At 41.0% G+C, this 121,896-nt stretch overlaps 2 protein-coding genes across 6 annotated transcripts; one reads left to right on the top strand and one right to left on the bottom strand.

The window, feature by feature from the left end:
* Positions 1-210: 210 nt before the first annotated feature.
* Positions 211-96,824, bottom strand: dlc1 (DLC1 Rho GTPase activating protein). 5 transcript variants are annotated; one of them, XM_054778624.1, is made up of 19 exons: positions 96,600-96,824; positions 96,346-96,468; positions 94,207-95,963; positions 85,258-85,392; positions 84,990-85,100; positions 66,684-66,714; positions 19,354-19,425; positions 18,046-18,127; positions 16,297-16,360; positions 12,798-14,446; positions 11,688-11,867; positions 9,249-9,408; positions 8,436-8,643; positions 7,931-8,147; positions 7,503-7,617; positions 2,940-3,155; positions 2,178-2,395; positions 1,927-2,100; positions 211-1,379 (listed from the first exon to the last, which is right to left on the bottom strand). In XM_054778624.1, the coding sequence occupies exons 3-19, from the start codon at positions 95,923-95,925 to the stop codon at positions 1,280-1,282; spliced, it is 5,451 nt and encodes a 1,816-aa protein (XP_054634599.1). In that variant the 5' UTR covers positions 95,926-95,963; positions 96,346-96,468; positions 96,600-96,824; the 3' UTR covers positions 211-1,279. The 5 variants fall into 5 exon arrangements, with proteins under 5 accessions (XP_054634599.1, XP_054634598.1, XP_054634601.1 ...); XM_054778623.1 differs by having other exon boundaries at positions 96,346-96,824; XM_054778625.1 differs by lacking the exons at positions 211-1,379; positions 1,927-2,100; positions 2,178-2,395; positions 2,940-3,155 and adding an exon at positions 3,165-4,912 and having other exon boundaries at positions 96,346-96,824.
* Positions 96,825-102,508: 5,684 nt separating this feature from the next.
* On the top strand, positions 102,509-114,080 carry slc44a1a (solute carrier family 44 member 1a). Its single transcript, XM_054778578.1, has 16 exons — positions 102,509-102,724; positions 102,929-103,015; positions 104,352-104,494; positions 105,933-106,069; positions 107,826-107,919; positions 107,995-108,164; positions 108,263-108,352; positions 108,474-108,616; positions 109,711-109,897; positions 110,535-110,703; positions 112,578-112,734; positions 112,823-112,906; positions 112,980-113,117; positions 113,189-113,425; positions 113,624-113,698; positions 113,772-114,080. Exons 1-16 carry the CDS (start codon positions 102,701-102,703, stop codon positions 113,778-113,780), a joined length of 1,944 nt encoding a protein of 647 aa, XP_054634553.1. The 5' UTR covers positions 102,509-102,700; the 3' UTR covers positions 113,781-114,080.
* The last annotated feature ends 7,816 nt before the right edge of the window (positions 114,081-121,896 follow it).

Genomic DNA, 121,896 nt, shown 5'->3' with positions numbered 1-121,896 from the left:
GTAAGAAACAAGTGAGATCGCCGCCATCTACAAAACCAAGCAGTACCCGCCTGCCGTCAGCATGTACCACTTGTTGCTTAACTGGCGTGGAGAAACTCAGCTGAAGGGTGAATGTTGGCAATAATGACCATAATCCGCTTCTGGATCGGAACAAGTCAACAAATTAGTAAGATTATAAGGTGTTTTTTTTGGGGGGGGGGGAAATAAAAGACATAGAATTATTTTAATACATTTAATAGTGCACTTTGATTAACCTGTACAGAAATAACATTAATAATAAAAAAGATAAAGCTTTTTTTTTCCACTTCCGTAACACAAAGTGTAACATTTACAATACAATAATACAATACAAAATGAACCAAACATATATATGAGGTATAAATATATTTGTTTTTTAAATTAACGGTCATGTGTTATTATTTGGTAGAGAGGTTACATAAATGGACAATGGTTTAGTGAAAGTGTGTTAAGAGTGAGAGAAGCTTGTCTTCCTTCCACTAACATGCAATCTGCCCTCGTCTTTACAGTAAAACCTGTAAAATCTCCACCTTTATAAAAGGATCTTTTTGGTTTGTTTCTGTTGATGGACGTTTTCTTACCGCTAACATGTTGGTGAAGCTACCAAGTACAATAAAAGCTGTGCTATTGATTTTGGGTTGTGACGCTAACATGCAGTAGTGTTTTTATTATCTTAATTTGGTCCATGTGTGTCTATTGGTCTCCTGTGTTGAACATAATTCCTTCCAACGGGACTTTTCGGGAGGTGCCACGGTGCTTTCCTGATGTTGATTTGGTGAGCCAGCCACCCGCTTCTTTTCATCTCTTCATCACTTGTCCTCTCCTCTGCATATTACAGCCGGCACACATTCACGTCTTTCTTCAGCCGCCAATCAATCCGCACAATGTCATAAAAATCGTGTGCGCTTACTCCCACATGTAATCGACAAAACAAAAAAAAAAGACAAGACAGCCACTAATAAGTGTGAAAAGAGTAGTTAGTGTATGTACACTGGCGTATGTTGCTATAAACTATGATGTTGCTCTCGTTACGCATGCGATTCTCTTGCTTCTCAGAAGCAATAGCGCTCTGATCCTCACATCCGTGTCGCTGTGTTCTTTGGCCCACATAAATATTTAGATGACAGGACACAGAGGGCTTTTTTTAAAATGGTAATAATATGCTTGAAAAAAAAAAAAGTCCTTCAAATCCAGGAGGCAAAGTTTGTCCTGTGTTTGTCAACGAAATGACATTAAGAAACAAAATGAAGCTCCAAAAGTCTCATTTGTCCATGGGCAAAGTGAAGGAGTCACGAATGTGCGCCACCTCGGCAGCACACAAGTGTCCATGCAGCTTGTTGTACCACTCTGGGAAGCGACCCCTGTGGAAGCAGACCACAAAGTGTGTGAACACATGGCACTCACGCATCAAGCACTCAACAAAACCCAACACATGATTTTGGTTTTGTGGCTAATTTCAACTCGTTCTGGTTATGTCTATTATGCAAGGTGGCCGTTGTCATTAAGAACTTGCAGGAGGCGCGATAGCACTGAGTGTACAGTGCTTCCAGGTTGCCCGCTTGAGCATGAGCAAAGCATGTTGTGGAGAATTTTACTTTGTGGATTATTTCAAGCAGTTCCGGTGGTTATTTCTCTCATGAAGTTGAAGGTTATCATTAATAATTAGCAGTCGGAAGGATCGCACACTATGGGCTTTGAGTCTGTGGAGAATTTTGAGTCGCTCATTCTGTTTTGCGAAGTGACGGTTATTATGAGTAAGTAACAGAAAGAGCGAGTATTCAACACATGTAGCCGGGGTGCATGTGTGCTCGTGCTTGAACAAAACAGATTAATGGCAGCCGGATGAATGGGTTAAATAACCACCTTTGCACTCAAGTTCCATGGAAATCAATGAAGAAAAACACCAACCTGCAGTCAATCCTGGAAATGTGCGTGACTCGGGATTTGTTAGCACCGCAGGGCTCAATAAAGTAGCGCGACAGGAGCACGTTGGCACGTACGCCCACCACGGGCGCCGCCGCATGATCCACTGATGTAGCCACCAGCGCACACGCCCCCTTTGGCAAGTCTGTTATCCATGTTCTAGTTTAAAAAAAAGTCAGGATTACACAAGCATGGCAGGTGATAGAAGATAACGGCAAAGTGACGTGCATATTTACCTGAGCACCAGGTGGTCCCTCATGGGATGCGGGGCCATGCTGTTCCTGACGTACTGGTACACCTCTGTCCTCTCGTCCAGGGTTTCCACCACACGGCTCTCATACAGGTCCTCGTCCCAACGGGCTTGCTCCCTCAGCAGCCGGGTCAGGACCCCCTCCGGATGTGCGGGAACCTCAACGGTCACCTTCCACAGCCTCAATGGGAAGCCGTCATGTACCTTAAGGAAACAATTGGAAGCTTGTTGAATCCTGCTGCATGTTTTATGCAAGTGATATTACACCAAACCTAATGGTATCTCCTACGTGTATAATTGAATTATCGAGTGATATGTTCGGGTACAACGGTCCGCTTGTATCTGCAATGCCCTCCAGCCAAGTCAGCTGCTTCCTTCCTCCATCAGATGATAAAGGAGGGGCACTGAATGCTACAGCCTTGTGACTTTGGAGCTGCAGAGAAGATAACCTCTCACACTGAAAACGGGAAACGTCTCCCTGGGAGAATGCTGTGTTTATGTGCTTTGTGTGACGAGCTGATGTCATAGTGGAAACACGATCCGGCGGTGACAGAGAGAGGCAAGGTTAGTTTCACATGAAGGTGTTTCTCAATACAGGAAAGCGTAACTGTTGCTTTTCCACAAGATATTTAGAGAATGAGGACAGAGGGGCGAAGGCAGGACAGGAAACAGAGACACTTTGACTGTGTACATTCATGAATCACTACTCTGTGAGAGTTACATGAGCACATGAGAGGTGATGCATTACCTTGCGATAGGCCAGCTCCGCTTGCTCGAGGGTGGACAAGCTGTCATAGCCTTTGAACTTGTCCTTGGCCTCTTTGAGAAGAGCATCAAGGCTATCGCGGAGGTAAGACCGGTAGCCTCCTTGCCCATCGTGGCCGCCCGACAGCTCCTCCAAGCGTCGCGGCAGCAGAGCCTGCTCCACGTAGGAGTTCCTGCAGCGACTCATCTCCTCTGGGATCTGAGGGAAGAACGGAAGGAGGTCAGGGTCCGAGGTACTTATTTTGCTCAACACTATAGGAAACACACTGAAATACTGTTTTGACCCGAATATAAGACGACCACCTCTTTTTGACAGTTGTTTCATGATGAAATCAAAGACATCCCAAAAATGAAAGTGAAAAAATGATGCAGCAGATTGGTCCATTTTGCTAAAATGTCATTGTAGCAACTCAAAATGATTCTCAGTAGTTTGTGTGGCCCCCACGTGCTTGTACGCATGCCTGACAACGTCGGGGCATGCTCCTAATGAGACTACGGATGGTGTCCTGGGGGATCTCCTCCCTTTCTCCTCCCTCCTCCCTATATAAAATCTATATTATACATAATAATGTTTAAGACTTTGTTTAAGTTGCAGTCTTAAGTGAGATGTGTGTCGCTTCAGCGACCAGATTCCGTTTTTTTTTTTGCCCTTTAAATGCGTATTATGCATTTCGTGTAACAAAATGAGATTACCAAAATTGTGTTGTGTGACAAATGCCAGCTGCCGCAGCTGTGTAAAAGTATGTTGCTAAACCTCACTCCCTGATGCCTTAAGAGCTGCACTGGGCATGGAGTTGACAGCTCGAGATTTTAGATACAATACACAATATACATATTGTTCGACGAATACCTCTCTGATAGTGTCAATCAAAATTGAGCATTATTATCTTTATAAAGTATGTATAGTATGTTACTAAAAGTGTATCTAATGTTTTGTCCCATAAGTGTATGACATGATCTGGCTTTTGAACATGACGATGTCCAGTGGGACAGATGACGGCGGCGACGACAACATTTCCTATACAGCTGTTGCATTCGATCTCATTTAGTCTGTGCAGGTGTACCTAATGTTTAGGCTACCATTTGTGTTTTAAATTCTTTTGCACACAAGGTAGAGCTGTGTTTCTGTTCCCCCGAAATGTGATTTACACCTCCTTGGTTACCAGCGGAAGACTCAAAACAGTGAGGTAGCAGCCTGTACAATTACAGCCTGGAACCTGGACGATGTATGAGGGTTACATAACTAAACTTTGAGCACATGTGATCTGCAGATCTTGCTAAAGGCAGATGCATTTTTGGAAGTTTTTTTTTTTTACAAGCAGCAGCAAATTAACGGTTATCTCATGCTCGAGGCCTGCAAGATGACAAATTACTGTTACATGACATGAAAGACAACATTTACTTATGTCATGGGAAACTGCATCTTTGATAAGCGTATTAAATAACTGGAAATAGAAACACCACATGCTGTCTTATTATCTCCTCATGCTCCTTTCTTTGTCATTTTTCATCTTTAATTGACAAGATGTAGCTTGCAGAAATGAAAACAAATGAACATCAATTAGAGATTTTCGTTCCCTTTATGAACCTTCAAAGGCACACAGAAGTGGAATTAATGGTCAGTTATCTGCTAGGTAACTCTGTTAGCAGACTGTGGGATGCGACCATGACAGGAAGCGCTCCCTCTAGCTAATTCAATGCGAATGATGCTAATAACCCCCAGTGTGTCGCCTTTTAGCTGTGTGTGTGTGTGTGTGTGAGTGAGCGTGTGCTGTTGCATGTCAGCCCTGTGTGAATTTAGGCCGAATGGGACTGGGATTAGATTAGCACTCTTATAGCCGGTTGATTATGTCTGTTGATCCACTGCATGGCTCTCCATCACAAAAGCACTGCAGCAGAGTTGCTTCTGGATTGTGTAGCGCCGGGCCTCATTTGACAGGAGTACAAATAGGGGCACTGAAAGGACAGTGGAGAATATTCGTTTTGTGTTACCGTAAAAGCAGCATTGAATTGATCAAATGGTATGTACAGGTGGAAGAATACACTATCTGCAGCTACACAACTCAACACTGGACGGTGGTGACTATCATTAAGGATAGAGATCGTATTGTATGGTCTACAGGACGTTGTAAGGATGACCAGGAAGTGGTCCATTGACAATCTGTTTATTGCAAAAACATAACAGGCTACTGTCGGCCGAACCACAGCAAAGCAACATCAGCAAATTCAACTGTCCTCTCAGCACGCAGCCGCACACACACGCACACACACACACAGTCAGGACTCAGAAATCAGAAACCTCTTTAACACTACACAACTGCTAGGTCGCTACAGTATCTTTGAGCATGTTAAAGGATCTGCTCGCATGAAAGCGACAGTAATACTTTTAACAAAGCCGTGTGGGGGTCGTTATTTTGAGATGGAAAGGTTCCTAGTGCTTTGGCTTTTATTTTTTATTAGTTTTATTTATTTCCTGTAGTTAGTGCTTTATTACTTTTTTAAGTGTCCTTCGCGTGTTCTGTGTACAGTGTGAGTGACTGAGGAGTTAATTTAGGTATGTTTCAGTTATAAGATCCACCTTACACCAAAACTGGACTTACATCACAGTCTAGAAACGAAACTCGTATGTAACCTGCGGGCTGCCTGTAAATGTTTGCTGAAGGCACAAACACTAAAACCAGGATACCAGGTATTGGCTAATAACACTGCACAGCAAGCAAGAGCTGACATGCTGTCAATACAATATGGGCTGCAAGTAACGATTATTTTCTTAGTCTGAAGCTTGTTGTTTCGATTAATCAAGTTCGGTTAGGCCTTAGGCCGACCAAATCAATATCAACCAAACACAGTTAGTGGTTCGGTCAGCAACATATCAAAAAAGAAGCAAAAATGTTGATCAATGTTTTCCAAAGTCAAAGCTGATGTGTGTGAACATACTGTTTTGCCGAAAAGACAAAGATAATAGGTCTGCTTTCGTGGATGGCTAAGGAAATTATTAACTAAAATATTCACATTTGAGTGGCTGAAATCAGAGGATATTTACATTTTTAAAGCAAAAAACGATTAATTGAATACCAAAACAGTTGTCAATTAATTGGATAAACAATGATTGATTAATTGTGGCAGCTCTACAGTACAATATCCAATATTCCTGGATGTGATCTTCTCAATTTGATAATAGAGATGTCCCGATCCACATTTTTTGGCTTTCGATCAGACTGTTTTTATAGTCTTGCCGATCCGATCGTTTGTTTGTTTTAATAATAATAATAATAATAATAATAATAGTAATAATAATAATAAGTTTTTGTAACAAACATGAATTTGTGGAATTTAATACTGTTATGAAAATAGCTCTTCAAAGCATTAAACATAATGCAAACAAATTGCAGAGATAGATCCATTTGTGGTGTGATTTAGAGTAATATTTTTTAAACAAACTCTCTTAGGGCTCTATGAAATCTGTTCCGTTCTAAGTTTTTAGAATTCAGTGTTTTACCTTTTCCAATCATTTTACCAGCATAGAGTGTGTGCTATTTGGGTTAGTGAATAAGGTGCAAAAATCCTTACATTTATTGATGCAATACATCATTGGCCCATGTTGTCCAGTAATTGAGAAATGGATGTAGCTTAGCTAACTTTTCCAATGGGATGTCAGCCTCAGCACATATTGATACAAAATCTTCAACACACTGTAATGCCCGTGCTTGTGGTTAAGGAAGATGTAGTCTCAGGTGGAATTCCAATCACGTTATTAATGTAAGATATTTTAATGACACCCTTATTTTGTCTACACAATTACACAAATGACAAAAGCCAGAATGTGTTGTGTGTGTTGAGAATGGCAATTGATGGTTGAAACGCGCCGGGTGCAAATAAACGTGCCTCTCGTCTTTTTTCATTCAGAACCTGCACATCGTCAGTGGGAAATGTGAAATGGTCCTTCCATTGAAGCAGTAAAACACTACACAGTGAAAATATACTCATCGCACACACACACACACACACACACGCACACACACACACACACACACACACGGCTGAACTTGCTAAACTAAGTTCATGCTCAGTAACAGAGGAGTTTCTATGGTTTTTCACCGCCGTTTCGACATGTTTAGTAGTGTTTGTAAGGTCCCTATTATCAACCAGCGGTTAGATCCGCACTTCCCTTGCGAGCTCCCTACACCATGACGCAGCAGTCCGGGCGCAGTGAGAGGAACTACCGCTGTAGCTACGGAGCCGAATATCCAACGTCCAACGTGAAACTAACTTCAACACGGTACACCACAGACATGTGCATGCTGGTGTTGTGTTTTGTTCTTCTTGCGGGTGGCGTGAGTTGAGTGGCAACCAGCTTTGAGGTGCATTACTGCACCTACCATGTTGGAGTGTGGCTCAGAGTTACGAACGTGATTTGACAACCAGATCGGCCCGATCTCGTGGCGAAAGCCGATATTATCCGATCTTCACAAGTACAGCGGCTCGGTAGCCGATCCTGATCTTGATCCTAAAGATCGGATCGGGACATCCCTACTTGATAACTTACCCGGAAAAGTTTCCTGCACTCCTGGATCATGTGTGCCAGGCCGTGAGTTGCAGCCAGGTTCTCGTTCAGGTCTCTCTGATCCGGCTTTCCCAGAGTTGGCTTCCTGTTCATTACCCTGTGAGGGACAGACGAGGAAGAGGTGGACACGGCAAGATTAGGGGCCAGAGACACCTGATAAAGTGTGTTTTAAGTGCTGAACAAAGTGTTTAATCCCTTTCTTGATTCTCCATCTACAATATCCTGCCCTTTTGTTTCTTTAGTATGACCCTTTCCTGTTTGCGCAACTTACGGCAAGCATCTTATCTAATCTACCGCAATGCTGACCATTTTAAAAAATGGCACAATCTCTCTCTCACACACACACACACACACACACACACACACACACACACACACACACACCCACACACACACACACACACACACACCTTGGCGAGGAGCTCTCTTTGCGCCTCAGGGTGTTGAGATGGAAGACGGATGGCGCCAGACACACAGCCAAGTTGGTGGGCGTCATCTGGTTCTCTGCCACGCTGGCCGTCACATCGCTCAGGAGGCAGAGCAGCGTCCGCAGAGCCTCCCGGTTCTCGTCGGGAAGCAGCAGGACGGCGGTGCGGGCGGCCTGGAGGCGGAGCTCTTTGGGCATGTCTGGAATACAGAGAGGAAAGATGTGTCATGTTTTCTTAGAACACTTGAGGAGGACGGAACATGTTTAAGTGGGATATGAGCGGATAAGTGGGTTATGTAAGACGTGTGATGGATGGCTTCGTGTTTTCTTCCGCCTTGTGAAAACATTTCCCAAGATCAAGACGTTAACAGTGCACCTCATTCCTCAGGTATTTCCTGCATTCGCCTTGTTTGTTTGCCTTTTAATGTCATTAAAAATGTTCGCCCCACTGCTCTACATCAACAAACCCTCCACTTCCAAATTCTTACACTGGTAGATCTGCAGAAAGGTCTCAGACAGCTTGCTGGTGAGCAGCGGTTCCGGCAAGTCTCGGAAGTACTGCTTCAGCATGTCAGCAACGTCATAGGCGGACTGGCCCTCGTAGCTGACCCCTCCCCCGTCCGCTCCGCTGGTCTCGTTCATCTGACGCAGAGCTTGGATACGGGACTTAACTCCTGACTTTCTGAAAAGACCCACCTGGAAACAGGAGACAGGAAGAGTTATGTCATGCATGCATGAGGAATGTGAAATGTAAGGTTTTGAACCAAAATTCCAATGCCGGCGTGTCAACAATAATGTAGGCACCAAAGAAAACACAATATAGCTCTTGTTGGGTAACACACATTCTTACAAATCCCACAAATCTCAAGCTTACAGCCAACATGGTTACATCACATTGGTTCATTATTTATAAAAAAAAAAAAAAAAGCTTGACCGCTTTAGCTGTGAAACAATTCATCCTCCAACATTTCACATTTACTTGTATCATTGTTTTGCCATCAAACACTTATACACTCATCCCCTATTTTGTACAAGACACGAATCTTTCTTCTTGTTCCTGTGTTAAACAGCCCGTCAGTGATGATGTAATCGCTTCTCCCCGGGGCCCCTATCCTCAGCATGTGTGACAGAATGGAAAAAACGTGGAGAAGTTTGGAAAGACACGTCAAGTAATATCCAAAAAGTTAAAGTATTATGTAACTCTTCTTGGAGACCACATAGTTTAAAAAAACAAAGCCTATAAGACAGTAGTAGTTGAGCTATCAGAGCACATTATGTCTGTATGGTGTATGATACATTACCTGGTCGAGGCATTGGTTTCGCAAGTAACGCATAGCTTGCTGGATGCCCTGAGGGAGGGGCTGACCGGTGCGTTGGACGATGACTTGCAGCGGAACACCGAACACATTCCTGTCTTTGTAGTCGCGCACCTTCATCCGCTTCATAAACTTTGGAACGGCCCTGCAACATGCAAACACACGGAAAAGCGCCTCATTAATATCATGAATGACTCTGCTATTAGTGTAGCGTGTGTACCTCCGAAGTACAACACACTTCTCCAGTGAAGTGTACATTTACACATTAAACACATTACTGCCATTACACAAGTTCTCTTGTCAGATTGTTGTCATGCAAAGTTGCCTTCAAAGGAAATGCCAGAATGGCGGACTCTTGCCCTGTTGTGTAGAAAGTAGAGATGCTCGATATTGGCTTTCTTACCGATATCGTCCAACACTTCATTACCGATACCGATATTGGCAGCATCTCTTTCCTCAAACTCACGTCACGTCATGAACGCATTTTCCTTCTTTTATCCTTCACAAAAATATAACTGCTGATGCAAAATAAGGCAAATACTGCAATATGCAATGAAGTTACAAAAACATAACCATATCTATTTGAAACATTTTGTCTCAAGAAAATAGTCATTAAAAAATAATCACCAGTAGTCAACTACAGTATTATAACCTGTCCTCTCGCCGTCAACAGCACGGATACAATTTGGAAAGCTGCTGCACATTTCTATGTAGCACAAACATCCATATAAAAACAAGGTAAAGTGCAAAGTATGAAATTCGGGGCTAATAAAATCAGTGAAATTATAAAATGGTTAGAACTAGGCAGTTTTTTTCAGTAGCGTCAGTCGCTTCTTATCATTGTTTCTGCTGCATAGCGCTGCGTGGGACTCCAAGTGATTCTTCTTGAGGTGTGACATTAGGACAACGCCTTAATCACCAACCAGTCGAGAAAGACGGCTGCCCCACACACAGAGCCTGGGTTCTATTCAAGGTTTCTTCCCCAGAGGAGTTTTTCCTTGCCTCCGTCACCGAGCGCTTGCTCATGTGGGCTTTCACTTGGTTCTCATTTTTGAATGTGCAAAGTGTTTTCATGCGCAAAGTGCCATGAGATAACTTGTCGTGGTGATTTGGCGCTATATAAATGTCGTATAACATACTCCAACTATTAAAAAAAATGTCATATGATCTTAAAAATAGAAATGTACATATAGATGACCACAAGGTATTCCCCCATTGGCAGTATTGCAACTTGAGTATACATCACAGAATCACTATTTAAATTCAAAGAAATGATCTGCACCACCAAGTGAAGACATTCAACCACACCTCCCAAAGAGAGTGTGAGAGTATTTTATGTGCATGCATGGACAAAAGCAAGCCGCTGCAGAATCCTGTCTCCAGGTTCACGAGACGGGTGGAGAAATAAGGCAAAGAGGATGGGGTAGTTCCATAGTCAGAAAGGGAGGAACCCCCCTGTGTCACACTATTTGTACCCGTGTATTTGTGTACAGCAAGTTCAGCACCAACATTGAATCGTATCATCAGGATGCATCCACAGATTTATGACTACGCATCTTTCTGCAAGAGTGTCAGTGTTTTGAAGATAGCGACGCTCTACGCGACGCGGGAACAAGCTCGTCTTTGTCAGTGCAGACGTTCAGAAACCTCAGACTGTTAAGCCACAGTTTGGGAGTACATGGCGAAAGAAGAAAATTATGACCCTGAGTCGGAATGCTGAATATGTGCGGGGATGCAACTGCCAACAAGTGGCCTGTGCCTTTTGAGCAAAGCCAAGAAGCTCTATTCCTGTCCTTAAAAATGACCTCAAGATGGGAAAAAATGGACAGAGAAGAACACAAATTATATGAGTCCATTTTCTTCACTTCTATGTGCCATTTTAATTTGCAAAAACAATGTATAGCATTGTTTTTACAGCAAATTTAAGTTAGAAATATATGCTACTTTAAGTCCTATAAATATATCAAGCCTGTGTATTACCCCCTGCAATTTTGGTATAGGTCATGGGAGCACATCTAAGTAAAAAATGCAAACTACATGCAGATGGGTAGAGAAAACGGATGGGAAACTTAAAGCAATTGGACCATTGTGAGTAGAATGAAGGTGATTGAGACGGAAAGGTGGAGGGATAATTGTTAAGGACAGCTCTTTCCAGCCTCCAGCTCTTGTAACACCATGCGTGTGAACCGCCATGATTGCGCCTTCAAGAAAAAAAGACAATGTAAAGCCCCTTCCCAGCAATTACAGGTCTGGGAAAAGAATGTGAAACCCAACCTTTGAGGACTGCCGTCACCACACTATACGACGATGTACAGATGGGAGGAAATCCGAGACAAAAGCACTGACTTACCATGGTTGCCATTTTCCTTACACACTACATCACTTTAATATACAGCTATTTGTGTTGTCATCCAGTCAACTCACCAGCTGAAGCCGTGTTTGTTTGTAGGGGTGTGCCTTTCCAGCAGGGCGGTGAGCTGCAGCAGTGAGAGCTTCTGAAGGAGATTCATCTGCAGCACAGACTGGCAGCTAATCTGGAGCTGGGCGGATGCCAAACTGGGACGATGAGAGTTCTGGAAGCTCAACCAGCGGAGTTTCTGCGGCCTGGAGGAAAAGAGGGGAAGGGAAGATGTGAGATGAATGTTGTTGGGGGCGTGGGGGTGGGGTGGGAGTGTGTGTGTTGGGGGGGTGCGGGGGGTTTCATACACAGTGTTCCGAGTATTATCAAGCAAAGAATCAGTTGCAGGATTACAGGGATTTGTGTGCATATCAGTCATGACCTTGTCAAAAAGCCCATGTCACCAATTGTGAGGCTGCATGTGGGGATTCTTCGGGAGACAGTCAACAGTCCCCATGGAGACCAATCACCATTCCACAGAATTCCGGACTATTACGTAAGTCTTCCCCTCATCCTTTGTTGTCACCATCTATAGAACAACTTTTTGTGTTGGTAGACATTCTATTTGATGCATTTTTTCCCCATTTACAAAGATAATGATGGTGAAGCCTGCCAGAAAATGTAGAAAGCCACTAAAATGGCTCTAAGATAGCGACACTGTATGTATAAATGACATTTGTGGTACCACCTATGGGTTGTGCTCAAAATGCTTTGGAAGACGTGTAATCATTAGACAAATGGTCAATGACTTATGGCTAATTACCTGTACCTGTCCGTGCCCTTGCAAAAACGTTCCGCTTGATTTTTCAACCAATCCTACTCCAATTTTACACGTGTGCTTGTCCGTCACCTAAAAGTGTGAACCAAATTTTGTGGTGATTCTGACTCAACATGCTAAAATTACAGTGGGTGTTTTGTCGAGCGCATTGAGCTCTGTGAGAACATTTCAAATCAATCCAATCAATTATGCGGTTTAATAACAGTGCCACTATGTGGCATATTAAAATAATAGCACACATAACACAGAAGGGGTGCATGTTTTGACCAATTTTCACCCTTTTGTGTCCAGTGCTTCAGGAAAAGAAGCATTTACGTACAGAATCATCACTGGTACGAAGCCACCTTCAATGACTGACCTGCTGGTTCTTGTTAGCGATGCTCCAACACCAGAATCTCTCCTGTCCCTCATCCCCTCCTCGCCTTCACCCAGGGGGTTTCCTGTGCTGTCTTGGTCACTTCCATTCTCTGTCTCCTCCAAACGGTTCTGCAGAGGTGAGGACGGGCAAGGCGAGGCTGAGTCCAGCGCTGAATCTGAGTCTCCTTCCTCCTCCTCCTCGTCCTCCTCATCCTCCTCCTCATCAGCTCCTATGGCCTCGGACCAGGCGTTAACAAAGCGCTGCAGGCCGCTGACATGTTGGAGCACTTCATCCAATTTTCGTTCGTCCCCTTCTTCCCCTTCTCTCTCGATATATGGAACATTGTCATAAAAACTAAGGCGGCTGTCCACAGAGCCGGAAGAGACGCGACGTTGGCGTCTACTTTGTCGCCCCCTGAGGATAACAGAGTTTCCGTTATCATTGCCGTTGTTGTTGCGTGAGCTCCCATCTTGCAGAGCTTTGGGGAAAGTGCCCGGCTTGTGACCTTCTGGTAAATAGAAGAAGACCATGCCATCCTCTTCTTCTTCCTCCGCTTGTCTGCCATCATCTTGAACTCTGTGGTTGTTCCTTCGATTCTGCTCATCAATACTCATCCCCATATTTGCCTGACACGGGACAGGTGGGGCTGATTTAGGTGGAGGCGTTGGCTGCAGATTGGATGCTTGCTGGAGAATGCTGAAGGGATCGAACCCTTCTAAGTACATTCCTCCCCTCTTAGCTGAGCCTGCCACCGTGCTGTGGCTACGAGCGCGCGTCACCGGGCTTGGTGTGCTCACTGCACTGCCGCTGCTAGCTTCAGACTGGCTGCTCCCTGTGCTTCCAGTGCTGCCATTGCTAGTCTGAGTGGAGTAGGAGATGGAGCGATTCCTGTTAAGTGTCATCGTCTGAGTTGGACTGCGTTGGTGATTGAGGTTCTGGTTGAAGTTAATACTTGGGATGTCCACACAGTTGAGCCGTTGCAGCTTGTCATCATCCAGACCTTCTTTGATGACAGGACCACTGATCTCTATCTTCCCTCCACCAGTGCTACCTTTTTTCTTCCTCTTGGAGGTGGTGCCACTGCGCAGCCGTAGACTCTCCATCCTCTTGAGGAAGCTCTTGGCTCTCGAGCGTGTGCTTTTACCACTCCCGCCACTACGGTCGAGACTTCCCCCGAGTTCTCCCATTTTCACATCAAAGGTGAACCGTCCAAGCGTCTCCAAGGGTGATGGAGGCAGCCCGTCAGACAAAGAGTCCTCATTAGCGCACCCCGACCCGCCTGTGCCCGACGATGAGCACATGCTCGCTACAGAGCTGGCACGAGTGGCTCCAACAGGAATGGCTTCCTTCGGTAAATGAAGGTTCACGTCATGGCTCTTTTGCTCTACTCTTCCGCCGCTACCGCTGCTGTGGATGGAGCCCACTTCAGGCTGCTCACTGAGATCAGTCAGCACACTCTCAGAACTGTTTCCCTCACACAGGGCCAGCTTTTTGGTTACTTGGTCCTTTGCAGGAGGTGCTTGTGCTCCATCTGTGTACAATGAAGAGAAAACCTCCAGCTCCTCCATACGGGACCAGCGCTTGCTGTCTCTTTGAAAGGTCCAGCGACCACTGATGGCGCAGGGCTCATCCTCATCGGAGTCTTCACTCTGAATCAGGAGTAAGCCAAAGAAAAAGCATAAAATAAGGGGCCATGTATAAAAACAATACATTCAAGCGTTATACTTATTGTTCGTCACATTAAAAATACCGCAACCACTTCTGAGGGGACAATACCATAGCAATGAACTTGAATAAAGTAGTCAGTGTAAAGCTTGGAAGGCAGTATACATGTGCTATCCATGAAAATAACTTAACACACAGCCACATCCAAATAGATGGCAACATAAGTAAGTACCAAAGACAATTGTGTCTTTGGGAGCTGCAGTTCATTAAGGGGAACATGAATTCCATCATGTCCTGTGACAATGTGAATCAGAGCATGATACCGTCCCTTGGGAAACTGGGCCGCATGGCAGTTTTTCCACCAAACACACCTCCAAGATGACAAGTGTCTTGCTGAGGAAGCGGAAGGTGATGCAGTGGCCAAGTATGTCTCCAGAGCCGAGGACAGTAAATCTATACTGCTTCCCAAGCTGTACACAGACTACTCTAAAGTATATTCAAGTTTCATTTCTATAGTATTGTCCCTTGAGAGGATGTAATACAATGGTTCGTGAAATGTGAGGACTGTACTCAATTTTGTGTGATACTTTATCAAGGTAGCCAAAGAAACCCAAGAACCTTTACATGCGAACATCTGGCGCATAGTTTACAGCAATTTTAAAGTGAGGTCTGGTCTTGATGACGTGAAAACATCCATGGTCGACCAAGGAAACATGTTTCAACACTTCCTGACTTCATGGAAGATATTTTCATACCAGAGAATAAAGGAGGCCATTACTGAACCACATTTACCACACATGTATCTTCCCTAGATGCACACACACCTCCCCCCAGTTTGGTTGATCTATCTCATACCGGGGGGTGTGGAAGGGGAGGGGGGTTGTGTGTGTGTGTGTGGGAGGGGGTCTTGAAGAAATTCCATTATGACCCCCATAGATCACAATGCAGTCGCACAGGCTCAGGTTATTCCCCCCTATGGTTTGTATTTTAGATAACCTAACTGATACTGCTTCTGTCATTCAACACTTACAGTCAGTTCTCCTCAGATTCCACCAGGTGACCTCAGCCCAAAAAAATCCCCTAAATAGGACCGTAACTCTTTTGACCTTTACCCTATAATGAGCAGGAGCCCTTTGAAAAGAGTGAATGCTTGGAAATCACCAGTTACAATTCAGATAAAATAACAAATCCCCCAAAGTTGTGTTAAATTATGTCAAAAACGTCAGAGCCCTATTGATTTAATCAAAGTTAATAATTTAAGCATAAGAATTGCAGTTGGGGACACTTCAACACATTCCACAGTGGCTTGTTTCTTATGTTATGCTGTTTGGAATGTGCAATAACAATAGTATTCTGCAGATATCTTATCATCGATCCAACAATCCATCATGACTATTACTATTTTTATGATTTTTGCATGAAGATTGACAGAGGGCGCAAACATGAATTCCAACATTTAAAAGGCACGAGGAGATCAGTACATTCCTCCGCGCATAAGGGGCTAGTTGTCATTCCACTGAAGATGGCAAATGACCTCTTTGACTGCCCTGAAATGAAAGGTGACACACAAGAGGGTCATCCCAATGAATAGCACCACACACGGGACAAGGGTGTTACTGTGTAGCACTTAAAACCATTAGGGAATTAAGGTTGATTTGCTTGGAAAGACAAAGTGGCAATGTGTCAGATTCTCTTGGTATAACCACACATAGATTGCTTGTCATTAAATAAGAAAAGACGACTTTCCCCTTTGCGCCTGCTGATTACTGAGGTGATGAAATGCAAATGCGGGGAATCAGAGATCATGTGTCTGCATGCACACTTTAAAACCCACCCTTTTTCTTTGCGGCGATATCTCCAGTCTCATTAGTGCACACTTGTTGAGGGTGTTGAGTCTCCTTCAAAAGGAAAACACACAGATGATATTAGAAGTCAACCCTCAGAAGAAAGGAGAGAATATAAAGAGAAAGACGCAGAGAGGAGGGGGAACCCTAATGAACTGCTGAAGGATAATCCCCACATGAGCGGGACAGCAAAGGGCAGAGAAGGGAGAGAATGTAATCTGCTGAAGTGGGGACCAAATCTTGGCGGAGGGGACAGAAACATTATCCACCCCCCATCGCTGCCCTCCCTCCCCGCCAAGCCACCTGGTGAAGTGGAGTGAGACTGGCGGGGTACCTCTGGAGAGCTTTTAAAGGAGATCACGTAACAATGGGGAGATGAAGGAAACTGAGGAATAGTTTGGTGGAAGGGGAAAGGGGGGAAGCATTGATATGATAGCTTCCAGATGTATGTAGAAACACCTGCTGTGCTTTATGACTGAAAGCTGGAATTTGTTGAAGGCATCTTCATTAAAAGGCCATTAACCTCCTCATATGCTAATCAGATAATAGATATCGGGGTGTGCTAATGTTTTCACATAAGTAACACTTCTACTCCTGAACTGTTGCACACGAGGATGAAAACCACAGCTCAATGTGTTCTACAAAACATTGACTGTAACTTGAAGGTGTTTAGCCACTGACTTTGGTAGACAACTTTAGGGGACTGATAAAAATGTATAACATTTGAGCAAGATTGGTTGAAAAACATGGCCAACATTTTGTATGATTCGGTCGGTTTTGATATCGGTTTTCGATGAAAATGTTCTCCATAATTTTGCCTCGGTTTTTGTACAATATTGCACGTGACAAACTAACCCTTTTGCCCTGTATCGTATCATTTCGCGGAATCGAATGCCCAAGCAAAGCGCCTTCTGGGTTGCCAACTCACGTGCATTTTTTATTGAACGTGACTGGTAAATAACCTGCCATGGGGCAAAGTAAGGCTTACTCCTGATTGCGCCCCTCCCTTTCTCCACCCTCTCAGCTCCTCACCGTCTTCACCACCAAGAGTCTTCAATAAAGGTAAAAATGATTAAATGTTCATTTTTCCATTTAAAATGATTTTGCATTGTTTTCTAGACGTAAAACTGTAATTATTCTCTATAAAATGTATTGTTGTCAATATTTTTGGGTGTCTGAAACAAATTCATTTGATTTTTTTAATTAGTTCCTATGGGAAAAATTGCTTCGGCTTTGGTCTGACCATTTTGAACAAATGAATCATGAAGACCAAGGTATGACAGTACATGTAAGCGAGCATGCCTTCAAAGCGTTTTGAGCACAAAACAACGTCATTTAGCAGCAAATGTCATTTAGCAGCTCTGTGGTATGAATGGCAACACAAAACAGTCTAACCAAACAGAGCATCGACTCCATTCCCCATGTCTCTTATGGCTTGATGACAACTTAAAGAAGCACTCAATGTAAGGAACATTGCGTGACCTGAAGGGAGTGTTGCACAAGAAAGGTATCTGCTACCTGAAATAATACAAAAAGACTTTCTAGAGATAAAAACTAAAATGACTGCCATGTTGCTTATCGTGTTTGTCTGTCAAAGCATGCTTTTGAAGTCACGCCACCATGCTTTCATTTTGGTGGCAACAGGAGATAAGTACAGAAAAGAGGCAGCAAAGGAGCAAGAGGAGTGGTGCGTAACATCAGAGCTAGGAGAAAGGATTATCATGGGCATTAAGTCTCACCTGCAGAGAGCCTCAATGGCATCCCGATCAAGGAAGTCGTGGTCCCTGGTGACTGAGGATATGTCAATGGGAAACTGGGCATCTGAAGAAAGAGAGAGACAGATCAAAACGTCAGAACACCCACCTCAGAGGTCTTCCGTCCCACCTACTCTCTCCCCCATACAGCCTGCATGAAAAGCTTAAAGAGGAAGTGGCATCTTAGCCGACCAAACAAACCCAGCTGCAGCTTTCAGAAGCATGGGGGGGGGCTGTGGTGCACTGAGGGATTGATTGAAGAATGACAATAGGTACTCGGAGCTCCTACTTCCTCCTCATTCTTTTCTGCTCTGGAGTCAACCTCATTAACACCGCACAAGTAACTGCACAGCTCCTAGACTAAGACGAGACGAGGTGGGTTCACATTCAACTGCACGCTGGAATGTTCTGGCCAAGCCCCAAATGGGAATCTTGCATCCAAAGCCTTCGGGGTGGTGATGATAAGAAAATACTATTGAGAAAATACCAGCACTTTCAGCTTTCTGTTGTACTGACATAGGCCTATCAGTCTGCTTATCTTTAGTGGGGCAATAGTCTTGACAGCACGGACAATGGAGATTGTCCCGCAGATACAAGGGGAAGGGAAAATGTCGGCACAAATTCCTAATTGTGTGGAGGTGGATGAAGCTGTGAAGTCTGCCAGGTGACGTATTGGCCTTTTCCAGTTTCCCTCCACGTCGCTCAGCACTGGCAGCATGAAACAGTCTCATCACCTTTTCACCAGCACAATGAGCTTTCCTCTCCAATAGGAAACCTTTCACGGTTAAATGGGACCCAGCATAAGAGCTGATGACATACTGACCTCAGGCCTGGCTGTTACGTAAGGTGTATGTGGTGAGCAATGTTATAGGAAATGAATGACTGATGAATACGGCTATTTAACTTTGGCGCTTAAGCTAGAAGACTTTTAGCTTAATATATAGTCCCAGTTGAGTTCATATTTGGAATACAGACTGCGCTTTAGTGTAAGGATTGTGTAGCGCCAGTGCCACGACCCCTGCTCCCCCTTCTTTACTCCTGAGGAATGTTTTTCCTGTGGGAGGTGTGCACCAAAATGCACACAACTGTGCTTGCTTTTAAATAGGTGTAATTACATCAGCGGGAAGACTAGCAAAAGGCTGAGCACTCACAGGTTGGTGCAGTGCTGACAAACCGATGGTGTTCTCATCTGATTTCAATGTGAGAGCAAGGATTAGCAGATTGCAATTTCTTAAGCTTGAAGTTGTTTATATGCGGCCAAAAGGCTGAGATGTCCCATTTACGGATACTGACCTTCATAAAGCTGGGCATATTGTGGGAAGCCTGCTGCCCGGAGCCAGGTACAGGCCTCTTTGGCTTCAATCTCTGCAGATGAAAAGAACATGGAGGCTTGTCAGACAGTGACACAATGAACAGAAATTGTAATATGCTTTACATGTGTGCTGTATGCACATAAAAATGACAGGTAAAGACATCTGTTTGACACACACACACTTTTTTGTCCAATTCAATGGACCTAGGCTCAATTTCTGTTTGCCAGGGCAAGGCAGACAAACCCCATTGAGGACCATACACTTCACTTGGGAATAATAAACAGCATGTCACAATTATATACCGTACATACGGTAAATGCCATAATTGATGCATCTTTTCAATTAACCACTGAGCTTCCCATAGTCTGCGGGTGCATGGTCTACAAAAGCAAATGTCTGGGACTCTAATTAGCACCATTTCAAAAAGCACTGACATTAACAGTCGTGGCTGTAGGCAACCTCGACAAGATGCATTTATTGTATCATGCGTGCTCAGCATCCAGCAGGTTTATCTACCTCTGCATGCGCTTTAAAATGTCGGTTACGCTACTCAGTTCAACTCATGCGTGTTACACTTATGTGCGTGACCGCACTACCGCACTGTTGCTTACAATGAACTCATCGGCAGTATCAGTGGCAGATTACTATCACTGCCCTGCTACACTGATAGAATGAGCAGATCATTCCTCCCCCACGCCATGCGACTTTTCAACACAACAGAGGGGTAGCGGTAAAACCACACACAGCACTGGACTTATTAACTTATTATGTATTATTATTATTATCATGTATTATTATTATTTATTATGTATTATTGAAATTGAACTGATCTGTTACAGATTTATTTAATTTTTCTTAGATATACTTGTTCTTATTTTCTTAACTCTCTTATTTTGCTTTGTTTGTTTTCTTTTTAAGTGATTACGTTTATTAGGACACTTTTGCAGAGCTGCTGGAAACATAAATTTCTCTTGGAGATAAATAGAGTATCTATGTATCTATTGATGCTGGTTGAGCAGTTTGTGCTTCACTGCTATACACTATTGATTGGGTTGATTGGGTTAATAAATGACCATGTAGTCAAAGAGAGCTACCTTTTTGTTTCTACTTTATCGTGCACTACAAAGTTTTAAAACATTTTCAATTGAATTACATTTTTTTTAAATAATAGCTTTTCTCCTGTTATCACCTGTTTCCAATTAACACCCCCTTTAGATAAATAAACACCCCAGTTATAATTACAGTATTTCTGGTAGTCTCTGCTAACTCAGTAGGTAGCAGCTGTGTGTCTGCAAATTGCAACAGCACACTAGTTGGTCGAAAAAATGCAATTCTGCAGTTGCAAAACTCAAATGTGAACCTGTTGACCTCATTAACTACTTTGGGTGATTCAACTATCACATGCTAGAAGCTCAAAGCATCCTTCGTGCAAGTGGTGTTAACCACCTCAAGCACCAAGTGTGTGCCATTTAAGCTTCTTAACCGTTACGTAGAACTCTCCAACTCTGCTGAACATCCTTTCTCTGACCGGTACTGCTCTCATAGGTTGTTTTATGCCTTGTCACCAGTCACTTTTAGTGCGACACTAATATGGTGAACAGCAGCGTACTGCACGATATGTTACAATAGCGACGTTTCCCAACTACCTGCGAATGCCCTTTAGATGACGTCCGCCAAAGGGCACCCATGTCTCCTTAATTGACTCCATCCCTCACACCCACAGCTTAGACAGACAGGCAAATTTCTCCAGGCCGAGGACAGCTTACTTTTACAATGCCCTTCTAAGTGTTGTGACGGCTAGTTCAAATGTAGCACAACCATGAGAAACACTTGTAAACAAAAAGAGCACTACAAAGGCAGGAAGGGACGCTGGTAAAAAAAAAAAAAAAAAAAAAATGTTGGATGAAAGTGTGTATGATTTAGTTAGGGGTGTAAAAGTGTGGAAAAAATGAGAAATTACAAAGTTTTTCCTGCTAAAAAGAGATCCAATCATTGTACATCTAATTCACACTTTTGCTAATTTTGTCTAATATACTACATAGGAAAAGTACAGTATACAGTATCTCCAATAAGGGGGAACAAAACTATCTTCATAGCGTAATAATATTGGCATCATTCAACACGAGTGATTTGGCTGACTAAAAGGCAAATTAAAAGGTAAGTTTGCCAGACACGGAGAGGCTATGGCCTACACCGTATCCACTAGTATATGCATTTACTTACCAACAACAAGCCTAGACGGCAGACAAACCTACTAACAACAAGGTGTGACACGACTAACGCAGGGCTTCCCCTTCACCGTAGCAGGGGCTAGTGGCCCCTGAAGCAACAACACCGGTGTGTGTCTGGATGTCAAATAATGTATTACCAAGTATATTTACACCTATTATATGAGTTATATTTGTCACGGCGAAGTGTGTGTGTTGACACCCGTACTTTGGTAATAAAAAGTACGGGGAAAATTATCCAAATATTTGACCTGAAATGTTTTACTTTTCTACTGTTTGCAAAGACCAACCTCATGTTTACAGACAAACCACCTTAAAGAGAGTAAAGCTATTAAAATGCAAATTAGACATGCAAACACATGGGTTAGGTTTCAACCCCCCCGCCTCCCAAAAAGACTATGGGATCCAATAAAGGGCTTAGGAGGGAGGCTGTCCCCTCTAACACACCCCATGTGTCTAATGCTGCTCAAGTTGACTTTTACATTACATTTTGGAGCAACTACCGTATGCAGAATTATTCAGAGTTAACCCAGAATCAATTCTATTTGGCAAGAGGAAGTGGAAAGTGACAGAAAGATACTAACAATACAACTGCAAGAAATCACCTCTCCTGATTATTTACATGTTGTTTGTTTCAATACCTCAGTAGGCTTGTTTCATCTGCACTGTCCGTGACAATTCCTTAGCCCTGGCCAGGGAACTACCTCACTTCCTCTTCCTGCTTCCCTCAGAGGAAGAGAGCCGAGTGGCGCTGCAGTGGCTGCTGACCACCCCGTCTGTAAAAAGCCCTGCCTTCGTTTGTTCCTGGCTAGATAATAGGTGGGGAGACAGCCAAGACAAACAATGGCTCCTGGAGGATTTGTGTGTACGCTCCAAACGTCCTCACTCACAACAGTTGAGGCAGCTGTAAAGCCACAAATGTTTAATGGCGACCATTTTAAACCGTTAAAAATAGAAAAGGTTCCGCACCTTGACGATAAGGTGAGTGAAACGTATGAAAACCGAGGCAATTTTTCCCATAGAAAATCATGTAAATCCCATTAATCCATTCTAGACACCCAAAATTATAACAAAAATACATATTAGAGAGAATAATTATAGTTTTACATGCAGAAAACAATGTAAAAATAGTTAGAAATTACAAATGGACTGAATTTATTGTTGATGCAGTACATCCTGTACATCCTGGCGAAGTCAAATTCAATAGTGTTTCTCACATTCTTTATCAAAATGTTGGCACTGGCAACATTCTTTGGCCCTCTGATGGGTTATTTAGTGTTTGTACAAAAACCGAGGCAAAACAGAATCATACAAAAACTAGGGCGTTCTAAAACCGAGGTTTGATTGTATGTGCAAAGGGGAGATAGTGGGGAGTGGGGAGATACACCATGTGAAGGCACTTAAGATTCAAGGCCCCAAGACGAGGTGAAATGACTAGGTGTAATGGGAAAGTTATGATAAAACTGGCACTCATTCCTTAGGAAGCAGTATAGATATTCATGTTCATATTTTGTTTATTTCTTGTTGCTGAGGATGAATGAAAAGACAGTGCGCATGGCTACAGAGAGTATAAGATGCACGTTAGTTGATAAGTACTTTCCTTGCCATCCCTGTGACCCGGTGACTTTAAGATCAGAGGTAAATGAGTGACCTAAGGAAACAACGTGGTATTTCCTGAAAATGGCCACTTTCTGCTATAATAGAAAACACATATTCTACTGTTTTCCGGGTCAATCAGAATCAACATTGGGATAAAATCATATGCGAAGTCATGACCAAGTGGCTCCATGTGATGTCTAAACCTGTGGCAAAGTGTGGCACAATGAGCCTCCCCTCAGAGAATATAGTATATATGTTTACTCTCTCACTGTTGAAACTGAAAATCAATAAATTTTGCCTTTAAACATAACTGAATTTTGCTTATCAGGTTTAAAAAAGGTGCTTTGCTTTATTTTTCTCACGCTGCTGTGCCACCCTTCATGACTTCTGGCGCCTCACACTTAAAAAAAAAACAAAAAACCCTAACGAAAGTTTGTGTATGTTGACTGAACAAGGGGAAAAGAATGATGAGAGCGCCTATCGGTGCATGACTAATGACAGCCATGCTGGTGCTAATAGGGATTACATTACAATCTCCAGTGACTTTTCCCACTGAATTTATTTAGAATAACCAGTGAGCCACAAATCACAGCTGCTCCCAAACAACTTCACCGGCCCGTTCTAAAATTAACCACTGCAGTCTTTTTTTTTTTTTTTGCTTTTCTTTTTGCAACACTAAACGCCAGCTTCTCCTTGCGCTCATTTAGACTCCTCCTCACCCCCATCTCTTCTCTCTTTCTTCCTGTGGCAGGAAATTCTAACAATCGCCGGCCAAAGTTTTTCCCTCCATCGTAGGAGGCCGCAGGGATCTGGCCGGCTGGCTCGGTCCCCTTCTGAATGCTCAGATCCAGTGGGACTTTTGTTCAATGTCGGCACAAATAAAAGGATGCTGCCTCTCCCACCTCAAAGGCTCTGCTGCAGACACTGCGAACTGAGAGGTCAAGAGCCTGAATATAGTTATCACTGTGGCTGGGGCTTTGAAGCTGGCAGATAGAAAAGAAGACTTGACTGACGACTGTTTTGAGGCTTATCTATAACCCAATAGGTCTCGCAGCACCAACTGCAAACCCTCAAAACAGTTGGGGGGGGGGGTTCTTATCAACTTCAGGCTCTTTCTCAATGAGCTGCAAAGTATGTCTAGACATGAAAGATGATAAATAAGACTGTTATCTACATGGAGTCATGATGCAGCTTGTGTACATCCATCATCTCAACATACAGTCGTAGTCTTGGCCTCGACTTGCCAACAGTGTAATGCTATTTTCCACCAAGCAATGCAGTTTGGTATGATTTTTCTTTGGAATTTCTAACACCAAGGGTGTCAAAATAGCATAATATGGGCAAAATTTGACTCGCACAGTTCAATGCGCTCTACCATCAACTGTAATGACATGAAATTTGGTACAGACTTTCAAGGGACTGAAAAGCACACGTGTGTTAAATTTCACCAAGACTGACTGAAGAACATGGCTACCATCAAGCAAAACGTCACAGACGTGACTTAGCTTCTAATCCATAAGTCACTGACCATTTGTCTAAAGATTATACAACTTTGAATATATCTATTGCATGTAACCAATAGGGAGCACCAAAAGTGTCTGCACTGTTTGTCCTATTTGCTGTAGCAAAGCAAGTTAAATCGTGTCTTATTGCTATCGAGTGTGGTGTCAAGATTTTGGATTTCATAACCAAGACAGCTGGTGTTCTATGAGACATTCACCATCTGGTTTGCCTCAAGTGCATGAAAAAGAACAACAAAGATACCAACACGGTCCATGGACACACACGCATGCAAAAAGCACAGCTGGCCCCAGATGGATCATCACCAGCAAACCCCAATGGACACCATGCACCTCTTCTGACGACAGATTTATGTTCACACAGAGGGGCTACAGCCGCAGGATCAGGTGACCAGGCGGATTCAAAATTAAGATAAGCTCTTCCAAAGCGAGATGCAAGTCTACCTAGTTGATAAATATGCCTTTTGACGCCGGTTCCTCCAGCAAAAGGGAGGTGACAACATGTGTGCCTCCTCACGGGATGTGAGTGAGGCCGTGTGCCAGCTGGATGAGAAATCCTGCAGATAAGGCCTCTGCTGGCTTCCTGTTTCACAAAGCAGACAAGCTGGAGTGTGTTTCCTTCAGTTTGAGCAACCACAATCGCACTAAACCAGGTGAAACACCAAGTCCAATATGTAGCTGACGTTTGCAAGGCAGTCATCACTCATTGTTGGCATTACAAACAATGTCATGGCTTTGCAATGATGATGCCATGATGTCTACAAGACGTGTGCTGCAGTGTGCTCCAGAAGCCTGCTGTTTCACATCATGTCCAAAGGTAGCTGATAAGGATTTTGCCTTTTAAAAAAAAAAAAAAAACAGCCTGGAATCAAGAGCTAAAACACACAAATCAAGTCAGGCAGCACCGGAGAAAAGAGGATTTGATACAGCCTCATCTCCTCTCATTAGCTGAAAGGTTGGCTGTGGGGCACACTTCAACACAACGTGGTATTAAATGAAGTGACACACAAGGTCGCTATGGACTGTAATCATCTTAAGAGATTTTAGGAAAAACACTGTAGCGCTAGAAGACAGCTTTATTTAAACTCTGAGTCATGAAGCGTCTTGCTCCAGTTAACCCGAGTGCGTAAAAAGGAACATTTGACGATATATACATTTCAACGAAAAAGGCAAACCATCACTAACAGAAATCAATATATGTATACTTTATATAATTTGACGCAACATATCAACTGGTTAAACAGTAATCGGTTGAATGTGAACACTCGAGTAGAACGGTGACGCAAACCTGTGCGTAAAGTTAACAACTTCGACCATATCATTACAGTAGAAGGATCCACACGTTTAAATAAATCAACGAATGTATTCTCTAATGAATCTATTTCCAAGTGTTTAAGGTTGCAATTTCAAGAAAACTTACGTTTAAGTATCATTTTTCAGCTTCTTACTCCGCCGACGACTTTTTAGTCCACAGTCAACGCGAAGCCAGCATGATAAAATCCAGAGGCTTATAAAATCGGCTTCAAATGTCCTCTGAGCCGGGCAATACAAAGTAAATCCATGGTTAGAATTTGATTTAAATTTAAAAAATAAGTACAGTCCACAATTTTAACACTTCGCCCTGCGCGGCTTTGCGTGGAGCGTTCTATCCACGGCAGGAATGTGAATGGGAAGAGAAGTGATTCAAGCTTTTGGAATGGTCCGACTGTGCCGTGGCTCCGCCCCACACACCCACCCCGCGGCTCTCCACCTGATGGAAGGGGCTGGAGATGAGACGCTCAGAAGCAAAAGGCAGGGCTTTGACTGATGACTGTTCATCATGCCTTCCCTTTAAAGCGCGTCACAGCACATTGGCGTTACTCCTCTACTGACATTGGCTTGAAATGTGCTTTAACAGCGGGTATAAAACAGAAAGTGCTCCTCCTGCCTGGTCTTGAGTGACAATCAGCTTTCCTGTTTGCAGAAGATTAGTGAGGAGATAGACTCTCCTTTGTGAAATGAGACGCACGTACACCACGACCCCTGTCACCACATGGAAACACCTTAGGCTACCTTTACACTAGTATCACGGGGAGGTACTTTCTTTGCTTTTCAGCCAAATGTTTAGATGGACCGGCAAAAAAAAAACACCTAAAAGAAGATGCTGTATGCCAGGCCAGGGGTTTGCGATGTTGTCCTCTGGATCTCATCCAAAAGCATATACAGTATATGGGTTTAAAAATGTGACATATGTAAGTACTGTAATGTTTTTATTAGTTGTAGTTGCAGCTTTATAAGCACTGTTCCATTAAATTGTGCTGTCGTCTGCCATTGTTGTTTAGTTGTTGTTATACGCGGAACACTGAACACACATTTGCATTAGGGATGGTGCCAACCAGATCTGGTTTCGGTATTGGGTCGCAATACCAGCGTAATTCACTTCGGACAAAATTTGGAAATTTCGGACACCACCTGCAGAGATTTCTGTTTCACGTCTGTGCTTTAATGTTGTCAGTAAACGTAGCAAGAGGAATATCAGCAAACGTAGCCAAAAGAGTATCAGCGAACGTAGCTGTCTCCACACCTCACTCGCGCCGCGCGCACACACACACACACACACACACACACACACACAACTTAAGTGCTCCGCCTGATGCGTTCACAGCCACACATAACACTCGAACAACCCTGACATTTCAGCAACCATGTTATTAAATATTCTCAAGGGACTCTACTAAAAAAATGAAACATTGATATACTTAGAAATATATTATTGACTTACTATCCACTGAAAATTAGTGATCACACAGCTGTTATTGTCTGAATAGCTGGCAACACAAGTGAGTCACAAAACAATTGTGTCTTGCCAACAGTCAAGCATGGACATGGTCTGGGGCTGCATGAGTGCTGCGGTTCATTGAGGGAAACATGAAGGAAACTGGGCAACATGATAAGGAGTCCAAACACACTTCAACGGTGACCAGTGCCTGGCTGAGCAAACTCAAGGTGTGATGCGTCAAGGTGAGTTAACAATGTGATGGATTGACCAAGTGTGTCTCCTCACCTGAACCCAATGGGGCCCCTTTGGGCCATTTGGTTGTACTGTACTCACGTAGGCCTACACTGAACAGTTAACACACATTGAATATGCTCTTATTTTTTAGAGATGATAGTTTCCCTTGTTTACATAAAAACGATATACACTATTTAAGTGCACTTTGAGACCTGTTTCTTGGTTTTGTGACAGCTGTCATGTAACAGAACACCGAAAAAGACACTGACAGCCACATGGACTGTTCAAGACCCACTATGGACCAAAAATCTGTAAACAAGAGGAAAGCACACAGCTCTCTTGTGGCACATAGTGACATCCGCATGTACTGCGATATTATGATCAAGTATTATTAATAACACTAATGACTAGAGTCATGCTAAAACTGCACACCAAATTTGATCAAAATATATGCAAGATGACAAACAGTAACAAACAAATATGGGTGAAAACACAACCTCCATAGTTGGCAAAGATAACTATAACGGCACTCACACATCTCACTGGCTCGTCATCTTCATTGGCTCATGCCACAATATAAATGTGTGCAGCTCTGTCTTATTTGCGTGTGTAGTTGTATACAGAATAATAAACTAAATGCCTTCAAGATTCCCTCACAACGCAGGTGGTGGTTGTGAAAGGCTACATCATTTCACATTATTTATGACTCATGCATCATTTGGATGGGAAACACATTGGCTCCTCATGTGTTTCACATTTGAATAGATGAGTCCATGCATGTGTTTGTGAAGGGGGGTGGGGCACATGGTATTCTTTTTATCTAGTCTAATTCGAAACAGTGTTTCATAGCATTCCCTCATATTCAAAGACACTGATTTATTTGTATATATTTTTTCCAAGCATGCAATGAAACCTAGAATAAGCAGAGCTTAAAGGTGAAATATATATTAAAAAACACGAGCATTAGAGGCAAATAGAGGAAACCTGTGCCACACGAAGGAAAAGAGCAATATAGTTGTGTCTGGGAGAGAACGCTCAGGACCAGGAGAATAAGCAAAGAGAGGAAAAACAGATGACGAGAGATTACCAAACAAGGTCAAATCCCACAGTTACAAAACATGACCACCCAGAGGCTGCACCCAAAACTCGACTCAGATCTATACCCTCAGCTGCGATGCCTGCTTAAAAACGTAAGGGGGAGGGGAGTATGGTGAAGCAGTAAGAAACATACAATAGCAGCTTTTGCTAAATGGGGGCAAATGTATGACTGTATTATATATAGCACATATGGCATGCATGCTGACATTATCCGTAAACCAGAAATACGAACATACTGTATTTGAATCCTCTGCAATGTAATCCACTATACAGTAGGACTTGTAAAGTTGAACAGTGTCATATCATTTGGAGTTTATGTCTCTAATGTCACAAGTGCATTATGTCACACAGAAACTGCACATTATGACCTTATCAAATCTTGCAAGACATCAGTATATCTAGTGAGACATAAAATACATGTGTTTTGCTTTTTTTTTTTCAATGTCACCACAGTACAGGTGGTCCACGGACCCTGCATCGTTCCATGGTTACGTACACGCACCCACAAATTCATTAAAATCCTAATATTGGCCCATTAACACAAGACTTTCTCCAGAATTAGCTGCAGCAGAAGAATACATTATGTGCGGCTCACGTGCAGCCATACTACTCTCAACACTGGACTAAGGATTAAGATTGTATTGTAACATCTATCCGCACGTTGTAAGGATGACAAGGAAGTGGCCGATCAACAATCTCTTTATTGCAGAAACAAAACAGGCTACTGTCAGCCGAACCACGCCAAAACAACATCAACAATCTCAACTGTCCTCTCAACATGTAGCCATCCTCCTCCTCCCGGACCCCTACACACACAGTCAGGATACTTGTCACGTTCAAAGACATTTGGGAATCACAAAACACTTTTAACATTACACATAGCTGCCAGGTCGCTACAGTATCCTTGAGCATGTTAAAGGATCTGCTCCTATGAAAGCAACAATAATAACAGCAGCATACTGGTCTTACTATGGACATGGAAACATTGCTCACCCTTTGGCTTTTATTTTCTATTACTTTTAATGTTTTTTTAAATTCTATTTTATTACTTTTACTGTTTCATTCAATTCTTGTATTGAGTGTTTTATTACTATATTCTATGTCCTTCATGTTCAGTGTGAGTAACTTAGGTATACTTCAGGTACAAAATCCGACTTACACCAAAACCGTACTTACGTCACAGTCTAAAAACGGAACTCGCTAGTAACCACCTGTAATGGCAAAAAAGTGCGATGACAACATTCAAACCAGGAATAGAACTTACTGCAATGTAGGAAAGCGGAACAAAGGTCTCCAGCCTTGCTACAGAGTTGAGAATAGTAGTAAAAGAAGAAGAATAACAACGGAATGTACAGGAAAGACAGTTGCTTGACTCACCTCTTAAGTACTAGCAGTGACCTCCCACTGCACTGTCACTCACAGTCATGAAAGTCTATCAGCAGGTAACTTATTTGTACACTTGTATGACAGTTAGGAATGTTCAAATGTCACTTAACACATTGCCTGTACCGTTGCTAAAGATGATTATGGCGACAGTTCGACCCAGGAAAAGATTATTTCTATTTTGAACTATTTCTGATGGGAGAATTTGATGTGAGCGAATCAGAAGTGGAGTGGTATAATGTTTGTAATTTCACACTTTGTGAAATTGAAAATGTAGGTTATTACAGTGAGAAGATTTAATAAATGTTCTTTGTAAAAACAAGCTGCTTCATGGAAAATAAGCGCTGGTGTTCAATAAACACAAAGCATGGACATACAGTATTTAATTGTGGTCAGTTTGACTTGCATGTCCTCTGTACTCATTGCTATTGGCTGCAGCATCAGTTGTAGGTTGTAAACTTTACTGTCACCTCTGACCCGCTGATACACAGAGGGATCATCTGGAGAGGAGGAAAATAAGGAAAGTGAGGACGTAAAATGACTTTTTAACTATGCACTTTGCAGTAGTGGTGGTAGGAATGCAGAGAAGACAGTCGGATTGCATGAAAGGTAAAAAAGGAGAAAAGGAAAAATGCAGAACCTCTCCCCATCCCCCCCCACATTACTTGAACACCTCCTTCTGGCTTGCCTTAGGGGTGTACGCTCCTCTTCTAACCCCAAACAATAAGGCCAGGTGAGGGTCAGCGGATGGATGTGTCAGTCCAACACACACACACACACACGCACACATACTCCCAAGGCCGTGTCAACAAAGGCTCACTAAAGAGATAAGAGAGTTATGGCTCAGCAGAGGCCGAGCCCCCCTGAAAGAGATAAATGTAAGTAGCTATACCATCAGTCATTTTATTGTGCTGTGTTAAAATGACCCTACCTGTCAAGTTAATACGTATACTGTTAGGTAAGAGTGTGTAATGCAGTCCTCCTTTTACTGATACTGTGGCAGGTAATGACTTTAACTGCTGTGTGTGTGTGTGTGTGTGTGTGTGTGTGTGTGTGTGTCCGTGAGCTTCAAAACAGGAACCTCCAAAAATAACCCATCTGTACTAGATTAGTCCTCTATCGCAGTGATTGTAGAGAGAGGGAGAAATAAATGCATCTAAGTACACAACAGTGATGAGGACAGAGACGAGCTTGGCTCAACACACACCCCCCTCACACACATCACACAAGTACACAAACAAAGGAAGTGCGATGCAGACAGCGGCCCCAAATGCCTTGCCGACACCCTCTCCGGGCTTTGATGGACGGACCACCATCACAAAGGAGGCTGTACACACTCACGCACACTCACACACGTACACTTACAGCATGTACACAAACAATGGATTGATATAATCGGCTGAATCTACAAGTAAAAACCAAACAATTTTTGTCAAATCACACTTTAGTAAAGTCGGTGGTTGTATCGCTAAGGGTAAATTCCCAATATGGTGCAAGAAGGAATAAGAAACATGAGAAAAATGGCCTCTGCAGGAAGTCGTGCAGAATATTTGCTTTGTGTGAGGATAATGGTGGTGGAGTCTTGAGAATGTGTTTGTCTCCACGTTGACCAACAAAGCAGACAGCAAATTTCAAACCCTCTTATTAATTGTTTTTTCGTTTCTGGACTACAATGCAACATCTACGAAAATTGAAAACAATTGGAAAAAAATCAAGAGTCTAAACCTGTTGCCATCATGAAACCTTTAGGCTTCGAACAGTTGTCAGTAAAGTGTAAATATAAATTAATGATTGTACTTAATACCTTAATGTAGATATACTGTTCTGTATTATGGAAAATTGACTTTTTAAAGGGGCTGTATGCAACTCGCTCCAAAGTATAACATTTTTTAAAACAAAAAATATAGGAACACCACCACCGGCTACCATATGTTACCAATACTTCTTTAAAAGAACAGCTTGTACAAAAAAAAAATCCATATTTTTCACAATTACAAATTAAACAGCATAAAAATTGTCATAAAGTTTCATTCGGCTCGAACAAAATAACTGCCTTGCATGGCTGTCACTCACCACTGTCTTGTATACACGTACGTGTCCGTAGCGCATGCACATACACAAAAGCAGTCTCAGAGAACCGACTGACAATTTGGAGCCATTGTGTAGTTATGGCTATACATTCAATGATAGCTAATGTTAGTAGCTAAACATTGCCAAATCGCTAGCTTGCATACACTTATTTGGGTCTCTGGAGGGGAAACTTCAACCATATGCGGCTCTCACTTATCCTTGGAGCTCTGACAAAAGCAGAGAGAATTACAGGCCGACAGTTAGGTGTAAATGCTTAAGCAAACAATGTGAAAGTTTACCTACACACACATGCGCAGGCACTGAAACACGTGCAAGGACACGAGTCCACATGTAGTTTGCGTAAAACTTGTTATCTACTTCATATAGCTATATGACTATCCTATACAGCTATATGACTATATTGGTTTTTTATTTTACAACAGGACTTGAGAGAATTGAGGAAGTGCATCTATTAGAAGTTATCTACTGTTAAGTCCAAATAACAACGCATAGAGGCACATTATTGCTTCTACTGAAGGGTGGGGAGACCAGAGTACAAATGGTTCAGTGCAGGCAGGGAAAATCAGACCCTGAAGGGAATTGTGAAGCATCTGGGAGAAGATAGAAAGGGATTGTGGAAAAAGCAGGGTATTTCATTATTAAGAGTTGTATTTTTAGGCTTTGTGAAAAAAGCTTGTCACAAAAAAGGTTTGAGTGCTAGTTAACAACATTAATCTTAGCGTTTTATGGGAAAGTGCTTTTTTCAGGTGAATGAAACATGGCTGTTTTGATGATTGCAACATATAAGGAGTTAAGTGTGTGTGACTACATTTGTAAAGAATTACAAGCGGTGCATCTCTCTGGAAACCAACCGAATACTGGCGTAATTGCTAATGATGCCAAGTGTAATGTGACAGTTTGGGGCCATGATGTTCCACCGGGAAATTTCCAAAACCTCTCCTCGGAACAAATTAGGCGCCATTGAATCAGGCTTTCCAAACTGAACACACCCATTCATCAAGCAAGAATGAAAAAGACAAGAGTATGAATTTGTCATGCTAAATTAATTGTTAAACCAAGCGACACATCACCGTACAACGTTAGCAACTCACATCAGACGCTACGATTAATAACACCTGTCTAATACACTTTAGTTGTTCTGCCTTTTAATACATGAGGAATGTGTTATCCTTCTTTCCTATGAGACTCCAAATGAATCATCATCACAAAACACAACAAACGGATTGGTCATCCCAAAGTTATTAATGACATGCTGTGGGTGTCCAGTAAAAGTGAGGTGAAAATGTACTTTGATTGGCGGTGACGTCAGGTTGACTTGCTATGAATGAGTGTGAAGCTGGTAAAGTGGCAAAGTGGGAGGTCCGATCCAGTGCAGATCTTGTTTTTTTTTAATAATAATAAGCTTGTGAATTTGTGGAATTGAATATGGATATCAAAATAGCTATCCAAAGCATTACATGACATGACATGACATGACATGACATGGTTATAAATCAATTTGTGGGGTGATTTAGAATATGATTAAAAAAAATAAAAAAAACTCTCTTAGGGCCCTATGAAATGTTTTATTTTTTCCCAAATTCCATTTTCTCTGTTAAATTTTTTTAGATTCAGTTTTTTTTCAACCTTTTCCACTTGTTTTACCGGCATAGAGTGTGTGCTATTTGGGTTAGTGACACAGACGTCACAGACGTAATGCCAATCGCGTTATTAATGTAAGATATTTTAATGACACCCTTATTTTGTTTACACAATTAGACAAATGTGACAAGGAGCGCTCTTATTTTGAAGGCCACAATGTGCAGTGTGTGTTCGGAATGGGTGCAAGATAAACGTGCCTCTCGTCTTTTTTCCACTCAGAACCTGCACGTCGTCGTGGGCATTGCAAAATCGTCCTTACATTAAAGCAGGAAAACACAACACAGTGAAAATATACTCATCCAGCCTGAGCCGCGCACACACACACAGCTGCACTAGCTAAACTAAGCGAACTCCGCTAGCTTCCATTCACGCTCCGTAACAGAGGAGTATCCAAGGGTTTTGCAGCCGTTTCAACGTGTTTAGTAGTGTTTGTGCGGTACTTTCCTTGCGAGCTCCCTCCACCATGACACAGCTGTCCGGGCACAGTGAGAGGGAACTACTGCTGTAGCTACGGAGCCAAACATCCAACGTCCAACGTGAAACTAACTTCGCCATGGTACACCACAGACATGTCTGCATGTTGGTGTTGCGTTGTCTTCTTCTTGCGAGTGGCGAAAGTCGAATGGCAACCAGCTTTGAGGCACCTACCATGTTGGAGTGTGGCTCAAAGTTACGAACGTGATAACTCAACCGGATCGGCCCGATCTTGTGGCGGAAGCCAATATTATCCACTTCACAAATCCAGCGGATTGGCTGCCAATCCCAATCCTGAAGATCGGATCGGGACATCCCCATAGCCTATACGCTCAAGAATAACAAAATGACTGACAGATAGTTTAGCTTTATTTTAAGATGTGTAGCAAAGCCTGCTTTTTTTTTTTTGTGAAGTGGTGAGCGTATACATGGTGAGAGTTTACCCACCACAGGGTGGGTCAGAGGTGGTATCATGTCCATGAGGAACGAGGTTTTTGCATGAAAACCCCAAACTTCAAAACCGTCCGTTTGAGCTCCTCTCCTCTCACAAGTGCAGCAAACAAGTGAGGGAGATTTTTCTCATGTTTGATGCTCACAAACTAGCGCTCAAGAGACACATATTACTGTTCGAACATGATAAACACAAAAAATGTATGCACTACCCAATCCGCACCACCACAGTTACTGAACAGGTTCTTTAAGCTAACCAGCCAACAAACAACAAACAAAACATAATGTCTTCTCCAACATTCAAGATTCTTTATTGTCGATTTCCTATATGTACAGGACATACTGACAATCAAGATACTGTTTCTGTCTCACTAAGTTTGGAGCTAATAAGAAATAAAACAAACAGAAAATGAAAAAATGATCAAAAATGATAATAACAAAATAATAATAAGAAAATACTAATTAAATGAACATAAACACTGAACAGACTAAAACGCAAAAAGTCAGTCATCCCCAAAAAAAGGACTAAACCTAGGCATTTAAAATGGCCTTCATGCCATTCTGGATATGAAATAGGAAAAAAAAAGGATAGAATTCTCTTCCCTGTCCATGCATATTTCCTGCTTCTTTCCTACGCATATGGAGCAAATTCCAATGTTCCATATGTTCATTCTTTCTCCATGCAGAATCCGCCCACGAGTAACACAGGAAGTCCACTCTTTAGTCTCGCCTGCCCTGACCTGCGACCTCCCGTGACCCTGTTACGAGCCATGTGACAAAGCTTGTAGACATCTAGACTGTCGTGATAAACACAACCCAGGTACAGCCAGGAGATCACTGCCACTGATCCAGGGTATTCCATGTGTACGCACACAACAGCAGCATGGAGAGCAATGCTTCACATTTTTTTTGTGTGAGTGACTCCCAGCTTTTAACGGCTTCTTGTCTCGTGTTAGTTGCTTCAAGAGGTAAAATGGGAGCGTTCTGTAGCAGATCAAAAAGGAGAGACATACCAAGACAAATCCTGTCAGGAGTTAAAAAAAAAATACATAAAATATATCAAATTAATTAAACAATAGAGAGGAAGCCTTTAAAGTTGCCTGTATATTCTTGTGATTCTGTGTGACGGATCACGCGGGAGCTCAGTATACTTCCATAGTACCAAGTAAAGTACATTTGTAGAGCCCCCTATAGCTTGTGCTGAAAAGAAGACATGCTACCATACATGCAAAATAGATATCCAAAACGTTTTAGACCATTAGATAATTGGTCAATGACTTATGACCAATTAGTTGCTAAGTCCCGCACATGCCCCTGCAAAGATGTTTTTGGTTGATGATCGCCATGTGTTAAATTGAACCAAATTAAACCAATCTTACTAAGTTTTTACAAATCTAAAGGTGTGTGCCAAATTTCACGATTCGCCTACGTGAGAAATTTCACATTTCACATGAAGTGTCTTCGTAAGACTCCAGGGTCACTATACGACTTGTTATCAAAGCAAGAATGGTTAAAAAAAAACACTGTCAATGTAATTCAGTTTCTAGAAGGTTTTAAAGTGCTTTTTCTTCATTCCTCATTTTGCTTGGTGTGCAAGTCCTATAAGTCATTCTGAGCCCTTCAGTAGGAAGGCAGTGTACAGCCTTCACCTGCTTAAACAGAGATGGGCATGAAGCTAAGAAGATAAATGCCTTGCACATGCAGCAACTAAGATAAAAGTCAAGGCAGATTTTCAGAGTTCCTGAGCAGACTGGCAAATGTGAGGACGTTTATTTGCGTGCTTGACATACTTTTCAGGTGGCTTTAAATAAACATTGACCAACGGAGAAGGTTTTTGATAGAATTACAGCTTGGTAATTCTAAATGTTTGCTGTGTGCAGGAATCTAAGGAATTTGGTATCATAAGCCAAATACAAATAAACATCTTAAATAAAGCTGCCTGTGAGTAAGTGGTGGGAAGACTCACCATGAATGGCAAAATGAAAATTAACCCAAAGAAGAAACTACTAATAAAGAATATCTGAGCTTTTCCTGACATAAAAAGTGTAAAGTTTTTCTTAAAAGTTTATTTTCCATCCGTCTCATTTTCAGACGCATTGACTCAGTTGGTTTATTTACCAGAGAAGCTAACGAACAGGGCTGGTGGCTGAGGATTTTCAGAGATGAGCGGCAGCCACCCTCATCGGCCCCCTGGGGAAGATAGCTCAGCTTCTGTGTATGTACGGAAACTAACACCGTCCAGCTGGAGGCTGGCAGCAGTGACTGAGCCTCCATATGCCCAGCAGATTTTTACCCTGAATCTCATCAATGACCTTTCTTTTGTTTACCCACTCTCCCTTATCTCCATGAATGAAAAAATGGGAGTGGACAGGAAACATAAAACGGGGAACAGAATACGTAAAACATGCGGCTTTGATGGTTCAGCATAATATTTCAAGGTAATAGGGTCTCTGCACCTGGCTGTGCTGACTGACTCACTGTTGAATCTGCGGTCATTGCACTTCTCATACTGTACTATGTAACACCGCCTAGCTTATACTTGTGCCATTAACGTACATGGGCAACTGCTCCTGCTATATTTTCTTGAGCTTGTTCTAACACGTGTGCCCTACAGGCTTGGAACATGTCCAACTTCTTGCCTGTGGCAGCACCTACTTCTCCAAAGCTGTCGACCAGTAGAAGACCCGTCAAACGCCAATGGCTGTCTAAAACGGTAGCTTTCGAAGGATGAAAAAAGGACAAAAAAATTGCACCCCGCGACTAGGGGCCCGAAGAACAGGGGCTTTTTTTCTTGCTGAGTAGGGTCTGTTCTTCCATGCAACTTTTAAATTGATTTGAAATGGTATGCTAACTTAGATACCTCAAGAATTCTTGCATTTGATTTGATTAAGTAACCACTAGATACCACATAAATGCATGATCCATCTTTTGTCACAAGACAACTAAGAAGGTTTGAGACCTCAAACCATGTCATACAGTATTAAGAAATACAGAAAATGCAGAAAATACTGTAAGTACAGTGGTACCTCGGTTTTTGTTATTAATTTGTTCCAAAAGGTCAGACGAAAACCAAAATGTATAAAAACTGAGGCAATTTTTCCCATATGAAATAATGTAAATCCAATTGATCCATTCTAGACACGCAAAAACATGACCAAACATACAGTTCATAGAAAATAATTATAGTTTTACATTTAGAAAACAATGTGAAATAGTTATAAATGATAAATGGGTGGATCTTATTGATGATGCAGTCTTCCAGTGCATCCTGACGAGATCAAATTTCATAGAGACATTTCTTGTAGTTGGTCACCAGGATTGCACATATGCAAGGGGGAATTTTGGTCTGTGAAACCGCCCCAAAGCAGAATGTTCCCACCTCCATCTTTGACAATACAGATGGTGCTTTTGGGGTCATATTCAGCATTTCTCTGCCTCCAAACATATTTTCAAATGAAATTGAATGCCAACGAGCCCAATTTTGGTCTCATCTGATCAGGGAACGATACACGTGCCTTCTTAAAGAGGGGGCACTGCGAGATCTCAATCTATTACAGCAAAGTGTGTTACTAAGGTTACGAATCATGACTGTGTTCTCAACTCTGAGATAATTAGCCATCTCCTTCCTTGTAATTCTGGCCTCACTTTTCTCAGAATCATCCTTAACCCTCTTTCTGAAATCTTGAATGGAGCTCCATAGTGAAGGCGATTGACTATTCTCTTGTATTTCTGAATTACTACGTCAATAGTAGCATCTTTCTTCCCAAGATGATTGTTGACGGTCTTGAAGCCCAGTCTTGTGCAGGTCGACAATCTTGTCCCTGAAGCCCTTTGACAGCTCTTTGGTCTTGCACATGGCGGTGGAACTGTTTATGTGTCAGGTGTCTTTTATCCACATAGCGAGTTGAGCTACTGTATGTATTTCATAAAGAAACAGGACTAATTTATATGCTTCATGGGCACCTAACCGGCTTGTGGGGGTCAGAATACTTAGTGGTTGATGGGTAAACTTCATTTACAACCTTTTTCTAGATTATTTTATGTTACATTATGTCTCCCTCCGTTACAAAACCTACCATAAAAGTTAACTGTTCATGTTTTGGGGGTAAACCTGCAATATCAGCAGGGGATTAAAAGGATAGTTTGTTTTTTCTGACATGAAGTTGTATGACATCCCCATCAGAATTGTAGTCCAATAACAGCGACTTACCCCTCACTTGGTCTCCTAAGTCCAGTTCTGGTCAGATTTCTGTGATGTACGTAGTTCTGCTTAGTTGCAATAACAATATGCCTCCAAAAGATTAAAACATTTGCATAACAAAAATGCCTTCTCAAAAACTCAAACCTCACAATGTATATGTGTCTCCCGCCGTATCCCTGCACCCGTCATGTCAAAAAATCCAAACTATGCCTTTAAGTACTTTTCTAATTTTCCCTAATAGAGGCCATTTTTGACAGAAAACTGATATGTCATGCCAGAAGTGTCACTTACAAGACAACAGCGTTTTGTCCTAAAAAAAGGGTCTTTTTTAAAACAACAGTACTGTATTTTCTGTCTAAATGCTGAAAGCGATTGTGTCCCGTGCAGGCATGCTCGTGCACATTACAGTACAAAAAACAATGTGAAGCTGCAGAATTTGTGCTTATAACCATTGTTAACCAAGGTTTGCATTCATTCAGTTCATTCTAACCTATACATACAGTCGACAAAGGGAATTTAAAAGCTAGTTTTGGGCAGTTGCCAATGTGCAGACTACTAGCTGGCTTTTACAGTATATTCCATACACTACTGTATATGAATGGGGATTGTTTTGGCTACCTTGTTGTCTATAAGTAAAAAAATAGACGCCAGAAAATATGTAAACAACAAACATTCCCCCAGTCTCAGACCTAAAGAACTATAGAAAACCCCCATGCTGCCATATGTGCAGAGAAAATGGCTCCTAAAGGCAATGAGGCAAGTAATAATATAGACTACCCTGTTGAGGCATTATTCACCCACAGATTTTGAACTTGATCCGCCAAACTGTCATGAACATGAAGCAACAGAAAAAAAGTTGGCTTTTCAAGCTCATGTTTCAGTACATGCCTTATTATTGCTAGGGAGGACCTCTCAAGTTGTTCACATGACAGTTTTATTGAAGTCTGTCAACGACAAGAAAACGTCCAGCGTGTTTAGTGCTCATTCAGCATGTTTAGTGCTCATTAAGTTTCAAATGGAAAATGACTGACATATACAAAAGATTTCACCTTCGGCAATATGTGAAAAACACTTTCTAAAGTATGAATTTTCAAAAAAAAGATTGTATGTGCAGAGGTCTTTGCCCTTTCAGCACTGCTCCACAATGACCGACCCTGAACTCAACCACCCAAAAACGTCATACAGTATTTCTCTATAAACGACGAGAAATATGATCTTAGAGGAAAATTAAACTTAAAACACTTATATGAGAGAACAACGCTGAAAACCCACAGCATTTCAGTATGTGGAATTAAACAATGGAATGAATTGAGTAAGGAACTCAAACAATGTATCGAGATGAGCAAATTCCAAAAACAATACAAGCAGTTGATGTTTGCTAAATACAAGGCAGAAGAGTCTTGATTATTAGACAGATTGTTCTGTCATGCTTGCTTTTTATTTTTGTACTATTTATTACTTATTATTACACTGATTATTATATCAAAAATATGACATGGTATGCAGGAAGTGAATAATATGGACTGTACAAGATGCGGAATGGATGGGGGGTAGGATTAAATAAGCTTTGCTTCTTCCTAATCCTTTTGGGAATGTGGAACTGTGAAAGGATGATTCATGAGATGTATTCCAATGTAACCTTCATGCATGTTCAAATAAAACTAAACCAACCAACCAACCACACATCCACAAAGACAAGGAGTTGTCAAAGTGTCAACTCCCCAAATGTGCTAATGCTAAGCGCTCCAGTTGTAGTATTATGGCCTGCAATAAGTGGAAGTTGGCCTGGACATGGAGGCTGACACTTGTGGTCATACTTTCGGGGGAGACAATGGGGTTACAATCTCTGTGTGTCCATAAGGTGAAAGGGCAGCGGTGACACCTACTTAAAGTGGAAGGTGAAAGACACATTAAGTGGCTGGTCTTTGTAAACAGATGACTCTGCAGTGCTATCGTGGTGTCCATTGGAACATGGATAGATAGATTAATAGCTTTTAAAAAAAATTTTTTTTTTACAAAATATATTAGAAAAGTCCCAGCAGGCTTGAAGGTATTCATGTTTTTTTCCTCTCTGAAGAACAAACCAACTGTCATGCAGCATTAGCTAAAAACATCCTTGAGTAATTTTAAAAAAAAAAGCCACTGGGGCACATGAGAGCCTCAAAAAGCAACAGACACAGGAAATGAAGGCCCACTGAAGAGTAAACAAGCAACATACCATGAGATCAGGCACACCGAGAGGCAGTTAAGTCACCAGAGATGAAGCCGCTTTAATGGGGCACTAAAACATGTTGTTAGTACCCATCTGGAAGAGATTCTAACGGAATGTGACTGTTTTCCATCTAATGACCAGTGACGAGTCCTCACACCATAATCGAGACGCACATCTCCAGTCTTGTTGGACATCACTAACAGACACTAAATCTTTTTCTTAAATTTCTGGCTACTTCCTCAGCTACGAAATATTAAATACTGTAACTTCTGACAGGTTTCTCATTCAAAATGTATCGCAACATTGGAGCACAGCTATTAAGATGTCTGTGCTCACATTTCCATCATTTTACTGTAATCATAGTCTGACCTCGGACCGTCACACATCATAGATGTAGATGGAAATACATTAGGGAGGTCCTATGTATACATTTGTTTCATTTTAGGATGGGGTTGCTACTCTGTATGACTCACTTAGTCAATAAACAGCTGTGTCTGAGTGAACAAAGCAAGCCTTGCTCATAATAGCTCTCATAGCAGCATTCTGCTGACAGGACCAAAGGTGTAGCCGAGACAGGCTCAAAAATCTGCGGTGTGAAACGCAAGCCATTTTCAAGCACCGGCGCAGGAGCAAATTCCACAATGTGTGCAAATATTTGTGCACACCACTTTGGGAATCCTAAATTGTGCTGATTTGTGAATGTCAAGGATCTGCAGTGAACTGTCAGTGCGTACTTAAGTAAGGCTTGTTTTTCCAGCTTCTATCTGGATGTCTGTGTGCTTGAGGGAGTTGAGAGTTTGCCCAAATCCTGTGCCTAACAACAATCAAATCGCCTTCCAGCTGGAGTGAGGCCCGGGTAGTGAGTAGGACAATGGGAAGTCAAGAGCATGCATCAAGTGGGCTTCTTGTGAGCTAGCTGAAAAGTGCTCCACATCCCACCTGAGTGATGATCGGGAGTAAAAGAAACAAAAACAAAAGAACAAATTGTTTAGGATTTGGTCACCAATATGCTAAAACAGGCAGGAGCAATTTGATTATAGAACCCATCCATCCTCTTCCGCTTATCTGGGGTGGGGTCATGGGGGCAGCAGCCTAAGCAGAGAAGCCCAGACTTCCCTCCCTGGATGCTTCATCCAGTTCCTCCCGCCAGATCATGAGGCCTTCCCTAGCCAGTTGAGAGACATAGTCTCTCCAATGTATCCTGGGTGTTCCCCGAGGTTTCCTACCGGTCAGACCTCCTCAGGGAGGTGTCTGGGAGGCATCCTGAGCAGATGCCCGAGCCACCTCATCTGGCTCCTCTCAGTGCAGATGTGCAGCGGCTCTAATCCAAGGTTTTCCTGGATGACAGAGCTTCTCACGCTATCTCTAAGTGAGAGCCCAGCCACTCTATGGAGGAAACTCATATCAACCGACTGAATCCACAATCTTGTCCTTTTGGTCCCTACCCAAAGCTCATGGCCATAGGTCAGGGTAGGAACGTAGATCGGCCGGTAAATTGAGAGCTTTGCCTTTTGGCTCAACTGACTTAAACCTATACTATGCTGTCTATAGAACACATACACTGGAACCTCGGTTGGCATCCTGCCCGGTTAATGTAAAAAATTTACGCCAAAATTTTGCCTCAGTTTGCGTACATTTTCTGGTTAGCATACAATATGGAGCGTGTCTTGTCATGTTATTAATACACTGTGAGTCCAACTATGTTCTTAATGTATTTTTGTCCAAAAAAGGTCTTGTTAGAATCCTTACTTTGCTAACAAAATGGCAACCAGAACCGGAAAGTCAGTTATGTCACCCGTTTATGATGTCGTCAGTGGTTGACTCTCAAAAATGTTAAAAATGTTTACTTTTACAATTATAGTTTTACATACATAAAACAATTCTAAATGCACAAATGAAAGAGCAAATGAACATTTCAGGTTACTTTTACCTTCACTGAAGAATTGACTGTTCCCAAAGACATGATGTGGCGTGAGCTCCACACCTTTCTCTTCAACAACATCTTATTTCTTGAATTCAAGCGTTTCTCTCGCACGTGCAACTTTCTTTGGATCCATTTTGGGTTATTGAGTTGAGACACAATTGAATTAAAAAAATAATTCATGGCGAAACAGGAAGGTGGTGTTCAAGCAGAACCAACGCCCAACATGCTCGTCTCTATTTCGATTTAATACAGCATAGCCTTCTAAGGCACAGCACTAAATAAATTAATGAACTGCTGTCCATCGGCCCAATTTTGGTCGGGCCACCGGGAAAACTCCCAGTACTGCAGATGGCCAATCCAACCCCCGCTGTAGTGCAGCAATGTCCATTACTTCACTGATTTAGTGTATGCCAGATGCATGTCAGACTGGCGGCCATGTATATCAATCAAGTGACAAACGTCAGAGTGAGGATGAATGATGATGCTGATGTCAAGTTTTTTTTTTTAAACATGCGATTGACCCACATTACGTTTAAAATACACGAACAACAAGGAACTTTCCCAATGCTAACGTGTGAATTATTAGATCGATACTTTATTGATCTCCACGAGAAATTCACATTATGTCTTAGTTAGTTAGTTAGTTAGTTAGTAGCTTATCATGTCTACAATATTAAGTAATACGAGTGTAAACGTGACTATGATGTGTTATTTCATGTCTACGGAGCTCTAATAATGGTAAAAACTGTATTTAGGTGATAAACAGGTTTAACTACAGTACAAAAATCTTCCATTTATTAATATTGAATCCTACTTTGCGGAAATCCACTTATCACGATTAGGTCTGGAACCAATTAAGTGTGCCAAACTGTATAGATTTACTTTACACTGAAAATGACTCAACTCACATCCATTATTGTCTAAATAGCTGGCAACTATGGGTGTAACGATTCATTTACTAGTGTCGTTCAATTGAATCGACACTAGGAAATAAAGCATTGGATTTAAGCACGGCCGGCTTTGTATGGATGTGTGATTGTTAAGCACATTTAATGATAAAGACTCGATAAAGACGAGTGGTGGTGGTCATGGGAGTTGTAGTGGACCTGTGAAATACAGTTGATTCACCTTTTCTTCTTTTGGTCAGTTAATTCACCTCATTTGGTATTCATATTTAACTCATCTATCTTTATTTGAAACTCCTTTTAAGTGACTCATGGGGACAATAAGCAAAGTAAAAATGTTTTGTACGCCTGCTAGGTCCAGTAGCAGTGATGCTTAGTGACATCATCACCCAGCGGCGCATGTGCAGGTCTAAACATACGCTTACGTATGCGGAAGCAATAAATGGCGAGCACTTGGTTATACCGAGGAGGACGGAGAGGAGAGGAAAGGCAGGGAAGCCATCATTTTTGTTGACTGTTTACTCGTTTTGTCACACATTTACACTCGCGTTTCTTATGTATTCCTCTTTTGCATTACCACGTTTCCTTACACCGCTGCACGCCATCTGCCAACACTTGTCATATACAAAATATGATAGAATGGAAGTTCTCAGTTGTCAGGTTTTGGACAGGTGTGATACTGCAGTGTGCATGTTTGATGCCGCTCACAGAGGTCCAAGGAACGCTTGGGTCGTTTTTTATGCTCAAATACTTGAAAAATTAGGGGGAACATTGCTCACATCTTATTTTGCTTTGCATTATTATCATGAGTCATGAGACACATTTGTATGATTGTGCTTGCCCTTGCAGGTTCCATTGTAGTTTAGATAGTATCTCAAAGCCTTTATGCTACGACCTACTAGGAGGATCAAACACCACGTGTTCAATAGTGTAAAGATCCCATTAGACATATTAAATCAGAGCTTGGTGATCAATGAAACATAGAGGGGACTTTTAATGATGGTTAAAAGGTGGATTGAAGGACTGTGTCTTAAAAAGAGAAAGTGAGAAAAGACTGAAGGATAAGGGGGTTTTGTGTGTGTGTGTGTGTGTGGGAGGGAGTGGGGGGGGGGGGGTGCTTAGAAGGAAGCAAAGTAAACAACTTTGGCGTGAGCTTGCTCGAGTCACTGAGTTTAGCAAAACATTCCAAGGGCTTCGAAACAAGCGGCCTTGTGAGTGCACAGCAGCAGAAACAAGGGGGCTTTAAATCACTGAACAGGAACAGCGTTGAAGGACTCTAATTCAATCATAAATATCTCAAAAGAGTGCTCACTACGCCCATATTTAAAGGACTGTTTAAGTGATGACCAGTCACCTATATCATTGCAGGACAATCAGCGCAAGCAACATGAGAAGCAGAGAGAATTGGAGCAGAAATGATACACTCCACATTAAAACATGCATCTGAATTATATTTGACTATACCAAGAAGCGTCATTCAGACATTGGTTAAACATCTAAATTACTGTCGGTGAAGACACGTTTAGTGTTCAAGTGCAGCTCGATTCCCTCACGAGACACATGCCAGCATCAAGATGACAGAAAGCAACAGTCCTGGCCTACTTTTTAGTTTCCTCATGACTAGATGGATGTACGCTGCAGCTTCTATCTGCCTTAATAAAATAATAACAGGTTTCTTTTTATAGACACACACTAAAAAGGCCTGGCCTACATATGAAAGCATTCTGAAACGTGACGTGCCAACAGGGGAATTGGTGCCTGGAAACAGAAGATCATATTCAACACAATGATGGGCGCTTAAAACAGACAAAAATGATCCAGTTCAATAACTCCTAGATTAAATGTTGTATGAGAAGCAAGAGATGCGCACAGTTGAGATTTCCTTTTCAGCAGCTGATTAAGCTCTGAAAGGGATTTTAGGGTGAAAGTATCTAGTTGGGGCTAATTTGTTACATGGGTGCCTGCTGCGCTTTTATTCACACTGATCTCTGCTGATGTCCCAATGCAGCGTCCCTTCTGACTTCCTCTTTAGACGTCCTTGAGGCGTGAAAGGGTCATGCTGGGGCCCCGTAGGACCACAATAGGCAAAGGACATCTGCGTTATTTAACAGTATGCAAGGCCCGAGCAGACCGGAACATGTCTTTTAGACCTCCCACTGACCCACTCATGAGTCACATACAAAAGCCCGGTTGCCACTTAACAATAACACATTCATGCACAAGTAGGCAAAAAACACGCACTCACACTAAACCTATCTGATTATGTGCAAGTCGGTTCATGTATGTCTGATTTAGTATTAAGAGTACATCTAGTATACATTGCCACTGTTGAAGCTTTTTGACCTTCCGTAGGAAATAATGGAAATAATCTGTTCCAGGGTCAAGCTGTTGCAACCCAAATGTTTATTTAAGGTCCCATACCACATACAACAATGGAACATTAAGGAGCGGGACAGTAGGACACAAATTGTAGCAACACTAGTATAGCTATTGGAACTACAGTGTTAATATTACCCTTACCGTAATTTCCGATGTATAAGACACACCAGTGTTTAAGCCACACCCACTAAATTTAGAGAGAAAAACAGCTTTGTACATATATATAAGTCCCACCGGACTATAAGCCACACATGTCTACGTTATATAATGCCATGAAATGGCATATTGTGGCGTGCATGAGTTCGTGAGGACCAGGCAGCTGACCCAGTCATGAGCTATGAAAAAACTCACGATGAGCTTGTCAATCGCAGGAGGTCATTACTCAATATAACAGTCTGCCATCTTACAAAAAAACAGCTAAACTCATCACACGGAAACTTAACACTCAAAAGGTAGCTAGGAAATATACAAGTACCAATACGAGTTAAAACTTAAAAACTTTTTTAACGTTTTCCCATAATGTATTTCGTCTGAGCAAAGCATTTCATTGGAGGACAAGTGGCATGGAAAATGGATGGATGGATGAATGCCGAGGCGCTGCAATGCTGCCTCTGTCCACCAGAGGCACCCCCGCAGGCACCAATGAAATGCTTTGCTCTGACAAAATGCATTATGAACGTATAAACGTTAAAATGGTTTTAAAATTTTTAAACTGGTGTTGGTACTTGTTTGTATATTTCCTAGCTACCTTTTGAGTGTTAAGTTGCTGTGTGGTGAGTTTAGTGTTCATCGTAAGATGACACAGTGACTCAGACTGTTATATTGAGTAATGACCTCCTGCGATTCCCAATGGCTTGACAAGCTCGTTGTGAGTTTACTGATAGCTCGTGATTGACTCCTGTCAAAGACAGAGCTACCTTTTCCTTACTGACTCGCGAGCGGCACAGTATTTAAACGATTAGTATTAGTTCTGAAGCCATAAATTAGCTGCACCGCTGTATAAGCCGCCGAGTTCAATGTTTAAGAAAAAAGTAGTGGCTTACACACCGGAATGTACGTTACATTTCAACAGCAGCTAGGTTAGCAATTTCGCTGACAAAAGCCCAACATGATCAAACGTACAGCTGCCACGTCTGTAGCTGACTGACGGATGGGAGAGTGATCTACCAACTATCTATCTCTTTAGACTTCATTTTAAACTGTGTAGCAAAGCCTTTTTTTTTCTTTATTTGTAGGTCAATCTGAGTGCTTCAGATTGTTACTGCAAACATTTAAGAGAATCTTGAATGAAAATATATACATGCCATGATTTTGTAGCAAGTACAACTATGTCATATATGGCTGGAGGAAGTAGTACACACACAAGCCTCTACAATAACCTGTACTGAAACCTATATTGAAAGCTGACTTAATTTGACTTTCGCTGACATTGCTCAACCAGTGGCAGTAGACCTGCAATTATTTTTGGTTGAGCCCTTTAGAACACACCGGTGCTTGTTTTGCACAGAAGATGCATTTACATGGCATGCGAGTTCACATCAGTGAACACTGATGTCCAAAGGTCGCATTTTGCATAGACGGCTTGTGTAATATGGCAAAGACCAACCCACAAAGACCTGAGTGAAGCAGCTAATGCAACATTAAAATATCAACTGTCTCAGTTCAGATTCAAATCTGAAATTCAAAATGCAATTTAATGACTTTAGAAAATGATGTCAAGCTAGTGTGGTGCAGGTCCGAAACTAACTGGATACACAATAAATGCCAATTAAACTCTTTCAATATCAGCTGATATTAATGATATACTGAACCAAGAAGCCACAGGACATGCAGACAGAACAAATCCTTTATAGAATTAGTAGCGCTATCAGCAACAACCAACAGCAATTTAAAGGGCCAGTGTTACATAATAAGAGATAACCTTGTCACCTTGTGCTTTTCCAAAATAACTTGTTTGGAGTAAAAGAGAGGGTCTTGTTTTACATTCACTTTATAACAGTGGTGGGCAGTGCATTTGGTACCTGGGCCTTCAGTCGCAACCCAATCCACCTTTTAATACCACCACGACCGCTTCACAATCATACAAACCATCAATAATATACAAAAACTCAACATAGCAACGTGACACAGTTTTGAGGATGAATAATACCATTATCATTAAAGCAAACAACCCTTTATTTTCCAATTCAGTCACCGGTTAATTGGTTCCAGACGCTACCGCGATAAGTGCGTTTCTGCATAGTATAGGATTCAGTATTAATAAATGGACTATTTTCTTAGTTACAGCATAGAAAAAACTTTTACGACTTTTTAAATATGGGTTTTAACATTATTAGATAAATAACACCCCAATAGTCACTTTCCCTCTCCTATTATTCTTTAATTACACCACATTACACAGGCTACAGGATCACTGCAGGGTCATAATAGTTTTCGTTTTCTATGCCCCTTAATCCTCATTAGGGTTGCAGGAGTATGCTATTATTTATTAGTTACTGTACGCCTGCAAGCTGGCCCGCTTAGGCGAATCTGAAATCTGAAGAAGAGTTTAAGTGACATGGGCCAGCGCTAATGATTGTGAAGGCCCTGGGCAGATTACTTTGACATGGCAACACATAAAGGCTGAAATCTGATTGGACAAAAAAATCTAACATATACATACAGTACATGTACTCGAAGCATTGCAGCCAAGAGACACACGACAAAATGAAGATCATAGACTGCTGTCAGTGCTTCTGATTGTGTTTAGGCCAGTAGAGAAGGCCTTGCTGGCCCTGATCGCCTGCCACCATACTACATACAGTATCTCACAAAATTTCAGCAACCGTTTTTATTACAGTATGGCTTCTCAGGGGACAATGCTATAGAAATGAAACTTGAATATATTTGAGCAGCTTGTATAGCAGTAAAGATTTACAACGCACTGAAAATTACTCACTACACATTAAGTTATACACAAATAACATGGATGCTGAAATGTGAGGTGTCCTGACTTTTGTGAGCCACAGTGGCACTCTTTTATAACACAAAATGGAAGAATGTTACGCAAAACTGACATTTCAAGTCATAATGCGCAAGTCATACAGCAGTCATACCAGTTAGGTCACGCAACGTTTCAGTGCAGGAGTAAGGCAACGAACACATGCATTAGCAGACGGGAGAAAAGTAGAACACGTCAGCAGGAGAAAAATAATTCATGTGCTGTGCAGTGTTGACCGCTTCCAGTGAGCAGCTTGTCACGCTGAAACATAAAAAACACAAACACTTGTCTTATATCATCAGGACCACGAGAGGTGGCCTTTCATTTCACATTAGCTGGTTGTTGATCATCTTAAGATACACTTATCACAAGGTGTATGACATGGATCTTTACGATGCAATTTGCGTCCTTGATGAATGTTTTCAGGCAGAGATTACATCACCATTTGCTATTGACATCTGTGCAGATTGTAGATAGCTTTTGGACCTATCTGTACTACCATTTGAAATAGGAGGCGGCATACCATTCGTGTTAGACTGCTGATCATTTTATGCTATTAAAGCACTGAAATGTTCAATTGACAGTTGATTTGCTGATTCATTTTTTAGTTTTCAACAACCTTTTTGAGTTGGTATGGATACCAGCCTCAGTGATACAGTATCTGTTGTTTCCTCATTGAAATGAGCTTAAAAGACAGGAAAAACAAGTTGACAAGTTTGACTTAAACACCCAAAGGCCTGTCACGATAAGAAATTTTGCTGGATGATAATTGTCCTACAAATTGACAACATATTTTGAGACCATTTTTTTCATGAATATATATGGCAAAAAATGCGCGTAGATCGCATCAAAAGCAATAAACTTTAATTTCTCAAGAGTATTTAACATTGTAATTGGAATGTCCATCCATCCATCCATCCATCCATTTTCTATGCCGCTTATCCTAGTAATTGGAATGTCTAGAGCTTTTAAATAAAATAAATTAAACAAAAAACATAATAAACAAACAAAAAAAGGCAAAAAAACCCCCCAATGAAAATAAAATGCAGTCTCAGTCTAAATAAAATGGAGTAAGTCTTGTAAACAAAATTGCACTTGAATAAATAATGAACATTGAGTATTATTCCTTAACAGAAAGACTTAACATGTAACGAACGACACCATTGTGCGCTGTTTGCCGACCATTTTGTTTATATTTACTTTGCCGACCAAACGCCTTAGTAAGCGTTGACTGTCGGGACAAAGGCCCCGTTGTACCTTCAGCTGCGTTTTTTTTCCCAGTTGGGAAAACTGGACAGGATGGTCGTGTTTGAGGTGAATATTTAAGTTGGTCGTATTTCCCTTCTTCCTCGTCACTACTTTCAACAAATGCCACATATCCGTTCGTCTGTGTTCATGCGCTCACCTTGTTCATTCTGTTTAAAACCGAAATATTCCCACACTGGAGCTGTGGCATTCATCTTAGAAACCATCGCTTTTTCGCCTTCATTCATATTTGCGTTTACTTGCTCACAATGCTAACTTGTGCTAACGCTAACCTGGCGGACTTGAACTCTCTGTATCAACTCACTAGCAGCCCCGCCTCTACCTACTGGAACAAAAGGCTGAATGGCTGAGAGGAGGGTTCACTCTCTCAGTTCATTCCAATATAGAACCAACTCGCCCAGACAGATGCAGAGTGAACCCTCTTGTCATCCAGCCTGTGTGGTAAAGGGAGAGGAAAACAAACACCCATGCACATACCAATTTATCGAGGCCGGCAAAATTATCGACTTCGTTTTTATTTATCGTTCGATTAATCGATTAATTGATTATCGTGACAGGCCTAACCAAAGGCGTGATGAAACAGTGAAAACAGTGATCTTCTGGTTGAAAAGTCCAAGAGACAAAGCGCACAAAGACTTGCATGACAGCTGAGAGTTTGCCAATGAATAACCGCAGTGTTCTCTGGTACATGTTTTCCCCCTTGAGCTGCAATTATGCTGAAATATGTGACGTGATCACACGGGCAACAAGAGCAAGGAGTGCCTTAGAGCACGCTGCAAATGTTGTAATGCATCATTATGGACGACACAGTATGGAATGTAAAGACAAAGTTACATAATATTGGATTACCAAGCTCTCATATGATGTGCAAGCTCATTGGATGCAGTATTAGGTACACTCAGAAGCTGTATGGAAAAATATGCCTTTACAAAGAATCTATGGCAATGACTAACAATTGAATATAGGCCTATTGAGTCTATTATCATTTGTTGTTTGGCGATGGCTGTCTTTTAATTCATGGAAGAAGCACAATTCATTATGATACAGTGCACTTCTACACCACTGCAAAAGTGCAACAACATGAATAATCATATTAATATCAATAATAAGATGCAGTCTGACGGAACAAAGCTATACAATGACATAGCTCAGGACACCCATGTCTTTTTGAATTTGAGCAACAACTGCTTTTACAACATGCAGGAACAATACGCCAACATAAAACATAAATATTTCATTTTATTGATCATCCTTAATATTGCTTAATGTACATTGAGCATGTATTTATGAATTACAGTGGAACCTTGGTCAGCGTCATTAATTTGTTCCAGAAGGTCCGAGTCTAAACAAGACGGATGCTAACCAAATAAATTTTTCCCATAAGAAATAATGTAAATCTAATGAATCCCTTCGAGAAAGCCGAAAATGTTAACACAAAACACGTTTTTATAGTTTTACAATTGTAGTTTTACATGCAGAAAACACTTTGAAATGCATATACATTTATATAAATGATGAATGAAAGTTCTAAATGAACATTTAAGGTTACTTTTACCTTAGATGTGATTCTTGACGTGACTGTTCAGAAAGACACGATGTGGCAATGAGATTAGCACGTTCGTCTTCAACATAGCTGACTTCTGGTTCTGGTTTCATTTTATAATAAGAACGCTTTGTGAGAAAAATACATTAAGAACACAGTTGGAATCCCGCAGCGTATTTATAACATGACAAGACGTGCGTCATATTGTATGCTAACTGAAAAAAGTACGTAAACCGAGGCAAAATTTTCAGTGTTAACCGAAAAACCCGCTAACTGGGCGACCGCTAACCGAGGTTCCACTACATGTTTCAAGACTTTTACTCCATTATTCGTTCATCTTTAATGTCTTTACCTTATCTTATTTAATTATGTATTATAATTCACATTTTTCTTATTTTATTTACTCTTACAATTTCCGTAACCATTTTTATTTTCATTTTTTTAGCTTTATTTTTCTTCTTTTCTAGTCTTTAATCACTGCATCAGCTATATTTTGCCAGTCTCTACTAAATAGAAAATGCTGATGCCTAAACAAATTTGTTTAATGACGAAATACAAACACATGAATTATTATAAGCACGTCTCTTCTTGATACTGAACAATATGTTCCTGCACTTTATGGCTGGAAACGTTTTACATAAAAGTTTTACATATACACAGCATCAACACAACATGAAGACCAAAACATAAAGAAAACAGGCTGCCTTAAAATTCATTCACCCACTTTTGAACTCGTCTTTCACGTGGGACAGTGAGATACTGTATGCTTAAATGTATGCGCCATCCTGAACAAAGTTTGCAGATGGAAATGTATTACCCGGCCCGCTTTACTTCAATCGCAAGGTCAGGCCACAGGGCACTGACCTCTGGTTTGGGTGGGGACAAGAAACATTCTTGCACCTGCACTGATTTGGTGAGGAGTTGAGATTTCCAATGTGATGCCATCAGACGTCTTGGGCAAGATTCCATCCCCCTCTCATGTCACCCGTTGGCCTGCACTCACACTGCTTTTTTTCCCAGTGTGGCTTTGATACTCCATATTATTTACTTATTTTATGTGGTGTGATGGTTATCATTAATACCTGCTGGGAGGTGCAACTGCATCGATTAAACCTTACATCTACAGTGTCAAAGCACGCGCACGAGCAAGCGTATCATAGCCAAATATACCGGACTTTGCATGTAAAGTAGGCCCAAGCATGGTATGAATGGGCTAGTGTGAGTACGCACCTAAAAGTGTTGCAGCTAGGGAAGTGGAGTCTGCTCAAGCACGATGTGGAGTCCTCAAAATAGTCAAACAATCCATACCTTAGGTGTTAACCTGCATGCATGAGCACGGTACATATTTACGAGGGAGAGTGTGCCCTATGTAAAAAGGTCTATTGATCCACCCATCTTGCTGATGCACGTATAAGTTAGAGTACCAAATGTAACATTGAAAGGCAAACTGCTTTACAGAGAGGTGAAAGCAGACTAATGGGTCGGGTCCACTCCACACGCAACAGGCTCATTAGTTATAGATGGGCCAAACCGAACACTTAAGGCACTGTGGAAGCAAACACGCATACGCCTTCAGTGACACAGTTACATTTAAACATGACACAAAACTAACAATAGCTCTCAAACCACAGTAAACAAATCTACTGACAGTACATTCAACTCTGTATACTCTATTGATCTCTTTGGTAATTTGTTATGCCACATATGCTCTAGCTCCTCCTATGTACAGTACATAATCTGCAGCAGCAAAAAGCTTTAGGAGTGTGTCTAATCCACCCCCATTGGCAAAGCAATGCATGGATGCTAAATTATAATGTCGCTCCAAGACATTAATAAGTAATACATTGAATAGCAATGTAACCAATCAAAGTATTCCATTTAGAAGAACTAATCAATCAACTATAACTGCATTAGCTGAAAACTTCAAATGATACAGATATGCCAACTTTGAAAGAATTCCTCCCACAGGATGCAATTTTATTTTGTGAAATGGCTAAATGACCCCCCCAAGACATTATTAATATCATTTAGTCTATTTCTCATTAAATTTTACCTTTTGCTCCATTTTTCCTAGTTATGCTTTTTTTGTTTAATCGTATTTCTACAATAAAAAACAAGCCACGAGTAGCAAATAGCTCTTGGGCCGCACTTTGGACACCCCTGCTTTTATAGCTCTTCATCAGGATTGAGTGTGTAACATGACAGCAACTCCGTGAGCCACCATGGTAGCAAGCGAACAATGGTAATTAAAGAGAGAAGGGGAGTGTTATTGTATCTGAAACTAATCAATGCATTATATCACTTTTATTGCAAATGTTGATCCAAAATTGGAAGAGAAAGCATTCACGGAGTTGGGCTGTTTGCAGTCTGACCCATATACAGACGGGAAATCCACTGATCTAAATTTACTACAATCAAACAAACAAAAAAAGCAATCACAGCCTTAACAGTCTGCATTGTCACATCTCAAGGATTTGGCTGCCAGGAGGAGATGGATGTCATGATGCGCACTGAGACTGAAGTCAAAACTGAAACCAGCGAAATGCAACAAAACGTGTACCTGGAGAACAGCGAATGGTATGCAAGGGTCAAAATGCGTGCTGTGTACGAAAATTGTGTGTATGTTGGCTATGTTGGTCTTCACTAGGTCCCATCTTAAGCCACACCCCAAGCATCACTGGCATGCAAAACATTATGTATGTGTGATTATATATACTTACCAGTCAGTCGGCTTTCCCAAATGTTCCTGTTGAGCATATCTAACGTTTTGGAGCTTGAGGAGGTGTTGTGGCCACTGAAGGACCTCTGCAGCAGGAGTAGCCTTATGGAGTGAGACATGCTGCTAAAAGCTCCAAGAGAGCAAAACTGACGTTTTCTCTTCACCTACTTAGATCACGTGTATTTATGTTGCTGTCTCAAACCTGCAGCTGCCAGACGCATCTCTGATCTGAGACGTCGTTAAAATATAAATATCGGCTACCTGGTATCTTTTGTCCAGGTTTCTGCCTCTTCCCGTCTCTGACTGTGCTCTCTTCCAATCTGGACTGTACACTCCCATCTGCTGCAGCAAGCTTCAATGCAGTAACTGCTGGGACACATCCAGCTAGTGCCGCAATACTCTCATATTCTATTCTCTCTAGTGAAGTGTGTGTATGTGTGTGTGTGTGTGTGTGTGTGTGTATGTAAGTGTGAGTAAGTGGTTTCTGACTCAAGCTTCAGTGGTCATGGTGCATATCTGAGTGCTTCAGAGTCACGACTAACATCTCCCATCGCCCGTGAATCGACCGTTTACCCGAGACAACTGTAGCTTATTTAGCTTATTTGTTCAACAACTGTATATGATTAGCAATCTGAGATATATACACCTGTATAGCTGACTAAAATGTCCATTAGAGCAGGGCTCCCCAACCAATCAAAAGAAAAAAAAAATCAATACACATACAGTGGTATGAAAAAGTGTTTGCCCCTTCGTGATTTCTTATACTTTTGCACGTTTGTCATACTTAAATGTTTCAGATCATCAAACAAATTTAAATATTAGTCATTGACAACACTACTGAACAAAAATGCAGTTTTTAAATGAAACGTTTTGTTATTAAGGGGAAAATAATCCAAACCTACATGGTCCTGTGTGAAAAAGCGATTGCCCTGTAAACCAAATAACTGGTTGGGCCACCCTTAGCAGCAACAACTGCAATCAAGCGTTTGTGATAACTTGCAATGAGTCTCTTACAGCTCTGTGGAGGAATTTGGGAAGTGACCAACTCATATTTGCAGAATTTTTGTAATTCAGCCACATTGGAGGGTTTTCCAGCATGAAGAGCCTTTTTAACATCAAGCCACAGCATCTCAATGGGATTCAGGTCAGGACTTTGACTAGGCCACTCCAAAGTATTCATTTTGTTTTTATTCAGCCATTCAGAGGTGGACTTGCTGGTGTGTTTTGGATTATTGTCCTGCTGCAGAACCCAAGTTGGTTTCAGCTTGAGGTCATAAACAGATGGCCGGATATTCTCCTTCAGGATTTTTTTGTTGACAGCGGAATTCATGGTTCCATTTATCACAGGAAGTCTTCTAGGTCCTGAAGCAGCAAGATACCCCAGACCATCACACTACTACCACCATATTTTACTGTTTGTATAATGTTCATTTTCTGAAATGTGGCGTTAATTTTACGCCAGATGTAATGGGTTTGTTTGTCTGATCAGACCACAGAGTATTTTCCAATCCCATCTTGGGGATCATCAAGATGTTTTGTAGCAAATTTGAGATGACCCTGAATGCTCATTTTGTTTAGCAGTGTTTTTTGTCTTGGAACTCTGCCATGCAGGTTGTTTTTGCCCAGTGTGCCCAGTTTCTTATGGTGGAGTCATGAACATTGGGCCTCATTCACGAACATCTTCTTAAAAGTCTTCTTAAGAACTGTACTTAAGAAGGCGCGGGTTGGAAACTGTGCCACATTCACGACACCTTCTTAAGTAGGGATAATGGTTCGCACCGGTGTTCTTAGGTTGATGAATGCCAATGGGGATGCACGTGCATGTGAGGCCGAATTTGCATAGGTCACCGCCTATTATTTCCTATATAAGGGCAAAAATGTGCCGTGCGCAACAGGCAGCTAGAGGCCAAGATGCCAAAGCGCAAGGGCAAGACTGAGGAGCAGCTGGACAACAAACAGAAGAAAAACTTCAATTCTACTGAAATAGAGGTGCTTTTACAAGGAGTGACCGAACACAAGACCACCTTATTTTCACGTGTATCCACCGGTCATCAGGCCATCCAAAAAGAGTCGGCATGGAGCACCATTGTCGGAAACATAAATGCCGTTTCCACGGAGAAACATGCCACCACAGAGGTTAAAAAGAAGTGTTTTGACTTAAAATAGACAAAAAAAAAAAGATTGGACTGCACCGGAGGGATCTGGAGGAAACGGGAGGCAGGCCATCAATCTCAAACCAAACCATTTCGGAAACTCTAGAAAATATTTACACAATCATGATGGAAAAATAAAGTCAAAATACATAGTTTGTGTGTGACAATGTATTTTTTCTGTGGTTACATTTGATTAGACGCTGCCTAATTAATACAGCAGCCCCGTGCTCTGGCTCAAGACGTGGCTGGGGGCGCATGTCGTTATCTGGGGGTGCTCGTGCGCAATAGACACACCACGTTTCATTGCGATGTTATTCTGATGATCCTGCACACCTGCAAGAACAGAGAGGGAAGCCTGAAGCCTGAAGCGGGACATCAAATATTCGTCGCTTTCAGCAAATAAATCTAATGGTCCCTTTACATTCTCTCTCTGCGCAGCGCACGTCCAGCCAGCCTTTTTTTTTTTTTTTTGATGAATTGGGATTTGAATATATATTTATCCATGGAGTATATTTTAGTTGTTTTGATGATAAATAATTGTTGGGATATTTTATTTGCACTACATTTTTTGGGATCAGGTTGCAAAATCCATCATGAGGGCGATTGCGCATTGAAAGTGCAAGCTTTGCTTGTGCGTAAGAGTCCTCCTGAGCGTTCGTAGAATTTGTTCTTAGATCTAAGAACTGTGAGTTAAGAACACGTTTCGTGAATGCCAAAAATCTTCGTAAGAAGGCTTTAAGAACACATTTGTGCGTAAGAACATTTCGTGAATGAGGCCCATTGACCTTAACTGAGGCAAGGAGGCCTGCAGTTCTTTAGATGTTGTTGTGGGGTCTTTTGTGACCTCTTGGATGAGTCGTCGCTGCGCTTTTTGGGTAATTTGACCACTATCCCATGTTTGCGCCATTTGTGGCTAATGGGGGGCAATGGGTGGGATCACTTTTTCACATAGGGCCATGTAGGTTTGGATTTTTTTTCTCCCTTAATAATAAAAAGTTTCATTGAAAAACTAAATTTTGTGTTCAGTTGTGTTGTCATTGACTAATATTTAAATTTGTTTGATGATCTGAAACATTAAAGTGTGACAAACATGCAAAAAAATAAGAAATCAGGAAGGGGGCAAACAGTTTTTCATAGTATTTTGTACACCTTTATTGGTACTGACAACCACCAAAACAATAAACTGTAAAACATTGTGCTAAAAACAGTTGGAAGAAAGAACACTGGGGTTTAACTGTGCCATCAGATTTGATGTTACTGGTATTAGTGCTATTAGAATACCTATTATTCATAGATTATTCATTCATTCATAGATCAATACATTTTAAATGGCTGCATAATGTCTAACATTATCAGTCTAAACTGACTCGTGAACTATTTTTTGATGGTTTTGTGAGTTCTAGAGTTTATGCTTTGGAAGATGTGTAATTTATCCTGGCTACTTTTGTTAGGCCAAAACTGGACAAAAACCAGTTCCAGCCTGCTAACGTCAGCTCTGAAGCCACCATGAATAGTTTCTGCATTGGTCCATGGTAACATTTTGGTTGGATTTCCCAAACAAATAAGAATTCCTAAATCACAGGGTTGAATAGTGTTTCTATTGTGTTTCCATTGCAGCATGTGATGCACCACAACGGCCCAATGATGACTTTTTTTCCAGCATGTCAGTCATGGACAATGCCTGGAGTTTGTTAAAATCTTGCAGGAACTCTTAAAATTGCTCTTATGCAGGGCTATCACAAAAACCAGCAGCCACGGAATGTAAAACCGTAAAGAGAATGACTTTTAGCCCTAACAATAATCTGAATCAGCACCCACCTTAAAATGTCAACAATATCTCAAAACCAGCTGCCAGTTTGCTTTATAGGTCCTACTGGGTATTGGATCATAAAAGGCAGTGGGAGCTAATACCTAAGAGCTACTACAAAACTCAAAATGTAATTGGTTTAGAAATATTTCAAAATCTTGAAGGATCATAGCATTAAATTATGTTGTCCCGTTTGTGTTTGCATGAGGTCAACAGGAAGTCAGCTGTCTCAGCCAGCGAGTCTCGGTCTGAGGAGCACATGTTCTCAGCTTGAGAAAGACTCCTGTATGCTCTTTCCGCTGGCCCACAATCACAAGGAAAGCCTGAGACACCCTGAGCCATTCATCAGGGGGCCAAAAAGCCAACACCGAGTGTTACTCTGTTTGCTGGATGAGTCAGGAGACAAAGAATTTGAAAAAAACAAATCAATCCCAATTTGAGATGTTTTCACATCCCAGCATTTCAGTTAGGACTTAATTAAACAAATTGCAACAATATTTTAATCAGCCGTCAAGGCCAGGTAATACCTCATATTCATACTATAAACTTATGTCTATCATGTCTCTATGAATAAGTGAGCCATTAAATGAGGGTGGGTTTATTGCACATGTATCTCTGGCTCCTATGGGCTGTTCAGATTGTCGTCCAAGCACTTGACACTAATCTAACACATTCGAGCACGGAAAACAAGCACTCCTGCTGATTGCTCCGGTCAGTGAAGGTAATGTACCCAGCACCGGCTTATTGCAGCCAGCTGATAGCATTATGCTCATCACGGCCAATTGACTTTATGGCCCCCTGAGGTTTCCTGAAACCGATAAGGTTGGATTCCCATGTCTTTGTCTTTCATGATCTTTACGGTCTGCGCTTATGCTATTTATGAATGACCTCTAAAACTGTTATTTTAACAGGGTTTGGGCAGGGTGCAGGAAAACAAAACTGCAGTAAAAGTATCACGTTTTACTGAGCCACCTTCGACATGTGTTTAAACCCGAGACATGTTTGAAAATTACCATTTTAAGGCAATAACTTCATATGGAATGTTTTTGCACAATTAAAGGACTATTTCGTGAAAACCTTGCCCTTTCACAATGACTGAAAATGCTGTTATGCCACTTTACAAGAAACACTAGGCGTGCATGTGCTTCAGCTGCGTGTCATCTTTGGTCTTATCTGATTATTGATTATTTCAATACCCTTTGACTGCATATGTGTGACTTATGCAATGAATATGCAGTATTACTGCAGTATCTGTGAAGTAAAAATACATTTTGCTCAACCACTGCTGTTGGTTCTAACACTCCTGCAGGCCTATATCCAACACTTACAGTAGAACACTGTTAAAATGAACATACCATAAAAATGTTGTACTGTTCATATCTTTGCAAGGGGGATAACCTTACAGAAGGGGATCAAATACTTATTTTCTCCACTGTATATCACACGTTCTCCGAACCTGCAGAGACCTTTACAAGGATCTTTGATTCTATGTAAATTTTGACATTGTTAGTCACAGGCGATATGAAAATTCCATGGTTGTAATTGTTACATTATGAAGAAATTGTGATGATAAAATGAATCTTGGATTGTTCCGTTTATATGTTGATTGATGATTTAATACTGGATATCACATAAAAGGACACAAAACCTGACAGGAACGTCATCATTTTATTAAGGGGCTCTGATATTAACTTTAATTGCATTCTGCAAAATGATTTGAGTGGAAGTCATTATTGATGTGCTATTTGCAAAATGCGCACGCAATTTTTGCTACACAGATAAAATTGATGACGTACAGGAAAGCCTTCTGTTTTTGCTTCTAACACACACCAGCTGCAAAACAAGAAGCTAGGCTATAGTACCCTAGCTGGAGCTATAGTAGGCCACAGGGGCCAAATTACTCAGTATAAATAAAACCTGATAAAGTTAATTGTGTATTGGTATCTAAAAATCATGTGGTGTCCAATCATCACGATCGTTATCACTGACAGGAATGTTTTATGAGTGTAAGCTTTTATGTGCCACTATTTTTCATGAACTTAACATTGTTCAGTTATCTTTTGACATGCTTTTATGATCTAGATTGAACACTGCAAAAAACAAAACAAAATCTGAGCTCACCTCAGCTTAAAATTTTGACTCCCTTGTCAGGTTTTTAGTCAGCAGGTTCGGAGAGTGTGTCATACGTACCTGTCATTGAAAAAGCAATAACTCAGATGAGCAACAGTTGGTGTTACAGCAACAGTGCAACATACAGTATATGAGGGACTGGGAAGTGTCAACAAGAGAGGGACCTGACAACATACTGACCTAGAAATGGGGACCCAGAACAGGAAAAGAAGGGCAGTGGGAGTTTCTCCATAGACTTCAAACAGTGTGTATCATTCATGTTGAGTGCCTATCTTCATAAACAATGCACTTTAAGCTATTCTTTGCAGGACAGCCAAATATGTGTCAGGATGCTGAAGCATGTATGTAAGTATGGGGGCGTACTTGAATGTGACTGTGATTGTTTGCAAGCTCCTTTGATGCCTGCTTGCCATCAAACACACAGTTCCTCAACCTAACTGTCTGGCCTACTTTCAAACAATCTCATCTGTCTGATACCCTGACACTTATCTGTGCACCTAAAATCATGTTTGAAGCAGTAAATCAGACCACCCGACAATTTCGGATAACAAAAACACAAAATAAACAGCATATATTGCATCCAGAAATGTTCAGAATGTTGGTCACAGGAGTCACATGCACAACCTCTAAAAGTACTTGTGTTGAAGAAAAACATCCGCTTTACGTAATTCAATTTTTACACAACCTACTTTCTTATTTGGATATTTCAGTACTTACAGAAGAAAATATGTTCCACCATCTAATTTTGCCATAAAACCAATACAGTTTTTGGTTCTGTTAACCCTTCAAGTTAACCCTTCAAGCCCCTTTAAAACAAAGTGACATTTTCAATCATTGATAACATAGATTTTGATACATTATAATTTTTGGAGCAAAGTAGAGTTTATTCAAAAAACATTTTACTCTTAGGTGTCAAAACGGTCCTTCTCATAAATGTGATAAATTAATATTATTTTCACAAACCTTTCAACAGCTTCAGACTTCAAACATGCACCTACATACACAGTGAGAGTAAACAGTAAACTGTGCACGCATATTTGAAAATGTCCTATTTTAAACAGGATGCAATCATAACATTTTAAAAGTACTAACAAACTAATCATATAAGCAGTCAAATAAGCAGAATGCACATGTTTTGTCCCCCGGGGACAACAGTTAAGAAAAACACAATCACTTACTCGTCTATAAAGGTTCATTAAATGATTTGAATCAAAGAATCTTGTGAGATTTTGACTTGATGAGCATCAAAGTTATTAACTCAGGAAGAAAATGTTGCTTTTCATTTGACTTTTTGCAATTATTACGCCTAAATGGAACTTATAGAACCAGCTAGCTGTGAGGCAGATGTGCTAAGCACATGTGCCAGTTTTTTAGTAGTGATATAGCAGCGAAAGTCTTTTACATTTGTACTGCATGACAGTTAAGAATGGTAACTCGTGACTGTACACTTAATAAAGTTGTAATGATGCTGCCATTTTGACCTAAGGTTTTTTATATACAGTACATACTATATGATCGATGACATTTCACGCTACCAAAGAATGACAAAACTCTTTTGCAGTCAAGCAAGCAGACTTCCTGTTGTAAATTACCACTGGTTCACCAGTTTCCTCCTGAGAGTGCCATAGCTCAGGCACAGACAGATGCCAAAAAGGGGCTTATATGAGGAAAACAAGTAGAAGAAAAAAAAAAGGTTCCTAGGAGTTTAAACCTAAAGAAAACCACCTCTGCATCTGCAAATGTATTTACAGCTTGCTGAAGTGTGAAATATAAATGGAATGCATACAGTGCCTGTGTCCGCACAGGAAGCCGAATGGCGCAAGAGATGAGGCGCTAGTGGTGAAGGTGGGGATGTTGAACTGACGAGGAACTGGCACTAAGACTTTTTATGGATGTGAGGGAAAAAGTAGAACGTTTACATGCCTCTGTAGGTGCTGCTGTTTTGGATAGCAACAGAGCTACTGGAGCTGGGCTCAGTTAACTACGGTGACCACCCTTTTTTTTGTCAGGAAATCAGGACGCATCTTTTCAGAGTGAGGCTCTTATTTGTTTCAAGTGATTGACGTATCCCGCAGTTAATTAAGACAGAGTGTCTTTAAGAGTGGACAACATGCTGTGATAAGGTAGTCTTCAAAAAACAGGAACAAGTACGGTAACTGAAAAACAAACAACAGTTATTACTGACTTGGCTTCAGGCTACTGAGGTTTGATATCAGCTTTCAGGCCTCAAAGAGCATGTTGTTGCAGAGTATAAGCAAGCAGAAAGTAAAAAAAAAAAACAAAAGCCTTTTGCTCATGATAAGTGATTTAGAAAACATACATTCATTTGTATATGAGGTAGGATTTAGACTAAATACTGAAATGAGGGTGAACACAAGAATTTAGTTTGCTTTTCGACCACAGAGACAAGGTATGACATGCTCATGTGTTATGATGAAGGGTTCCTAGAAAAACATTTTTTGGACAGAACCAGACTAATCAGTCTTGATGTTAGTTAATTACTTGATGGTTTTCCTTCTGAAGTTTCTAAAGTAAAGACAAAGCTGCTAAAAAAACGTTTTATATATATATATATATATATATATATATATATATACTGTATATATATATATATATATATATATATTTAAAGACAAAGCTTTGTTTTACTTTTAGTTATTCGTATCAACATTTCAGCTTCTCGTTATATTTTGCCTTTTTGCTCTATTTTTCCAGATTTTTGATGTTTTTTTGGGTTAATTTTATTTCTACAATGTGCCGCAGGCCAATAAAAAACAAGTTGCGGGCCGCACTTTGGGCACTCCTGCACTAGTCACGCCCTAGGGTCTTACAGTGTGAAGCCTGCTCGGATGAGAGGCAAAATATCGGCTAAGAAAACCTGAACAATCCAATTGCAATTGATTCAGGTAGGACAGCTCTCGTCTGAATAGAAAGAGTAGCGCTGTCCTACCTAGTCTTGAGCATGAACTGATGAAGTCTGCCTGCTTGGATAAGAGGCAAAACATCTGCCTTAAGACAATCTAACAGTCCAGTTATTAGCGATTCAATTCCCTGAGAAAACACTTTTATTCTAATGTAATCTAATCTAAATATATTACTGTGTAATTTGCCCCCCAGATATACTGTATAATGTTATTGAAAACAAAATATATATATATATACATATATATATATATATACACAGTATATATATATATATATATATATCACATTATAAAGTATGTCAACTCAAACTTGAGTTTGAAACTTGGAAGGCTATTATAATGAAGAGGTACGGCAATGAACGTAAGCAGACTGGATCTACAAATCTACAAAAAGACGCAGTCTCCGTATAATGTTCGAATCATACAATATTTACACCATCAAGGCTCCACACTTCCATTCGTCTGAGAAACTACTAGCATGCCTCTGTTGGTGCTGCTAGTTTGGGTAGAAGTGTTCAGCCAGCATCAGCAGTCAACTCTGAACAATGGCGTCCGTTTTTGACCCAGGAATTCTTGACTGTAATTGTTTCGGGGGGGTCAATAATAGTAAAGGTAATTACAGCAACCAACCAAAGAAGTAGTGCTTATTTATCTTATGTCGTGCCGGCGCTAAATTGATTGATTGATAATTCATTGATGATTAGACTGGAAATATGAAGAAATGTGGTACATTCTTGTGAGGACATGCCCTGGAATGCCGGACTTTACAGCACTATTATGTAATGTTTAGAATCTAGAAACTTGAGCAAGTCTCCCTTTCTTTGCTTCTTTGATGCATTGTGTCACTCTACTACTTGTATATGTGCAACGTAACAAATCACACTGACATTATTCTTTATGCAAGTGTCCAGATTGAAGTACAGATAGCCCTGCAGTTGTTTGTGTAGCTGTGCTTATAAAATCCAAATGTTATGAATGACATCCATTTCAAGTGTCCTGCAGAGGCCATAAGGCTCTGGCTCTCAGAAGTATCACAAGATCCCCATAAAGGTTTTGTAGACACATCCTCTTTGTATACTGTACTGACCGCTCACTAAAGGTACAACCATGGCTGCAGGGAAGTCATCAAGAGACACAGCATAATGGCGTGGGGCTGTCGGCGCTCCATGTTGGTCATTAGAGCGCCTTCGTTGTCAAATGGATATAAATTAACCATGAATGGTCAATTCTCTCATGGTGGCGCAACGGGAGCCCTTAGGGCACAGGGGTGTGATGTAATGCTGTCACAAATGTGTCATTCCCAGGGGGCTTTAATGATGATACAGAGGGGGCTTTGAAGTGACATAATGAACACTGGGCATTGTGCTCAGTCAAGGCCCCCAAAAACTACATTCACTTCACCCATACCCCACTGCCCCCCTTTTATTCTCCCTCATCGCACGGATGCAGCAATGGTGGTTACATAAGACGTTCGCGGGAAGCCACATTGATTATATGATGTAAAATTACTGAGACTTTTTGAAGTTGGCATTTTTGCAAGCTTTAAAAGGTATGAAGTCTCTTGCCGTAAGTGGGACAGCACACAAACGAATAAACATACTAAACTGCTTCTGCATGTTTTCCACGAAAACCTTTCAACAAGTGGCAAGTAATTAAAAGGCGAGAGAGTGAGAGCGAGCAAGGACTCCCGGCAGGCTTTGAAACAGCAGGGGACAATATGAAAGCCTCGTCCCCAAGTCACACCACATTGTCGGCATTGTTTACCAATGGACTGAGGACACGGGGGGCGGTATTTAATGAACGTCGACCACCAGCCGCTTGTCTGTCCATCCATAGTTTGATGTCCTGGTGCATTGCCGGCAGACGGAGGCAGCAGAGACAGGGAGGTGGGAGAGCATACATGCAGACGGAGAATGTTCTTATGGTCGATTCGTAAAGCATAGTAGATGACGCCAAGCATTGCAATGTTTTGACATAACAATGTGAAAACACTGTAGGCCATTCATCAACAGGAAGTCATATGGGTTGAAGTCACATGGCAAATAGACAAGACCATTTATCTGATGATTTGTAGCTGCATTAAATACCGATACACACAGTACTACAGTAGCGTGACACTAACTACTGGCAGTGAATTCCTTGTGTATTTAACATACTTGGCTAATAAAGTTGATTCCAATTCTGAATAATTACAATATGGCTACTTAACACACTGCATGTACAGTTAATAAGGGTTTTTATGATGGTGACGGTTTGACCCTAGAACAGGAGAAAAAGGGTGCTGAAATTACAACAAAGCAGCAAAGAAGGCTTTTTTTTTCATTTTGAGTGAGTGAGATGGAATGGGTAAACAGATGCAGGTTAAATATTTTGGGCATCAACACTCGACAACCAGTCTGGCTCTTATCTTAGAAAGGCGGCAGGCTAGATGGTCCGCTTGATGAGTCTGGGTGCTTATCAAGACAAACATCAAGCGAGTCATCTGACCAGATCCTGTCCTCATCCGCCCCCTCTCTCCTCTGCGGATTACCGGACAAGGATATCGCCAAAGAAGTGAATTGAAAATGCTCAGTCAGATCGGGGCAAGTGTAGACAATCACTTATTGTCAACATGAAGACAACACAAACATGTACTAACACATGGCAAATCACATCAAAGAGTCTGTATAATTCAAAACAGCAAGTACTCACCAGGTTTTGTCCTCTCTGGAATTGTGGTACTCTGAAAAAGAGGAAAAGAGATTTTATGTTTTGTAACAAATGAAAATACGTGTTTTAACCACATAGCTGACACACCTTTCAATTGAACTGCCGTAAAAACTCTTGCACGAGCAGCTAGATAGGCATATTTTTCTGATGCAGAAATATTTTAATACATGGCCACAAAACATAATAAACCACAGGAGACTTCTCAACAAATATTGATTGCATCATTCAGAGCCTCACAGCACAGCAAACTGTGATTCAGTGTTGACATAGGCAGTCTTGGGAGACATGTCAGATAGCATCATCATTTTGTGAATGGAAGGATTCATTCTTGGGCTATTATATTTAAAAATATGCTGTTGGGAAAGCAAAAAAATGAGAAGATATCGCCATCGGTTAAGTGTGTGTGTGCGCGCGCGCGCATTTGCATGTGTGTGTGTGTGTGTTAGCGCATGGTGGGCAGAAGTCTGTTGGAATGCAGAGGTCTTTCTTGCCTCTGACTTTTCACCTCGGGTTCCTTGCCTGACCCCTACACGCTGACCTGTTTTAATCCACACTCCCTTGGAAGAGATCAGACAAAGCATGGAAGACGAGGCGCATTCTTCGTCTAATTTACTTAATTTGTTAGAAAACTCCAAAATGGATTTATCCCCCAAGATAGAATTATCTTGTCTACCTTAATTGAGAACACATTTACACGGCAATGACCTCGTGAAAAAGGTTTTTGAAAAAGTTCCATGTACAATCCCTGTTCACACAGACCTGCAAAAATTCCTAAAAGGCCTGCAAGACAGTTTGTCTTCTCAAGGGACAATGCTATAGAACAGGGGTCTCAAACGGGTGAGGCTTTTTAGCATTGGGAGTAGGGTTGGGAATCTCAGGGTGGCTCACGATAACGATAATACCTCGATACGATGATAGTGTGAATCAAAAAATATTAAATTCATAGTTTGTATTTTGCTGCATTCTGCTGGCATAGGCCCCGGCTTCCCGTGACTCTAATGAGGACAAGCGGTATTGAAAATGAAACGTAAGTGTAAACAGGATTTTAGTTTAGGTGTCTGACAAACAGTAAAGCAATTTAAACTCTCATGTCTCTCAAGTAGATCAACACTCTAAAGGAGAAGCATAACAAAAATAAATATTTCGTGTTGTGTGGTAGTAGTGATGTATTCACCGGATAGGTTGAGACAATGTAAAACATAAACTAAACACTCATACCCTCATTGAACAAAACAACATTTAGCATTTGAACAGACAAATAAACATTTTGCTTAAGAGGCACAGCTTTCTCCGCGAACGTGCATGAATGCATGTGTGTCGTGCTGCCCGTGTGTAGTATTTTCGTCAGACACTAATTCCATACTGCAAAGTCCTTACCCAGCGTTGTCTCGTCCACGCTATAAAAGCCAAAGTGAGTCCACACTTTTGATTTTAACTATGGTGGCGTATTTTTCCATTTAACTTCGCCGGCGAGTTTGCCACTGCGCGGCATTTGTTTATTTTTTCTTCTTCTGCTTTCATTTCTTCTTATTCTGTGACTTCTACCCAATTATCTGCCACTGTTTCGAAGAGCTCCTCCTAGATGACATGTAAACTGGTGACTCGTCTTACTGAGAACAAACGGTCATAGACATTTATAATGGCTATATTTTAATAATAATTAAAAAAAAAAACGATACAGGGCGAAAGGTAATAATGTATATTAGTGTTTAATATCACGATAGTTCGATATATAAATATTCTGTCACATATTTTGTTAGTCCTGTGTTGGTTTATACTTACGTCCTTAAATTATCATTGATCTACCTCAGACTTCGCGGGCTGCATTTACACTACTCTTTGATGTCAAGTGCTGGGCCACAAATTATGACGCGGTGGGCTGCAAATGGCCAGCGAGCCGCGAGTTTGAAACCACTGCTGTAAAAATTAAACTTGCATATACTTTAAAGAAGTCAGTGTGCATCTTATAATGCAATATAGATTTACACGTACTGAAAATGACTCAACACGCAACCACGCAAGTGAGTACCAAGATAATTGTATCTTGCCAACAGTCAATCATGGTAGCGGTAGCATCATGGTCTCGGGCTGCATGAGTGCTGCTGGCACTGGGGAGCTCCGGTTCATTGACGCAAACATCAATACCAACATACTATTACCATATTGCTTGTTTTCCTTGACATAATTGTCCATTTTTAAGTGTTTAGACGGCTCCACTTTAGCCAAAACGTAATGTGTGAAACTTACCCTGAATTGCTTCAGTCGTATATCCTGCTGTGACCATTTTAAAGCTTTATATCATCATCAGTTAATGAATTGTGTTAAGCGCTAATATGACATTGGGGTTAAATTACTGCATTAAAAACTTCAGAAACAGATTGCACCCTCCCAAAAGCACACACTACACTTGTGGAACATGGCTGATGAGCGGGACGATTGTATGCAAGACAGCTTTGTGTGCAGAAGTAAAAACCACATGAGTAATCACAGATGTCTTTCTTCACAATCCATTGATATTGTGTACTCAGTTATGCAAACAGTATGCTCATAATTTGAGACATCTTGATCATTCATAGCTTTTCATGGATTAATACCAACAAGACACTTAACAACACAATAAAAATCTGACAGGCGACCATGCGCCCATTGTTTCTGGCCTCTCAGGAGAACTGTTATATTATATGATGAGCCACCATGGTCTGGTCAGAGTGAATAGCATAACTGCTTTCATTCATTCAAGGCTTGTTTTCTCAAACATGCGGGCTGATTAGCAAAGGATAAAGTGTTGTCTTGGTTCTATTGTGTCTCTGTCATTTTGAAGCTGCATTCATACTTTATCTAAAGATCAACTCAAGTCCATCCCCTGTGGTGAGCTTGTACGTGTGTCGGCGCATTTGAACGCGTATCCGTGAATGTGGTTGTGCAGATGTGGCCGAAAAAATGCACCGTCCAGAGTAAGAAAAAAAAAACGGCTGTGTGAACAATGTGATTTGTAGTTAATTGCCAACTCAAGACCCCCAAAGCGGAGACCCAAGGGGAAGCCGTTAGAGTCACAGACCACTGTTAACTTGACGGTCATTAAATCACCAAGAGAACGCGAACAAGAGTGACGTAACCTTTGAGACACATTTATGTTTCGGTGCTATTTCAGCTGCTGCTGGACTCAAGTAATATTAGCCCAGCCACAAAAGTGTCTTTGCTGCATTCCTTTGTGTGTGTGCTAAATACAATAACATGAATCGTTTTGCCTTGTTCATCAGTACAGTGCAAAAAGTATTATTTTCATTCTAAAATAATGGTTACTGATGCACATTTTATTGGTTGAATGAGTAGCTGAAAAAATAGAATAAAGGGGGTAAAACAATGTACAATGGAAATTTATATTTCTTCAACAGTTTCAAAAAAACATTTTGGCAAAAAAGTTCAATTTCAAAAATTATTATTATTAATCTTTCTCAACACTGGCATATTATGCTGTAAATGATTAAGAACCTTTGGAATGGTACAAAACATTCAGTTTCCTAGTCAGCATTACGCCTACTTGTCATAGTGTAAAAACAATGAAAACAAGTATTTAATACACAACTTCATAGACAGTCAAACCTTAGTCTTCGTACACCTCAGTTTTACCAGAAGAGTAGTTTTTCCTTGAAAATTTCCACCAAAATTTTGCCCCTGATTTTTGTATGGTATTGCATGTAATAAACTAGTCAGTTTGCTCTGTACTGTGTGATTTTGCGAAATTGAGTGCCCGAACAAAGCGGCCTACGTGTTACTGACTCACTGTCAGTATGTTATTTATTGAGTGTGAATGCTAAATAACCCGCCATGGGGCCAAAGTAAGTTGCGAGTGTCAACACTTGGATGAAGAAGGTGAGAAACACTATTGAATTCATCAGGATGTACGCAAAGTCCACATCAACAATACCTCCATCCATTTCTAAGTATTTTGCATTGTTTTCTGCATTCATTCATTTTCTATGCCACTTGTCCTCACTAGGCTCACGGTCTGCATGTAAAATAATTATTCTCTATACATTTTTTTTCATAGTTTTGGGTGTCTGGAACAGATTAATTGGATTTACAGTAATCTCCCACCACATCAAGGTTCGAATTTCAAGGCTGCACTATCACGACTTTTCAAACATACAGTATATTAATTAATAAATCATGCTGTTTTGTAGTTGAATACGGCCTATCAGTAAAAAAAATCCTATTTACACAAATTGTAAATAGTTTTTCTCAAAATGACTTAATCGCAAAACATGCACAATAATAACAACATAATAATCATTGTAACAATCATAATAATAACATGGGCCATCATCCAGATAAAACAAAATTCTGAACCCCCGATGTCACTTCCTGGCCACACGTCCGGAACGCATTTATTGCAACACACACGAGCACGAGCACGGCTTATTTTCTCTGATTATATCTACTGTATTGGGTAATACAAATGCAAATGTGACTATATGAGTGTTATTTCAAGTCTAGAGGGCTCTAGTAATGTTAAAAGAACGTATTTAGAAGATCATAAACTGGTTTTCTATGCCATAACTACAAAAATATTCAATTTATAAAGACGGAATCTTCTGCAGAAATTCACTTTTCACGGTCGGTTCTGGAACCAATTAACCGCGATAAACGATTTCTTATGGAAAAAATTACCTCAGTTTTCGTACGTTTCGCTTTTCATTAAAATTAATAACAGAAATCGAGGTACCAAAGTATTTTGTTTCCACTTTCCTGCTGTCATTCTGAGACAGAAAGTAGCCTTTCAACGAAAATAAGTAACAAAAAATGTCACTTTAACAACAAAAGGGAAAGGAGCCATATTTGTTAACTTAAACACTGGAATTGGATACCACACACCTCACTATATAGCAGTAGAACCATGTGATTTATCTGATAATGATAATGTTTACCAAATTATACAGTACTATATTCATAATAATTGCCATTCTTACAAGTACAAAAACTCCTGTAGTCTCGTAATATGCCACAATCATTTTCTGGGGTTAAAACCTATAAAGGATTAGAGGATAGGCGACATCTGTGTCAATTAATGTGTGGACTCGAGCCAAAGATTTTACATCCTCATGAGTCCCTGTGGGTGCTTGGAAGAACGACTGCCCAGGGAAAAAAAAGGGTCTCTGTATGGGAGGTCTGTATCCAGCACTAACAAGACATTTCAGTTCACCAGTGTCTGCTCTTGCTATTGTGTAAACACCACATCACGGGTTCCTGTCATTGACCCTTGAAGTCACTTACACAGCGTAAATCCCACCTCCATGTTTGCCTCATAATAACAATTACAGTGCAATACATGCGAGTGAGCGAGTGCAGAGCCTGACTGAGGAATGTTGGATGAATGGGTACCAGTGAGTATCAGTGTTTTCATAGCACCGTGGCCGCATATTTTCTTCATTTTTTTTTTTAAACCCTACATTTTCCCACTGACATGCCACAGAGCAGGTTGCTCCCAGTGGTGGGCTTGTTCCAGGCCATGTCAGGTGTCCACTGGGGAGTTGTAAGCTGCAAAGCACACACAAGCGTCAGCTGCCTCATTTACTGCCACTAATTTACTGGAAATAGGTTGTGTTGAGGCGCTGGAGCTTTCGGTATGTTTGCTTTGCACGTGTGTCAGTATATAATGACTTAGGACTACTATGTGCTTTTGTGATAAACCACTGTTGGTTCCATATTACCACTTTTTGAAATATTTATTTATTAGTTATTTATTCACATTGATATGCTAAAAGTTTTTTGTGTTGTGTGGGCATACAGTTGAAAAATATTTACTTATTGTAAAGTATGCGGCGTCCTCTCCCCTCCTCCCTCATCACTCCTCACCGTCTTCACCAGCAAGAGTAAAAGTAAAGGTAACAAGTATTAGTTTATTATCAGTTAAATGTTCATTTGTCCATTTAATTTGTCATTTATAATTATTTTATGCGATTTCTTCTGGGAGAAATTGCTTTGTAACTAAACTAAATTAATTAACAAAAGCTGTGAACATGGGACACTGAAAGGTGCAAGAGTTTTATTTTCTGATGAGAAAAAATTTAACCTTTACGGTCCTGATGGCTTCCAATATTACTGGCAAGACACCATCAGGTTGTGCAGGGGCGTCAAATGGCTGTGGGCTATGTGGAGATGGTGCAGGGGGCATCCCTCATGACTGAAAGCCTAAGTCTGTGTGGTAATGACTGTCTTTTTCAACAGAACAATGCTGCAGTTCACAATGCCCGCCTGACAAAGACCTTTTTCTAATTTGGGGATGGATGGCAAAGGAAGTTTTCATCAGTTCCAAACAGTGGATGCCCCCCGTGAAGCCATCTTCACCACCTGGAGCAACATTGCAACTAGACTCCTGGAAAACTGGCATCAAGCATGTCCAAACCAATTTTTGAGGTGATTAACAACATTACAACTTATTATTGAGTCCCTTTTTTAACATTTTATTTCTATTTTGGCGGGGTTTCGGGTTTTCTGAGCTATGGTCTTATACTTTTGATCAGCTATTGAACAGTCTACTTCAGTTTCAATGGTTGTTTGCAATAAGATTTTGATTAGGAGTGTATACACAGTCACAGATGCGATGCAAGTTATCGGCATGTTGCTCTTGGAAAACAGTCCACCATGACTTAACCCCACCACAGACTCTCACACCCCCAACTCTCCCCTCTTGCGCTGCAGCTGCAATGTGTGTGAGTGTGTGCATGTGTATGTGACCACCCATGCTCTGTGCTGGCCAAGGATTAGGGAGAGCTCAAGTTAACCCCAACTTTTTTTTCCACCACTTAACACAAATGGCCAAATTGATGCAGATGGCTCAGGTAAATCTGCTGGCTCCAGCACAGGACACAAGGTGTGCGATAAAGGGTTATTCTGTGTGGGAGTGGAGGGGGAGTACATGCAGACGCTTGTACACAGTCCTTTGAGATGTTATCTGAAGCTCACTGCTGTTTTTTTAATTGGCACAATGTGCTCTCTTTGCCCTGCACTTACACAGGAATTTATTCTCCATGCTGTGCCGAGGCCCACGTGCACATCTGCAGAAAGAGACGTGGGAAACAATTTCACGATCTCATATATACATTTTGATAGGTTCCATATGTCACAGTTGGAGTGTGTCAACAGGAAGTGATGCAATAACTTGCAGTAAATGAGGTGAATGGCCACTCATGGCTGAAATATCTGTGTACAGATGCTGGGACAAGCAGATTTCGCAGGTTTTGTTGTTAGAAAGAAATGTACCAGAAGTCATACAATTTGGTGTTCAACCAAAATTTTGGGGGGAAAATCTGCCTCAAACGTCAACCAAACTTGGAGTTCACACCATTATCAAGAGACATCAGTTCTTTGAGCATTTAAAGGGTTAGCTGAATTACTCTATTTTTCTTTTTGTTTTTTGACATGACATGACATAAGAAACAGCAAAAACGAAAATTGTACTTATTGCGACTAGTATTGCTATTGTGGACTAAGACGTATTATACTGAGCAGCCAGGAAAAACACATGTACTGTGGAACCTTGGTTAGCATACGCTCCATCAAAAATACGCAGACGTTTTACCTCATTTTGCTTCCATTTCCCGGTTAGCGTACAATATGGCACATGTCTTGTCGTGTTATTAATATACTGCGTGAGTCCAACTGTGTTTGAAATGTATTTTCATCACAAAACCTCCCTTAGTAGTGGGTTAGCATGCAAACCGAATCTGGAAGCCATTGTCCTCCAGCTCCATTGCCCATCTATCACGTCTTAAGTGGTTGACTCGGTAGTTCTTTGCTTATTAACACTGTTACAATATACCATACACTCAAAAAGCCAAACAAAAAGCAACACACATGAGGCGTCTTTGAAATGCTCACTGAGATGACATGTCATGAGTTACATACTCGCGATTCAGCGTTTACGACCCTACATAGTCATGTATTTTTGGTCAAAAAAATTATTATTACAATTATTATTACAGTTGTCACTCGTTACATCGCGGTTCGAACATCACTCCCTCATTCTATTGTGTTTTTAAATTGTATTTATATAGAATTACTTAATTAAGTAATAAAATGTTTATACAGTATATCTGTATATATATAATTAAGAATGTTTTGTAGTTGACTATGGATTATTATTGGTCCAAAAATATTGAAAGGCAAATTATATGTAGTATTGTGGTCAGTAGGTGCCAGTAATGTTGCATTGACGAGACATGACATTAGATTAGATTACCTTCATACTGCATGGAGTCAGCCTTGGCATGTCTTGCCTTCTTACTTTGTCCTTCTTCCCTACTCCGTTTGCAACCCTTTCTTGAGTCTAACTAGTTGGCTCGGGAGCACGCTATGCCGTCTCATGTCCCTGCATGATCCCGCAGCCTGTGCATTACATTTGAGCTATGTGTTGTAAACAAAGACTAATAGGAGTGTAAAGGTGACTTCAGGGTGTTATTTCATGTCTACTAGGCTCTAATAATGGTAAAAATCGTATTTAGAAAGTCATAAACAGGTTTTCTATGATCAAACTACGAAAGCATTACATTGATTAATACTGAATCCTACTTCATGGAAATTAACTTATCGTGGTCAGGTCTGGAACCAACTAACCCTGATAAACAAGGGACAACTATAATTTTTTTTAATATCCAAAAATTGGCTTTTTCCGCAGCAAACACATCTCATTCACCCTAAGTCGGTAATAATTTATATTTATACGTGATAATACTGTTACATGTTTATGCCTTTATGCTTCACTAACAATATTTTTTTATCAAGCACCGAGGTTTTGCACTTTTGGTGGTCCTTGAATGCGCCATAGTTGCTACACTAGGTCCCCAACTTACGAACACAATTGGTTCCAGACGACTGTTCGCAAGTCGATTTGTTCGTAAGTCCAACAAAAGGTAATATTGCCAATGATATAGGTACTACATATACGTGTATACATATATACATATATGCGTATGTATGTAAATATGAGTTTGGATGCAGTAGTAATATTGAACGAGGATAATTAATGAAAAAAAAGCAATAATAAAAATGATATAATAATACATAATGATAAATGTTATTTACCTTTGAAGAGGAGTGGCCGAGCATACGTCGTTGGTGGTAGTGGTGGAGGAGGAGGAGGAGGAGGAGGAGTTATTGAAAAAAGGACAAATCGTCGTCGTTGTTAGACTCTTCTAAAAGAGGTAGTGTTCTGTGGGTGGTGTAGAATTAAGCAGGCCTATTAACTCTTCATAAACTTTAATCACACGCTCTGTCCGGGTTGCATCGTACAGCTACAATTTAGCTTTCCATTTCTCCTTTACACTCTCTCCTGTTGGTCCCATTAGCAGTGTCACAGTGCCCTCTACTGGTCAAGCATGTAGCAGTATAAATATGGAGTTTCAAAAGGCAAAATACATGAAAATATAGATCAGTCAGCTTGTGTTCGTATCTCCGAATGTTCGCAAGTCGGATGTTCGTAAGTTGGGGACCTAGTGTACTGTGACTCAGATTCCATCTGTTCATCGATCATCTTACATTATCATTGATTATCATTCATTATCACACACTTATTAAACGCATTTAATAATTTAAATGCGTTTAATAATCTAGTCTAATAACAGTCACTTTTATTGCAAATGTTGAGCCGAAATTGGAGGAGAATGTCTAGCAGGAGGGTTTGGAGAGGGACTAGCTTTGTGTCAAAAAGACGTTTTTATGGGGACAATTACTCATGGATTTTTGCCATTTGCTGGCAGTCCTGGAGAATAACACCCGCCAAAAGCAGGAATCTACCGTACTGAAGTTTAACATGCACAAATCTTGTCATTCTCATCGGATGCCACATGACACCCTTTATACTAGTAAACACAGAGTGACCCGACTTAATAGAGATAAGCCTCATAATCCCAACTGCACTAACAATGCTAGTTTGTCGATTAGCCACTGGCTCTATTGGGACAAAACACAGACGGTTAACAACGCAGAGGGATTAGAGTCGTCTTCTTGGGGATACGAGGGTGGCACCATAGTGGACCTATGCCAGACATGCGGTTCACTGGCTTATTTGGAAAACCAGACATAGCTGTGTCCAAACCTTATTGCATTTACTGCAAGAATGACGACTATTCATTGACTGTTTACTTCATAAATGTATTTACGTTAAGCAGGCCAGCAGATAAGTGATTGCTGGGTACGCTAAAATGTCAACAAACACATACTTATTCACTTCCACACGTGGTCAAAATTGCTGGTAATCTTATGCCACAGAAAGAAAACCCCACAAAAATCACTGAAATAATTGGAAAATGACAGTGATACTACAGTGGTAATACTGAAAAATCTCCTAAAAATTAACAAATGGAAATCATTGTGGTTGATGACATTTAAAAAAAAAAAAAACTAATGAAACCGGCCTGGACAAAAATGATGGTGGGTTTTGTTGCACAGCATTTTGAAGCATTTGCTGCAATTAAGCGCTTCCTGTAACTCTATGAGAATCCTGCACTTTTTTTGGCCCACTCCTTTTGAGCAAACTGCTCCGGCTCTCTCAGGTTTGATGGGACTGAACATCTCTTTCTACAGATGTTCAATTGGATTTAAACAGGCGCTCATATAGAAGACCACTTCAGAATAACCCAATGTTTCGCCCTAAGCCATTATGTATTTTTGGCTGTAAATTTTGGGTAATTGTCCTGTTGCAGGACACTGGGCAACACATTTCGCTCCAGAATGCCTTGCTTAGGGCTGTCCTTGATTAAGAATTTTCAGAGTCGAATCGGATTCGTTAGATTTTGTCCATAGTTGATTAATAGTTGTTTGTTTTTTTGTTTTGTTTTTAATAAACACTGAGACAACCCCTAGCCTTGATAGTCATGAGATTGTACTGTACCCTTCACAGATTAAGGACACTGTGTCGGATGGAGCAAAGCAGTCTTAGAACATAATTGAGTCTCCTCCATGTTTCACAGGAGGCATGGTGCTCTTTTCTCTGTATGCTTCATTTTTGCATCTGTAAACAGAGTTGATGTGACTTTCCAAAAAGCTCAAAATTTGTCTCACTAAAAGCTTTCACAGAAAGGTACCAACAATTTTATCCACATCTTATTGTGTATATATTCACAGTATACATACACAGTATAAATAGAGTACTGTATATATGCACAAATATTCTCGAATATATAGTTAACCCCCAAATTATTGACAACTCTGAACAGGATAAGCAGTTGAAAATGAATACAAGTCCTATATGTCCTTTTCTTGTGTACATTCATAAGTACATACATATGTTCATTCAGTAAAACGGCTCCAAGGCAACAGAAAAACACAAACCCAAGTTCAAGTCCAAAGTCCTCAATAAAAACGTGCAGCAAAATTTTGGATGGGTGCCCTCGTTTGCACCTGAATTTCAATACATTCCTACGTGCATGTTACAGCATCTATGCTCTAGTGTGTGTGTGTTTGTGTTAGAATGCATTCCATTTGTTTGCCACTTGTTGATTTATGGTGCTTCATTATCTGCAGGCTGCAGATGCCTGCATTTTGGAGTCATCTATAACATGTACTGTCAACATGTACATCATCCTGCAACTATTCCATTTGCTTTTTTACTGCAGCCCATTTATTCACGCAATAAACGTGGGCTTCGATTTACTGACTCACTCCGTGCCGACACTACCAATTTGTGGTGGTTACCAACCAAACAGATGAGTGATGTCTTCACATACATGGACATATGACTCATTTTAAAGTCAATAAAGCATATTTGGGATGTGACCTATGAATCATTTCATAAAACACATAGTGAGTGATCAATAAACACATACTGCCAACCTCCAATTATCGCCGGGTAAAAAAATACTGGCATTCACAGCTGTGGCTGTAGGCAATCTCTTGATTGAAGTTTTTAATCAACTCCACAAGATGTAGCTGACATGTGAAGTATCAAATGTGGTCAGCTTCCAGCAGTTTTAGCGATTTCTGCATGCCTTTAAAATGTTGGTTGCGCTACTCAGCTGTTGCTATGAAACTCATTAGCGTTACACTTGCCGTACTGTTGTTTACAATGAACAATGAGCCATATTCATGCTGGCTCAGTTTGTTCCTTACCGCTATTACAGCAGGTTCTCTTGCTGCTGTGTTGTGCAATATATTTTTTAATAAATGGCCATGTTTTCCTTTCCACTTTCTCATCCACCCTAAATTATTATTAATGATAAAAAATTAAGTGCAATGACTACACATTTGGTTAACAACAGCCTCGCCACAATAATTGGCAGCTTCCAATTTTCAGTTTTTGTAACTAAATGCACCAGCAATAATTAGACCCTTAGAGCATAATTAGCATACTTAGCATAATTAGAGCATTTATAGTATATAGCAGGGGTTTCAAAACTCGCGGGCCGCATAATGTGACTTGGCGGGCCGCAAGTTTTGACAGGAAAGACTACTGTAAATGCGGCCCGCAAGGTCTAAGTCAGTGGTCTCAAACTCGTGGCCCGTGGGCCATTTGCGGCCCGCCGAGTCACATTTCGCGGCCCGCGACTCTTCTTCAAAGATTACTGTGATACGGCCTGCGACAAGCCAATGTTACTCGTAGGATGCACACATAAGCCTACACTGAACTAAGAGTGAGTGAGTCACTTAAAAATGTGGTAAAGAAATTCCACCCATTTTCTATACCATTTGTCTTCATTAGGGTCACGGGTAAGATGGAGCAAATCCCAGCTGAATGGAGCAAAATATAAACTGTGAATTTATTGATTTATTTATTTGATTCACCCTATTACTGTATAAAGATATTATTGTTATTGTGAGCCATGTATCGCGTGTCGTATCGTGAGGAACCCCGAGATTCCCTGCCCTACTCCCAATACTTGATGCGGCCCAGCCTCACTCAGACTGTACCTCCAGCGGGCCCCAGGTAAATTGTGTTTGAGGCCCCTGGTATAGAGTTTGTCTACATGCTGTTCATGGAGTGCTCCAGCCTTGAAATAAATGGAAAAACACCATTTTCTTTTGGGAGTAGTTGAGTAGGGATGTAATGATTACCAGTATTAATAACTAACCGCGGTAAAACTCCTGACGGTTAGGATTACCATTTCAAATGAAAATTATCGGAAACGTTTGATTGATAACCACACATCAATAAATCCATTTCCTAGAGCAGAATGCGCAGACGTGCATGCGCAGTGTACCGTATGTGATGAAAACACTCGCATCGTCTTCCACGACGACGCGCCATGGCCATCTTGTTTACATATGTGTTCCACAGCGGAAGAAGATACGAGCGTCTTATTCACATACACAAGAATGGACAGGAGACAGTGCGCAGGGATACGGTGGGAGACAAATATAACGCTGAGCGATTTGTGAGGTCTCATTTTTTTCGAAGAGGCATTTTTATGATGGAAATGTATTACTCATTTGAACAAATATTGTTTTTAGAAGCCAAACTCTTGACTTAAATGACACTGTTGATGTAGTACACTGCTGATGGGGATGTCATACAACTTCACATCAAAAGATCAGAACTATCCTTTTCGGGATGCGTTAGTGTTTTTGCGGGTTTTCTGCTCTGTACAACTGCTGCTACTTCATTATTGCCTATGCTGCTTCCGAATTCGGGCAGATGCATTGAATGAGACAGAAAGGCTGACATAAATCCGTTAATTTTGAGAATAAAATAATTCTGTGTTAGTGTGTCTGGCAGATGATAATCAGCATTAGCTTTTTGCTACATCATCATCTGGCAAGGAAAGCATATTGTGTGTGTTGTTTATTTGTGTGGGTTTTTTTTTTTAAATAAAAGTTTGTGAACAGACTTCAGTACGTGCGTCAGTATTTTTTAAACATTCTGAGCACATTCAACAATACCGTGATAATAATGATAACCATGATAATTTTGGTCACAATAATCCTGATATGAAATTCTCATGTCATTACATTCATAGAGTGGAGAAATGAATTTTCCATATCCTGAATCAAACATCAGACTTTTTCCGTTTTGTTTTTAGGTCTGCGTTTGTCTCCTTATTACAGCTCTGCAAAGCTGGGTCAAGAGTGACCATGGGGACAATGACACCATACAACGTGGCTACAGTGTCTACGGCCAGAGTAACCACTGGAATTCACTCCCAGACTGAACAGTAGTTGAATTCATACCTCCTTATAAGCAAAAATTATGCACATTAGCAACAATGATTTGCAGTGGTTGTTTGACCAAGAGCAGGCATAAGGCATAGTGGGTAAACAATACAGATAGGCAGTGGAGTTAAACATTTCACTGGACCCTGAGTAGGTGTAGTTCGGATAAAGGATGTTTGGGGAGTGAAAGGCAGCCAAACCGGAACACAGAGGAAGGACAGAGCAGAGATCTGCTGGTGACCTTAGCACGCAAACCGCAGCCCTTCTATTGTCCACTAACTACAGACAGATAAAGAGCCATGCATATACATAACCTACTGACAAGAAGGAAAGTACTCATCAGACTAGAATAAAAATACCTCAAACAAACCCTCCTGCCAAATGAGAAAAAAAATCCAGAACGGAAGCTGAGGAAATTCAGATTTCACTGACAAATTCCAACAACTCCATCAACAGAGACAACAGAAGTCATGTTTAGAGGAAAGTTCATTTCGAGACAGAATACAGATCCATGAAAGAGGGCAAAGGTTTCCCTGTTATGGAATGCATGGATGGGGCCTCGCATGGCGCAGTGCCTGCCACTATATCCATGAGACCCCTTGTTACAGTAAACACTCCTTTGCTGAATTTCCCAGTCTGTGCCTTCATTCACTGGCAGAGCTCTTGAGGAGATGCCGGGGGGTACTGTATGTCTCACTGGTGAGAAAAGCTCAGCGCTCAAGGTGACTGATATGTTGTTTCCGACTGTAGCGTTCAGAGGAAGGTGGTCAGGGGTCAGCAGGCTCCGCCCGCCTCTGTGGCTTGGCATATCCTCTCCGGGCCACAGACCTCTAAAAATAGAGGCACAAACAAATGGCTCTCAGACCGCGCATAACTTGAATTTGTCAGTGCTGTTTACATATAGCCAAATAATGACAGATAGCCATAACCAAACGAAGCCATAACAAAACAAAAGAGGATCTATAGTATCTTACCAAACCTGTCACATTTCAGCAATCATTTTCTTATCTTCTCAAGGGACAATACTGAAGTTTGGATATAACTAGTGATCAGTGTATAGCTTGAAAAGTACTCCACTCACAGCCAGTATTGTCTAAATACCTCAAAGTGAGCATGTCCAATTTGTGGCCAAAATGTCAATATTTAGTGAGACCAACATTGTTATCTACCACTGCCTTAATGTTCTTTGGCATGGAATTCACCAGCGCTGCACTCCCAAGGTGCAGCTCCCTAGTGCCGACAGCACTCAACCAAGGGTCACAAGCTCCACCCTAATCAAAAAATTTGGAACCCTTTAACAAAAAGTTTGGACTGTGTTGAACTATCCTGTTTGGTAGAAACAAGTCTATGAAAAAAATAATAAAAGCCACCTGTTGCAAGACAATAATGTGAGGCAAACAACACTATGAGACACCTGCTGCCCAAGTAAGTCAAGAAACCTTGCAACAAAAACACAAAGGTCAAAGAATAGCACTTGCGGGCTGAGAATAAAACACCTGCTATGACACAACATGCACCAGAGATTAGCCACAAATTTGATACAAGAATAACAACCACCTGCTTAAGACTAACAATAGCTGCTGGTTTTATGCTGGCGAGGAGTTGACAATCTGTTCGCTTCGACCCACAAAGAAGTGATATAGAATTTGCAGAGTGAATGTTCACTCATCAAAAAGCACCCACCACCACATTTATCACGGTTATATAAAAGACAGAACAGTGCAGGAATGTGCTGGGTACAATCACACCCAAGTGTTACGCTCCATGCCAGTGGGAGTGAGGGGGGGACAGTTCTGGAGCACAAACGCCAGTTATCCCTCCACGGGGCAGAAGGAATGCTAATGCAAATTCACCCATGGACCAAAACATAAATCATCACAGACTTACTTCTTCCCCAGAACAGTCCGGCAGAAAACACTAATCTAAGATGCCAACATGTATTTAGGTTTAGTTTGTCTCAATACATTTCCAGAATGAAATAGGATGCTTTGTAAAGGCCTGCAGCTTGACCTGGAGGGTGACCTGGTGTCTACAAGTCTTTTCTCACGTTCAACTGCCTTAAAGAAATTGTACATTTAAATATATACATGTTGATTCAACGATAAAAATGCTGAAGAAAGGCAAAGATTTATTTTAAAAAACAACAAAAAACACACACACAGTGGAAACTGTTTTCGTGATAAATCTGTTCCAAATCTGGTTCGTTTAAAACCGAAACATACAAAAACTGCCACAAGAAACATCCAATTTATAAATTAAAGGGATAAATGAACATTTAATGTCACTTTTACCTTGATTGACTCACGTCATTGACAAAGATAGCAATGAGGCAGCCACGAGGGAGCGGGACGAGAGAGTCATGGACGACACTTTTGTAGTTATTTCTTGAATTCAATTGTGTCCCTCACCTTCTTTATCCAAGTGCTGGCACTTTCAACTTTCTTTGGCTTATTTTGTGTCAAAATGGGTTATTTTGCAGCCATGATCAATAAAAAAAAAGCAGAGACTTGTGGCGTAACTGTGTCAGATAGCATAGAACATAGAAGGGTGATGTAGAGGTTGCACAATGACTTTCGGTTCCGGTTTCCAATTGATAGTATGCTAACAGTCAGGTTTTGTAATCAAGACACGTTACAAACACAGTTGACTCATGCAATAACACGACAAGACTGAGTAACCAACGCATTGGATTCTTTCTTTGGGCACTCAAATCCGCACAGTGATACGGCAGCAATCAGACTAGTTTGTGCAACATTCTCATTTGCGTTTGCCAACCCTGTCTAAGGTGTAAAGTTGTTTTTGGTCAATCATTATCAAATAGGGAAAGGAACATTTGTAATTACACTGGAGGAATAATGCTGCTCAAGCAGTTTCCGAAGCGCCTTTGCAGTGTCTGAGAGAGTACGATTTATCTTTATTTTTAAATTCCGTCATGTTTGGCACCGTTACATCCACTAAAAACTAATGTAGTTAATAGTTAAGACATTTAACAGATGTTAATGAAAGGAATCTGCGAGCATGTCATTCTTTTTTCTATAAATTCATTAAAATATCAGGCACAATAGAAGGTTGCAATGTGGTAGCAGTAAAGCCTTCATTGACATCTACCCTATGTTGACATCATGTGAAGGATTTGTATTGTCTGGCTAAAAAGATTAAGTGGGCGTCGCAATACTTTTACCCTGAAAGGACTCAACAGCCCCCTTGCAACAATGAACTATAGTGAGAATCCTCTTGATGAAGTCATCATCTCTTTGGCCTCCATCAATCACTCGGTAGGAGCTCAACTGTAAAAAGCCCCGTATTAGGAGCAGGGAAAGCAATGTTGACCCAGGCTTAGTGACTTACCTTTGGAATGGAAACGCTTGTGGAAACGGTTGCCCACGTTCATAAAACATCAACGGTCAGTGACTATGTCGTAGTGCATGACATGTGTAAAGTTAGCTATACGTGCGAGAAGGGACATTAACTGCGTTTTGAATACTTGTGACGTAAAAAACAAAGCAGTAGATAATGCTGGAATATGATTGAAGGAATTGTTTTCCTACAGAAACACCTTTGTGGTCTCACTACAGTATATTTCACACAGAACAATATACACTCTTTTTTCATTTACAGAACCACGCAATGTCACTGTGATGACTTTGTTTTGTGCGCAAAGCAAAGCTGACAAGGTCATTAAGTGAGCAAGTAAAAAGGTTTGAGGAGGCACATGAAGTGCATCCCCTGTCACTCCCCCTCTTTTCCTGGTTTTTCACCTCTCAGACCCCCCTGTGACCCCTTTTGTTGATGTGAATGGGTGTAGATCTCTGGAAGCGGCTAATTATAGAGTTTTAGTGTCTGTTTGGCCAAGATTTAAGTGCTTGGGCATTCCTACAGATGGGAGATCAGCGTTTCTTTGCTCTTTTTGATTAAATCCACAAATACAGGCTACATTACAGTAAATGTGTAAAATGTTCCTGATTGCATTGTACACCAAAATTGTAGCCAAAGGTTATTTCTGTCCAGTACACAAGGTTCACTGGAAATGTAGCTTTAACACACTTTTTCCACAATATGATACAGTCCAAACCTCTCCAATAAGCCATTTTTAACACAACAATGTGAAAGATTAGACTGGTCTGTTACAAGCGGCTCACTTACCCCAGTCTTTGGCTTTGCTCCTAGGGTTGCTGTGGCTAATGAAGCTGGAGCAGCAGCGCCTTGCAGATGCAGCAGGTGTGATGATACAGACGCAGATCCCAAATCGAAGTCCTGCATCCCGTAAAATACGTCACTACGGTGCCTTCAAATCTTATTTTTGTAAACACACTGTAGCGCTAAGATAAGTAACGGATGCTATCAGCAGTTGTCGTCATGCTATTATTGAGTGATTGAACTGAATCAGCCAAGGGAAACTGGAGCTTCGTACCAGTTGTCGACGGCGATGGAGGGTGGGGGTGCTATCAGTGGAAGAGTTGACACACAGGGCATTCTCAATTTCCTGGTCCAATTGGTCCAACTTCATCATCAGTAGCACCATGGAGTCCAGACGAGCATGGTCTCGCTAAAGAAAGAAATAACCTTGTTTGAGTGATGAATAACATACAAATAAAAAACACAATGATTCTGAAAAAACAATGATTCTGAAACTTTTTAGACCAGTACCAGTTTCAAAATCTTTTGCTCTGCAAGGACCTTTTTTTTTTTCGCACAATTTAGCAATGGACATTAGGCTTGCACTCGCCGGTAACTGGCTAAACAACAATATTTCAGCATTTTATTTTTCCTAGTGAATCTTTGGTTAATACAGTTGTATATATTTCATACATATTCCTTGTACATATGTCGAATGTAACTTTACTTGTATTCAAATTTTAAGAACACTATGGTGTTCCTGTGTACCACTAGATGGAGCCTGTGTATCAATATAGTGGTATGTGTACCACAGTTTGAGAGTCAATGCATAGATGAACACAATGTATACCACCAGGCATCCACTACATAATAGTGTATATGTAAGCATGAAAATAAAAAAACGGAAAATATAAAAATATTCATCTGTTTTGTATGCCGCTTATCCTCACTAGAGTATGCCGGAGCCTATCCCAGCTGACTTTGGGTGAGTGGCGGGGTACACCCTGGACTGGTTGCCAGTCAATCGCAAGGTTGAACAAAACAATAAGGTTCTAATAATAAGCAGAAATTAAATGTTATCTTCCTTTACGACTGCACGACTTTAAATCTATTTAAAAAACGGCATAACGATCAAAATTTAAGAAAGTGACACAATTTTTCTCAAAATGTCAAGAGCTCAAATAGTTACAGATAAAAATTCATCAGTGTCTTGCTCTGAGAAATAAACACTGTGACTATGAATCTACGTTCTATTCAAAGTTCCATTCAGTGACAAAACCTAGGCTTTCATCTTAGTTGTCATATAATAACAATAACAGTGGTATCGTGGACAGGGAGGAACGGTAAGAGAATTCCAAAAATGGGTACAAATTTAAATATGATTGCACTATCTGGGTTGAGATATTTTTTTCAAATATGGTCATAAAACACTCTTAGTTTTTGTTTTTGTTAGTAAAAGTTCAAGTCCACATTGACCAAAAAGTAAACATCTACAGTATATTGACCAACCACAGAACGGAGCTTCATAGCAGGCAAACAGACTAGTCCAGTATTTAGAAACAAAAGTACGTCTTTTCCGCTCTGTCACGAAATACAAGAGATTTCACATATTCTGCCATGAAAGTATTGAGGTGTAACGGTATACGCGTCGACCTACAAAGTCAAACGTTCCATTTTTCAAGCCCCGTCTGTGTTAGATTACGTTTTGCCTGTTTTTGTTTGCCATTTATTAATTTTTTTCTAAAAAATAAATTATGTAATACTTCAAAACATGCATCTAACTAAATGCAGGTTTGAGTTAAATAGCATAAAAATAACTTTAACTTAAGTCTTAGAGGTGTAGTGACAGCAGCTACGGGGCCCAAACAGATTTTTTTTTTTTTCATGGAGCCTAGACTTCCCTGCGGTGTCCCTGGTTGTAGCCAAGAAACCTGCACTCTTCACTGCTCGGTGATTACAAGTATCACACTGACCCCAGGTGGTCCTTCTCCAGTAAAGCAAGCCACTCTCGTACAACTCTCTAATCTTTACTTAATATGACAAAAAGCCCTTGTTAGACATGTCAGACATGCTTTCATTTCCTTCTGATTGTCTCTTCCTGTGGGTGTGACTAACCGTCTGAGCCTCCTACCACAAGAAGACCCACACACGACATCACAAGCCTGGCTCATGAGGGCCAAACAAAACGTGTTACAATCGCTGCAAACAGATCCCTGTTATAAAATACTTTATGAGGGTGAGCTCATGGGACACTCAGACACACTGTACGTTTCCGAAAAAGGTATATAGTAATGTTTTAGTGTATTTTGAACATGCTTAAGAAGATTTCAATGAGGTCCATTGCATGATTCAACATTCAAAAGGGTGTAGGAAGAAGAATTTATTTAATCCAACATCTTCTCCGTGTCTCAGCAATTATTGACAGTTTATTCACTTGAAAATGGGCCTCATCTGCTCTTGAGCGTGATACATGAGCGGGACGTGTCATAATTAAATTCTGCGAGATGAAGTACAAATTATAAACATGTCGTATTGTGGTTGGAGTTAAGTCTCGGTATGGAAGGAAGGCAGCACTCACATGGGCAGAGTTGTGACTAATGCGAATGTGTGTGTGACTGATGGAGTCACAATAAACAAACAACCAGCGGACCCAATCCTCCCTGTGTCTCTCAACTCTATCCGTAACACAGTTCAACCTTAAAATTCGAATGTCGCAGAGGTGGAACAATTCCGGAACTCACCAAAATTTGGGGGAAAAATATACTTCAAAAGTCGTACCTCACTGCAGCACAGTTCAGCAAAAATCAAAATGAAGAAATCTGCATGTGTTTTGGGTTTTTTTTGGCTTGGGTGGACCAACCTCAACAAAAGGTGTTAAGAGGAAAATGCAAAAAGAAGGAGAAGAAGAATATACATCAAAAGTTATGGAAAGGAAGCCAACTCGCATGCGAAACAGTAATACAGGGGTGGCCATTACGTCGATCGCGAGCTACCGGTAGATCACCAAGGTAGTTTGGGTTGATCGCGTAAACGTCACTTTGTAGTTTTCATATGACATCAGTCAGCTGACATTAAGCTACCCTCCTGATTCGCGCTTGCTCCCCCGCAGCGTTTCAAGCTACACACGAAGATGCAAATTTCATCTTTATTATTATGATTATGGATGAACTAACTCAGCGGTAAGATGTCTATATCTATAACAAAAGTTATCTGTTCACTTATAGCGGCTAGTTACGTAGAAAAAAAGTCTATTGTTTACAAGCTTTGCTTGGCGTCATGAAGTCTCCTACAGAAATCAGTGTTTTCTACATGTTCGCTTCTTAAACTATTATTTCATGATGAAATTAAAAATGTGCCCATTGGTGAAACCTTTTCAATATGTTGCTTTGACTTCGGCCGCATTGTCTTTTCCATAATCATTTTAAATTCGTGTATATCGGTAATGTTTGAGAGCTAATGCTAACTGGATGTAATGCATGAACTGTGTGCCCTAATGAACGTTACATAGCTAATTTGACTGACATATCACCAGTACTCAGGTTATGTACACAACTATTTAGGAGTTATGTGTAATTATCTTTATTTCCATATTAAAGTGAATTATGATAGCAACTACTTTGATTACCTGTAAACTTTGAAAATGTGAACGCAAAATACTAATAATTAATATTTACAATAGAGTTTCAGAGTTTACTGGTTACATTTTGTATATGTTATATGTTTTAGAGAAGAGGTAGATCATTTTGACTTGTACTTGCATGCTGAGAAAGAGCATGTACTCCTGATACACATGTATAACCTACATAAACACCTACTCATATTTAAAAAAAATAAATATAGTAAATATCTATACTTTCTACATTTATAGTAGTAGGTAGATCTTTGGGACTTGGTCATTTTAAAAGTAGCTTGCAGGCTCAAAAAGTGTGAGCACCCCTGCAGTAATACATCAGGGTGTTATATAAAAATGTAAATAATACTGATTGATCAGACGGTGAAGTCCAGGCAATGACAGTGATTCTCAGATAGTGAGGTCGGCTCCCCTGGGAGGGCCTGAAAAATTTGTGTCCCCTCGGGGTGGGGGCGGTGAGGTAACCATTCATCATTAAAGTTAAGAGTGACTATTGTTTGAACATACTGTATTAATATTACTGTACAATGAACTTGTTTTTACATGTGAATGCTACATTTTGGTGGAGCAGCGCCCCAGAACAGATTGTGACCCACTTGTAAGGTTCCACTGTCTTTTGTTATTTTCCAGTTAATTCCCAGTAGTTCCCAACCAGAACCTGTTCCCAATTGGGTATGCTCAGAAATCATAAGGACCTGAGGCTCATGCATGTCTTGGAAATTTCCCCCATTTGTGCATTCACTGACGTTCCAGGCGAGTGGCGGCGTACATAGCCATGTTCTGCCTCTTGATCACAATGAAACATTGTGTCATGGTAAAACAATGACATCTTCACGAAGCCTCTCTGAATGGACAAAAGCATCTGGCCGCAGACAGCAGCAACAACAACCACAAAACAGCAAAATGAAAAACAAGTGTAGAGCTAGGTCTGCAGCGTTTTTTATGGGGAGTTCTGGTGGTTTGGTTGCTGCTTTTCTCTCATCCCGTTACATTCCTCACCACTTCCTGTTTTTTGATGCAGGACAGTTCCCACACTAAACTGCTGGTCACACTTCCCTTCCCTTTTCTGTGTTTTCTTTTTTTAAACCCTCATTACACCTGGAAGGTGGCTTTTTTTTTATTGTGAATCGAAAAGGTATTTCAAATCGCATGCAAAACAACCACACGCCAACCGTAATCATGCATTATTATAAGGCCTCTGATGATGCACTACGTCAAAGATTTTTTGAGAAATAAGAACAGAAATTAAAGCAGACAGAAATCCGGAGAGAAAGACCACTTTTATTGCCAAGTTGTCTGCTCTCAGATAAACGCCTGTTGAGCCAGATTGGCCCTGGGGTCAGGATAAAGCCTTGTTGCTAAAACAAATAAACATAGTAACAAAGCCCAATATCAAGTTAATCTAAAGGCATTATGCACACCAGATGGGTTTCATTTTACTAATTCGATCCACAACAACATGAGCCTTGTGGGACATCATCATGAATTGAACAACATCTTGAATTGAATGGGACAACATTCTCTCATGATTGAGACTCATGCTTATAATAATAACAGATTGGATTTATATAGCGCTTTTCAAGAGACCCAAAGCACTTTACACAGAGAAACCATTACAGTAATTTACCAGTTATCCCCGTGATATCACCACAGTAAGTGAATTTTCGAAGTAGGATTCCTTCTTCCATCCATCCATCCATCCATTTTCTATGCTGCTTCTCCTCATTAGGGTCGCGAGGGTATGCTGGAGCCTATCCCAGCTGACTTCGGCAACAGGCGGGGTACACCCTGGACTGGTCGCCAGCCAATCGAGGGATTCCTTCTTTATAAATGGAATATTTTCGTACAGGTAGTTATGGCAAAGAAAACTTGTTTACGATCTTTTAATAATATTTTTTTAAAATGATATTAGAGCCATCTAGACATGAAATTACCCCCATATAGCCACCTTTACATTCGTATTATTCGATATAATCAGAGAATATAAGCCATTAAAGGCAGTTTACCTTGTAGGGGAGCAGAATCGATGGTGGACAGGAAGTGATGTCGCGGGTTCAGAGTTGAGTTTTAGCTTGTTGTGGGCTATGGCCGCAACAGTAACCCTTGTCATTATTATGATTATCAATGTTATTATTATGTTACTATTACTATGTTTGTTGTGACATAATTTAAACCTGCAATATAAGTTCAAGTCTGGCGCTTCCGTGGTGGTCTCACAAAACAATTACTGACACCTGTGGCCAATGTGGAATACAACATTCACAAGTTGGTGGTCTTAACGGCTTATGCTGTATTTGTGTTTTAGTTCATTTTTATGCTTGAAAATGCTTAATTTGGGCAAAAAGTACAAACAATTTGCTTAATATGTATGTTTTTGACTAATAATAGGCCGTAGTCTACCACGAAACAGCATAATGTTTGAAAAACAGCGATAAAAGTGAGGGAGCGATGTTCGAACCACGATGTCCTGAGGGATGACTGTATTTCATTCACTCCACGGTCACACGCTGGTGGTGCTAATCCACATCTGTAGCCACAGCTACAGATAGTAGTCAATATACATCAGGTGGGCCACACTGGGGGCAGGGAGGGTCAAGTGTCTTGCCCTAATACTATTACCCGCTCTATCACTATTTCTATTAGTATTATGGCCATCGCAGCAGATTAAAGTTGCTCACTAAAGGTGCGCTACCAGGCGACGATGGTATTACAACTGTTCTCGCTATGCCTGTCTGTCTGTTATGCCCTCTTTATTCTCTCCATTTGCATCTCCAAGGTTCTACAGCTAAGTTCTCCAATCAGACCCCATGACTAGATCCTTGCTATTGCTGCACCTAATGTTTATTTGGCCCATCCAGCACCAAACAAACAGGCAATGAAATGGGCACCCGCAGCATCTGTGGCTGCACTATCACCCCCCTCTCCTTCCCTCCACCAGTGTCTTGCCCAAGGACACAACAGCATGACTAGTATGGAGGAAACTGGGTTCAAACCGAACAACTTGCTCTACTTCACTACTACTTGACTTGCTCCACCTCCTGTGCCGAAGCTGCCTTTTTTTCAGTGAAAAGTAATAAAAGCCCTTTGGGCTACCAATACCATATGGTAAACCATTTGCCTCTAGCTTTTCAGTACCTTGCATTTTTATGGCTACACACCTCTTTTGGAATTCCAGGATCCAGGATCTTTCTCCATTAACCCAAAAAAATGATTAAAAGTGCAGGGCCCTACGATATTAAATGCACCATTGGTTTTCCAGGCGGGCCACATGGTGGCTGAGTGGGTAGCATGTTGGCCACACAGTCAGGAGATCAGGAAGACCTGGGTTCAAATTGGGCATCTCTGTGTGAAGTTTGCATGTTCTCCCCATGGGTTTTCTCCGGGTTCTCCGGTTTCCTCTCACATTCCAAAACACATGCATGTTAACTGGAGACTCTAAATTGTCCACAGGTGAATGATTTTTTGTCCATATGTGCCCTGTGATTGGCTGGCAAACAGTCCAGGGTGTACCCCGCCTCTCGCACGAGGTCAGCTGGGATAGGCTCCAGCATACTCCTGCGAGCCTAATGAGGATAAGCGGCACATAAAATGGATAGATGGATGGTTTTCCAGGCCAGAGAAAACCAAAGTGTGAGCTCTGCTTCCTGGCAGCTCAAAGACTGACATCAACCCTGCTCACATCTAAGAAAACGTCCAGAAATTTGATGTAGAAACCAATTTTTATACACTAAAAAGTCTGTAATTAGAGGACTGACATTCTTTTAGGAAGACAGACAACCACTATCAGTGCTCATATGTGGTATGGATCACTCACTGAGTATCAAAGCTTATTCCAGTTTTGTCATTCAAGGCACTTTACATAAAAACATTAATGTTTTTAAATATTTTAATGGAATTAGAAAATCTCTCTGAAAGTTATGAACTCCTGTTTCCATCCCAGTATCGTATTAAGCAGAATAATGCCGCCCAGAGACGTTACGCTATAGCGGGGATCTGTGTGGATACAGCTCAACAGGCCCTGGCTGTTGTCATGTTTTTCAAAGTAGCTAAGACTGAAGAATATGAATAACTGTAACACTTACAATGGCAACAAAAGCACTCTGAAGTGTAACTAATTTTTCACCTTAAAAATGATTGAATGAACCGCTGCAATCTATCTAATTTGCTCAGAGGAGGTCAGCTTTTTATCAAGACATAGAACATCCTTGGATAAGATCCTACCCATCAGCAAAACAAATTACGAGATGATCCGGAGAGATTCCACAAAGACATCTAAATAGTCTTTTCCATGTAAAATTGCTGCCAAATGCACTTCTGGATCATATCCTTCTGAAACTATGTTTGACACTAAAGCATTTTTTTACAGCAAATTTCATTCCAATCAGATAATTTTGCCAGAGGTATGCATTTTGTAAGTCACTTGTTAGAAAGAAAGAAAGTAAAATGTAATAATATATTTTAATTTGGTAGTTTTTATATGATGCTTTCAGTGTAAATGTTCTCACCAAAACCCAAAGCCATGGCGGGGCATCCATGCATGGAGACTTAATATTGCTGAAGACAGGAAATTACATACAAACAAATGGACAAACCCACACAGATGAAAACCTTGGCGGAGGTAGTAATAACTATGGTTATTCAATTTTGGAGAAAACCTAGTTATACAGTATGTAATAATGAAGGAATTTTCATTAACTAGCAAATCCTTTAAAAAGGACCGCTTTTGATTTTCTGACTAAATTGTACAGTCATTGTTATTGAGTTTGCATGTTGTCCCCATGCTTGGGTGGGTGGGGTACTCTTCCTCCCACATTCCGTAAACATGCATGTTAGGATAATTGGAGACTCTAAATTGACCAAAGCTGTGAATGTCAGTGTGAATGGTTGTTTGTCAATACGTGCTCTGTGATTGACTGGCGACCATTCCAGGGGGTTGCCCCGCCTCTCGCCCAAAGTCAGCTGGGATAGTCTCCGGCTCACCCGTGACCCAAATGAGGACAAGCTGTAGACAAAATGTGTGGATGGATGTTTTGCAAGCCAACGGCTGCCTTTAACAGTAAAACTTCCAACTATCGACAATATAATGATTGTCTACAAAATTTGTGTGTTTGTAATTAATGAATTTTTGTTGTCATTCCGAACGAATAAATACCATGACAGTCATGGGGCCTTTGCTTTGTAACATCGAACCTAAATCCATTTTTGGCACTTTAAATGTGCCCGCTATGCAGACCACAGAGTGTAAATAACACAGCATACAATTATGCCCCAGGCTTAAACCTTTCACCCCGGCAAGAGGTCAAGTGTTCGAACCTCATGTATTCATAGCCGCCACATACTTATAAAATCTTTTGTTTTGAAATAAGACATTGAGAAAGACTAAAAACATTTTGCAGATCACCCCCCCCCCACACACACACACACACCATCACCACCACCACCCCCATACTGATCTGTCTGTAAGCATGTGAGAATGAAGTCATTGTTTTCCAAGAAGTTTGCCAAAGTGTGGGACAAAAATGATTCATTGGCTATGTGGACACTTAATCACAAAATTACAGTTACAACTAAAATGAATAACTGTTTCTACAGCTATAATAACTCCATCCTTACCTTCTTAATGCGCACTTTCACCATGTCTTCTGCCTTGTGAGCTCCAGACTCGCACATCCCACCTAAAACTGGACTGGCAAGGCATATGTCGCTGGGACTACCCTCCTGCATGGCGTTGTCTGTCTGCTCCGTTCTACGTACGGCAGCCACATGTATGTGGTGTTCGTTCTGACCAGCTCCAACCTCAGAACCAGGTGACTCACTGAGGTGACCGTTGCCATGGAGTCCCTCAAGTGACAGCTCATTGTTGACCTCTGCTGCGAGGGCAGGCAGGTTTTGGGGGTGTTGTTCAGCCGTTGTATATTCATCATTCTTGTGGGAGGGAATTGTTTTGTTCATAGAAGCAGGTACATGGTTTCCCCCTGCCTCAACCTGGCTTACCTCTGGGATAGTGTCCAATGATAAACAATTATTTTCTAACTGATCAGTTGCAGCAGAGGTCGTGTAGACGATATCATTAGTGTCTTTCTTTGGCTGACCTGCAGTCATCACTACACACTGAATATTGATGTCTCCTTTTGACTTCGTAGATCCTGGTTGCTCACAGGGTGCTTCCATGCTGATTGAGGAAGACTCAACTTTGGCACAAATATCAGGTGATATCATTGGCCCCAACCTGACATCTGCTGATTCGCCGCCTCTTTCTGCTGGTCTGCTTTCCTCTCCTTGAACCTTTTTGATTGCTCTTGTTTCGGAATCACGATTCTCCAACAATGTCTTGAAAGACATTTCACAACAAGGGGCCCGATCCTGTGCTCCAGTGCAGTCCTGCTTTGCTTCTTCAATGTCTATGGAAGTATGCTCAGGTCCTGAGTTTTCATTCAGGGCTCCTGGGTTATTTAATCCACCCAGTTTGTCAGCTGAATCTGTGGTACAGATTTCAGTTGGTCCGTTGTCACATTTTCCTTCTCCCAATGCAGTCATGATTGGCTCCACAGCTTTGTTAGTCAGTGACATCACAAGAAGACTATCCATTGTATTACCGCCCGAGGTTATCTTTCTGCCAGCACGGCCAGGGATGGAAATTATGTCCTCAACATCTGGGAGGTCAAGCTGAGGTTCTTGTCGAGGAGCTGAGCACGGCATCAATGTGGCCTGAGAAATTTCAAGAGGTCTGCTGTAACCATCTGTATGACCCTCCTTTGTTTGGTGCTGATTTGGAAGTTTGCCAGGCTGTCCAGCAGCAGATTGCAATAGTGGGGGCCCATTGTTTGAAGATATAGCGATGCATTGTTGCTCATCACGAGAGATATGTGGATTTTTAAAGACATTATAATCCCTCTCTGTGCCAACTTCAATTTCTTCACTCTGGGCGTTGCTGTCAGTTGCACAAAAAATAATACCACTGCTTTTATCACTTGAGGAAATACTGCAAAGCTCTTCTGGGTCAAGACAGTTTGTTTTCAGGTGGTCTATATGAGGCACAACCATACATTTGCGAGGGCTACGTACTACCTTCTTTTCAAGTGGAGTGTTAATGTTACTATCTCCAACATGCGGCCTCTGAGCCAGCTCATCTACAAACAGTTTGTGGCAACCTTCTGGCAAGGAGGCACACCTTATCCACCGGCCCTGTTTGGAGGACCCTGACCCCCTCCAAAGCCCTTCGCTGTCAACGCCATGGCAGCAGATCAGATCTAGATCATCGTAGCTGTACTGTAATCCCGAGGGGTGAGTCACATGATCCTCCCAACTTCTCTTGCGTATGGCAACTGGCATTTTTGGTAGCCAGCGCTATTCCATGGGACTTCTTTTGACTGAGGATGAAAAGACAAGAACCGCATATAAAGATGAGAAGATGAATGATAAACTGATAGCCACATGACTTGGATTTAAGAAGTAATTAGGCACTAGGAAGAGGATGTGGCATTTTTTATGCATTCTCAATTTCCTGATCCAAACAAACTCTGCCAAGTGCTGAGTAGTTTTACATACATTTAAGCAAATGGAGGTAGTTATACAGTAAATATACAGTGCATGATAAACAGTCATTTTTAAATTCCTCTTCAGCATGCTTACTACGTTGGATGACTATAATCTTACACAAAACATAAGTGAGCCCAAAATGATGGGTTATCAACATTAACATTTAGAGCTCACTTTTACAGTGAGCAAGCTCTAAGTGACCTGTATGTTCACCTTTTGTTTCCTTAGATGTTGTGCAAGATGGTACCAACTGTCATCTGCGTCTTGTGCATCAATCATGAAAATCCATTAACTTGTCGTTGAACGAACCATCACCTGCAGGATCCATATTTGCTTCTTGCGGTGAGAGACAGCACAGATTCTATGTCATAATTATGTAGCCATAAAATCAACAATAAAACATCTGGTGACAGTGCCACAAATTGTTTTCAGATCCCAATTTCTTTTGCTCCAAGCGTGGAAGTTACCTCTTCATTCATTCACTGAGTAAAATCGGTACTATCCTTAGCAAGTATTAACCCGTATCCATCTGAGGAACTTGATGTGCAGCAGAAGATGCAGGCTGTCTTTACTCCAGGTTTGTGACTGGAGTTAGTAGCTTCCCAGTGCAACCGTCGGACAGCCGAAGAACACCCCGAAGGCAGACAGAAAGCCCAGGAGCAGTGGAAAGTCCAAAGACATCTTCCATCTTGATCACATTAGTGTTTTTTGCTGACACTGAATGCAGAGCGTTGGGTGGTGTAAGAGGGGCTGGCTTTGCCTTCCTCTACTCCTCCCCCTGGTCTTCTCCATTCGATCCCTCTCCCATCAGGTCTCCTCCCCGCTGATTTTGACAGAGAGTCTGAGTCACATCCTACCAGCCCCCATCCACCCATCTTATAACTTGCACAACATACTGAACAAATTTCCTCCAGCATAAATTTTTTGGCCAGTTTTACTCTCTTTTCCATTTTTGGAAATGACTTCCTCTCATATTTGAGTCTCATTTTCATGACACTGTTCCCTCATAGCTTGTCACTAAGCATAATAAAAAAAAAGGCTCCCACCAATTTGGTTTCGTTTAATAATAGACAGACTACCCAGTAAGATCCTTGGGCGCTGAGCGCTGCGCCAAAAAAGACTGCTCTGTTTAAGCAATTCTATCTAGGGCATGCTTTTGCCCAATATTTGTCATTATGTCACTGTACAAGAATCCTTGATAAAATACACTGGTACAATAAAAAAAAAAAATACAATGCAGCATAGCTCAACATTAACAAAAATCACCAAAAACAGACGGAAACTATCAGGGATATTAAACCTGATGCCACTGATTTTAAGCTGATTTCAGCTGAGAATGGGGAAGCAAAAGCTACTGATTTAAATGAATATAAAACAAAACAAATGAAAACATGTAATCCAGCATTTGGTAGCAGAAATGTGCTGAAATACAATGCTTTACTTCCTGCAAAGCCGGCTAATTATTGTGTGACGCCTTTATGTCCACGTGCCATTAACACTGATCAGCAAAGCGCAGCATAGCAGCAACATTCCCGGCCTGAAACGGGGTTGGGAATGAGCCTGATATCCCGCTTTCCGGCCTTTTGTTAAACTAAGACTTTGTTTTGCCAAATTTCACACACCTCAAATTGTGACCACATTTATCAAGATTATCCCATGCATCGAAAACAACAGGAACAATCTGGAAAAGTGGAATGAAACACCCTTACACTATTCCTCGGCCTTTAACCTGCAGGTCATCCAGATGTGAGCTGGATGAGCTATTTTTTGGAGGGGGTGTCTCGCTGGGAAAAAGTCACTGTGGACTCTTGAGGGACACAGATGGTCGTACTTAAAGGAAAACATCCAAGTTCAACAAGAATTCTCCAGAGTATGTCACATGATGCGCTTTGCGGTTATGCCAAGTGCAGTGTAACGAAATACAGATATGCTTGGCCGCAGTGGCTTCAGTGTGGATATGGCTACCATTTGAAGTGTATGAGCTGACACGGTGCATGACTCAGCCTATCCACTCATTACCGCCTTTAGACATCCAGCGCAAGTCTATAATTTACAAAGCTATAGCCTCCCTCCCACCATTCAGACCCCCTTGCGTGGCCACATGGTAAGCCCTGCGCGTCATACTCTTGATCCGTCAGTGACATTTTTGCGAACACGTGTTCAATCGACAACATGTGAGGGACAACATGGCCATCGGAGACAGCTCTCTGTGGTTGTGTGTGAGCTGCGAGAGTGGTGAAGCTGCAATAACCGCTTTCTGCTCCACATTGGATTCTGGGAGTGTTGGATAGTGAGCCTTTGGTAGCGTAGTGGTTCACCTTGCTTAATTTCACTTAGTTCCACATTCACAATTCCACTGTGCCTGACTGGAAAGAAGCCCAGGGTGAGGGTCCTGATACCCCTTACGCGGCTCCACTTGCTGTTGACGCTTTTTCGCCGTCCAAAGCAGGTACTATTAGGTTCCCAGCGTGCTAAGCAAATACCATATGGACCATGTCACTGTGCTTTAGTTCCAAACACTGCTGCATTATACTCCAGAGTCACCACTTTTCCGCATAGGCCCATTTTCTTGCTGCCCTCAGTACTCTCTCAAATAAAATTTGTCTCTAAGTGGCACATGATGACAAGTAAATGCAGGAGACCCTTGTTCTCCTTCTTTGTTCCATTTAGTTCTGACTGATGTGTTTTTTGCAGTTTCCTGTGGTTTTGTTTCGAAGAAACCAAAAAAGAAAGGTGAGCGTGCAGTGGAAAAGCGGGACAATTCTACTGGGATATGCTCCGGCCCATGCCGTGAATTTAAACAGGATCAGTTGTAAAGACAATGGATGGACAGAGACTAGGGTAATTTTGAACAGTTAATATTCAGTGTGAACCAATCCTCTGGAGCTTCAGTGTTGATCTAACTGACCAGCTTCCAGGTGACTGAAGAGTTGATGTGTTTTTGTTTTGTTATTTTGGATTCTGTAATTTGCAGTTGAAGTCTATGTTACACTGAGAAACATTATTATATTATATATATCCGTGTTGTTTGAATGAACAATTCTTTAAAAAGTAGCACATGAGAAAGCACCATTTGGTCACAAGCGTGGTTAAATATGACCCATTCATGATTCACTCCATAATCCCTCACTGTTCAAACCCTTTGGCTTCTTAAGTGGAGCAGTGACGCCCCAAAGGAAACGGACTCACATTCCTACCACTTTAGTTTATTATTGGAAAAATACGTCATTCTAAATGATTGTCATTAAAGAATGTTTGAAAGTAAGGTCTGACCATGTAGGAGAAAATAGGTGACACTGGGATGGCTCCTCCCCTAACTGTCATTTTAGATTTCCCCTTGCTTAACTGACAATTATAAAGTTGTAATATAAATTCTCAATGAAAATATTTAAGTGGAAACAAAGGGTGAAGAAACTTCCAATATTTTTGCATAGATCTAAATAATCATTAGATAGTGATACATGACTGTCTGAATAGTGAATTGTTATAGTAGATATAGTGTCTCACAAAAGTAAGTACAACCCCCACATTTCAGCCACCCTTTTGTCAAGGGACAAATTTGTAGATTTAGTGTCAACACACAGCCATTAGACAACACAATGGAGTAAACCTCACAGTGAACATGTCCAAAGTGTGAATATTTAGTGTGAGTGCCTTTATTATCTAGCACTTCCTTAACCCTCTTGGACAGAATTCACCAGAGCTGTGCAGGTTGTTATTGCAATCCTCTTCCACTCCTCCATGATGACATCACAGATATTAGACACATTTTGCCCTCCACCTTCCGCTTGAGGATGCCCCACAGGTGCGCAATTGGTTTCGGGTCTGGAAACATACTTGGACACTTCATCATCTTCACCTTCCTCAGCAAAGCACTTGTCATCTTGGATGTGTGTTTGGGATCGTTATCATATTGTAAAACTGCATTGCGACTCATGCCATGGTAGGGGAACATGCTCTGCTTTGGAATTCATGTTCAATGAACCACAGCCCCCAAGTGCCAACAGCACTCACGCCGGCCCGGACCATGATGCTGCTGCCCCCTTGCTTGGCTGTAAGCAAGGCACAATTATCTTGGCATGTAGTTGTGTTCGTAACTATTGAGACAATAGTGGCTGTCTGTTGAGTCATTTTCAGTGCATAGACACTGTACTGTAACATATGCACAGAAATAGGCCGGACAGCAGAGAAAAAGGACAAGCCAACACTGGAATAGGCTGTAGCTGAGCATATAAGCTATGTGTTGTATGCAACAAATGAGCATCATTGCAGTGATCATCGCCCTAGGGGGCCTTGGCCTGTAACCATGGTTTGTGGAGCACTGTACCGTGGGAACAGGAAGTACAAGTTATTGCAGATACGGACCATAACAATCTCCAGGCTAAAAAAAGTCTATCTAATCTTTATGCGTGTGTATATGTTGTTTGGTTTGTCTGCACATATGATGCAGTCATGTGTCATCTAGGTCAAATAGCTTAATTACGGCAGTGGTAAAAGACACACTGAGATACTGCCATTAGTGTTCCCTGTGTAGCATCTAGTCTACGCTTGTACTTTTGTTCTGGACTTCACCTAAAGTCAGGGAAGCCTTGTGCAGATTTTGTCTTGTATATACAGGATTGCTTTCCTGACACGTGAATCACACAACAGCAGAGCCTCGACTTGGAATGTGTACAGATGATGTTTGCTTTTACGAAGGTCAAAGCTGATTCACACGAACAAACTGAAGGTTGATGCTGATGGTCTAGCGCACAAAAAAAATGTCTCATCCAAGAGGCATCAAAACAATGGCCTCTTGGATGTCCTCACATCCTTCTAACCTGGCAATGGTTAAGGGTCTGTTTGGACTGAGTGACATATTTATCCTCTTGTCCTGTTGTTTATGAGGGCCAGGATAGTTTGGGCCAAACATGTGCAGTGCCGACTTTGAGGAATCCAGGAATATGTGTTATCCGTGGATACTGTTACCAAAGCGCTGTCACTTTGAGATACAAAAGTCAGGAGATGAGTTGCCTCGTTATGTGATGTTTGTCTGCATCCCAACACCTCCGAATGGGGCGGATAATGGGAGGGTGATGTTTTTGGATAATTTATTACAAACACAACATTGACTTCCATACTGGTACAAAAAAAGACATTCACTGTTTTGTAAGACAAAATGGAAAACATATTAGGTAAAGTTTCAATGGTATGTTATGAAGGGGAATTTGGGTGAGAACTGATGGCTGTATTGAAAATGTGCAGAAATATTGAACTCCTTTCAGAGAATCAAAACCAAGGGAAAATAATGACAACATTTTGCCTTGACTTACAAAATAGTGTACTTCTGGGAAGTCAGCTGGTTTACACAAAGTCTGGACGTCGTTCTTCAGCAGCCTCTACAGCTTCGACAAGATGTTTCATGTTGCACCACTGCAGGTGAGATCCTTTAGAGCCAAAGAACAAAACAATCCGGCATGAATCATATGGTATCCTCAGAGCAAAAGGGTGCTATAACAAGACGGAGGCAGCAGGTGGCGACAAACTAATTGTTGTGAATGGATGTCGCATGTAACTTCATCTAATAAAGTATGGCATGGTACTTCATTAGTCTCCAAGAGAAATTCACGTTTCCAGCAGCTCTGCAAAAATATGATGACTTTAATCACTAAATGACAAAATAAAACAACAAAGGCAAGACATGAGAGATAAGAAAAATAAGAATAAATACGGAACAGATCACGTCAACTTTGTAGTGCAATAGTACATACATAATAAATAATGATACATAATAATAATAATACATAAGTACTAGTTCAGTGAAATAACCTATTAGGGCCCATAATACCGGGAATTAAGTGAATCTTTAATTGTTGTATTGTAAATTATGTAGAGGAACAGTCAACAAAAACGAAAATGACTATATACAACCCCAAAACTAGTTTTTACATGCAGAATACATCACCCACCAGGCTAATGCGGGTACTGACAGCTACAAGGAGATAAAGGTAAATCGACAATTATACCGACTATAACAGTATTTGTAGCTTTTAAAGCCTGTTTATGAACGACTTTTTGTGTCGTTTGTGTCGAATCACCCAAACAGTCTCGCAGCTCAGCAAAGGAATCTTAATTTATGCGGTTTAACACCGGTTGCTTTCGCTGACACTCAGAAATTCAAACGTTTCCACACGACAAGCATTCTGTCACAAAAAAACATTCACGTATAATTTAGAAGGGAGTAGTGATATTATAGAGTATTTTTTAATAAAGAAAAACAGAAACAGGAGGTGAACGTAGATTCAGACATCTCGCTTGTAAACGTGGTATTCAGTTAGTCGTCATAAAGTTTCCGACAATCACTGAAGGCATCACAAAGAAATTTACTTCCGCGTTGACTTAAAACAAGGAAAGTTCGAAAAAATGTTCCCTGTTGCTGATTGTTCTCACTAAAGTGTGACAGTCCATCTGTATAATCTTAACAGTTGTTGAGCTCGACCGCAATGAGTTGTGGAGACAGAAGGACATTTTAACCAAAGAAAAGTCGTCGAAAGTTTTGTTTTCACCTCGCTCCATCTTGTTCTTTACAATGGGATGTTGTAGCAGCAACGAGGTAGGTTAGCCAGCATGAAAGGTTGGGTGTGTTGAATCTGTTGTGTGTGTACCATTCACGTCACTTTTCAGACAGAGGCGGCTTGTTTAATCACCAACACTGCCACAACAACAGACTCAGAAACAGGCATTGGAGTTCGACACACTGAGCCGGTCTCTCAACGTAAAACAACATAACTTCCTGTCTGTGTTCATGTCTTGGCAGAGTAAACGTGACTGGAACCCGCTGGAGGAACGAAGGTGCACGGATATCCCATGGCTCATCATTTTCACCCTGTTCTGTATTGGTATGGTATGTGCAAAATGCTATGCAGCATTTGTAAACGTTCATGCATTGTATTGTATCACTCACCACTAACAACAACTTGCAAGGCCTTGCTATATAGTCTGTGGACTGCTAACTATTGCCTCCTTTTGTAGATTTTTCAATTGCATACCTGTAGGATTTGCCCTACCATGACTGACCGTATAGAACAGTTTAGATTGCGTACAGTACATTACGTACCGCGACCCCTACAAATTTATGCACCCATAAATATGCCTATTTTTGACACTCTAAGCCGTACAATATGCTTGACACACTTATTAAACACATTTTAAATAGCAAAATGTATAGGACATCACCACTAATGAATGATTATGAAAGATGACCAAAAAGAGAACAGATGGAATTGGAGTCACGGTCTAGCCTATAGCCTAGTAGTCAGGCTACGGTGACAACTGTGCTTCCGTATCCTGTGGTTATCGCCTCCATCTCCCTAGAAAGCGGTCAGCAGCGGTACGCGACTCCGCAGGCCGCTGGATCTTCCCGGCTAGCAGTCTGAGATGATGCGGGCGTTCCTCCAAAGCCTATGTGTCTACAAAGTTCACATTGCTTGCCTCCTGTAATTCCAATAACGATTTACGATCATACATGAACTTGTGTTTACCTCACTGGAAGTTTTGAGGACAGATTATAACAAAGTTGACTGTTGTAATTGCTGCCACAGCCACACAGGGCATTGCCATCTTACACCTGCATCACGATGTTTCGTACATATATGCTGTATAATTATGATATACACTGTACTTTATTATCAAATATTCATAAGATATTAAAGATTTAGGGTGCATGAGGTGGGTTTCCTGCATAAAATTGTCTATTTTTGGAGAGAAAACCCACTAATGGGCGGGTTATCCCACAAAAAAGATATTGATAAGATATATGTGAATATGTAAATGGTGAATCTCAAACAGGCGGATATCCAATGTATGCATCAGTGAATTAGAGCCATTATTCCTGCAAATGCAGGGTGTGTATGAATACCCAAGTAATGTCTCAGGCAACAAAAAATGCTTTTTATGTTGAAAAATACAATATTTATTAATCAAAATTCAGATATACATTTTATAACCGATTAACAAAGCTTAACAAATGTTCAGTATGAGCAAATTCGGTATGCTTTTTCATTGCTAGGGAATGTCATTCTTCACCCTGAAAACATAGAACATTAAACTTAGTTAATTTTACCCATCTAGTTAAAATGTTAAACCATATTGGTGAGAATTGGCAATGTTATTAGACTACCAAATGATGTCCTATTATTTGGGACACGCTGTATGTTAATGATATCCATTGTGATCTGCAGGCATGTATTTGTGGCTTCACCATCTACACCGGAGCTACCACACGGCTTATCTATGGATACGACAGCTATGGTAACATCTGCGGTCAAAACAACACCAAGATCCAAGGAGTTGATCTCAGTGGCCGCAACATGGTAGACAACAAGTGAGTTCATACTGCAGTAAATCTAACACAGTCACAGTAAAAAGTGTCTTAAATTAGAAATAAAGTTGAATGTCTGTGGTTGGTTTTCCCTTAGAAAATAATGGAAATAGTATTAATATCTTCCAAGGTCAAACTGTCACCATTGTAAAACTTACTAACTGTACAGGCAACCTTTCACACTCACACATGTGAACAATTTAGAGTCTGCAGTTAACTTATCATGCATGTTTTTGGAATGTGGGAGTAAACCAGTTCAAGCATGAGGAGAACCTGCAAACTTCATACAGATATTTACCAACTGAGATTTAAACCAGCATTTCCTGACTGTGAAGCAGATGTGGTAACCACTATACCACAATGCTGCCATAAAAATAAGTTAAAGACTAATGTTAAAAAAGTACATTTCGTACTTCTCCGTAATGCCAGTCTGCTTGGTGCGTTTGACGTTTTTTGTCATTCAGTACCAGTCAAAAGTTTGGACACACTTAATCATGCTGCTCACAGAACTACTGCTCTCACTTTAGCCAGTATGTGCTGAGCCGCTTTTGTCACTCGGCTACTGCTACCTTGCCATACCGTCTATTTTACTCTTTGTAAGGTAAATACTGGTGATAATGCTTTAGGTCAGGGGTCCTCGGTTACATTTGTCCACTGGGCTGAACTCTTACAAGGTTTGATGAGGTTTGGCATGCATGAAGGTGGTTATATTTGACTTGAGAAGTGTGTTGCATGTACACTTAAATGTTCATTTTTAGCAACATGCAAGTCTACCAATGTGACAAAGTGCAGTAATGATTTTGTTTATGTGTTTATTAATGTAATCGTGTGATTTACCGAGCTTTTGGGTGTTGGAAAGTGCTTGATTTTGACTTTGTGGTTAAGTGAAAGTGCAGGAAGCCTGTATACTCATTAAATGCTTAGCACTTTGATTTTAATTCTGATTGATTAACCTTGTTGCATATCCTCCATGGACCTGTTTGTCATAGTCACGCCGCCTTCAGGGCATCATGCTTGCTTCTTGTGTGCTCTTGCTAACATTCTTCACATTCTGAATGAATGAGAGACTAATCTATTTCTTTTCATGTTATCTCACTCTCTCTGTGTCTATATTAATAACACTATCCTATCCTAAGTTTTTCATGGTTATGATTGTAATGTTCTTAATTTCTGTGGCTGCTAGCTTTCCATCAGCATGCAGTCTACAGACCCAGTATTGCTCAAACAATGGCTCATGCTTTACTGAAGCGTGATTTGCCATCAAGACTTTTCAGATACAAAGAGACAACTGTGCAGCCGGGGAAGCAAATGCCACCGTATTTCATTTTCTGCCCTCACTGAGAAGTCCCAGTATACATTCTAATGACTAAATGGGCTCCTGTTCTAACCAAAGGCAATTGTGTGTGTAAATAGCAAATGTGTTTTTCTGTATGTCTCTTAGGTATGTCTTTTTCCTGGACCCGTGCAACATTGACATCATAAACAGGAAGATGAAGAGCATTTCCCTGTGTGTATCAAAATGCCCTGCTACTGAACTGAAGACATACTATGATTTAAAGCAGTTTGCTCTGACTAATGGTGAGAAAAGGAACACAAGACTGAATTATTTGTCAGTCATGATAGACAAATGACATTTGTGGCGCCCCCTGCTCAAAATGTTTGGAAGACATTACTAGCAGACATGTAATACAGATATCCTCAACGTTTATAATAATTAGACAAATGGTTAGACTTAGGTTTGTAAGACTTACCCATGGCCCTTGCTTGATGGCGGCCATGTTTTCCAACCAATCATGACGTCGCCAAAAGGTGTGTAACAAAATTGGTGGTGGTTCGACTACACACGCTAAAGTTGGGTGTTTTGTAGAGTGCATTTAGCTGTGCGAGAAGACAAGCTAAGTTCTTGGTACAACAGTATCATCATATTGTTAAAACCATAGCAGCACAATTGATATTTTTGGCACAGACTAGCACAAATGCAGCAGCAAAGAATGAGACTAGGCCTGTCACGATAATGATACATCGATTAATCGAACGATTAAAAAAGCAGGTCGATAATTATGACGCCCTCGATAAATGACATGTGCACATGTGCGTGTGTTTCATCTGCTCGTCTCTCTGTGCCGCACAGGCTGGATGACAAGAGGGTTCACTTTGCATCTGTCTGTGCGCATTGGTTTTATCGCGAAATGAACAGAGTGGGGCCCTTGTCTCATTCAGCCTCTTTGTGGAGGCGGGGCTACTCGTGAGTGGATACAGAGGGTTTAGCAGTGACCTTCGTGAGGCAGCATACGCTAACACGAAGAAGGCACAGAAAAAAACAGGGTTTTGAGGCAAATGCCACAGCTGACAGTCACAATGTGGGAACATTTCGGTTTTAAACAGGATGAACACGGTGAGCGTATGAACACCAACGACCGACACGGACAGTTTTCTCAACTGGGAAAAAAAACTACCGTGTAGGTGCCTCAGGCAGCGGAGCCTTTGTCCCGACAGTCAACGCTTACTCAGGCGTTTGGTCGGCAAATATAACCAAAACAGTGCAAAATGGTGTGCTCTCACAAATGGTGTCGCTGGCTACATTGCAAAAACATACATACAGGCAACTTCTGTGTCAAGCTAATGTCTCCCACAGGTACGCTATACTTGAGTACCATCTAGTGGTTGAAATGTGCACACTTCATGACAACGAAAAAATTGTATCAATTAAATTTGATTATCGACGATAATTTGTAGCACAATTATTGACCAGCAAAATTTGTTATCGTGACACGCCTAAATGAGACGAGTTTGCTTTATTTCAGAGTATGTTGCTGGTGCTGGGAGAGCCATCCCAGTTTTCAATAAACCAGAAAGTATAGCGGCACAAATAACCACGTCAATGACGCAAACCAGCACAAACAGCAGAAAAGGATGAGACTATTTTGGTTGAATGCAGAGCATGTCGGTGGGCTGATTATGTAATGGTTGGACACTTTAATCTTTAATAACTCAAAAACTAAACCAGAACCAACGATTGCGACTACGTATTTTGGATTAATTGGGGCAAATGGGGGTGTAGCATTTTAAAGGCACAAACACAACACCTTTTTGAGACTACAGTATTTTTATTTAGCTTTGCGTGGGGTGAGGGGCGGCAACTTCACTTCAGGTTGTTTTGACAAAAAAATTTACTCAAGTCAGTGCGCAGCAGTTCAGAAATAGAGTAGCGACATCCTGCAATGTCCTAATTCGTAATATATTACTGTCACCTTTCAAGTATGTCAGTAGGATTGATTTTTTTCAGTGTTTCATTTCAAATGAAACTAATCATGTCATTCATTTTTTATAAAAGGATCTGCACTCTGCACCTATGATATCACTCCATCAAGATATCCGAGCCACTCGGACCGGTTCAGTAAATGTCCCAAGCTCCCTGTTCCACCGAGGTAATCAGACATTTAGATGTTTTCTGTTAATAATATTAAAAAAGTTAACTTTATGTTTGTTTTTGTTTTTTTCAGTAAGTCAGTGCCGCTGTCCCGTCGTTGCATACCAGCGGACATCAGCTGCTATGCGGACCTGGCCTTTTCCGTCTTCAACATAATTATTGACAACAATGTTGTTCGCCGAGTCATCGCAGGAGTGATGGCCAGCAAGGACATCATAGTGGGACTCTGCGCGCTGTCCTTAGGTGGGACACACTGTACATATGGCTTACAATACACACTGTATTTTTGTCCGCGTTTTTTCAGTATTATCCAAAAAAAAGCTGAAATTTCTTTCTTGCAGTTCTTTCCTTGATCATGATGGTGGCCATCCGCTACATCTCTAAAGTCATGGTGTGGATCCTCACGATTCTCACGGTCATTGGCTCTATAGGTGACCGTCAACAACAACACATACCATATTGCCCTTGTCATGTGTCACAAATTGTGCTGCCAGAGAAAACCAACCCATATACTGCATAACACTGCGCATGTGGATTTTATTTATTTTGCAGGCGGAACAGGCGTTCTGTGGTGGCTGTATGTGGACCACAGGAAAGCTCTCAACAACAACACCACATCTGTCTTTAGAGAAGAAGAGGCAGCTGATAACGTGAAGGCACTCCTTGTGTATGCCATCTGTGCTACAGTTTTCACGGTATGTCTGAACACAACTGAAACTATGCTTGGAGATGCCCGTGTTGTGCAAATAAAAATGTGTTATAGTTTTGCTTTTCACAACGCTAACATGCTAATACGCTAGCATTTGTTACCAGTAGTTTAAAAGAAAAGAATGGACAAAAAATGGCTATTTTTTACAATTACAAATTAAACTGCATAAAAATTGTCGGGCCGAACAAGATGACTCACAGCTGTCTTGTATACACATACATGTGTAGCGCGTGCACACACGCAAAAGCAGTCTCACAGACATGATCAACAATTTACATTCATATTGTTGTTACGATAGGCTGGTCTTTCAATGGTAGCATTAGTAGCTAAACTGTGCAAAATCACTATCATTAGCTGACAACAAGCATAACTAATAAGCATGCTTGTCTGTTACGTCGTGGGGTGTGGCTTATGTGCTCTGAGCAGGAATGGGTATATAATGCTTGAAGCACGTTCCAAAGTTAAGGCCGCATAAAGGTTGCAAACTGTCCCTTTAAGTAACATTTTATATGTTATAGAAGTGTAAAGACAAGTTAACCACTGTTGATTTTCAAAGGCAGAACTAATAAAATACTCTACTTTAACTTTCACAAATGAATACAATGACACTGAACACAAGTATTGGGCCACTGCTGAGTCTTTTTTTATTGTGGATTTTATTGTTGTATTATTATGTTTTTCTTCACTACACATCTCTTGTACCGTTACAAAAATGTCTCAAGTATCACGGTGGTTGTAAGGTTTGTCTTTTTTTGGTCAGACTCCAAATTGCATTACCTTAGGGGCATTCAGTAATTGGTTTACCTAATTTAGCATACTTATTAAAGGGGCAACATATCAGAATGCAGTTTTCCACTACAGCAAACTAACCACACACACACAATTATAAACATTGTTAAATTCCTTTGGTGAAAGCGAGCATTATGATCTCTTGTATTGGATCTCATTAGCATTTGTATTCTGTGTCTTCAGTGTCTTTTTTGCAGATGTTGCGAACTAAGGAAGTTACATTCCTCGATCACTCCAAACTTCTACTCAGATCATTTCTAAGGCTTGTGGGACACATTGTGCCCCCTCCAGGTGGTTCTCCTGCTGGTCATGGTGTTCATGAGGAAGCGTGTGGCTCTGACAATTTCCCTGTTCCACGTGGCTGGAAAAGTGTTCATCCATATTCCCCTGCTGGTCCTGCAGCCTTTTTGGACCTTCCTCTGCCTCATGCTCTTCTGGGTCTATTGGCTGGCTGTGCTCCTCCTCATTGGAATGGCAGGTGAAATACAAATTCTTGTTTGTTCCACTCACAGGTTCAACAGTCAGTATAAAAAGTATGTGCTACAGTTTGGGATGCTAAATAAGCATGATACTATTTCCAAGCAAGTTTAATTTGTTACATTTTGTGCTGGTCCTGTGGCGTGACTTCACTCCCACATCCGGAATCTTGTGCCAGTCTCGTGGTGTGGGAGGATGCAGTCAAAAGACCGTTTCTCTTCTCATCTCCCACTTCTCTATTCTGCTGCTAATTCTTATTCCCAGCAAAGTTTAGAAGCTTAAAATGTTATAAATATTAACATTTTTATTGGTTAATCGGGAACTCATAATCATGTTGAAGTGTAAAGTCAGCCAGTCTCTTAATTCATATCAGTTGGTTAGATTGCTTCACCACGACATTAGATACACCTTTGCAAGTTTAATAAGAGCCAATGAAAGGCTTGTAATGAACATTCTGCCTGTACAAAGCTAATCATCAATTTGATTGACAGTATGCTTATTATTCTAATTGTCATAGTTTATTCTGAGAGCTGTTTTAGTAACCATTTTGGTTACCTTCTTTAGCTATAATATAAAATATTCAGCAGATGAAATTTAAAAGACAATTTCTATGTGTTCTACTTAATTTCCTTCAACAGGAAGTCCGGTGAAAAACAACTCCACAAATTTGGTTGAGTACCAGATGAGCGGACCTGCTCAGTACTTGGTGTGGTATCACGCTGTGGGTCTCATCTGGATCAGCGAGTTCATCCTTGCCTTCCAGCAGATGAGTATCGCCGGCGCTGTTGTCACCTACTACTTCACACGGTAGTAATAGACTTGTTATTAGCATATACAGTAGGAGTATTGAAAATAATGGATTCGGCGATATATCGTGATATTACATCGCACGATTCTCATATCGATTCCAAATGCATTCAAATCAGTGATTATATATGTATTTTGGGGGTTAGTACTGTATTCATTGCAGCGTTTTTTGTCCTGCACTTACAGTACACTCATGGTTACTCGTTGGCAGCGTTGCCAGCACACTACCCAAGCCTGCCATAGTAATAATAGCATCTCGTGAGAGTTACACTATATTCTCGTGTTGTTTAAAGAACAGCTGAAGTTTCACTATGGAGAAGGAATTACGAGATGCTCCAAAGCACATTTATAAATTTGCAATTTGGACTCATTTTGGCTGTTACAGCACCACAGACGGAAACCCAGATTATGACAAAAGCCACGCCATCTGCAAAATGTGTTGCGTGAGAATCAAATACTGCGGAAACACCACAAACCTGTGTGCACATGTTGCCAGACATCACGGCGAAGTGGAGGGGAAGTGAAAACAAGCGACTACCTCGTCTCAACTAACTCATAAACAAGCTAGTTTAACCAAATTGTCTTCAAGCTCACCGCGTGCCACCCTTCACCATTTTGACCCTTGAATACACTAGTATGCTTTACTGGTCTCCAGGTACGCATTTTGTTGCATTTCGCCAGTTTCAGTTTCAAGTTGTCTCTGCACGTTGTGTGCCATTCACCCCCCCTCCCCCAAAAAAATCCTTAAGCTGTGTGACGTGGACCATAAAGGCTGCGATTGGTCGGCTTGCAGTACAGTATTTCTTGTGTATACACGACTAGAGTGTAAATAGCTCACCCCCGGGAATGCCTTCTCTGTTTTCGGATCAACATCTGCAATAAAAATGATTTGCAATGCATCGATTAGCTGCAATTACGCTTCCTGGCACTCCTTAATTATCATTGTTGACTTGCTAACAAGCCTAATAGTCAAGGAGAGTTGTGGTTGCTCAAAGAGTTGACATCACTTCACATGCTCAACCCTGATGAAGAGTTATAAAGGTAGGGGTGTCCAAAGTGCGGCCCAGGAGCAATTTGTGTAAGCACAATTTTAACAGCAAAAATTATAAAAATAAGAGTAAAATGCATAACATAATGAGAAAATGCAGGTTTGTGTTAAACACTTCAACAGTATGTATGATCTCACCAAAGTAATGAGGAATTGTATTTTAGTTTTATTTAGTGATAAAATAATTTTTACACATCAATCATAATTAATGTTAACAAGCATGCTGCGTATTTACGTTGGTTTATCCAAATTCAATTTACATTCATATAGTTCTTACAATAGGCAATATATTTAATAATAGCTAACGTTAGTGGCTAAACTTGGCCAAGTAACTATAATTAGCAGACAAAAAACAACTAGTGCCTGTGCGTGTGCTACGGTGACGTAGCTCGTGTAGTCAAAACAGGAAGAGACAGGATATAATGCTTGCAGTAGGTTTGAATGTTGGCGCCCTCTAGGCAGCTGGAGGAAGTCACTGCAATCAGTTCCTTTTAATTAGCACACTGTATGCAAGTGCCACATAGGATGCAGTGAAAGAGTGAGTAGTTTTATTTTGTTTTGTTTTATTTAGTCTTTAGTCTCACTATTACACTGTAGTTAAGTGTTAAAATATGAATTAAAAAATTGCCTGGACAGTTCGTAAGGGTTTTATTACAGTGACAGCTTGACTCTTGAAAGGATCAATAGAATGAAATTGTACAAACAAAATTCCACTGTATTAAATAGTATAAATACAATGCTCAATGTTACTATTTGCCATAGAAATATTCTTACAAAACGACAAAGGATTTTTCATTAGCCACAATCAAAGTGTTTCCACTTGCAGGAATAAATCTCAATTGCCATCCACTCCCATTCTGTCGGCCATGCTGCGTACCCTCCGCTACCACCTTGGTACTCTGGCCAAAGGCTCCTTCATCATCACGCTGGTCAAGATTCCTCGTCTCATCCTGATGTACATTCACAGTAAACTCAAAGGAAAAGTGAGCTTTGGGATCATAGTTACTGTGGTTTTTAAATCTTTGTTGTCGGTGAAGCTTTGGTAAAGAGAGATTTATTCTTTTCCCCTAGGAGAATGCGTGCGCCCGCTGCATGCTAAAATCATGCGTGTGCTGCTTGTGGTGTCTGGAAAAGTGTCTGGCATACTTGAATCAAGTAAGTCAAAACCAGTTTGTGACAAACAAAATAAGAACAGGATTTTATGACGTATTCGTGTTCTTTTTATTAGAACGCTTACACGGCCACAGCGATAAACAGCACCAGCTTCTGCACCTCGGCACGTGACGCTTTCATCATCCTGGTAGAGAATGCTCTGCGAGTGGCGGCCATCAACACCGTGGGCGACTTTGTCCTCTTTTTGGCAAAGGTACCAACCTCAGTCATCCTTTGGGCTTGCTGTTTTATATACCAACCTTCTCTGGCATCTGTTTGTGACAGGTGCTCATCGTGGCCTGTACGGCTTTTGCCAGTGTGCTGGCACTCAACTACCACAGGGAGTACACTGTGTGGGTGCTTCCTCTCATCATCATCTGCCTCTTTGCCTACATGGTGGCCCACTGCTTCCTCTCTGTGTTTGAAAACGTGGTGGACGTCCTCTTCCTGTGTTTCGCCGTTGACGCAAAGTACAATAACGGCAGCCCCGGACATGAATACTTCATGGACAAGTCTTTGATGGTACATTTTCTATGTGAGAAGCTGGAGCCTATCCCAGCTGAGATGCGGGGTGTTATACACCCTGGACTAGTCACCAGCCAATCACAGGACACGTATAGACAAACATTCCCACCTGTGGACAATTTTGAGTCTTCAATTAACATATGAGGCACTTCCAATTCATGTGTGATCTGATGCAGTCTTTGTTTGTCTTCTCAGGAATTTGTTGAAAACAGCAAGAAAAGGGGTCGGTACAAGCCAGAGGATGGAAGCGGACAAGAGGTGAAGGCCATGGTGAGTTCAGAGCTCTTAGTGCATCACAGTGTTAGCCCCTTGATTACTAAATATACATTTTTGTTCCCTGTAGGCGCATTAAGGGACGCGTGGCAAAAAGAGAGCCAAAACCAATTAGATCATTACTAATACATCGTGCAGAATACGCTTTGTTTTTTTGTGTGTTTTTGTGACACTAAGGTTTGGGGTTGTGCTCTTTTATTTTTTTACACTCCTAATGGATATTTTAACCCTTTTTAAATAGTGTTTAACATGGTTTAACGTGTTGGCTTGTAATTCTAAAACAGTCAAGAGCACACGTTGAAGCTGATGCAATAATCTTTTGACTCTTTAAGCTGTTTATTACTTGTTTTTGTACTTCAAATAAAACATAGAATTGTCATGAGATCTGTAATCTGTTTAAAAAAAAAAAATTGTAAAAGATCTGCAGTCGTCCCTCACAATATCGTGGTTCAATTATCGCTCACTGACTATATCGCATTTTTTCAGTAATTAATGAAATGATCGCTGTTTGGTGGTAGACTATGGTCTATTATTAATCTAAACATATTGAGATACAAGTGATATGTAGTATTCTCGTCACTCTGCGACAGTAATGACACATCATCTTACGTTACATACATTACATAAGTCAGCCTTGGCATGTCCAACATGATAGTGAAAAAGTTCTCATCCCATTTCGTGTGGAAGTGGTACGTTTTTGGCTTGTTACATTTACAAGAAATCAATTTGAGGCTAACTGAATAGCTCGCTAGCTAACGGCCATCTCGAGTGGCAGCAGCATAAGAGTTGAGCAATGTGATGTAAACAAAGAATAAAAGGAGTGTAAAGGTGACTATAAGGGTGTTATTTCATGTCTACAGGGCTCTAATAGTGTAAACCTTATTTAGAAAGTCAAACCGGTTTTCTATGCTCAAACTACGAAAATATTCCATTTATTAACATTCAATCCTATATCTCGGAAAAGTCATTTACCACTGTCGGATCTGGAACCAATTACCCGCAATAAACGAGGGATGACTATATCTACAGCGTAGGTTCCCAAAGTGGGGTATGCGTACCCTCAGGGGTATACACTGAACGCCTCACGGTGCAAGGAGAATGGAACAGAAAGCGGAAAGGGGACAGCATGAAGTTGCTCATGGCTCTGTGTACATCATATGAACAAAAAGTAAGTCTGATGATTATTTTGTGCATTAAGAGTTTTTCATCATGAAGATTTCATTTATATTGGTGTTCCAATCCACACACGGTACAGCTGTGAAAACCTGCCACTGAAAATATGGCTTTATTGTTGGTTGTATGTATTTCGGATACTTCTTTATCGTGGTTGTTAAACTTTCCCCTTCAATTTGGTATTAAATTCATATGCAGACTGAAACCATAGCCATTGTGAGTAGGGCGAAAAAACAAGTGAAACTCAAATTCAACCCTATCAAACTGAAGGATGCCAAGATCAGACTGGAATAAAGGATATGTAGGATAATTACTTACCTATAGCTTCTTTCTGGTTGTACACCACCCTTTCTAAACAGCAGGGGGCAGCAATTGACTTGGCTTTAAACAAGCAAGGCACACACATTTGTCCAGTTAAAGCAACGTTTCTCATGCATAAAACTGAGTGATTAAGAAATATTCGAATCTGTGCATATGGTGTCATGTACACTGCTACCTCCAGTTAAACTGATGTCGCACTGATAACTCACATTCATCCCATTTGTGTCAAGATGCTTTTACAGACCAGCTTTAAAATTGCTTAACTTTAAAATAACATGCACAGTCTTACTGATGCAAACATGACTGCCTCTTCCCCTCCGTTTGCTTTCCAGCGCGCCATTGAGCAGACAGGAATCAAGCCACTAAGCAATTAGGTTATTGATGGGAAAGCTCTCTTTGTGTGTTGCTGCCGGTCTCCTCCCATAAAACACACAGGAGTACAGAAAGAGCATGCTTGATAGCCAGCTGTATAAGTCACAGCTAAGTGATCCCTTTAGTACTTACAGCGCTCCAACCATTCCTGGAAGCCCTTTGTGGGCCGAAAAGACGGGAAAATCACCTTTTTTGTCAGCTCTGCTCCACAGGAAGAAACACATTTTCATTACATCATTACTTAGTTTTTTGCACTGATACTTTTCAATTGCTTGAAATATTCTATTAAATTCTCTACCTTACCCCTACTTGGAAGAGAAGTGCGGTTTAATACAAAAAGTAGGGCAAATGCACATTATCCACTCCTAATCAAATTGTAAGACCAGTTGAAAGATTGCAGGAATTTACATTTTACACTGTTGGATCTGAAGGAGGTTCTAAGTAGAGCTTGCAAAAAAAAAAAAAAAATTGTGAGTATGGAATTTATTACATATTATTTATTGGAAACGAGCATTAAACTGAAATTGGCTGTTCATCAGCTGATCAATAGTTTAAGACGTTGGTAAAAAAAAAAAGATTAAAAAAAATCCCCCTAAAATACAAGTAACATTTTCAAAAAAGGACTCGGTAATGAGTAGCTGCGCTATTCTTGTTAATCACCTCAAAAATGAGTTTGAGCATGCTTGATGCCAGTGTTTTCAGGAGGCTAGTGGGAATGTTGCTCTAGGTGGTCAAGACGGCTTCACGGAGGGCATCCACTGTCTGGAACTGATTTTCTATTTTTGGAAACTTTCTTGTCATCCATCCTCAAATGTTCTCAATTGGATTTAGATGAAGGCAACATGCAGGATGGTGTAAAAGTGTGAGGTTATTCCTACGGAAGAAGTCCTTTGTCAGGCAGGCATTGTGAACTCCAGTGTTGTCCTGTTGAAAAAAACAGTCATGACCACACAGATGAGGGCTTTGAGTCCTAAGGGTTGCCCCTGCAACATCTCCACATAGCCAACTGCCGTTTGACACCCCTGCACACCCTGAAGCTCTATTGTTGAAGGAAAAAGCACCCCAGATCATGATGCCGCCCCCTCCATTGTGCCGTGTGGAAAACATCTCAGGTGGGATCTCCTTGCCATCCCAATGACATTTTTTTTCTCATCAGAAAATAAAACTTTCTTGGACCTTTCAATGTCCCATGTTTGGTGCTCTCCAGCAAATTCCAAACGGGCACTTTTGTGGCGTTGAAGGAGACGAGGCCTTTGATGACGTATTTTGTTCTTAAAACCTTTCCCTGGCAGATGCCGTCTGATGGTTATTTGATTGCACTCACACAGGTAACAACCTTCATTTCGGCCAAGGCTCATCCTGTGTCTTGACGGACAGCCAATTGGATCCTCCGGCTCAGGGCTGGTGACTTTTTTTGTGTCTATTGCTTGAGTTTATTATATATTTTAAAAAGTTTAAAATGACTCATTTTACTGTGTCCATCCTCAGCAGTAATGGTACGCTGTGACAGGTGAGTCAGAGGCAGTATCGTGTGCATGAGGAAGGACGTTTTACCTTCATGACCACATGAATTACAGGTGTAGTGGGCCAAATGAACCCCCGGCCAAAATATACACGGGTATAATGTGGCCTAGGCCAGAGTATACCATGGGGTGTAAACTGGTCTGGGCAGATTTATGTCTTGGGATATAAAATAGTCTAGGCCAGAATATACACCTCTGGGCCAGATAATACCCCCAATGTAGTATACCTTTCATCTATTTTTGGGATAATTCATGAATTTAATAATTATTACTATTACTACTATACACTTTTAGAAGAATAAATGATCCAACTTCATACAAATGATTCATTGCATCCAATACCACTGTGTGAATTAGCTAACAGCTAATTTTTTGGGTTGTGACATAGTAGTCCACAGCCAAGTCACAGATTCTATGGCTTGGCTTACCTATCCAATGAGCTTCAATCTGTACAACACAACTGAACACTATCTTGAAGTGTAAGCCACCATTTCAATGTTATTACTGTGTAGTGTTAGTACAGTATTCCCTCGTTTATTGCCGGGTATAGGTTCCCAAGATAGAAACGGGCGAAGTAGCCGAAAAAATGTTTTTGTACAATTATGTATGTTTTAAGGCTGTAAAAGCCCTGACAATACACTTTATACACTTTCCTCAGAAAGGAATTAACATTTTCTCTTGTCTGTTTAAACTCTCAAGTTCAAATTTTGTTTTAATTTTAATGATCAATTTACGAGATTGGGCCGCACGATGGCCGAGTGGTTAGCATGTTGGCCACACAGATCGGGAAGATCTGGGTTCAAATCTCCGTTGGGCATCTCTGTGTGGAGTTTGCATGTTCCCCTGTGGGTGTGTGGGTTTTTTCTGGGTACTCCGGTTTCCTCACACATTCCAAAAACATGCATGTTAGGTTCATTTGCGGCTCCATAGGTATGAATATTTGTATGTGCCCTGCGATTGGCTGCGAACCAGTCCCGGGTGTACCCCGCCTCTCGCCCAAAGTCAGCTGGGATAGGCTCCAGCATACCTGCGACCCTAGCTACGATAAGCGTATAAGCTGCTGGAGTAAAGATTTCCCTCCACCTCTTCAGCCTGCTAAATATAGAGCCACAACAGTCCTGAGTGGCTAAGGGAGAACCCGCCCACCATTGTGTTCTGCGTTCTGATTGGCTGTAGACCATTGTCAATCAATCTTTCATGCAGTACTGCTGTTTCCTGTTTGCTAGCAATCATAGTTGTACGATCGCTTGGGCGCCATGATGGAATACTGTAAATAAATCTTCGGTTCATGGAGGACTACGAGGAGGAGTAAAATACTACAACAGGAGCAATATGTTTTCACAAGGATACAATCTTGTGTCCAAAAGATTGGTCATTAAAATTCAAACAAAATTTGATCTTTGAGAGTACTTAAACAAGAGAAAGGTGAGAAAATGTTCATCCCTGTCTGAGAAAGTGTATAAAGTGTATTTATTGTGAGGGGTTTTACAGCCTTAAAATGTGGTTACTTTGCGGATTTCACTTATTGCAGGCCATGTTGGGAACCTATCCCCCGTGATAAACAAAGGAACACTGTAATCTCGTCCAGAGGAAATAAAGTGGCCTAGTCTGTTATACTGTATACCCCAAGGTATAAAATGGCCTAGGCCGTATGATACCTAGGTTAAAAACTGGCCTCGGCTGCTTTAAAGCCACGAATACTCTGGGCTGGGGTTATACAAGTACAATGGCCTGTTTCACCGGAACTTCAAAATCGATGGTTTGAGTGCCTTTTTTCTCCAAAGTAAAGCAAACAAGTTAAAAATGTTAAATTACTGTCGCTTCCCCTACAGTTTTATTAGTAGAAAACTGACTAGTATATTTGGCAATTTTAAGGATTTGTTTTCCGATAGGAAAACAATGCCGTTATTTGCACTTTTCTTGGGTTTGTGTTACAAAACAATTGAAGTAGCAAAAAAATTCTAAATATATATAATGTATGTATTTTGTGTGCAGATATTTTTGAGCCCTTTCCGGTGTTGTATGCGTTTTTTATGCACAGTATTTATCTTATGGACAGACAGTGCATATCATGTGCAGAGTTCTAAGCACAGCCAGACGATGAAATAATGATTTGCCCTCAGAAGGGTCGGGGGGGGGGGGGGGGGGGGGGGAAATTGTCCAGTTTCAAATGCTAAATAGTTTACAGCCATTAAACCTGCCCTGTCCCTCTCCCTAATGTGTGTGCTGATTCAGCCACAGTAACATGAGCTTCCTGTGAGTGTGTGTCAGTGTATTGACTAACAGTGACCATTAAAGTGAACCGTCCTGCCTTCTCAGCAGCAAGTAAGAGTTGCACAATGGAAAGAGCTCACAGTGATGTTTTAACACTCCCAGGTTTACACAGTTTTTGGCCATGACTGTATAAGGCCCGTCCCACTATTTGAGAAGCTCTGATTTATGTCAGTTTTACCTACTTAAGTAGCTGGTGTTCATTTTGTGTACTAAGATAAAAGTAATCCTACTGCAGTACATCACATCACAACACAAAGTCAAATCAGGGCATTTAAAAAAGACAACTTGCGTCACTGCCACGGGCTTATCCGAAAAACCCTATTTCCCAACATCAAAAGTGCTTCCTGCAAATTGAGGCACTTCCCATCAGTGTTGCGGCATTCCGTCTCCACCGATTTTTCTATCGTTGGCCCCTGTCCAACAACAGGGTGGAAATGAACCTGTGAGATAGCATCTATGCATATTTCTACATACAGGAAGAGGGCAAGTGTGTGAACATGAGCATTTCATATTGACTCGGTGGTGCTTGCCAACAAACACACACACTGATATTACACACCATTAGACAAATGGTCAGTGACTTAGGGGCAGAGTTGCCAAGTCTTGCTTGATGGCAGCCATGTTTTAATCTCGCTGAAATTTTGCACGCTTGGCAATCCCCCATATTTATATACCAAATTTCATAGTGATTCCACTAAATGCCCTAAAGTTAAGAGGGTGTTTTCTAGAGCGCATTTAGCTGTATGGGATATTTCAAGTCAGTCCCGATTTATGGCGTTTAATAACAGCGCCACCATGTGGTGTAGTGTCAGAAAAATAGCTAATAGTATGGTTCTCACGCCGAACGATCACAACTTCCATTAAACCTTGCCAATATCCTGAAATTAACATCTGAGATGGAATAATGGTGACGGACAGCAGAGGCCGTTCTACTCCCTTCTCAAAGCACAATCACGCACTAAAGCCCCTCGCCTTCCACGCGCCGAATCTATAACGTCACGAGCACACCACCGGCTCGTTGCCGTCACGTGACCAGAAGCGAGCTTTGACGACAAGCCAACATATCTGAATTTTCGACGGACACGACTCACCTCAGTCGACATTCTTCTGATATTTTGTTTTATACTCCACAATCACTCGCAGGAGTAATTCCACTTCAAGTTTCTCGTAAGTAACTTTCTTCTTCTATGGTTACATCTGTGTGCGTGTTCACAGCGCCACACGTAGGTGAGCCTTGTGTATTACATGGTTTTCACTCAGTGACTCGTTCCTGTCTGGATCCAACTACCGTATATACTACATATATACCAGGGGTCACCAACGTTCTTCCTTGTGAGAGCTACTTTTACAAAATGAAAATGTCCAAGAGCTACTCATTTTTGTAACATTTATTTTCAGAGCTTATTTTAAACCCAAACAAAGCGACTATGCTTGTTTTACCAGAACATTAACAAAATGCTGGTGTCCACAACTCACATTTTGTATTTCAGAATGCATTTCTTTCTACTGTTCTTTCATTATTAACTGAAAACCTGAATGAAAAGCAGGCTTGCGGGCACCTCATGTGGTCGTGGGGGGCTACCTGGTGCCCGCGGGCACCACGTTGGTGACCCCTGCTATATACAGTGTAGACGCAATGAAAAAAGATGGACATGAAGGAGATATCTGAAGACTGACATTGAAAAACAGTATAGTCGTCTCTCGCTACATTGTAGTTTTTCAAACATGAATGAATAAATGATGACTGTTTTGTGGTTGACTGCGGCCTCTTATTAGTAAGAAAAAAATGCATATTTAAGCAAATTGTACATATGTTTTGCCCAAATTTTCAAGAGTGAAAACGGGTAACTGCACTAAAACACCAAATACAGTACAAGCCATAAGACCACAATTTGTGACTGTAGTATTCTACATTGGTCACTAGGTGTCATCAGTTGTTGGGTGACACTAGAGTCAGGGACTCTAGGTGACACGAGCACCGAAGCGCCAGACTTGAACAACCGGCTTCACAACAGCCACAACAATAACATCATAATCATAACAACACGGGTTGCTGCTGATGCCATAGCCCACAAGCTAAAACTCATCTCTGAACCCCCGACGTCACTTCCTGTCCGCCATCAATTCTGCTCCCCTACAAGGTAAACTGCCTTAAATGGCTTATTTTCTCTGATTATATCCGCAATATTGGGAAATACAAATGCAAAGGTGACTATAGATTGCTCTATTATTGTTTTAAACTTATTTCGAAGATCGTAAACAGGTTTTCTATGCCGTAAGTACGAAAATATTCCATTTATAAAGAAGGAATCCTTCTTTGTGGAAATTCACCAATCACGGTTGGGTCTGGAACCAATTAACCGCGATAAATGAGGGATTACTGTAATATAAAATACATTTCAATGTCGTTTATTGTCAATGCCAAAACTTAATGGCAGTGTTCATTATTTTCTTTGTGGCGGTAGCTGCAGCCTATTTAGAAATACATTGCCTGATAGGCCATAAGTCATGAAAAATTTACTTGTACTCCTC

This window comes from Dunckerocampus dactyliophorus, chromosome 6 (genome assembly GCF_027744805.1).
Source record: "Dunckerocampus dactyliophorus isolate RoL2022-P2 chromosome 6, RoL_Ddac_1.1, whole genome shotgun sequence".
Taxonomy (NCBI): domain Eukaryota; kingdom Metazoa; phylum Chordata; class Actinopteri; order Syngnathiformes; family Syngnathidae; genus Dunckerocampus; species Dunckerocampus dactyliophorus.
Note: the sequence above shows the minus strand (reverse complement) of the source record. Positions and strands in the feature narration are given on the sequence as shown.

Bases quoted from the DNA above. Each gene is read 5' to 3' on its own strand.
- slc44a1a (XM_054778578.1), top strand. From the start codon at position 102,701: ATGGGATGTTGTAGCAGCAACGAG. The intron at 104,495-105,932 runs GTGAGTTCATAC...TATGTCTCTTAG, and splicing joins CGCAACATGGTAGACAACAA to GTATGTCTTTTTCCTGGACC. The intron at 107,920-107,994 runs GTAATCAGACAT...TGTTTTTTTCAG, and splicing joins AAGCTCCCTGTTCCACCGAG to TAAGTCAGTGCCGCTGTCCC.
- dlc1 (XM_054778623.1), bottom strand. From the start codon at position 95,925: ATGCCAGTTGCCATACGCAAGAGAAGTTGGGAGGATCATGTGACTCAC. The intron at 8,644-9,248 runs GTAATGTATCAT...TCCTGTTTCCAG, and splicing joins GAAACCAATGCCTCGACCAG to GTGGGTCTTTTCAGAAAGTC. The intron at 7,618-7,930 runs GTGTGTGTGTGT...TGTCCCTCACAG, and splicing joins AAAGAGAGCTCCTCGCCAAG to GGTAATGAACAGGAAGCCAA.